A 115,830-nucleotide genomic window follows, 5' to 3' on the forward strand; every position below is an offset into this window, starting at 1 on the left:
TGTTGATAACAAACTAAATAGAAAAAAATCTTACGCTACGGACGTTTTTCCCCGGTTAAGGTACCCCTCCGCATCGTCTCATAAGGAACTTCGTTCCAAAAAATTTACGCAGATAATACGTGGCCCTTCTACTTAGAAATATAACTATGCTAACTAATATTTCTATGAGGTTCCAGCGTCTCTAAAGAGCCGTGCCTAATCAATACAATAAATAAAACACGCGATAAGCCAGAGAGCAGATTGTGACATGATGTTGACGTAAGATACATTTATAAAAATCAAAATGAAGTATGTACATCTAAAAAATATGGAAGATGTTTTTAAACATGATAACATTTGTTTGTTAACAAATTTATTGTGGAATATTTAGATAGCACATTGCACCTTCATGTGTAAGAGATATTTGGGAATCTCAGTGATGTCAGAAATTGCTTTACAACAAAATGGTCTTAAGTGGAATAAAATAGTTCGTTAATTGAAACCGTGTTTGTTAAACAATACGTTCTCATTTACATTATTGAGTATCTTGCAATAAAATTTCAGTGGCACGTACAGTGGCACACAGTAAGAAGGATTAATTTAATTTAGATAAACGTTCTTTGCGTAAGCAAGTCATTCGCGGCTGAAACTTGTGGGTCGGTTTAGTCCTAGATTTGTAATAGGTAATAATAACTATATCTTTGCTATGTTTGATGTATGAAATAATATATGAAATAGTATAAACATTATTTTATAGGTAAAACTACTAATATAATAATTAATACATAGGTATTAAGACATAGGTAAATGTAAATTTTAATAAATTTGAATTAAAATTAGTGTTAGAAAAAAACATTTTATTGTAAAAAAACGTGGGGTGCTTTTCAGGATATTACCAAAATAACCCTTCTACCCATATATGTTCATAAAATATTTATAACTGCTGATATGCACTCCACGCTTTTTTTACAATAAAATTATTTTTTCTTACACTATTTTTCATTCAAATTTATTAAAAAAAATCTAATTTTTAGTTGAATTTTCTATAAAAGCGTATTTTGTTAGTTTTTTATTTTTCAAATTTCAATTTTTTTCAATTTTTTTTTTCATTTTTTTAATATTGAATTGTTGTCGGTCCTTAATAAGTATACCAAATTTCGAGTTAATCCGACGTTTTTAAGGGGGTCAAAATCATATTCAAAGATTTCGTTACATACATACCTACGTCTGAAGCTAATAAAAGCGTATTAAAATTAACTAGTGGTCCCGCAGAAGTCGAAATTCGACTTTTATCAATTGAATTTTTATGTTTAAGCATTATTATGGTTCTATTGTCAAATACTAATGTACTTATATAATATAATCACAGATTTCGCCAAAACTACACTATATATAAATAATAAATACAAACAAACAATATTCATCTATTCTCAATTTGACCACAGACTTTAAACACTAACAAAAGTTTGACAATTGACAATAAGCAGAGTATATTTATGTATATATGTGTTGTGTCAAATACATGGTAGTGTGTGTAATGTTTTCTTTATTGATTTAATGTACCTTTTATGCATTCTTTTAAAAAAAAAATTAGCATTGTGCACTTCTTCTCTATATTCTCCATAAGTGTGAAAAATTTCATACTCCTCCGTCCGCGCAGTTTTCGTAAAAAGGGATACAAAGTTTTTGCTTCACGCATTAATATATAGATACTTGTCTAGTATCTAAAAGACAAATGGAGTAAATGCCTCACGAGAAATTAGTCAGTACACTCTTTACTCACGGACCAGCGAAGCAGCCAAGACTCGTCATTCATACCGATGTCTAGAGTATTTCGAGTTAGAGCAGACACATCGCGGAATTCTCGGTCTATTAATACATAGAGTTGTGAAGCGAACACAATGCGAGGTACGTTGACCTAACAATCAAAGATTTCGCAAAGAATCGTTTATTTTTAAGTGCCAAATCAAATCAAATCAAACTTTATTAGCTAAAACACGGCTTACAAAGCTGTTGATAGTTATTTTATAGAACAACGTGTTTCTACCAGGTCGGCGGGCAAATATTATTCAAAATTAGCTGACCCGGCAGACTTCGTAGTGCCTCAATCGATAAATAAAAGACCTAAACTTTTGTATAAAATAAACTTAAAAAAAACCAAAAGGAATGCGTCTTACGGGGGACACATCAAAGGAAAAATGAAATTGTTATTTTTATTTAATTCCGAATATTTTCATATTTATCTACATTTTGAACCTTCTCTGGAGCTCCACAAATCAAGACCAAAATTAGCTAAATCGGTCCAGCCGTTGTCGAGTTTTAGCCAGACTAACGAACGGCAATTCATTTATATAAATAGAGATTAAAAAAATCTGCACTGACTGATTAAAGTATCAAAGATCGGCGACCTTTTCTCGTTACAAGTTCGTTATTTATAGTAAGTACCTCCTAACTACTCTGATAAGGAGATAACTTTCATTAGCCGCTAATTAAGGTTATATAAACGGCATATTAAAGTATGGCGCACTCCAACATATCTCGTTTATCGTTGAGTAATTCATTGCGCCTTTTTAACCGACTTCAAAAAAAGAGAAGGTTCTCAATTCGACTGTATGTTTTTTTTATCTTTGTTACCTCATAACTTTTGACTGGCTGAATCGATTTTGACGATTCTTTTTTTATTAGAAAGCTGACGTGGTCCCATTTCAATTTAATCTTTTAATAAAGTTTTGATAATGGTATCCATGAGAAAACCATATAAGTCTTAAATTTGCATTAAGTACGTGCGCGACAAATAGATGAACAACTCAATAACTCAATATCACGTCAACCGATTTCTATGATTATTGTTTTTAGTGTACATTAATTTGTTTTGGAATATCTTTTTTTTTCTATTTGAAGTCGGGTTTTTGTTAAAGCATGTCTATTTACAATTATAATATTCTTGTTTTGATTTAGACAACAAGGAGTTTCCAGATATCAACGTGAAAATTAAATTAATGATAGTAAAACGTGTCAATGTTTCTCAATGGAAATGAAAATGATAAAAACAGCCCACCTGGTGTTAAGTGGTTACTGGAGCCCATAGCATCAACAACGTAAATGCGCCACCCACCTTGAGATATAAGTTCTAAGGTCTCAAGTATAGTTACAACGTACGTACATTTTTTTGTCGAGATGATGAACTTGGCGATTGCGATTGAGCGACTACCGTCGCCCATGGACTTCAGCAATGCCAGGGGCAGAGCCAAGCCGCTGCCTACCGTTAAGTACAAGGATAATAAAAAAATTATCAATGTTTCCATTACTTTTAAAATGCCGGTATACAAACATCATTGCTAAGCTTGAATGAATTCAGTGCGTGCATTTTCAAGCGCTAATAACGCTAGCCGGGAACAAATCTGGATATTTACGACAGCCGACCCGAAACACTAATGACTTCCCATGCGCGTTACGATCGATAATATACGATTTTCCAACGAACTATGTTTGACATAATTTAAATGTCACATTTTATGCTTCGTATTCAACGCAGAAGTAACATTTATTCGCGTATAATAAGTTTATACTAGAGGTCCCGCGGTAGTCGAAATTCGACTTAATTGGAATTGTAAGTTTGTACACTATTATGATTACATTTTATACTTCTATAATCTCAAATAATATTTGATCTATTCTCAATTTGACAACCGACGTCAAGAACAAAAGTTTGACAATAAATAGTATGCATGCGTGTGTGCGTCAAATACATTGTATGTAGTGTGTGTAATGTTTTCTTTATTGATTTAATGTATCTTTTATGCATTGTTTAAAAAATATATTAGCTTTGTGCACTTCTTCTCTATATTCTCTATAATTAAGTGTGGGAAATTTCATACTCCTTCGTCCGCGCATTTTTCGTAAAAAGGGATACAAATTTTTTGCTTCACGTATTAATATACCTAGTCAGGTCATAAATTCTGTCACATGTTTAATGTAAAATAATTGAAACAAGTTTATTCATTATGTAACCATTCATATACCAAAATGAACTTAACAAAACATAGATTCTTATGACACTAAAGTTTATTCAAAATGACCTCCGTGATTTTGAATACAGGCCTTCAATCTGCGCGGCCAGTCGTCTATCGCAGCACGAACGAGGTCCATGTCAATATCGGCGGCTGCCTTAATCAAGGATGTCTTGAGTGACTCCAAATTAGGATGAGGCTTTGAGCACGCCTTTTCCTCCAAGTGTTGCCATATCTTGTAATCTAACGGATTCAAATCTGGACTGGAGGAGGGCCAGTCTTCGTGCCGGATGAAGTCGATTTCACGCGCAGCCAGCCAGTCTTGTGTGCTCTTCGCTCTATGAGCTGGCGCCGAATCTTGTTGGAATACCCAGTGCCTGTTATTGAACATGGTATGAGAAACAGGTTCCACAAGGTTCGTCAGGACTATATTTTGATACACAACTGCATTCGTTTTTACACCTTTCTCACAAAAATTTACCTCTGTTAAGCCCCAATAAGAAACTCCCAACCATACCATGAGCGAGGATGGAAAATGACCTCGTTGGACACGCGGAATACGGTTGCTCGCTTCTTCACTACTGTGTGCGTGTACACCTTATCATTTTGTTTGTTGTAGCTCTCTTCTACGGTAAAAATTTTTTCATCCGAAAAAAGAATTTCCCGATATTTTTTTCCCGCGTACCGCTTCAACAAAGCGCGGCATCTCTTCAGTGTCAGGTCCATTAGACGAGCATTCAAACGATGTCCTGTTTTTCTTCGATATGCCCGAAGCCCTAAGTCTTCATTTAACACCCTTTTCACCGTGGTTCTGCTTAACCCCATCTGAAGGGCCAACAGTTTCTGCTTACGTTTGGGATTTCTTTGAATTCGCGCCTTCACAGCTTTTATCACTGCTGGAGTCCTAACAGACCGAGGGCGACCACTTCTTGACCTGTCATCTACACTAGAGTCTTCATTGTATCGTTTGATGGTACGATAAACGAATCTTTTGGTTATATTCAAAATTTTCAGTATGTTAAAAATTTGAATTGGCGCGTAACCGCAACGATGCAACGCAATAACTGCAACACGGTCTTCTTTAAGCGTCCACTCCATATTTAAAAATGAGTAAAATTCTAAAAGTATACATTTTTATTTTCATGAACAATTTGAAATTCGAATTCAATAAACTTTTTTGTGACCAGCATTCTAAAAGAAAAGTTTTTACTGTGTGACAATACTTATGACCTGACTAGTTATAGATTAGGCAAGGGCACCACATAATGATGATGAAGGAAATATATAACACTGGATGCCAATAAAGTGATTTTATTGGAGAAAAACGGAACCCGAAATTGATGAAACTAAAAGTCATCAATTTTTTTTCTTGCTTTGGTGGGTAGACGAGCTCACAGCCCGCCTGGGGTTAAGTGGTTACTGGAGCCCATAGACATTTACAACGTAAATGCGCCACCCACCTTGAGATATAAGTTGTAAGGTCTCAGTATAGTTACAACGGCTGCCCCACCCTTCAAACCGAAACGCATTACTGCTTCACGGCAGAAATAGGCAGGGCGGTGGTAACTACCCGCGCGGACTTACAACAGGTCCTACCACCAGTAATTACGCAAATTATAATTTTGCGAGTTTGATTTTTATTACACGATGTTATTCCTTCACCGTGGAAGTCAATCGTGAACATTTGTTGAGTACGTATTTCATTACAAAAATTGGTACCCGCCTGCGGGATTCGAACACCGGTGCATCGCTTCAACACGAATGCACCGGACGTCTTATCCGTTAGGCCACGACGAGCCCGTGAGCTCACCTACCCGTCAGGGCGTATCTGAAATAGCTTTATAGGCAACCAGCGATAGGAGAAAAAAATTACTTTCATTAACCCATGATCACGACTACAGGTTGTATATAATTTATTTTTAATTTCTATCTAAATTTCGCTTCAAAAAATTCATATTAATGTCGAAGATACAATATTTATTATATTTTAAGCCATGTAACCGCAGCTGTTGCAATTAGCGTCGAGAAAGTTGAGACCACGCTTTTAGCGCCATAAAAAATATTGTTGCGCTTTATATAACTCTGTTATGAATTATAAAGTTGTACTACTAAAGTACATACATACACGTGCAGTACCGTGAATTTTGATTCAAGAATTTGTGTCAGTGTGCACCCGGCACGAAGGACCATTTTACAAAATCAACCAATTCATAAAACAATATCGACCTTATCATTTCTCCTTAAGACTGAGGAAAACGTTAAAGATTTTGTACGATTTACGATGTAAATAATCGCACCTTTAACTAAAATTTTCAATTCCTCAATAAAAAATACAAAAACCATTATATTTCTTTCTAACAGTAATAGCAGTAGTAGGCACACGATATTGCCTTTCAAAATGTAGTTTGTTTTTAAATGTTTCTTTGCAAGAACGGATATCGTGATGTCATCCTGCCATCTCGTGTGGGGATCTTTTCCTCAATGCCTCATCATCAATTCAATTCTTCAAAACTCTAACCGAAATAGAAATTTATTACTAACGATTCCATTAATTTATCTCGCGCCAGTCAACAAGTCTGCGAAGGATGTCAAAGTTCGCATTTTATCACCGAGTGAAGGCGGCACGGGAATTTCTTGGTAGTGATATTCACCGAAGCAACGAAGTGAAAAGGCACCGACATACATAGAAAAGTTAAGAGAGTAACTACATAATAATAATAAATATAATTGCACGTAGCTGTGCACGAAAAATGTTGTATTAAAAATAGGTAACTTTAATGATAGGGATTAAAGTATGAAATTGCCGTTTTATTGTGATAGGTACTTCGTATTGACATAGGACCTTTATGGTTCGAGATTTTTGAGTGGAACTTTTTTGAACTGGTACCTATAAGGTTTTTCAATTTCAATTTTTCAGTATAAATCGGCAATTTCATTTTATTATTTACTAATTTACTAATATTATTTTATTATTACTTACATTTACTAATATTATTACTAATATTTTTATGTAACGCCTAGTTTATGCGTACAGATACATCTCAGAGTAACAGATTAAGTTTATAAAATAAAGATGTCACAACGTGATTCTTTCGTGATCTCTAATGAGATCCTACCCGATATTTTTTCGTATTTTGATTTCCTAAACACGTGGTACTATACCGGAAATCTTGTCTAACGTACCAAATACAACTGTACAAAGTTTCATCTCAATTGATTTAATAATCAATTGAGATGAAATATTTGAGATATGAGATTTGATCTCATATTGAGATTTAATAATCAATTGAGATGAAACTTTGTACAGTCAAATCAAAATACGAAAAAATATCGGGTGTATATTAAGCCCTGTCCTGTCCTGTTGAAACTGGAAAGACCTTTGGGCCACCACTAACCCTTCCTTACTAAAAGAAGTAAGCCAATACATTTAGGTGCCCCGGTAACCGTACTCGTCGAACTCGACAAAGAGGTCGACTTGCAACCTAACCCATGCATCAGCCCGCTGAGTTTCTCGCCGGATCTTCTTAGTGGGTCGCGATTCCGATCCGGTAGTAGATTCATTCGCGAAGCAATTGCTCTCGAGTTCTTAGGTCTCCTTCGTAGGCGCTCGGGCAGTTGTTAGCAAATCCTACCCCTCCTGGCTGAGCCTTTGCTCGCCCACCTGTCCTGGTGAAGCTGGAAAGGCCTCCGGGCCACCAGTAATCTTTCAATCATAAAAAAAACAAAACATTTAGGTGCAATCGCAAAGCCATCAGTAAGGTGGTGGGATAATTGTGGTGCATTTGAGAATCGGGCATCATATATACATATATGCGCTCTAACAATCAATGTACATAAGTTGCATCATCTAAAGCTATAAAAAAAAAATTATCAAGCAAACAACACAGCGATCCGTTTGATGTTTCTGCGGAGTTCAACACAGGGCCCCTACTGTTGCCACCGGAATGCCGAAACGAATATATATCGAGAGCTTTCTACAATGTAAACTTTCTGAGAACTTACGTCCTTAGTCTGAATTCATTGTGGGCACTAATTTTAGAATGTTTCGTTTCGTAATAATATTGAAATTTCAATTCTGACGATTCGCATACAATGTTTTATGTTGGACGGTAAATTTAATATTAGGCCGGGGAAAACATTTTTATCTTATATTATAAGCACAACGATTGTTGTATAAATACATATTTAAAAAGTTAACTACATATTTAAAACAGCATCCCGCCAATTGTCATCAAAGGAACACAATATATTTTGAGGTTTTATTATAGGTAATACAAACAAAACGAGAAAAAAAAACACGCCTCAAGCCGCGAAATACATTTGTGACGATTATACTCTTAACGCAGTGTCAGTAAGAATAGCACAGAATTTGTTCAAGCCTATCAAATCCCGGAATTTCTCTCTGATCGACGCGTTATTGACGAAGTCGCTGTCATTTTTGAAAAAGTAAAGCGATATCTGCATAATATATACCTTAATCACCAAATATAATAATATTTGGTATCAATAGAACCACTTCAAGAAGTATGTACGCACAATAAAGCTCGTTACTTGGTGGCTACATGAGCTCACTGAAAGAAACCTAATGAATCTGGTTCTTATTTGTGATTCTCCATTAAAAGCAATTCAATAGAACCGAAAAAGTTTGATCACAAATGATCTATAATAGGACCTTGACAAAAAGATCATGTTCATAGGACAGTCAAGCTTCACAGACTATTACGATGTCCAAATCAACTCGCAATAAGGTGATCCTGTGTGCATGTCTCGATTGGAAGGACATCGTTGATAATGAGCCTCTACCGTCAGTTTAACATCGATTCGGACACATACTGCCGATAGTTGATGATACCCAAGCAAGATATAAAGAAAAATGGCCGAAGTAGATCAAGAGAAAGGTTGTGGTTTTATGTAATGACAACGCCAGACCACAGCTCTAGCTAAAAAAATTAAGATCTTGGTTAGGTAGTGTTAACGAATTCGCAATTTATCCTTTGGAACGTTTGCCTACGTTTGCCGGTAGGGGGCGCTGTTCTAGCAACATACAAATTGAGTTAGCTTTTACGCTATCGAGAACGTTAAAAAAAACTCGCACTAAGCACTGGTGGTAGGACCTCTTGTGAGTCCGCACGGGTAGGTACCACCGCCCCGCTTATTTGTGCCGTGAAGCAGGAATGCGTTTCGGTTTGAAGGGTGGAGCAGCCGTTGTGACTATACTGAGACCTTAGAACTTATATCTCAAGGTGTGTGGCGCATTTACGCTGTAGATGTCTATGGGCTCCAGTAACCACTAAGCACCAGGTGGGCTGTGAGCTCGTCCACGCGTCTAAGCAATAAATAAAAAAAGCACAATGGTGTCTCAAGTCCATCAACTTTGCTGTGTCCTTACGAAGCCTGTCAACAGCGAAAAAAACAGTTTTCTTCGCTTTTAAACGTAATACGATCTAATTATAAGCTACAATGAAAGCTACATCTCAAAGCTGCAATGAAAAGAACAAATTAAGTATTAAGCTCACAGAGTATTCGTTACAACAACGCCAGATGTTGCAACCGGGTCCGGCTGTTGTTTTCACGGTGTTCGACTGTGATCTCGTGACGTCACAGCCCTCCTCGCGTGACCGTATGCTTTAATAAGTAACGGGCCCCATAGAGTATGCCTGAAATAGACAGTCCGTGTTAACTAAAAAAATATATTAGCAGTTGGTTAGGTGACTGTGATTTCCTAGCCCGCTGTGTTTCTCGCCGGATCTTCTGAGTGGGTCGCGTTTCCGATTCAGTGGTAGATTTTGCGAAGCACGGCTCTTGCAAGGGTTCGTGTTAGCAACAACGTCAGGTTTGACCCCCATGAGCTCACCTACTGGCCCGGTGACGCTGATATGGAAAAACACCAGACCTTATAACTAACAATAATTCAATAATTTAAAATAGCCTTAGTAAAATTTTATTACTAAAAAAATTTTTTTTTTTATAAAACTGCTAACTATTTATTGTAATTTATTTATTTATTTTAATACTTATATGGGTGGATGAGCTCACAGCCTACCTGGTGTTAAGTGGTTACTGTAGCCCATAGACATCTACAACCTAAATTACATCCATACTACCTGGAGCCACTTCGGTCATCGACAGTAAGTTTCCAGAGGTCTTTTTTGCCACGTACCATCCGGCTATGGAATGAGCTCCCCTCCACGGTGCTTCCTGAGCGCTATGACATGTCCTTCTTTAAAAGAGGCTTGTGGAGAGTATTAAGCGGTAGGCAGCGGCTTGGCTCTGCCCCTGGCATTACTGAAGTCCATGGGCGACGGTAACCACTCACCATCAGGTGGGCCGTAAGCTCGTCTGCCTACAAGGGCAATAAAAAAATAATAAAAAAAAATTCCGCCACCCACCTTGAGATATGAGTTCTAAGGTCTCAGTATAGTTACAACGGCTGCCCCACTCTTCAAACGCATTACTGCTTCATTGTAGAAATAGGCGGGGTGGTGGTACCTACCCATGCGTACTCACAAGAGGTCCTACGACTAGTGAAAACTGGTAAAAATATACGAAATAAAAGTGTGTACAAAAATCCCATTTCTTTCAGATATGCATGTGTTTCATTCCAGCAAATCCGAAGTACCTACATAGCGAAATAAGGCCTACAACTATCCAAATAACTTGATTAATTTTGTTAAAGAAGTCGCGTCTATTTGCTAAATAGCTCTTTTGCCCACAATCTCCCTAGTGACGACTAAAATATTAGTTAGTATTAGTCACACTAAGCAACTATTTAGAATGTGTTAATTATACCCATTGGAATACTCAAGGATAGCATAAATTATCTCAGATTTAGGTGTGCAGTAGCAGTTACCACCGCCGTTTATTTCTAGTACGAAACAGCTCGACTTGAAGGGTGAGACAACCCGGTATATTCGTGTGCTTTCTACAGTGATTTTTTATACATAGAAGTCGTCGTGGCCTAAAAGATAAGACGTCCGGTGCATTCGTGTTGAAGCGATGCACCGGTGTTCGAATCCCGCAGGCGGGTACCAATTTTTATGATGAAATACGTACTCAACAAATGTTCACGATTGACTTCCACGGTGAAGGAATAACATTGTGTAATAAAAGTAAAACCCGCAAAATTATAATTTGCGTAATTATTGGTGGTAGGACCTGTTGTGAGTCCGCGCGGGTAGGTACCACCGCCCTGCCTATTTCTGCCGTGAAGCAGTAATGCGTTTCGGTTTGAAGCCGTTGTACTATAAAAACTGAGACCTTAGAACCCATATCTCAAGGTGGGTGGCGCATTTACGTTGTAGATGTCTATGATCTCCAGTAACCACTTAACACCAGGTGGGCTGTGAGCTCGTCCACACATCTAAGCAATAAAAAAAATATCTATAATATTCTTTTTACATATAAAATATCATTGGCTTTCTACCAGCGTAAAAGCAAGAAATAATGTAATATTGTTTAAGGCACGTCCGTCGCTAACTCGTTAATTAGTTTAGTCCAATACATTCTGTTGAAAAAGGTATCGGAAAAAGATGATTTGCTTATGGTTCCAACTAAATTTTTTTTGTTTTTTGTTTTTCTTAGATTTGCACAACTGTTTTCTATTTGCAGGAGTTTGAGTTGCATACGTTATTTAGATTAAATATGGTGATGTTTTTATTTATGTCATAATTGCAAATTTCATAATAGAAAAAAAAAATTGTCTTCAATTTTGCATTGGCAATGGAGTTTCGTGTTTAGAGTCTGAAGGTGAAATGGTAAATAAATAAAAAATATTAAAGAATATTAAGTAAATAAGGAATATTATTTTAATGTGGCATTTAAGAGAGTCAATTCGTCGTAAAGGTCAGATTTATGGTAAGAAAATATCTGGAATTTTTCACCGTGATATGGCCGCTTCGCACAAAGCCATCATTGTGAACGAATTTCTAAGTCTCAATGTTGGTGGTGGGATATACGTTGCTGATGTCTATGGGCTCCGGTGACCACACCATCTTTGCAATTAAAAAAAAGTTGTCTTAAAGTGGGATGAAAATTTAGGCTGGACACAAATCAGGACAGGAGATAAATGTGACTTGATTTTTTTTTATTGCCCTTGTAGGCAGACGAGCACACGGCCCACCTAATGATAAGTGGTTACCGTCGCCCATGGACTTCAGCAATGCCAGGGGCAGAGCCAAGCCGCTGCCTACCTAAATGAAAGGTACCCTACCTACTAGCCGCTGCGTACCTAGATCTAGATGAAAGAATTAACCATAACTAAAACTCTGGTTACGAATAGCTTGATTTTGATTCTAATAAGACTATATCGGCAAGTTTAGTATTCGACGCCAGGAAAAAGTTAGGATTCTAAAGGATTCGGGGATTTCAATGAAAAGAGATTTTTAGTTACTTAATGTAATTGAAAAGAGTATATAAAAAAATATTTTAAGCTTAGAAGTAAAGTAGCGTACGTGTTATCAGAGTGAAATTAGCTCAGTATTATATTACAATTGTGTAAACTATACACGTGTTTAATTCTAAATTGAATTCATCATTAATCAAAACAAAAGAAATACTACGCACATGTAATCAAAGTCACTTAATGACCAAATGAACGGTACACATGTATTGAGAGTTTACAGCTCATGAATCTAAAACAAAAGCCGTCTCGTTTGGAATCACTTCGCCACGAGCACGGTGCGGTCTCAAGCCGATCACGTGGTCACCTCATGCTGTAGGTCGACACCCTCGCCACCAAGCCGCCAGAATTGGAAAAGTAATCTTTAAAATCTCGTCTATAAAGGAGAATTTCGCTTGCCGAGCAAGTTGGAATTTGCATCTGCACGGCAGACAGAACGGCAGGACTCGCAGGACCCACAATGAGAATTTTAATGACGAGCGTTTTGCCGTTTTTGCTTTAATTATTATTGGGTGAGCGCATTCCTGGTTGCGTGAATTTATTTATTTTGCACCGATCTTTGTGGTGACCGTTGGATAATGACAAAAATCCTTCTACACAATTTCTTTATTGAATATTAAAACATTTTCTTACAGTAGGTAATATTATTTTTACCAATAGCATTTTTATCCATTTATTTATTTATTTATTGTTAGCATAGAAACACAATCATAATTTGCATGTGTGCTTGAACTAGGTGATAAAACCTGTATCTCAAGCAGTGGTGCTCCTCGTGCAAAGAATACAACACAACAACTTTACTGCAGATAAACAAAAATAAAAAATTGTTGAAACTGAAATTCATAGATTGCATAAAAGTGACAATATGTAAGCTTAAAATATTACAATTAACAAAAAATATTGAAATGAGTGTATTAATGTACCCTCTGTACTTTACGGCACAAATAGGCAGGGTGGCGGTACCTATCCGCGCGGACTCACAAGAGGTCCTACCACCAGTAGGCTACCTACTACCAGGCTCTTGCTCTATTAGGTTTCATTGTATCGCTATGTTGTTGTTCATAAAGTACTTTCACTATGAAGAAGGTGGATTTTTTTTCCCTACCTAAGGTGATAGCCTTGAGAGGCTATTTCAGCGTAACCTTAACTAGTAGGTGAGCTCACGGGGCTCAAACAGGAGTGATGCTTACACTGACCCTAGCAAGAGCAGTGCTTCGCATAATCTACCACCGGATCGGAAACGCGACCCACTGAGAAGATCCGGCGAGAAACTCAGTGGGCTGTGTCTATGGGTTAATTCGCTCGTCGAGCCCTTCGTCGCAAGCGACGGATTCGACGAGGATGGTGACCGGTGCTTGTCACCATCCTTTCGACGAGGATGGTGACCTGAAAGCGCCGTTAATGGATCGGGAGGTTCCGTAATGACGTGCTTTGGGCGACGTCAACTGTTTACCATTCGGTCGACAGGATTGGGTATGTAGTTTCCAGCGGCCATGACAAGAGGATTGTCATGTCGTGCCACCTTTTGAAAGTGGAGCAATGATGCCGACTGTAGATACTTACTGACCGAGTCAAGTTCCAGGTTATCATGGAGATAAGAAGTTCGCGGGGATCCGCTGGAAGCAAGCACCGCAGGACCGATTGCTGTGACGAGGTTTGGGGGACGCCTATTTCCAGCAGTAGACGTCTGTGGGCTGATAGATAGATAGACTATGAAGAAAAATCATTCTGATGTAGATTTGGTAAATAAGATATTTGACGAAAACCCGAATCGCAATAGCTACTGGTATTTTGTTTATATCTCAAGAGAAGTTTGTTTACCGGGCATTAACATTGTTCGTTGAAAGATTTTACGGTTATAGCAATTCCCAAAGTGTAAAATTAGCCGGCCGTTTATTTGAAATTTTCCTAATTACTGACGGCAATGAATTGAGATTCGAGCCCCAAAGTGGAAACGGCAGCGACCATGGGCTACTGGTAGTGTTTCTGGCTGACCCACAACATTTAAAATAATGACGAAGCGAATTGTATCGCGTTAAATCACACAGCTCGCGGTGCCAATGTGTTTTCAGAAATTAATGTGATTTCAAGGAAGCAGTGAGTATCTAGGTCCATCTAACTTGGCCAACTGCCAACGCTATCTCTAAGCGAGGCATAATGCAATACAAATTTTTGTATTGCTTAAATGATTGAACGAGCTCACATCGTACCTGTTGCAATGCGGTTACCGGAACCCATAGACATGAGTACATGAATGTCTCCACCCAACTTGAGACATAAGGTGCAAACCTCAATCCTACAATTTAAGGGCTTGTAGGAACGATACCTACTCAGTACTCGTATTGTAAAATACAAAATCGCTTGCGCTCGGTCGCAGCGACTAGTCGAGCCACGATCTGACGGCGAACGCACGCACAATTTCAACTCGGCCACCACGTCTCAATATCACGCGATCTCATATTTAAGTTTTATTTTTGTGCACCCGAAAATTTTCATTTTTGATTTATTATAATATTTAAATAAACTATTGTGAAGTGAAAAGACTTTCATTCGAACTAGAAAGAACTTGTGAACTTCAATTGGTGACCCCGACGTGATCTGATAGAAGATGAGTCGTGAGAAGGGACAACTTCCATCGGGAAGCAGAGACACTTCTGGAGATCGTACAGAAGGAGGCATGGGTGAAACCGTAGGAATCTACAAAGTTGGAGTGAAAATACCGCCATTTTGGCCCGAGGAGCCCGGATTGTGGTTTGCCCAGGTTGAGGGTCAATTTTTAATCTCCGGCATCACATCAGATGCGACGAAATTCTACCATGTTGTCGCACAACTCGACCAGCAATATGCAGCGGAGGTAAAATATATTATTATTTCCCCACCAGCTGAAAATAAATACATAAAATTAAAAACTGAACTGACAAAAAGATTGTCGGCGTCACAAGAAAAAAAAGTCAAACAGTTATTGATGCACGAAGAATTAGGAGATCGAAAACCCTCGCAATTTCTGCGACATTTACAAACATTAGCAGGACCTAACGTACCTGATTCGATCCTACGCACGCTATGGTCGAGCCGTCTGCCACACAATATTCAAACCGTAATAGCGTCACAAACGGATGTACCACTCGAAACTGTTGCAGACCTAGCAGATCGCATTTATGAAATCGTTCCGATACCGGTTGCACCTGTGATAGCAGCAGCTGATGGCAGTAGTATTATAAACAACATGGCAAAACAAGTTGAAGCATTAACTAAAGAAGTGGCATCATTGAAGGCACGGCTGTCTCGCAGTCCAAGTTGGCATCAGCGTAATCAGCGAAGCCAGTCTCAAGAGAATCATCGTTCTCGCTCTCGCTCTCGCTCACGATCCGGAGATTGGAATATAAGCTACTGTTGGTACCACAACCGATTTGGTGGTAAAGCCACACGTTGTACAACACCTTGTAAATTCAACGCGACTTCGGGAAACGCGCCCGGCAGCCAGAGGTAGCGGCTAACGGCTGCCCATCTAAGCCAGGCCGCTTATTCATTACGGATAGAAACAGCAAGTTGTCATTTCTCGTCGATACAGGATCTGACCTTTGTGTGTATCGAAGATTTGCGCTGAGTCAACCTCGTACTAAAACCGACTACCAACTCTATGCTGCAAATGGTTCTCCGATCGCTACTTACGGTTGGATCCACTTACAACTCACCATTGGTCTACGCCGCGCCTACAGATGGCGTTTCGTGGTGGCCGATGTTTCTAAACCAATAATTGGTGCTGATTTCCTCCGTTTTTATGATTTGCTCGTAGACGTGAGGAACCACCGCCTGGTCGACGGGTTGACATCTCTCTGTGCTACAGCTACACCAGAAAAAGAGGCAAATGACATTGCATCAATTAAAGTGATATCTGGCGACTCCATATATCACCAGCTATTGCGTGAATATCCTGCAATTACACGTCCAGCTGGAACCCAACGAGAAATCAAACACGGAACAGAGCACCACATCCGCACGACACCAGGTCCTCCCGTTTCCAGTCGACCGAGAAGACTTCCACCTGACCGACTAAAGATTGCGAAGCAGGAGTTCAACGAAATGCTGGCGAACGGTACGGCGCGTAGGTCCGAGAGTTCGTGGGCATCACCGCTTCACCTCGCCCCCAAAAAAGACAACGGCTGGCGACCTTGCGGGGACTATCGGGCACTGAACGCGCGTACAATCCCGGACAAATATCCAATCCGCCACATCCAAGACTTCTCGCAGCAACTAGCAGGGACGAAAGTCTACTCAAAAATTGACTTAGTTAAAGCTTACCATCAGATACCGATTCACAAGGCCGATATCCCAAAGGCAGCAATAACTACACCGTTCGGATTATTTGAATTCCCATATATGACCTTCGGACTGCGAAACGCGGCACAGACCTTTCAAAGATTCGTAGACGAAATGCTTAAGGATCTGCCATTTTGTTACGGGTTCTTAGGTGATATTTTACTTGCTTCTCCAGATGAGACCTCCCACCTCCAACACCTTCGACAGCTGTTCCAGTGCTTAGCAGAATATGGCATGCTCATTAACACTAACAAGTGTGAATTTGGTAAGGCTTGTATCACCTTCCTGGGCCATGAGGTAAGTGCAGAAGGCATTAAGCCGCTACCAGAAAAAGTGCAGGCAATCATGAACTACCCACCACCGACAACAGTAAAAGAACTTCGCCGATTTTTAGGAATGTACAATTTTTACCGTCGATTTGTACCTAATGCGGCCAAATTTCAAAGTCCATTAAACGACATACTAGCTGGACCTAAAACGAAAGGAACACAGAGCATTACAATTACTCCTGAACAACAGGAAGCTTTCAATAGCTGCAAGAAAAGTCTTTCCGAAGCAGTGATGCTCGCACATCCAGGACCTGCTGCACAGTTGGCCATATTCACAGATGCGTCCGATACGTTCATGGGAGCCGCACTTCACCAAAAGTGTAAAGACAGTTGGAAGCCACTGGGGTTTTTTTCACGACGCCTCTCTTCTGCAGAAAAGAAGTATAGCCCATATGATCGTGAGCTGCTGGCTATATACAACGCAATACGCCATTTTCGCCATATGGTAGAAGCAAGACCATTCACAGTTTTTACGGATCATAAGCCCCTGTCACATAATCGTGAAAAATGCTCTCCAAGGCAATTTCGGTATCTGGACTATATATCCCAATTTACAACGGATATCCAGTATATCCAAGGAAACCAAAACGTTGTAGCTGACGCGTTCTCCCGCATAGAGGAAATTAGTCGCATTATAGACTACACCGCACTCGCAGCATCACAAGACTCGGATCTAGAATTACAACAGCTGCTACAGAAAGGTTCAGCACTAGATCTGAAGAAAATTAAAATACCAGACTCCGACAAGGAAATTTACTGCGATATTTCCACACCAAATCCACGACCATATATGACAGTAGCTTTCAGGAAACCTATTTTTGACGCGCTTCATAAACTGAGCCATCCAGGTGCAAAAGCCACTGCAAGAATGGTTACGAGGAGGTTTATCTGGCCTGGAGCACAGAAAGATTGCAGACAGTGGGTCAGTGAATGCACAGATTGTCAGAAAAACAAAGTCCACCGCCATACCCAATCACCCACTTCTACTTTTCCTGTTCCTTCCCAACGCTTTTCTCATGTCCATATAGACATCGTGGGACCATTACCGATTTCAGGTGGCTTTAGGTACTGCCTCACGGTCATCGACCGTTTTACTCGTTGGCCTGAGGCATACCCTCTCGAAGACATCACGGCGGAAGCATGTGTCCGCGCCTTCGTCGCTGGCTGGGTGTCCCGCTTCGGCTGCCCACATCGCGTCACGACGGACAGAGGACGTCAGTTTCAATGCGAGCTCTTCCGCAGCGTCACAAACATTCTGGGTACACAGCATCGTCCTACCACAGCCTATCACCCCGCCTGCAATGGGATGGTGGAGCGGCTCCATCGACAGTTAAAGGCGGCCATTAGATGTCACCAGAACTCCAGTTGGACGGAAGTTCTACCTCTCGTACTCCTGGGGATCCGCAGCGCATGGAAGGAAGACATCAAAGCTTCAGCAGCGGAGCTGGTTTACGGGGAACCCTTACGACTGCCAGGCGAATTCTTCGTACCATCCAACGCCATACCAGCACTCGACATAACCGACTTCGCATCGCGACTCAGACTCCAAATGGCAAAGCTGTCTCCAGAACCTGCAAGTAGACACGGTCAGAAAACATTCTACATACCAAAAGACCTGGCAACGGCAGAGTACGTGTTTCTCCGGCAAGATGCAGTCAGGCGTTCACTGGAAGCTCCATACACCGGCCCCTATAAAGTCATTGAAAGAGGAAACAAAACTTTTAAAATTCTTACAAACGAAAGAGAAACGACTGTTTCCATTGACCGCCTGAAAGCAGCACACATGGCCAAAGAGGATGCCAAAACGGGGAACACCAACATCAGCACTATTCCACCTGCAGTTGATCCAACCCCTTCAATGAAGACGAGATCAGGCCGGACCGTTCACTTTCCAGACTACTATCGACCTCAATAACCTTCGGTCTCAGCGGGGGAGTAGTGTAGGAACGATACCTACTCAGTACTCGTATTGTAAAATACAAAATCGCTTGCGCTCGGTCGCAGCGACTAGTCGAGCCACGATCTGACGGCGAACGCACGCACAATTTCAACTCGGCCACCACGTCTCAATATCACGCGATCTCATATTTAAGTTTTATTTTTGTGCACCCGAAAATTTTCATTTTTGATTTATTATAATATTTAAATAAACTATTGTGAAGTGAAAAGACTTTCATTCGAACTAGAAAGAACTTGTGAACTTCAGGCTATTCCATCCTTTAAACTGGAGAGAATTGGACTTTCTTTAAACTATTTTTCTATTCGATAAATGGGTCAACGCATGAGGTCACAGCCTACCTAGTGGTTAAGTGGTTACTGGAGCCCATAGACATCTACAACGTAAATGCCGCCACCCGCCTTGAGATATGAATTCTAAGGTCTCAGTATAGTAACAACGGCTGCCCCACCCTTCAAACCGAAACGCATTACTGCTTCACGGCAGAAATAGGAAGCGTGGTGGTTACCTACCCGTGCGGACTCACAAGAAGTCCTACCACCAGTAATTACGCAAATTATAATTTTGCAGGTTTGATTTTTATTACACGATGTTATTTCTTCACCGTGGAAGTCAATCGTGAACATTTGTTAAGTACGTATTTCATTAGAAAAATTGGTACCCGCCTGCGGGATTCGAACACCGTTGCATCGCTTGATACGGATGCACCGGACGTCTTATCCTTTACGCCACGACGACTATATTTGACCTTTGTACTAGGTAGGTTACAAGATACTACCTAAAAAAATACCTATCCTTCAAGCACGCAGTTTTTTAAAAGTCTTAGTAATCTTTAACGTTTATTTAAGGAAAATGTTCTCATCAAATCGTACAAATAGCGCCTAGTGTAGATTACATATTATTATACCTAATACATTGAATCACTAAATTTCATTATTAAGCTCGACCGCGCCTGCAAGTCTATTTGAGCTTTCGTCTTGAACTTGATTTATTATTAAATGAAGATTTCGGTAGTTGGAATTTCATACTTACTGAAATATAGTTAACGCACAAATTTGAATAATTCAAACACAATGCATACCATACGCAATTCATGCCAATAAACGAAACCCAAAGAAACGTCCAGAACTGAGCTACGTACGTAAAAGCATTTGAAATATGCACTCATATACTTTGTGTTCTCTATTGAAAATTTCGCCCACTGAGTTTCTTGCCGGATAATCTCAGTGGGTCGCGTTTCCGATACGGTGGTAGATTCTGCGAAGCACTGCTCTTGCTAGGGCCAGTGTTGGCAACACTTCGGTTTGAGCCCCGTGAGCTCACCTACACGTCAAGGAGAAGCTGAAATAGTCTCTCAAGGCTACAGAACTAGTAGGAAAAAAAAATCTCAACAGTTTTAGTATGGCAATTGAACATCCATATCCAATATTTCGTTATTAAACAATGAAAGATGATATCGTCTTTTCACAATAAAAGTGTAGTACAATTTCCAAAAATATTCGAAATTGAGTTAATATGCGGAATCATTTGGTATCATCAGTATTTTTCTCATAAATACTGTCAAAAGAGTGTAGTTTAGTTTTAGTTTTTTTATTTAGTTTACCTATATTTTGGCTATTAATAAAATTAATACATAATTTTATCTTACTTTAAAAGACAGATAATGTAACTGGTAAAAACTATAAAATTAATGTTGTAATGATGATTAATATTAAAAATATAATATATTAAACCTTTCTACAGGAAAAAAAAGGAAGACAGCCAAAACGTTGGGAAGATGGAATAAAGAGTGTAGCCGGCCCGCATTGGAGTCGAATGGCCAAAAATCGAGAATATTGGCAATCTTTAGAGGAGGCCTTCGTCGAGAGACAAGCTGTTTTTAAAACCACACCGAACGCCGAACGGAATAATTGATTATAAGTTTTTATTTTTTTATTGCCTAGATGTGTGGACGAACTCACAGCCCACCTGGTGTTAAGTGGTTACTGGAACCCATAGACATCTACAACGTAAATGCGCCACACACCTTGAGATATAAGTTCTAAGGTCTCAGTATAGTTACAACGGCTGCCTCACCCTTCAAACCGAAACGCATTACTACTTCACAGCAGAAATAGGCGGGGCGGTGGCACCTACCCGTGTGGACTCACAAGAGGTCCTACCACTTAAATTTAATTTATTATCAAGTAATGTATTAAGTTAGTAATTAGTAAGTAAAACAGCAATAAAGGCTTATTATTATTATTATTATATTAAACCTTTAAAACCAATCTCCTGTAAAATTTAGTAAGTTTTGAGAATATACCTACAGTTTTAATGCGAGAAGACGATATGTTATGTTTTGTGTGAACGAACCGCCGGGCCCGCTTACCGTACATTTAAACAAACAATGAATTAAAGTAACATTTCTTTTGATGACCAGTAATTAAAATCAGTTAAGTTGGAATGCAGTTGTGTCATGTCACTGTCGTAGTGCATACGTGACGATACTACACATGTTTAGTTTTCACATTGAAAGACGGACGACTAAGATCTGCGTCGAAATTCATGTTTTTTTTTTTTCAAACGCCCCCAAGCTAGAGCCCCAAGAACTCAGCTACTCGCTCGATTACGCTGGCATAGCCTATCCAGGCTACCAGTTCAGGTAGGAAAAAAAAGCGCCAGAAATATGCAAGATGCTACACATCCTTTTCTTACTTAAGATGCTACATTCCTATGTTTCATTGCACCTACCACTATTTACTCTGCACTACCTTTGATTGACTGGTAGAGAATGCCTTAGGCATTAAGTCCGCCAATGTAAATTTTATATGAAGTGTCACCGTCCTCGTCGAACCCGTCGCTTGCGACGAAGGGCTCGACGAGCGAACTAACACATAGGACACAGCCCACTGAGTTTCTCGCCGGATCTTCTCAGTGGGTCGCGTTTCCGATCCAGTGGTAGATTCTGTGAAGCACTGCTCTTGCTAGGGTCAATGTTACCAACTCTCCGGTTGAGCCCCGTGAGCTCACCTACAAACGTTAGGGTGAAGCTGAAATAGCCTCTCAAGGCTATCAGCATACCTAGGTAGGAACATTTCCTTAGAAAATTCGGTACCTTAAGGGTTAGAACTGGCTGGCGTTTTTGCAATGCACGAACATATTTTACACATTAATATTCTTCATTTGTATGTAGTGTATTCTTCAATATCCTGTTTTGTTTCTCTCACTTCAAGACATAAGATTGTTAACAGCCATTGATGCCACAATTAAATATCGAAAGAAAAAAACATTTTTGGTAACCTCGGCTCTTGTGCATTTCAAATTTTGACTTTCCTTTTCTTAAAACTAGAAGAATTGGATACTGCATCTTGGGATCCGATGAGCAATTTAGATTCACTTTTGTATTTTGAGAAGCGTGTTCCTCATTAACAATTGATACGCGTCTCCCCTAAAACTGTCAAGGCAATTGTTATTAATTGTCACATCTGGTTCAGTCAAGAGCCGCGTCTCGGGAAACAATATCTTTAGAATTTAGGGATGCGATAATACAAATATGCGGGCGCTATTTCATTTTATCACAATGAAATAATTTGGTTGTAATTTTTACAAATTATAAGTTACGTAAACGCGCAATTGAAGTTGAGCCATACTAAAAAGCAGATGAGGAATTAAATAGGATAGCACTACGCACTATTTAACACGTTCTTATTAGCTTAGATTGTTTGGAATCTTTGAACGTCATTTTCGGCGACTTCAAGACGTCCGATTAACTAAAAAATTCGTACACGAATCAAGGTCCGATGACAATATAACAATGTTGTATCTTCGCTCTAATACCCTGACTAGAAGTGAACAGGAAAAAATATGTTAGTACAGTTTCTATATGAGTGTCCGGGGGCCGGAGAAGGGATTACGCCCGTACATCCCAGCCCCTGTAGGTGGCGGCTTCCCCTCGGTGAAGGTCAAGGGGCGAGCTGAGGGGGTAGAGAGCGTGCGGCGCGCTACCAGCACTCTAGCGCGGTGCCAAGGAGTAATAGAGCAACCGGTTGGCGGTGTATCGCGTCCCGACCCGGCAGACTGGTTCTGGTCCAGCGGGGTATTCAACAGGTACCGGTACAAATAAAGTCTTTTTTTTATTGCTTTGATGGGTGGACGAGCTTACATCCATCTGGTATGAAGTGGTTACTGGAGCCCGTAGATATCTACAACGTAAATGCGCCACCCACCTTGAGATATGTTCTAAGATCTCAGTATAGTTACAACGGCTGCCCTACCCTTCAAACCGGAACGCAATACTGCTTCACGGCAGAAATAGGCAAGGCGGTAGTACCTACCCGTGCGGACTCACAAGAGGTCCTACCACCAGTAAAAGTCTTATAAGAAGGCAGCCCTACAATATGTACTACAATTTTTTTTATTATTTTTTTTATGATTTAAGGATTACTGGTGGCCCGGAGGCCTTTTCAGTTTCACCAAAACAGATGGGTGAGCATTTGATCAGCCAGGAGGGGTGGGATTTGCTAACAGCTGCCCGAGCGCCTCCAAAGCAGACCTAACAACTAAAGAGCAACTAAATGTACTACTATACTCATAATAAATTAATAAATCCCGATTACATATCGCTGCAATTAACGCCAAATTTATTAAATCGATACGCTGTAACTACCATACCTACCTCGACGGATACATGCCAGATATCCTTCGTAAAGTTCTAATATAGCTATTCAAAACACATAAGTTACAATTGCAAAAACGACACTTTTAAAAAAACAGATAACAAAACGCTAATACCTATATGCTTATTATTAATATTATTAGGTCGTCGTCTTTGCCTACTAAGTTTTCGTTTAGTATATAGAAAGATAAAGTCATTTAAAATTATTTTTACTGCCATCAATCAGAATATGGTAAATATAAATTTTACATGAAGTGTAATAAACAAATAAATAAATAAATATTCACCCATAGTATCGATGCGTCCCTGTCAGCGCAGTGGTAATCTTTCAATGCCCTTCTTCAAGAAGTCAGGTGTACGGCATTTTGTACTCCCTCTCGAGTATTGAGTCAGTCAATCACAACAATTACAAGATGATCTTTTGGGCTGTTAAATCGTAAGCATAACAGACTCACTGTCGCACTTATGTTTCACGCAAACATACAATTTTCCTGGTCCTATCCCCTCATCTAATCTGCACCTTGCACCTGACAACGTAATCGATTCCGAGATTTTTCATCAAAGAACATATTTTATTACAAAGAAACTATTCAATCGAATTCGTTGCCATAATCCTTTGATGCAATAAACGCTTTGATCGAAGCAATGCAATATTAATGTTTGTAGTTACGAATGGTCATATAATGACACCGTTCACGTTTTTCTTGAAAACATATACCGATGGAATTTAAGCTCCCACTTCAAAGATAATATGGAGGATTTGGTGGCTTTCTTTGTTGATGACCCGGGCCGGAACCTAAATATAATAAATAAAATAAAAAAAGATGTCGTTATTATTTTGATGGTGTCGACTTAGAGAAAAACCATCCCGTTTCCCTGTGGGTGTGGTGAATGGCGACTGGAACATGGGCAGCAGCGTTCCCTAAGTATTTTGGGGGTTAACAAACGATATACCAGTATACTGCGATCGGCAATATGCATTTACCACTGGTAGAGCATATTGTCAACCCGCACGGGTAAGCATCACCACCCGGCTTATTTCTGAAGCAAACACACAATCCAATTCTATATATATAGTATACTACCTTGTTGACAGAAAAAACGGAAATCGAAGGTAGTCTTTCGTCAATTGGTTGAGCTTTCTTGAGGTGCGCTTCATCTTGAGGATCCCTGGCCAATTCACAGACAACAAATGAGCGACTTTTACTTAGGACAAAATAATTAAATCTTTAATGCCCACATAATATAATATACTACATATAATTAAACTATGTATTAGGTAAAACCAAAAGATTCTACCAAAAAATATACCGAGATCATACCACAGAAGAAACTTTAAATGATCATTAAATAAATTGGCGTGTTTTACGGTGTAACAAGTCGACGTGTGGGCTTAGGGACATCGATCTGAAAGCAACTAAAAGCTTAACATTCCAGAAGTAATAGAGAGAAAATGCGTTTTGTATTCGCATTCCTAAAAGTTTCTAAATTCTAAAAACTATATAATATTACTTAAAGGGATTGAATTTTAAAAAAAGTTGCCTCTTGCTTTTGCGTGTAACATTTGTGTAATGCTTTTCATATAGCACATTAGATTGTAGTAGATTTAGACTAATAATGGGATACAATTTTTTTTACAGGATGGTACAATCTCTGCTGAGCCGAAGTCTCTTCAGTTTCATTAGGACAGGGAAACGAAAGTACTCTAGCTACCGTCCATTGTGGGATGATCTTTGGTTAGGCTGCATGGTGAGCTTGGGTAGCTTGGAGCCTTTTCAGACTATTCCTTTCGAGCCCATTCTTGGGAGTAACGACAAAGGGAACATTTTCCACCGGGTGGGTAAAATTGCTCGATTTCCGGACGGTGTTGCTGTAAATATCATAATCGTCAATCAGGCATCTGTCAATTCTCATAGAACCCGTCGCTTGCGACGAAGGGTTCGGCGAGTAAATTAACCCACAGACACAGCCCACTGAGTTTCTCGCCGGATCTTCTCAGTTGGTCGCGATTCCGATCCGGTGGTAGATTCTGCGAAGCACTACTCTTGCTAGGGTTAGTGTTAGCAACGACGTCAGCTTTGAGCTCCGTGAGCTCACTTACTAGTTAAGGCGACGCTGAAATGTTCTCTCAAGACCATCAGCTTAGGTAGGAAAAAAAACTGTCAAATATCTTTGATGGCTACCCGTTACGCCCTTTCTAATTAATTCATGACCGCATTCAGTCGTATCACTAAATCCAACCGATCCATGATCATGAAACGAAGCAATATACTATGAAACACGTAATTTACATGAGATGTTAATGTAACCCAGTTTCCTAGTCTGACACGGTAAAGTAAACTCGGACGGTGAGTCACGGCCTGTCATGTCCGGTCGACTTCAGTGCGCCCCACACTTGAGAAACACAGGAAACTTGCATTTTGTGGCATCTCGCTTCCCGCAAATGTGTAAGGTTCGGTTCGAGTAAAAGTTTCGCAAATATCTAAGAATCGACAGAACAGTTAATCTTGATCGCACAAAGAAAATAATATGACAAAAACATGTCGACGGGTGAATTGAAGTTCGATTAAAAACATCGAACTGTTGATGCTGATACCAAATAAAATGCAACTTTAATTACAAAGATAAATGTCGCGTAATAAGCGAAATGTCGCTTCAACCAAATAGCCTTTCACCCCTCGTAGCCCCCCACCCCGCGATGTTTTTAAAGTAACCTGTAGTACAAAGGAGACTTCAATTTACCAAAGATCTTCCTTCCACCAGAGACAAGACAGGTAATTAAAGAAATACTAAAGTATCCATCAGAAATAATAATAACTTGAGAATCACTCATGCTTATCCGACTCTAAGCTAGGATACTAATCCCACATGCAGGACAAATAATCTGTTTATCAAACAAATTTGAAATTGAACCTACGAACCTTGGCTCAGTAGTCACAGACAGTGGAAATACTATGAAAAATTATATAATTATAAATTTAAAGAATAATATCAAATGAACCTTAATAATATGTTACCAACAACTTTTGATGATAGGAAATAAATATAATATTTTTTTAAGAATTCACAGCATTTTTAAATTAAAAAGAAGTTAAATAATATCACCAATTATCATTTATTTTAACTACAAAGTTATGCCGACAGAAAATAATCGAATAAAGAAACTTTATTAATGAAAAATTTAATACATTGTTTATTTGTAATTGCTATGTTTAATGTTTGACTTTATCAGTCGAAGGTAGGTTCAGTTTGGCAGCCAGATCGTGTGGTACGTCCAAGTATGTCCTTTCGAGTCCCACGGTCAGGATGAGAGCCTTCAGACGGCCGACCTCCACGGAGTCTCCTTCGCTGGACCAGACAGTCATTGAGGAATTCAAGGACGCTGTCTCCCGAAGCAGGTCCAAAAGTACCGGTTGACTATTGCAGGCAAGACCTGCGCGCACCTTAGAAATATGAAAGTATCATTGAAAAACATAATGTACCTATTTGTTTTTCAATTATTCAACTCCACGTTTAAAATTTCAAAGATACGCCGATTACGTTTTGTGTAAATTCTTATATAAAACAGTGGGAAGGTTTGAAATTTTAAATATTATTTTTTACTTTAAACATTTGTAATTTGTAATGAAAATACAATTATAATCGAGACTTTGATTTAACGGCCGTCTGGTGTAGTGGTAAGTGACATGGTCACTACAGAAGGGGGTCGCGGGTTCGAATCCCGCCAAGGGAAGATATTTGTATGATAAATATAAAATGTCTTTTCCAGGGTTATAGATTTATATTAAATATATGTATGTGTATAATAAAAATCTTACATTTATTTCCGTTATCTGGTACCTGTAACACAAGTTCTTTACGCACTTAGCACGGGACCAGTTAACGTGGCGTGATTGTTAGTACATATTTATTAATTTAAAAAAAAAAAAATATCTCATGTTTCAAAATAGATGCCATCAATGGCGTTCATAGTATTTATGGGCGTATTAGCCAGGTGACATCAGCTCATGATGTACTCTTACAACACAATTAAAAAAAAATTAAATATTCAAACACGTCAGCATTTGGCGCCATAAATTTAAAATTTGACAGTTTTCGCAGTGTTGCTACTTTATATAGAACACTATATTTAGTAGATATTCATTAATTAGAAGTAGATTTTAAAAATTACGTTACCGAAATTTGTACTGAAACATTATTGTTTTATAGGATCACGTAATTAAACTTACTGGGAATGTGATAGTCTGATTGATTTTCTGTTCATTGACTAATCTCAGCATTGAACCAATTTGTTCAGGAGTATACTCCCCCTCGGTGATGTTACCACCGTATCTAGTGGTCCAGCCCATAGATAGCACAGCGCGAGGATGATTCGCACCTATTTCTATGAATTTGATGGGATCAACGGGGGTTGTTGTCGCTTTTACTGGACCAGGTAGAATGTCGGCATTTAACCATAATGGGAAAGTCACCTATGAAATATACAAATACATTTTAGAATAAAAGATAAATGGCTGCATAACACTAATGACTTTTTCCGAATATAATCCTAACTTTCTATAAATGGAAAGTACCATAGCAAGTTAGGACCTACTAACGTCATATATGTAATGGTATAAAAAATTGACTTTACTCGTGGCACAAGTGTGTTCCTAATTTATGATTTTGTCATTGTGCATTCACAAATGTTTATCTACAACAGTAAACGATACTCTATGCCGAAAAACAACAGCCAAACTGTTTTTTTTTGTCTCCTACACACCTGAGGTTTACTGTAAGGAGCGATCAGCTCCTGGCTCTTAGAAAACACTTCAATACTTTTAAAGTCAAGCTTAACTCCTTTCTGTTTATTATTAACGTTGTTATATTGTGCCACCGTCGACAGAAATTCAGCCAATGACAGATCTGACGTGGTTGCTGGAGGATGAGCCATTATTGGTATTGGAGGACCGTCGTGGCCTGTTAGATGTCCCAAAACAATGTCGGCTTCTAGCATTGCAACTTCACCTGGAATGTTAAGCAAAAGGCACATGTAGTTTAAGATTCACCTTATTCAACATTTTATAAGCAGGTACATATACCATTCTGGTTAATCCTGCCACCAAGCAAACAAAGAATGAGCTTATCTGTATTCCATTACAATTGACCATATCAATCAATTCGTCTCAAGCTAGTGGCGGTATTCACTTCCACTATGAGCTAAAATAAATACTTTATACTACATGGGCCACAAACTAACATGTTCATTTATTACATTAGAAATAGTTCAGACAATTATTAGTTGTCAATTTGTATTTGCACAATAGATAAAATAGAATAAAAACTTTCGAACTTGTCCATATTTTTTTTAAATCATTTTATTTATTGCCTTAATGGCTTACACAGTAAATAAGATGAAGCCTATGGAAACAAGTTATACAATCAAATGATTAAAGTATAGCATCCGCAACAATGCAGTTTGAAATTGAGCTTGATCTGATTCCATTCGTATGTCATAAACTTACTTGCTAAGGCAGCTTCCAAATATGTTTTGTTGTTGACGGCGTGCGCCCAAGTAACTGTTGTTAAGTTCTTCATAGTTTCTTCTTCACAGGTCACGAATGTAGCTAAAATTGTTAATTAATAACATCATCGCAAGCCTGAGAGAATTGCTACCATTATTAAGCATCGACATAGCATTTAAAAAGTAATAGTGAAAATTTCTTAGTACGTTTTTTTTTCAACACTGACAACATTTTCATCTGTCAATTATTCTACTGAATTTAAATAAACCATTTGTGAGTCACCGTCATGTATGCAGTGAACGATAAGAAAATAACGTTTTCATTATAAAATCGTTCTCACATTGATATTCGTCCGTTTAATTATAAACCAAGTATTTAATAAATCTGAGATGTTAGTACCTGAATCTAATGCCTTATGTTCTTCATTAATCAAAATTAAAATCTAAATAAGATAATCACGTAAAAATGAATCTTAAAAATATATAGATTACACTATAGTTTGACAGCCAATCCACATATCACAGATTAGATTTAAACGATGACATTCCAAGGTAAGAATACTTCTTAATATAATCATATTATTCAATTCAAATAAATAAATAATATCAAACACTTGTACTTATACAAATACTTTAATAAAAGATTCAGAATCGTAATAGTTTTAAAGAACAAATTGTTGAATATTTCTCTCAAGAGATGGCGTTAGTTACTGCATGATGGAACCTTTTTAGTGGAATATCACAATGAAATTCATTAATTTTGTGCTAACGCGAAACTTGAGTATATGGTATAATAACATATTAAATAACAACAGTATGTAACTCAAAATACTAAGTATAGATTTTCAAGAATTTATTACTTAGGGTACTTTAGTACACATTCTATATTTGGAATTTTAGTGATTATCCACGTCAATACGGATCCACCCGATCCATTAACGGTGCTTTTAGGCACCGCAAGCACCGGTCACCGTCCTCGTCGAACCCGTCGCTGAGAGAATTTGCTAACACTAACCCTGCCAAGAATAGTGCTTCGCAGAATCTACCACCGGATCGGAATTGCGACCATATTGTATCGACATATCGACATCGACTTTGGAGTTATCGACTTCATAACCATCAAGAGCGACGCTGCACGTAATGACCTTCACGGTTAGGTATTGCATAGATTTAGAATATTTACAGTTTTCAATTCATTAAAAATGCCAAAGGAAAGCTCTGAAGTCGTCATAGCCTAAAGGATAAGGCGTTCGGTGTATTCGGATCAAGCGATGCGACAGTGTCGGTGTTCGAATCCCGCAGGTTGGTACATATTTTTGTAATGAAATCCCTAATCCACAAATGTTCACGAATGTCTTCTAAGATGAAGGAATCACATCGTGTGATAAAAATTAAACCGGCAAAATTATAACTTGCGTAATTACTGGTTGTATGATGTATTATGAGTCCGCACGGGTAGGTACCACCGACCTGCCTAATTCTGCCGTGAAGCAGTAATGCGTTTCGGTTGGAAGGGTGGAGCAGCCGTTGTATTTAAAAAATTGAGACCTTAGAACTCAAGCCTCAAGGTGGTTGGCGGGATTTACATTGTAAATGTCTATGGACTCCAGTAAACACTTCACACCCGGAGGGCCGTGAGCTCGTCCACATATCTAGGCAAAGAAAATAAAAGATTCGTAAACGGCCCACGCCGACCTTGATTCTACAATAAACTACAGTAAAATATATTTATCTGCTATATTCATTCTTACGAAAGTTTCCAAAGTGAAATAATGTGTGTTTCAGTTTTTACTAACATCAAAAGTTGTAAAATATCAAAGTAAAATGTGTTGTAAGAGGTTAGTGAACAGGAAAGGATAATCCAAATGTATTATTAATATTCTTTAAATATTAAAGTACCTACGACACATAATATTCATGTGTCAAAAAAATGCTATAATAACAAAATTGGAAAAGAGAAATTGTTCTTCTCTTGTCCTTATCGAAATAACTTTTTTGCATATTTATCAATTGGATTATTAATTATGAGAATGACATAGATTGCTTTCATTCTGTAAAAAATTCAATATGTTTCCCCAATTTTGAGATTTACAAGTCACGGTACATCCCTAGCTGCTTATAATGTAATAATATTAGAAAAAAAGGGTATTTCATTTGGTTTTTTTGTTTCAAGAAGAAAAACCTAAGATCAAAATAAATATCTGATAGGACAACATGCGTCCGTTTAGTGTCTATATTCAATAATATTATTAAATGCAATAATAATAAGTAGCGTTCAATAAACGGTTTTAACAGAAAATGATTGCTTTATCCGGTAGCGTTGAGGCACGAGAAGAAAACCGACCATTATAGCCTAAGTAGAGAAACTTACCTGTGACAAACAGGATCATGACAAGAAACATTGTTATTTAATATATTTTTTTTGTTTTAATCAAAGAACTATGTATTCACGAAACAGCACGTCACTTATCGGCAGGATGGCGGGTCCTCTGTGTCCTCTCCGCACCCTGGCTACCTGTTAATTGGTAAATTGTCCAATCTAAGAGCCAAGGACTTTTTGCAGACGAACGTCATCGGTTCGGGCTGGACTGGCTCGCGGTTACGGATTTGTTTGTGTTTTTTCTTCGATCAATAATACTTTTTTTTTTAAATGATAATACGGATTTGTCAGCCATGTTTGCTTGGTGCCATAATCACCACGCTTGGCATGCGGGTTGGCGATCGCAGTGTTATGATATTTGTGGCGAGTCTTGAGAGAAGCCTATGGCCAAACAGTGGCCGTCCGTGGGCTGATAAAACTACGGATTTGGTATAAAGCATTGTGATGCTAATCTTATTAGCGGTGAACCATCGATGTTAATTTACGAGATTCACCCCGATACCAAAGTAACTGTAACAAATCTACTGAGTAAAAACTGTAACAAAGATACGGAGAACGATTCTCGTGGGGTATTGTAGCCAGTATTATTGCTTTCTATACAGGTGAGACGTTGTAAATTGACATCAACAACTACCTCAATTTTGTTTACCAGAAACTGTACCTCTAAAGCCATTGAAGAGACAGTTTCCTCAAGGTTTAAAGCTTTTGCTGTGGCTAATTAATTAAAAAAATGTACTGAACTTATTTCCGGAGAATCATTATTCGAATCCACTGTGAAATGATCTGAAAAACAAATTAAACTTAACTAAACTAACATAACTTTTTACTGGTGACCTCTTGTGAGCTCGCACGGGTAGGTACCACCACTCTGCCTCTTTTTGCCGTGAAGCAGTAATGCGTTTCGGTTTTAAGGGTGGGGCAGCCGTTGTAACTATACTTGAGAGAGACCTTAAAAACTCAAATCTCAAGGTGAGGGGCTGCATTTACGTTATAGATGTCTATGGGCTCCGGTAACCACTTAAAACCAGGTAGGCTGTGAGCTCCTCCACCGTCTATGCAATAAAAAATAAATAAATAAAAACTAGACTGCGTTAAGAAAAATGCTTTAGACAAATACAAACAGACGTAAGCATTAATTATATATATCATATGAACTCGGATGGATCTCTATATACCTATGTACATACCTATCTTATGTACGTTACATTCGACTTATCTGCCTTGTGTTTCTGATTATCTCGTCCTCTGTTAAGATCTATATAGTTAGTTGCTTTGGTGTCACGTTTTTTGTCGGGTAACAAAATATTTTATTTATTTATTCCGATTCATATTTGAAAATGTCTCTTGCTGTTTCACGGTGAATCCTTGCAGTTTGCGTCATTAGCAGTGAAAGGAGGTCGTAGAATTTCTGATAAATACTTATGACCTCTTTAGGTATACTTTGCAGCAGATTAAGGCAGAATTGTGTTACGAATCGGTGCGTTTTCCTAATGCATCCTAACTACCATACTACTAGTAGAGATCAAATGAAATCTGAAAGTAGTTTCATCCAGTCATGATGAAAATAGGTTTACCAGCAGTGTAAACCGGACAAGTGAAAGACCAGAAATAAGTGGATGATAAGATACGCAGGCTGATCTGAGTGATGCGTCCTAATCATCCTAGACAGTCCTAAACATCCAGCGGTCGCTTTATTTAAATTAATAGGCGATAAAACGAAAAATCTGCTTGTAAATGTCTAGCGCGTAGCAATCACACGTTCCGGTTGAGTATGGAGACTTTGACCTTCCCTCAAGGTGGCATCCGACCCAGTTTTTGATATGGGTTACGGACAACGCCCTTGATTATTTCCTATATGGCTTTGTGGAAATATAGCTATAAGTTTTAGCATTTCGAGATACTCAAACCAGAGATCCTTATTTACTTTTAGTCACTTTACTTATTTACTTTGCTCTGAGGAATTGTATGAGATGATTCCAGGATCTCGTTTTTACCATCGCACCGCCCGCCACCGGAGTAGAGTTCATCCATACTACCTGGAGCCAGTGCGTCCATCCACAGTGCGCTTCCAGAGACCTTTTTTGCCACGTACCATCCGACTTTGGAATAAAGTCCTCTCTACGGTGTTTCTCGAGCGTTATGACATGTCCTTCTTCAAATGAGGCTTGTGGAGAGTATTAAACGGTAGGCAGCGACTTTGCTCTGCCCCTGGTATTGCTGACGTCCATTAGCAACAGTAGCCACTCACCATTAGCTGGGGCGAATGCTCCTCTGTCTACAAGGGCAATAAAAATAGAAAAAAATATTCCATATGACACGATTCGTTAAACCTGTAAAATAATAAGTCTCGCGACGGGAAGCATTTCCGCAATGTCATGTTCATGGACAGTGTCACTGTCAGGTGGTCCGCTCGTACAAACGAATGTACATAAATGTGTGGAATGATTTTGCACAAAATTAACAAGTGTATGTCAAAAACGCTTTGTCGTTAACGATTTAAGGTCGTCTTTTGAAAAAAACATACGAAAACCATAGAATTTCTTCGTATTCTGGTTATCTGAAGCAGTAGGAGGAATTTAAGCTAATAAGAGAACCAATGGGAGGAATTTAAACGAGTAAGATTTCTTGGTTACGGTATTATTTTACATTTATGATGGCCAAACGAAATTAGGCAGTCACAGGGATCTACAGAGAGAAAATTACCGGTGGCTGCCGTCAATCAAAAGAGTATCCAAGGTTGAGCCCCGTGAGTTCATCTGGTCTGCGCGTAGTTGCAATAGTCTCTTAGGCTACCAGCCATTGGGTAAAGAAAAAAGGAAGAGTAGAGTGTCAATTAATTTTTTTGTTTTTTATGATTGAAGGATTACTGGTGGCCCAGAGGCCTTTCCAAATCCACCATAGAGGATAGGTGGGCGAGGAAAGGCTCAGCCAGGAGGGGCTTAGCCAGAAGGGTGTCAATAGTATTGGCACAATGGTCGTTCACAATGTTGAAGCCGATTGCCCTACAACAGCGAAAGGCAGGCTTCCAATATCCTCTGCTGCACATTTGGAAAAGCCATAGGGGATTCAGAAGAGAAAACAATTTATTGTAACGGACGTGAGGTCAGCTGCCATGCCCTGCCGCCAAGCCACGTATTAACACCCCCCCTTTCGTCACTGCCACTGGCCAAAGCCAATGAAGGAGGGATAGTATTAATAAAACAAGCCTTGCCAGCCATTTCTGCCCGCTTTCTGCTTTCTCGCACAAAAAAATACTTGTCGTTGCGTTGCTGGTTTGTTTGTCGCATTATTTACAACATGATAAACAAATAGGAGCTAGGAAGTGATGTGGTCGGAGACGGTGACTAAAAGAAGTACATGTCTAGTATCATTAAAATCCTTTAACCACCGTATATAGCTTTAATACATTCAACAGAGCACTTTGTTGTGAACAACTGGTTTGCAAATATTCGCTTAAGCTGGACTCCTACACTGTACGTACGTATACGTACGTACGTCAAGTATATTGGGTATAAAGAACTTTATACTCATTACCCATAGACACAGCCCACAGAGTTTCCCGCCTGATCTTCTTAGTGGGTCGCGTTTCCGATCCGGTGGTAGATTCTGCGAAGCACGGTTCTTGCTAGGGCGTGTTAGCAACACTTCCGGTTTGAGCCCCGTTAGCTCACATACACGTTAGGGTGAAGCTGAAATAGCCTCTCAAGGCTATCAGCATAAGTAGGAAAAAAAACTCATTAGAATTATTGTTCAATTCCAACTTAACTATGATCAAATTTAACTTTGGAGTGATAAAGATTGTTTACGTGATAGTTTTTTTTTTTATTGCTTAGATGGGTGGACGAGCTCACAGCCCACCTGGTGTTAAGTGGTTACTGGAGCCCATAGACATCCACAACGTAAATGCGCCACCCACCTTAGGATATAAGTTCTAAGGTCTCAAGTTTATTAATTCCATTCTATGTTTGCATTATCATTGTTGTACTTTCGCGTGGCGTGTAATAAAAGATATTTATTTTGTCAATAGTATCTATGTATTGTATGAAACTCATTTCAATACTAGTTTGATCACAAAAGCATGGATAGAGTATGACGTGACTATATAGGTTTGCTGTAGAGTTTTTTATGAATATTTTAGGAATAATAATTGTAGTTTTTACAAGAGACTTATTATGTAGAATGAACATTTCTAAGCTGAAACAAAAAAAAACGTTATAGAATATTAACTATTACAGAATGAAACAAGTTAAATAAGGGAATATTTAAATTTTTATTTACAACTATAATTCATAATGGCTTCTTGTGAAACATAAAATATCTTTATTAAAATAACATAAAATTAATACAATTTAGTAAAATCTACAACGTTTTTTTAGGAATATTCGTTTTGGTATTATGTTAAAATAATTATAAAACATAATTTTTACTAATTGCAACAATATTATAATTATTCTAGGGTTACTCACGTTGTAGGTATCTACTAACATAAGTGTGCTTAGTTCGAGTTTTTTTAAACGTTCTCGATAGCGTAAAAGTTAACTCAAATTTGTATGGAGTTGGAACGTTTTTCCACGTTTGCCGCTAGGGGCGCTGTTCCAACTTCATACAAATATGAGTTAACTTTTACGCTATCGAGAACGTTAAAAACTCGCACTAAGCAGACAGCTATTTGTACCGAACGTCTTACCTATTCGGCAACGGGGCGTCTAAGAATCACGACATCTTGACAAAGCACAGGAGTTCTAATTAAAAAAAAAAACTTAAGTTATGTATTACCGAAACTAATACTATTTGAACTAATGCTATTGAACAAATATAAGATATTAGGGTAAAGTTTTTTGCACACCAGACAATGTGTCATAACTTTAATCAGCTGCAGTCGGGTCAATGGCCCCTTGCGACACCTGTAATATATACCTACTAAAGTATTTATTTATTTAGTGAATTTTGGTTAAAGGACATGATCATGACATGAGAATTGAAATGGAATATGGTATTATGAGGAGCTCGTTTTTGTGTTCATTAAAAGTTTAACATCAGACTGTGTTACTGATAGTAGGCCTAAAGCTTGCTCGAGTTATTAATCAATTATATAATATGACAGACTTTTTCTTAGTAGAAGCATGCCTACTGGAACAAGGTTGCCACTAATCCGTTTTGACTGGTAAAAAAATAAATCACTAACTCTTTTATGCGTCAAGGAATCTAATTATAAAGTCTTTGTTTGTTGGTTTCATTGTAAATAAATTAGTTCTATCACTTATTAATAAGTTTTTTTTCTGTGTTTCGTTAATTAAACGCGAGAGCTACAACACACAAGTTTTACTTATGCAACTTCCAATAATTATGGAGAATATATGTATCAAAATGTAAAAAAAAAGGTTTCCTATTTACAACCCACCTGGAGGTGAGTGGTTACCGTCGCTCAGGGATGTCTGCAATGACAAGGCCACAGCCAAACCTACCTAGCCTGCCTACCGTTTAGCAGCCGCCTACCATTTGGGGTTCTTCCAAAAAGCCTTCTGAAGTCTTTAGAAATAACCACATTTTTACTGATATTTTAAATCATCCCATATCATCTTCTTCTTCTTCTAGTGCCTCTTCAATCCTGAAGGTTGGCTGTTAGCTTCCTGTATTCATTTCTGTCAGCAGCCAGCCGGAACAGCTGTTCGACGGAGGCAATACCGGTCCACTTACGGATATTCCGGAGCCATGACTTCTTTCTTCGCCCAGCACGTCTCTTTCCGTCCACTTTGCCCATCATTATGCCCATATCATCTGGTTTCATTTAATTTTTTCCCAATTAATTGCAGTCTCAAACAAATCAGCTTCACTTCATTTCATCCCTAGCGGAATATATAAAAGATTTGGCTGTATGGTAATGATATCTTCGTCTTTTTTGGTTGAAAATTTAACTACCCCTATAAAATGACACTTTGTCTTTTGACAAATGAAAATACAAATGTAACCGATCACCCTGGGACAAAGTTTCTAAAATTACTTTCTACCCTTCAAAATTAGTTTTTTTTTAATTATCGTGGAGAACGCTGCCGTCATTTGGGCAGCTGAAACGCCTCTGAATATTATACTTCCTTTATGATAAACCTTTGTTGAAGCCACCTAACCTACCGAACGAAACAACAAAACCAAATGAATTCTCCTTATCGCACGAGAGCGTTGGCTTATAAATAAATCTTTATTATTTTATATTTTAACTATGTCGTTTCTTAATTCATAGACAAGTGAATTATGTCTTTAATTAATTATGTACAATAAAGATAACACTAACTAATGTTTAAGATATATTATAAATACCAAAAAAAAGTACAAAAAAATTATCACAGCGATATGTTGCATATTTTGTCATTTAATTTTGTATATCATTAACATTGTTATACGTTGAGCATGAGAATCTCAAATTTACGGCTAATTGAATATCCGAGTTCTGTGATGAAATAATATGAATTTTGGACATTTTTTTTACATTAATATCTAAAGGGGATGGCCCATTTTAGGCCCAAAGCGGACAATAGATTATAGAAAAAATACTTAGTGCATTAATTTTGTCATAAATAAATATGCATTTACTTTCTTGCAAATAAGCGCCACTATAGTTTACAATAAGTAGTTTAAAAAAAGTAACTCTATTGAAAAAACAAGGATTTTTATTTTTGCGGGAAAAATATTGCCAGCTTCAAATCCTTTTACGTATGAAGTAAATATTTTGAGTATATAAATAAAACATATAAATAAATCATTTTAAGTATTATCATTAATCAAACGATTTTAATGGATTTTATGCACATAAAATAACATCGAAGACATACCCATTGGACTTTAACTTGTAACTATACTTGAGACCTTAGAACTTATATCTCAAGGTGGGTGGCGCATTTACGTTGTAGATGTATGTGGGTTCGAGTAACCACTTAGCAACACCAGGGTGGCTGTGAGCTCGCCCACCCATCTAAGCAATAAAAAAAACTTTACTAGTATTGTTATTTAAATATGTACAACTAAAACAAAAACATAAAAAATAATGTGTACTCGTAAAAAAAAGATTAAGATATAAATCAATTATCGGTTATTTAAAAAAATAATCGATATATGAATTTCATGTAATTATTTTTCTTTATACTGACAACACTGAATTTAATCTGACTGACTGACACTTCGCTTGCTGCTTGTGGTGTTGTGCTTGCGTACAAAATGGATGTGTTTTGATTTTTCTTCGATTTATTTTACTTTTATCAATAACGTTTCATACTACGACTAAAAAACATTGTGTGAATTGTGGTTTTACCCTGACCGAGATTTAAAACCGTGTATATGCTCTCCTTTGCTATTTTTAGATGATACTAATTGTGTATGAAGATGAAGAAAATATAGATATTTAAAGAATTAAGTGTGTTTTTATACCCTATTGGATAAAAATACATTAGGAACATCTTAAACATTAAGAAAAGAAAAGTTCTTGAAGTATCTCACAATCCGACACTTATTTATATAGAAAATTAACCTCAAAACGAGTTTTTATTTTTATTATATTTTTTATAATAGTGGCGTCAATTTCAATATATTTTTTAGATACCCAATACATTTAAGAATTTGAATCAGTACATTTTTATAGTAATATTTGATGTCCATCTTGGGCCTAGCACACTATGGAGAGTGGGCAATCCCCTTTACGTATAAAGAAAAATAAATAAATATATGATTTAATATCGCGTGTATTATTTTCATTCCCTTAATTCCGACATTTCAAATATGTTACAGTATGCGACTGCAGATAAAATCTTTATATTATTACGTGAAGCAAAAACATTGTACCCCTTTTTACAAAAATTACGCGGACGGAGGAATATGAAACTTCCCACACTTATAGAGAATATAGAGAAGGAGTGCACAGTGCTAATATTTTTTTTAAATAATGCTTAAAAAATACATTTAACCAATAAAGAAAATATTACACAACTAACATGTATTTGACACACACACACACTCATATAGACTATTAAAGACTATTGTATTTTGTTTATTGTTAGTCTGTGGTCAAGTTGAGAATATATTGATATTGATTTCTTTAATATTATTTGTTTAAAGTGTAGCCTTTGCGAAATCTGTGATTAATAAAGTCAAAGTCTTTGACAATAGAACCCTAATAATGTTCAAAAATATAATTTAAATTATAATTATAGTTGAATTTCGACTACCGGGTGATCACTAGTTTTCGTAAAATCAGCAAATTAGGTTTTTGTAAAATTTTGTTTATTTTCCATATTATGGAAGCCGTATCCAATACCTAACAATACATTTGTAAATTTACTACGTACGTACATACACAATATACTACGTAATTTTAGTTTGCGATAAATCAGGATTATCCATAGTATAAAATTAATTTTAATTTAAACAATACATGATATCATTATCGCATTATTTAAATAAAATTTCATATTAGCGTACCTACTTCAAGATAGCACGCAACTTGTTATAGAACTCGAAATATCAGTATTAAAATGTATTCTAAATGAGATATTATTCACACGAACAACTGTTTGATTAATGAATGAATTTTTGCTCAATCCCTCACGAATGTTAAGTAGGTTCGTATTTATTTCAATATTCAATAATTAATTTCTGACTAATTCGTTGCTGCGATTTAATAACTAAGGCCAATATTGAAACTATGTTATAAAAAAACTATACTTAAATACTTAAATTATAAGCACTCGAAGGTACGTCCCGAAAAATTCAGGAAATATTATGTTCATTTGCCTAAAAAATGTACGTAATTACTGGTGGTAGGACCTCTTGTGAGTCCGCACGGGTAGGTACCACCGCCACGCCTATTTCTGCCGTGAAGCAGTAATGCGTTTAGGTTTGAAGGGTGGGGCAGCTGTTGTAACTATACATGAGACCTTAGAACTTATGTCTCAAGGTGGGTGGCGCATTTACGTTGTAGATGTCTATGGGCTCCAGTAACCACTTAACACCAGGTGGGCTGTGAGCTCGTCCACCCATCTAAGCAATAAAAAAGTATTAACCTTAACCGCCCGAAGCTCGAATTTCTAATTTGCAAGTCTAAAGTTTATCCGAAGTAATTTTCATTAAAAAAAAATGGTGCGCGTGCAACTTAGTGCACGTGAAAGAAGTGAAACTTCTTTTGCGGTGTGTCGTATTGAGGTCTTCTTCATTTTTCACTCTTAAATTAAATTTCTCTTCTAATAGGGAATGCTGTCTATAAAAGAAACAACTTAGCTCGCGTTGTCCTTCCCCTCTCTCCACGGTCGAGTGCTTTCGCGAGACGCTCTATTTTCTCACTCCCTCGTCCTAAATTCTATCTTTTCTGCCTAGCCGTAACGAATCCGCCGCGAGGTAAACTTTACTCTCAAGACGCCAAAAGAAGTTTCACTTCATTAAATCAACTTCAAATACCACGGAGCCTACTAGAACTACTGTTATTGTTATTTAAAAAAAAAAACTCTAACGATAATTGTAATTATTAAAAACTCTTATTTATAACTTGATTTTTAGGGATTTTTCATAATTGGTTACTCTAAACTGAAAATTAACACGGGGTAAAATTTTCTTAATTTGATTTTTTACAGTTTTTTTTGGATTTTTTGACCTGGTATTTAATTTTTACAGAGGTTTATAATCACAGATTAATAGTTTGCCGGGGGCACTCAGAACGTCAACTGTCTATATCATTCAAAATTCAGTTTTGTTTAGCAGAACCATACAAAATGAATAGAAAAACCAAATGAAAGGTTTTATGGGGATTTTTTTAAACAAATGCAAGTTTTAACCAAATATAAATATAAAATATATTAATTTCATTCATTAAAATAATATTGAGTTTCTTGACCGAACTAAAATAAATACTGTGTTTTTTTTTTAATGTTAATCATCGCACCTATTCTAAATCGATATCATTACTGGTAATAAATTTTAAATTCACCGTAACCTAATTAATTTAAATGTCATTTATGATTAATAAAATGCATATTTACAAAAAAGTTTAACTTTAATCTATGAAACAGAATAATAATACTACATTCATACTAAAAAAATCGATTCACTAGTAATTTAATCGATTCTTCACATACGGACTCATTCCAATGGTTAATCAAAAGTAGGTAAGTTAATGTTTGAGAAATACACCTGTATTGTACCTTTGGAGACGAGGCATATATTTTTCTTTCTGGCAATACTAATAAAATGACTTGAATCACCCCTTAACTGTTTGTAACTTAAAAAAAAAGTAACCAAATACAAATCTTTGCAATATAGCAAGCACTTATATATGTAATTCGATTTTATGTTTTAGATGTTCAGACTCTAGTTAAAAATCGGCCAGGCTTCAAGTGCTTGTAAGCTTTAGATCTAAAAAAAAGCATTGACAGGCTTTATCATTCTTTTTTACCCAACTTATTCCATAAACAATGTGAAATATTGTGCACACCCGCAAATATGTTGGATTGGCAAAAAGTCATTTGCCATACGAAAAAATTAAATTAAGCATTGCTAAAGTCTGCTCCAAGCCTGAGTGCTCATGTACACTTTCCGCATTATATACCTACATCCATGAATTACATAAATAAAGTTTAAAATAATATAATCAACACTGTAATAATTTAAAGGAAAATTTAAACCATAACAATATTAAGATTATCTTAAAATTTAAAAATAGATAAAAAATTATATTAAAAATGTAATTTTAAAAGTTTGCCGCCAAAAACGTGATGACGACGTCACGACTGTGGTTAAGCTCAATTCTTTTTCTTTAAGGGATTTTATGACCTGGTAACTAAGACTTTTAGGTCAAAACCTCAACTCTCATCTCAAAGGCATCATAGATTACATCAGTATAGAAATTTTTACATAGATTAAATGTTATAGTAATAGAGCATTGCAGATCACAGTTTCGGCATCAAAGAGAGACGTGATTCTGGTTTTTTTAAAAATCATTGTAGTTTTCCAATCGAATTTGTTTGAGTATTATTTGGAATCAAAGTATTTAGCTAAAGATAAATTCAATTGTACTGCTCAGTCTCGAACCTGATATCTCTTAAATCCATGGCCAGATTTGGACCTGCGCTTATTAAACTGAATGCATCGACGTTCATTCTGTGAGCTCAAACGAATTTTACAAAATATAACTTTACAACATTAAAAAAAAGACACATATAAGTAAATTCTAAATTCCCTCATATAGGATTCAGTTTCATTTCCGCTTCGTCTTTGGGCTTCTCGTAAGGCTTTAGGAGGTCGTGGGGCCGCGTATACTCTGTTCGCTTGGTGCAGCACGTGATGGCGGTCACCAGTAATGCTATCACGACGGCGAAGCAAGCGCAGAAGGTCGGGCCCCAGTCCAGGATACCGCGTACCGTCCTCAGCTCCGAAATGATTCTTGGATCGATCTTGGCCTTCTGTTCCACCCAGAACACCGGGAACAGCATCCGTGGCATGTTCTCATACAATCTGAAATGTGAAGATTAGTCTTGTGACGGGGTAGCCATCATACAACACAAGCCTGATACCTGAATCTCGCTTACGACATTTTCAAGATAAGCTTGCATATATACAAGTTCCGAACAACAACATTCGGACCATCGGTCTACCAAGCAATTTCACCCGCTCGGTGGAAGATCTTCCCTTTGTCGTTAACCTCCTAAAGTCTCATCAATACAACACTTTTTCTTATCGTTAAAGCGGTAGTTGTTATCAGAGCCTGTGGATAATAGTTGGAGCTTCAATGATATTATGTCTCCTAGACTTCAAACTGAAACATTTGATTGCTTAATGCGAGAAATAGGCTAGATGATGGTAACAGCCGGCTTACCCTACGCTACCTTCTTATCGCCAATAAAAGCCAGTTTATGATCGGCTTACGCTGGGCTAATACTCAGAGAGTGCTACGGCCCATTCTCCAGTGAATCCTTCAGTCTGTTTCTACGACCCCCACAGGATGGGAGTAGTGTGGTTCTAAGCCGACAGCGCACAGCCGAGACATGAGATATTTCGTTGGTTTCAATGGATTCATTATTTCATTGTCAAGAAATTACTAGTCGAAGATAAAGAGAAGATGAATCAAGCTAGGTCCTGAGTGAGAGGGACACTCACTTCATAGATACGACCAAGCGGCTGCCTATGTACCGAATTAAATCTACACTTCCCTTCATGTTCACCTTAAACCCACAATTTTGGTTCGATATTTGTTATTTCCTAAGTCCATATGTATACATCTAAGTCTAAAGACATCAAGTGCTAATGAACAGCATCAGACAGTATCTTCGGCGCGGCCAAACTGTGATCGCGCACCGCCACGTGGTTACTGTCCTCGAAGGTAACTTATAAGTTAAATGGGGGTAGTATTAGGAACATATAACATACGTGATGTGGTCGCTCGGCTCCACGTAGACATTGAACTGAAACCTGCCCGCCACGTCTATGGGGACGCCCAGTTTCTGCAACAAACATTAGGTAATTTGAAATGAGAATGAACAAGGAAGAACCAGCTTGCAACCTTCACGTCCGAAGTGTGGCGTGTTGCAAGTCCCACCATTCTGATATTCAGACGCGTTTTGCTCACTGAGTTTCTCATTTCACGTATCTTTTCAGGGGGTCGCGCTTCCGATCTGCTGGTAGATTCTGCGAAGCACTGCTCTAGCTAGGGCTGGTGTTAGCATATTCTCTCAGGTTGAGCCCGTGAGCTCATTTACCTGTCCGCGTGTAACTGGAATATCCTTTTAGGCTACCAGCGAATAGGTCGAGAAAAAAAAAAACAAAATGTGTGCAATTCACACGTGGTAGAAGTGAAACCTTCCAAAATTAAAATACAATTATCCTAAACGTCTTAAGTATATGTAAATTTTTGTCATTAGTAAATAATTGTAAGGTAGCGCCCTCTGTGAATTGATATTTTAATTTCACGTATAATCCTAAATTAAAATTCACTACAAGAGCTTTCATACACACGTTAGTATTAAAAAATCTCACAGATGGCGCTGTATTAAATAGTATGTATATTTCTGTCTCATTCTTTGCTGGCTTCATCCTACACATTTTTGTATTTGTGTCTCTTACCTGTCGTTTTTTCAGTTGCATCCGGTTTGAAATCACAACGATTCTAAAGAAGTTTTCACTTCAATAATCAGATGCGCTGCAACCGTGGTTATAAAACAGCTGTAGCCCTATAGTTGCTAACTGGATAGGATAGCTTCTTCCCTATCTCATACACTTCGCTGATAGCCTAAGGAACTAAACAAGCTAAGCTATAATTTGCGTAATCACTGGTGGGTAGGACCTCTTGTGAGTTCGCACGGGTAGGTACCACCGCCCTCCCTATTTCTGCCGTAAAGCAGTAATGCGTTTCGGTTTGAAGGGTGGGGCCGCTGTTGTAACTATACTTGAGATCTTAGAACTTATATCTCAAGGTGTGTGGCGCATTTACGTTGTAGATGTCTATGAGCTCCAGTAACCACTTAAGACCAGGTGGACTGTGAGCTCGTCCATACATCTAGGCAATAAAAAATATATGCTCGAACGTGATAAATTCGCATCTTTAGTTGTAATGCTACATTCGTTCTTGTCAAGGCTGTAATAGCAGTTGTGTTGCCACTCACAGGTTCGACAGCGAAATAGAACGAGTGCTTGTCCGGATCCGGGTCCATGCCGGTGACCTGGTCCAGCAGGGCGGGGTCTCCGTGCAGGAAGTGCGGGAGGGTGATGAAGGCGGGGGAGCCGAAGCGGCACGCCGACACGTTCATGACGCCCCCCCACGCGCATTCGCCCTTACAGAAGCACGTGTTCTCCGGCGACGTCGACGCTGCCATTAATATAACGCGTTTTATTAGGCAAGAAAATGGGCTTGGTTTTGAGGCTTTTAAGACTTTTTTAGATTGAGAAAATGTGGGTGGCGCATCCTCAGTTCACGAACTGTAAAGAACACCCGTCAACGATTTAATTAACAAAGATTCCACATTTTATTTATTTATTTTTTATTGCCCTTGTAGGCAGACGAGCATATGGCCCACCTGATGGTGAGTGGTTACCGTCACCCATGGACTTCAGCAATGCCAGGGATAGAGCCAAGCCGCTGCCTACCGCATGATCACGACTGCTCAGCCAAGAGTACCCGACTATGATGATAAAGACTGAGACGGTAATAATTAAGTAAACAGGAGGAATATGGTAACATCGTTAATTAGTAGGTATTAAGATAACTTGGAAAGTCGAATTGCGAAAGAGGATTGTTTGGTTTTGGTGATGTTGAATTAGAATTGATGATGCAGCAACAAATTTACGAAGTGGTTAGTAGTTGCTGCTGCTCACTACTATATCCAGGCTTCAATGTACTGAATTATCAGGTTTCTGTAACCTGAGGTCAAGCTAATATGTCATGGGTCCTTCAAAAAACTTAATTAGAAGATAATAGGACACAAGAGAATTTAGATCTGGATTTCCTTCCTTTGAAAGTGTGAGACAATTCAGATTAGAGAGAGACCGAAAGAGAGAATATACTTTATTACACATCAAAACACGGTTAATATATTAAAAAACAGTTAACAGGCAGATATAGTTGTGCAACAGGCGGTCTTATTGCTATTATTGGTGAGGACCTTTAATTGGCTTTTTATTTCTATTATTTGTTATATTATTATACTATTTTAGTTGGTTGTTGGTTCTCCTTGTATTAAATAAATAAATAAAAAGTTATTTCTTCCAGGCAACCGATTTATTTACAGAAATTCTCAAAGGGTACAGCTTAAATGGCGCTTACCCAAAAACTGGAACGAATTGGACCAGTACGAACATTGAATGGGACGTGATGTTCGCCATTATACTGTGTCATGATTTCCTCCGGGTTGAGGTTGGGATGTTTGTTAACACAACTGCGATATCGACCTCATGTCCCAAATCTACACACTCCCGTCATGCCACGTGGTCAAAACAAATAACTTACAGTTATCAAAGCTCCTCTCGTTGACTTCATATTTGTTGTATCTGAGTCCGTTCTGAACCCCACTCTCCACGAACTCCATGTTAACGGTTCTGCAGAGATCGGGCACGTACATCGTCAGCTTCGAGTCCTCAGTCAGGTTCCTCGGGATATACTCGCCAGCGCTTCCTGATAACTGACGAGCAATATGTGAGAGACACTTAAATATTACCCTTCTTTGGCAGTCGGTTAATTAATCAGAACACGATTGCAGAAAATAGATGTGTCTGTATTGCACATAGACTTCTCAATTATGTTCCATAATCCACGGTTTTCTTGGTGTTAAATGGATAAGGACCCTTATGTGCAGACGAATCACAAAGTCAATACCACCATCACCTTGATGCATAATGTCCATCCCTTTTTTTTTCTTACCTCAGCTGAGAGCCTTGAGAGGCTATTTCAGCGTAACCTTAACTAGTAGGTGAGCTCACGGGGCTCAAACCTGACGACGTTGCTAACACGAACCCTAGCAAGAGCCGTGCTTCGCAGAATCTACCACCGGATCAGAAACGCAACCCACTGAGAAGATCCGGTGAGAAACTCAGTGGGCTGTGTCTGAGGGTTAATCCAATCCTCATATACATGGTATGGAAACGCATAGTAAAGGTGCATCTATGAGTTGTATCGATTTCCTGAATGTGAGCATCTGCCGGACGCTGCCTTACCTTGGAACATTCGCCGTCGTAAAACGGTATGTGGTCCTGATAGTTCCATCTCAAGATCTGACCGGGAAGACCGTCCCGGGTCCCCGAAGTCACTTCCATGTAGCCGTCGGTATCCGTGTTGTTCCTCTGTTGGGAAGAAACCAAAAACTCTTATGTCTTGAACTCACAATTTGCTCTAATGGGTTGATACGGATCGTCTTTGGTATAATGTTACCATGCAGGCACCGCCCTAAAACTAGAGTGGCTATTAAATTCTAAAGACAATACCTAAAGCGTGTTAACAAGCTCCTCCCACAAATAAGGAATAATTTAACATCGTAAAATTAAAAAAAATGAAATTTCTAGTGGTAAAGCCATCGGAGCAGAGCTCATCCATATTATCCAACTGAAGTCGTGGCCTAAAGGATAAGACGTCCGGTGCATTCGTATCTAGCGATGCACCGGTGTGCGAATCCCGCAGGCGGGTACCAATTTTTCTAATGAAATACGTACTTAACAAATGTTCACGATTGACTTTCATGGTGAAGGAATAAGATCGTGTAATAAAAATCAAACCCGCAAAATTATAATTTGCGTAATCACTGGTGGTAGGACCTCTTGTGAGTCCACACGGGTAGGTACCACCACCCCGCCTATTTCCGCCGTGAAGCAGTAATGCGTTTCGGTTCGAAGGGTGGGGCAGCCGTTGTAACTATACTGAGACTTTAGAACTTATATCTCGAGGTGGCGCATTTACGTTGTAGATGTCTATGGGCTCCAGTAACCACTTAACACCATGTGGGCTGTGAGCTCGTCCATCCATCTAAGCAATAAAAAATAAAATAAAAAAGCATATTGTGAACACACACGGGCAAGTACCACGATTTCGATTATCGGTCCAGCTTGACACTAAAACCTAGGAGGTTTATCTGCAGACTGTAGTCAATCGGGAAAAAAGAGAAAGATTTTTGAAAGGATGACATTAGAAAACTCACAGAGAAGAACCAGCCGAATCGATCCAGAGCTGGTGCACCTCCTCTAACACTCGCTGGCATCAGCTTGGCCAGGTTCAAGAGCGGGTCTTCGTAGCCTTCGAAGAGGAACTCGCTGGCCCTCGCCGTTACGGACACCTTCGTGTGCTGCGAGCTCGTCAAGGTCAAAGAGACGAGCTTCTGTTCGATAAATCCACTGAACCTCGCCTGGTAAATCGCTGACTGTAATACAAGACAGCATCATCATTATCCGACCGGTCCCTGTATGTCCAATATCGTATATGTTGCATACGTCGCAAAGTCTAAGAGTTACCTCAATTCATTAAAGTTACCATTAGATCAGAAGTTTTCTAGAAGATTCCATGGGAACCATGTTTCAATTAAAATCGACAAACATTTGTTTTTACTCCATATCAGCGAGGAACGGCCCAACTACTGTTAAATGGCCGTCTGGTGTAGTGGTAAGTGACATGGTCACTACACAAGGGGGTCGCGGGTTCGAATCCCGCCAAGGGAAGATATTTGTATGATAAATATAAATGTCTTTTCCAGGGTTATGGATGTATATTAAATATTTAATATATGTATGTGTATAATAAAAATCTTACATTTATTTCCTTTATCTGGTACCTGTAACACAAGTTCTTTACGAACTAAGCACGGGACAAGTTAAAGTGGCGTGATTGTTATTAAAAAAAAAAAAAATTGTTCACGGAGCTTACAGACTTTACGATGTGAATGTGACTAAGCATCTTGAAATGTGAAGTCGAATTCATTTTGAATCGTATTATATAACGACTAGCCGTACTCGCCCGCTTCGTTGGGCATTTAAAATTAACATTATTATTTATTGTCATTATTATTAGGGAGTCCAACACTCATATAAATATTAGCCTATCCATTAAGTACATGTATTTTCTACATGGATACCAAGTTTCAAGTCAATCGAATGCATGGTTGAGTAGTTATAACGAGACATCCGTAAAAAAACACTGTAGATTTATATATTAGTATAGATTTTTTTCTTCTTTTTTTATTGCTTAGATGGGTGGACGAGCTCACACCCCATCTGGTGTTAAGCGGTTACTGGGGCCCATGGACATCTACAACGTAAATGCGCCACCCACCTTGAGATATAAGTTCTAAGATCTCAGTATAGTTACAACGTCTGCCCCACCCTTCAAACCGAAACGCATTACTGCTTCACGGCAGAAATAGGCAGGGCGGTGGTACCTACTCGCGCGGACTCACAAGAGGTCCTACCACCAGTAATTACGCAAATTATAATTTTGCGGGTTTCACTTTTATTACACGATGTTATTCCTTCACCGTGGAAGACATTCGTGAACATTTGTTGAGTACGTAATTCATTAGAAAAATTGGTACCCGCCCGGGATTCGAACACAGGTGCATCGCTCAACACGTATGCACCGGACGTCTTATCCCTTAGGCCACGACGACTTCAAATTGTTTCATCCACCATGTTGGAAAGCGTTACTGCTTCCTGGGAGAAATGGACAGGACGGTGGTAGGTATCTGAGTGGACTTACAAGACGTCCTGACAGCAGGGAACTATAGTCCGGCAAATGAAAAAATGCATCGCTGGCATATATTGGTTCGATCAGTGTGCGATGATAAATTCACGTTCGCGATCAAAAAGTATTTACTTTTAATTTGCTATACTAATAAATAAATAAATAATAATTGCTCAATGAACTTGTATGTTTGTATGTACCAACATATTATATCCTGCTAACGGCTGTGCCTTACGCATCAACACATAGTTAGATCTCAGAGAGCACATTCTTTGCCCTGAAGCGATTGGTTTTGTCAAAGTAGTCGAGTTTAAGATAGATTTGGGTCTGGACAGAGATTTCTGTGGGTGACAGCAACTGGTTTATAGTCCCTCCAGCCTTAGCGAGCAATAGTAATTATGTATGTTTATCGATTGGTTGATAAATCATTTATGTTCTCATCAGATTACCAGGGCTCTGAAACTGCGATACTTTAAGACAAATATTTTTTGTGTATGGAAACTAGCGACATCTTGTAGCGGATGCTCCTAAACTTATATGTTGTTAGAGTTAAGGCTTTTAGTTTTTGTTTATGTTGTTTATATAATTTAATTTAGTTATCTAAATACAGAAAATTAAAAATTAATAAATCATACAAGTCTTTATTTGTTATAGACAAATTGATTAAATTTTATCAATTTGTGGTTTCTGAAAATTTACAAAATCCTTCATTAAATATAGGATAGGTAATATGTTACTGCCATCACAGGAGCAATGACAAACTAATCGAAGCGAAGCCATCTAGTGGTCGACGCCCGTAAATATTTTTGAGTGAGTGCTTGAGTAGCTATAACTAATTTATGTATATTATCTATAAGATTACTTCATTTAATATTGAGGCATTGAAAATACCATTTTAAGTTGTGTCCGTGTATAACATTGTATCTCTAATTTGGTATAGTCGGTATAGAGAAATGTAGGAAATGGTAGATAAGTTAGCAATTAAAAAAAAAAACACCATCAGAGCTTCTGTGATGTCCAAAAATGGATAAGCTTCTAGCCAAATTCTCAATCCGCTTTGTGACTTTTAACTTTTAATTGACAATGTAAACTTTTGATTGGGAACATTTCATAAAAAGCTCCCTGTAAAGCCAAAAACTGGGGATTGAAACATCACATTATTCTAACTTGGTTCACTGTAATATTTGTTCCATTATTATCCGTGTTAATAATGTCCAATGTACGAGTATTCTTTATTTCGAATATTGAATTATTAGAATAAACAACGGGAAACTTTTTTGGAATAATTAAAACAATTCTAAATAAATATTTTGAAGCGCCCGAGCGAGCGAAATTAGCAAGAATTTAATTAAGAAGCAGTATTAGTATTTCTAATATTTATTTAGATTATATTAAATAAACAATAGTTTAAAGAACTAACAAAATACGCTTTTATAGAAAATCCAACTAAAAAATAGAACAACAAAAAAAAGCGTGGGGTGCTTTTCAGGATATTATCAAAATAACCCTTCTACCCATATCTATTCATAAAATATTTATAACTACTGACACCATGCACCCCATGGTTTTTTAATTAAAATTTATTTTCTATTTTTTAGTTGGATTTCTATAAAAGCGTATTTTGTTAGTTTTTTAAACTATTATTTATTTTTCATTTTTTAGTTGAATTAAAAAAATTTTTTTAATTTTTTTTAAATATTGAATTGTCATCGGTCCTTAATAAGTATACCAAATTTCGAGTTAATCGGACGTTTTGAAGGGGGTCAAAATCATGTTCAAAGATTCCGTTACATACTAACATACATGCGTCTGAAGCTAATAAAACCGTATTAAATTGTAAAGGATTCTGGTGTCCCGAAGAACCACTTAAAGCCAAGCTTACACACCAGTTTATGAACAATATGCAAGCAGCACTATGAAAATATATTAAGCAATGTTCTGTAGTGATGCGAAAAACATTTAGAATATCTAAACAAAATCTTACCGTGCGTCCCTAGGTTAAAACAAACGTCATCACTAAGCAAATCTATTTTTTTCCATAATTTTAAATGATTAATGATAATTTTCTCTTTTTAATCGTTATTATTCCGAAGTCACTTGAAAACAGGAAAATTTTAAAGAAAAAATATACGAGTCGCTTAATACGGAATTTAAAGCAGTCACATCCGTTTGCGACTGTTATTTTGTTCGGCACACAATTTCAAGTTTTACACATTCCTTCTAAATTTTAATTTACGAAATATTAAATTTGGTGGAAACAACAATTTTTTTTCCGTCACATCGCCCTCGTCAAGTTGTGGTTGCTCGGTGTTATTTGTCGAGTTTTTGGTCAGATATTCGTTTACAATGATGGCCTTGTGCGAAGGCATATTATCGTAAGTCTTTTGTAAGACGCCATCTAGGCGGGCTCCGGATAGCCTGCCGACTGAGAGGGCGAGAGGGCTGGTGGTCGTGGCGCCGACGACCGCCGGTCCGCCGTCCCGTGGGGGAGGGTGATGGGAGGAATGTGCACCGCACTAAACGCTCGACTTTGACATACCCCGCCCGCCATCCTCAGTGGAGGATGGGAGTCCGGTGATGTTTTTGTTTATAATGAAATTCGCAATACACTCTAGAATGACAAATATAACTAAAATCAGCACTGTGTTTAATCTAAATAACAGACGCATCTGAAACTGCGAACCAAAATGGAAAACAGCTGTGCCCATCTAACAAAAACAAAAAAAAATGTGATAGGAACCATAAACAAATTATCCGTTCCCGAAACTTTTTTGCCTGACTCTAACTCTAACACTCATGTAATTTATAATGGCAATAGCAAACACAAATTTTAACGCTGATAACTCTGATTCTCCCGCTAAGCAATCATACTTTACCGGTGATAGAACCTCTTGTGATGAGTCCGCACGGGTAGGTACCACCACCCTGCCTATTTCTGCCGTGAAGCAGTAATGCGCTTCGGTTTGAAGGGTGGGGCAGCCGTTGTAATTATACTGAGACCTTAGAACTTATATCTCAGGGTGGGTGGCGGCATTTACGTTATAGATGTCTACGGGCTCCGGTAACCACTTAACACCAGGAGGGTCGTGAGCTCGTCCACCCATCTAAGCAATAAAAAAAATAAAAAGATCCAAAGTCTGTAGGAGACGGTAGCGGCGTTATCTTTCTAATGTCTATTCTTTTCAGTAACTACTTAAAGCCTGGTGGGCCGTGAGATATTTAGTAACTAGAGCAATAAAATTAAATGAAATTAATTACCTAGACAGAACTAACGAGTTTTTGTAAAAAAAACCGACAAATCTAGATTCTAATATTTTCGAAATTCAAATGTTTGTTTTTTTATTTTATTTTTCATAATTACTACCATTAGAAATAATTACCTACTAATGTCGCCTCGAATATAACGACAGATCGTAAACACTGACATTTGCCTTTGCGAAGTTTATTTTACTTTTTTGCATTTTGCACTAATTGGATTTTGCAACAAAGTCAGTCACTTAGTTTTAAAACAGTCTGCAAATATTAAAATCCTAACAGCTACCATTCGACTATATCTATCACTAATCATAACGTTTTGAAAGACTATTTGGTTTAGGCGACATTTTAGCAACCTTACAGGAGGGACGTCGTCGTGGCCTTAAAGATAAGACGTCCGGTGTATTCGTATCTAGCGATGCAACGGTGTTCGAATCCCGCAGGCGGTTACCAATTTACTCTAATGAAATACGTACTTAACAAATGTTCACGATTGACTTCCACGGTGAAGGAATAACATCGTGTAATCAAAATCAAACCCGCAAAATTATAATTTGCGTAATTACTGGTGGTAGGACCTCTTGTGAGTCCGCACGGGTAGATACCACCACCCCGCCTATTTGTGCCGTGAAGCAGTAATGCGTTTCGGTTTGAAGGGTGGGGAAGCCGTTGTAACTACACTGAGGCCTTAGAACTTATATCTCAAGGTGTGTGGCACATTTACGTTGTAGATGTCTATGGTTTCCAGTAACCACTTAACACCAGGTGGGCTGTGAGCTCATCCGCACGGGTATATACCACCGCCCCGCCTATTTGGGCCGTGAAGCAGTAATGCGTTTCGGTTTGAAGGGTGGGGCAGCCGTTGTAACTATACTGAGGCCTTAGAACTTATATCTCAAGGTGTGTGGCACATTTACGTTGTAGATGTCTATGGTTTCCAGTAACCACTTAACACCAGGTGGGCTGTGAGCTCATCCGCACATCTAGGCAATAAAAAAAAGAGACATTTGAAGTTTAAAATTTTGAATATCATAACTAAAAAAAACCTCTTCAGCTATTTCAATGGAATTAAGTTAATTGAAGTTCAATTAAAGACATCGAACTGTTGATGATAATGCTAAATAAAACGCACCATTAATTATAAAGATAAATGTCGCGTCTTAAGCGAAATGGCGCTTAAATCAAATAGCCTTCCTTTCATCCCTCAATACGATATGTCACTAAAAAAAATTTGCATACTTCGTTAACTTTGCCCACTGACAATTAATATTTTTTGATTTAATATTGTTTTTCTGTTTTAGTATGATAATAATATATAAAACAGGATGTTACAAAACTACCCGTAGAGCCGAAATGAGGTTAAATGGGGCCTTATAACGTGTCCATTCGCGATATTTAAGAACCGTAATAACACTGTTTAACGTACCCCAAGAAAATTCAAAAAAAAGATTATTATTTTCACTGATGTGCAAACCCTATTTCAGTAAAATTTAAGACTAAACTACGCAGAATGTACCTAAATTTCTACCTAATCCGCGGAACGACAAAAAATTTAAAATACCTAGCCTAAACGAACACTTACTTTTTCATAATCTATATATTAATACGTGAAGCAAAAACTTTGTACCCCTTTTTACGAAAATTGCACGGACGGAGGAGTATGAAATTTCCCACACTTATAGAGAATATAGAGAAGGAGTGCACAATGCTAATATTTTTTTAAAAATAATGCATAAAAGTTACATTAAATCAATAAAGAAAACATTGCACACACTACCATGTATTTGACGCACACACGCATGCATACTATTTGTTTATTGTCAAACTTTTCTTATTGCATAAAGTCTATGGTCAAATTGAGAATAGATTAAATATTGTTTGTCTTTGTTAATATTTGTCTAAAGTGTAGTCTTGGTGAAATCTCGAAGTAGAATACAATAGAATCATAATAATGTACAAACTTATGATTTCAATTATTGTAATTATAGTCGAATTTCGACTACCAAGGGACCACCAGTAAATGTCAAATTTACAAAAACAGCCCAAAGTGTCCTCCGCCTTGCTCAGCATACAACCTCGCTCTGGTCGGGATATTTTTTGAAGCCAGTACTTGAGTATAATGACATCCTCGTACTTTGAGGTAGCAAACATTTATACCTATAAAAAAATAGACAAACTATTAATGTAGACAATTATTAGGTAAAAAAGGGACGTAAGCCTTTCTGTTAAATAATCTGGTTCCCTGACAGCTTACTAGGGTTGACAACATTTTTGAATTTGATAAATAATCATATTTTTTACGGGGTATTTTGTAACACCCGTCAGTCACTCTAACTCTTTAACACTCTTTAATTAATTACACACAACATTGCTTAATTAGATTTGATTGTCTTATAATTTGCTTTACTTGAGTGGACGAGATCACGGCCCACGTGGTGCTAAGTGGATACCTGAGCCCATACACATCTACAACATAAATTCCCGCCACCCACCTCGAGACGTGAGTTCTAAGGTCTCAGTTAACGGTTACCCGTCTTTTTTTTTATTGCCCTTGTAGGCAGACGAGCATACGACCCACCTGATGGTGAGTGGTTACCGTCGCCCATGGACTTCAGCAATGCCAGGGGCAGAGCCAAGCCGCTGCCTACCGCGCAAACCGAAACGCATTACGGTTTCACGGCAGAAATAGGCAGGGTGGTGATACCTACTCGTGCGGACTCACAAGACGTCCTACCGCCAGTAATTACGCAAATTATAATTTTGGGCTTCGAGCCTTTGGTCAACTTTTAGATCGTTGAGGATGGAAGTGTTTGTATGGAAAGCCGTCCAAGGGATGCAATACATGCGCCGTCAGCACTCAAAAGCGCTATGCGTCATCTTTCAGACTATTTTAAGATTCAGGTCTTAGCGCCGTACAAAAATGTATTTAATTATAATAATTGAGTATTTATAGAACCTAACAACTAAGTAACAACGGTGTCGCAAGAACCCGATTGTTATCCCGAAAAATTATCTAATTTAACGTAACACACGTGTCTTTACAATAGGAAGTATGCTCATTCACATTGTCATTTAACATATTATTATATTTAACGGAATATATTATGTTAAATTTCATAGGTTTTTTTCATGTACGTAACGTGTGACGTTAGAATAAAATGTCCGGTAATTTTTAGGAGTAACAAAAATTCCATCACAATAATAAACCCGTTTCCTAGAATTACACGTAAACCAGTTCATTGACCTTGTGTTATGATATTTTTTGTGGGAATGAATTAATGTGACTACCCATTTTTTTATGTATATCGTATCTTTCTAATTTAATACCTTTAGTTTTCAAATTAATGAACGGTCATAAAATTCTGATCGCCATGATTCTTTTTCTTTTCGTTAATTGCTAGGGTTTTTGTTGGCTCTGTGACTTGTGTTGTTTTTTTTCCCCTATCTATTCGCTGGTAGCCTAGGGGTGCTATTTCAGCTACGTACGAACGGTAGGTGAGTTCACGGGTTCAACCTGAGAGAATTAAAACACTAGCTCTAGCAAGAGCAGTGCTTCGTAGAATATACCACGCGGTCGGAATCGCGACCCACTGAGACTCAAAAATACAACGGCTGTCTCAATCTGTTTGAAGGGTGGGGCAGCCGTTGTAACTATACTGAGACCTTAGAACTTATATCTCAAGGTGGGTGGCGCATTTACGTCGTAGATGTCTATGGGCTCCAGTAACCACTTAACACCAGGTGGGCTGTGAGCTCGTCCATCCATCTAAGCAATAAAAATAAATAAAACAAATGTTAACTTAACGTTAAAAGGGTGGTTGGTGGGCTTGCCCAAAACAAGCAGTTGAGAACCTTTACGCGCGTTTGATGTGCGACTTTTTAATAATTAATATCGTTTAAATAATGCATTTTATTAAATTTCAATGTATTTACATCATTCTGTCTTAGCAACATATTAAGTACAGAACTCTGTTATCCGTTTTCAAAGTCACTTGATAAAAAATTTTTGTTTGTACTTTCGCGTTTAATTAAAAGTAAATGTTACAGTTCAATCGCCACATTAAAATTATCCATCAACTACATTTTTTTTTTCATTGACATTTTAGGATGACGCACATACGGCCCACCTGATGGAAAGTGGTCGCTAAATGAATGCTGATGGTAAGCGGTTACCGTCGCTCATGGACGTCAGCAATAATAATTAACCGGTGGTAGGACCTAGTCCGACTGGCTGGCGACCACCCTCCAACTAGAGTCCGCCGCCAAATAGCCTAGCTGTGTTCCGGCGTGTGGGTTGGAGAGCCAGTTCTATCCCTTCCCTTTCCCCTTCCTTGTTGGGATTGAGTCTTGGTGACGCCTGGAACTTGCGGAGCAGACGTGCGTGCGAACTCACGGGGCGTGATTGTTTGACGGGGGTATAGGGAGACCCAGTGAAACGGTACCCGCTGCCGCCCGCCGGTCAGTAGGGGACCTGAACCCGGGTGTCTCTACTAAACTCCGCCCCGGGAAGCTGTCCCGCCAACCGGTGTAAAATCCTGTCGTGTGGTCGTCGTGCCGGAGTCGGAGACCGGAGTGGATCCCGGCGATCGCACGCAGAGTGGACTGGGGGCCCTTCCATGGCCTGCGTCAGTCTCTCACGCAACCCGTGGTCGAGCACGTACTATGTTCCGCGCTTCATTCAGGTGTTGCCTCGATTTCACCTCCAACATCCTACCTCTTCTAATCCTCCTCTCCAAAAATTAACAATCATGAAGACGAAAAAAAAAAAAGAAAAGGGTTTCACAGGCGGTCCCCCATTCCATATTTAATGTGGATTTCAGCAATGTCAGGGGCCTACATAGCAACCTTGACGCCGTACACCACCACCTTGAGACGGCGCAGCCTGCCCTGCTTTTTTTAACGGAGACGCAGATATCTGCTCCGGATGATACCTCATACCTTGAATACCCCGGCTACGTATTGGAGCACAACTTCCTGCGTAAAGCCGGGGTGTGCGTATTCGTCCGGGCTGATGTCTGTTGTCGCCGTCTTCGGGGCCTCGAACAACGGGACCTGTCCCTCTTGTGGCTGCGCGTAGATCACGGGGGCCGTAGCCGAATCTACGCGTGCCTGTACAGGTCCCACAGCAGTGATGCAGGTTCAGCTCTGTTTGAGCATGTGCAAGAGGGGACTAACCGCGTGCTTGAGCAGTACCCATCTGCGGAGGTGGTGGTTCTTGGAGACTTTAACGCTCACCACCAAGAGTAGTTGGGGTCCAGAACCACTGACCTCCCGGGTCGGACTGCCTACGATTTCGCCTTGGCCTACGGCTTCTCCCAGCTGGTGACACAGCCCACCCGTGTCCCAGATATCGAGGGGCACGAGCCTTCTTTGTTGGACCTTCTGCTGACCACAGATCCGGCCGGATACAGTGTGGAGGTCGACGCTCCGCTTGGATCGTCTGATCACTGCCTTATTCGTGCTGCCGTACCACTCTCTCGTCCTGATCGTCGAACGACGACCAGGTATCGAAGAGTTTGGCGGTATATGTCAGCAGATTGGGATGGATTGCGTGAATTTTACGCATCCTACCCATGGGGGCGGTTCTGCTTTTCCTCTGCTGATCCTGACGTCTGTGCGGACCGTCTTAAAGACGTGGTGCTCCAGGGGATGGAATTGTTTATTCCCTCCTCTGAAGTGCCCGTTGGGGGTCGCAGCAGACCCTGGTATAACAATGCCAGCAGGGATGCTGCACACCTCAAGCGGTCCGCATACGTGGCATGGGATAATGCCAGGAGACGTCGGGATCTTAACATCTCAGGGGAAAGGCGGAAATATAACGCCGCTTCCAGGTCCTACAAGAAGGTAATTGCCAAGGCGAAGTCGGAGCACGTCGCTAGAGTTGGCGAGCGATTGAAGAGCTATCCCTCCGGGAGCCGTGCTTTTTGGTCGCTCGCCAAAGCTGCAGAAGGAAACTTCTGCAGGTCTAGTCTCCCACCACTGCGCAAGTCCGATGACAATCTGGCCCACAGCGCGAAAGAGAAGGCTGACCTTCTGGTCAAACTCTTCGCCTCGAACTCGACTGTGGACGACGGGGGTGCCACACCACCGAACATCCCCCGGTGTGATAGCTCCCTGCCGGATATCTGCTTCACACAGTGTGCAGTCAGGCGGGAGCTCTGACTCCTGGACGTCCATAAGTCGAGTGGGCCAGACGGCATCCCCGCAGTGGTTTTGAAAACGTGCGCCCCTGAGCTGACACCTGCGCTAACGCGTTTGTATCGCCTCTCTTATTGCACTAACAGGGTTCCGTCTTCATGGAAGACCGCCCACGTCCACCCTATCCCCAAGAAGGGTGACCGGTCGGACCCATCGAGCTACAGGCCTATCGCGATAACTTCCTTGCTTTCCAAGGTGATGGAGCGAATTATAAATACGCAACTCCTGAAGTATCTTGAAGATCGCCAGCTGATCAGTGACCGACAGTACGGTTTCCGTCACGGTCGCTCAGCTGGCGATCTTCTTGTATACCTTACTCACAGGTGGGCTGAAGCCTTGGAGAGCAAGGGCGAGACTCTTGCTGTGAGCCTTGATATCGCGAAGGCCTTCGACAGGGTCTGGCATAGGGCACTTCTATCGAAGTTACCATCTTACGGAATCCCCGAGGGTCTCTGCAAGTGGATCGCTAGCTTTTTGGATGGGCGGAGCATCACGGTCGTTGTAGACGGTGACTGTTCTGATACCATGACCATTAACGCTGGCGTTCCACAAGGTTCGGTGCTCTCCCCCACGCTTTTCATCCTGTATATCAATAACATGCTGTCTATTGATGGCATGCATTGCTATGCAGATGATAGCACGGGGGATGCGCGATATATCGGCCATCAGAGTCTCTCTCGGAGCGTGTTGCAAGAGAGACGATCAAAACTTGTGTCTGAAGTGGAGAACTCTCTGGGGCGAGTCTCCGAATGGGGTGAATTGAACTTGGTTCAATTCAACCCGATAAAGACACAAGTTTGCGCGTTCACTGCGAAGAAGGACCCCTTTGTCATGGCGCCGCAATTCCAAGGAGTATCCCTGCAACCTTCCGAGAGTATCGGGATACTTGGGGTCGACATTTCGAGCGATGTCCAGTTTCGGAGTCATTTGGAAGGCAAAGCCAAGTTGGCGTCCAAAATGCTGGGAGTCATCAACAGAGCGAAGCGGTACTTCACGCCTGGACAAAGACTTTTGCCTTATAAAGCACAAGTCCGGCCTCGCGTGGAGTACTGCTCCCATCTCTGGGCCGGGGCTCCCAAATACCAGCTTCTTCCATTTGACTCCATACAGAGGAGGGCCGTTCGGATTGTCGATAATCCCATTCTCTCGGATCGTTAGGAGCCTCTGGGTCTGCGGAGGGACTTCGGTTCCCTCTGTATTTTGTACCGTATGTTTCATGGGGAGTGCTCTGAGGAATTGTTCGAGATGATACCAGCATCTCGTTTTTACCATCGCACCGCCCGCCACCGGAGTAGAGTTCATCCATACTACCTGGAGCCACTGCGGTCATCCACAGTGCGTTTCCAGAGATCTTTTTTGCCACGTACCATCCGGCTATGGAATGAGCTCCCCTCCACGGTGTTTCCCGAGCGCTATGACATGTCCTTCTTCAAACGAGGCTTATGGAGAGTATTAAGCGGTAGGCAGCGGCTTGGCTCTGCCCCTGGCATTGCTGAAGTCCATGGGCGACGGTAACCACTCACCATCAGGTGGGCCGTATGCCCGTCTGCCTACAAAGGCAATAAAAATAATAATAATAATAATAATAATGTTTTTATTGCAAGTAACCATGACTCATATAAATTGTTAATAAGACTTAGACCTATGTTAGTAATTATATTTACATCACAATGAATTACTGTCGTAACATCCCATGGGAGATGGCACCACAGCGACCCATGTATACACAGTCCAGCCTGCTTGCGATCATGCTCAGGATACTGTTGGAGCTGGCTCTCACTCTGCTTACCAGAGATGCACACCTCTTACGCATGGTAGCGTAAAAACAATCTATGTGCGCGTCTGAAAACATCCCTGATGCGCTACAAAAGCGGGGCAGCACCACCAGCACCCTAAACGCGTTATTATATTGAACACAATGCCAGGGGCAAACCCAAGTCGCTGCCTACCTTGAACCTTGAATTGTTCCGTTTAACAAAACGCCTAAAATCGACTTAAAATACAATTATATATGCTAATGTTATAGTTGTAGAACTCGCAGAACTTGTCCAAACTAGTTTCCAGTTAGTTTTAATTGCCGAATTTATTGTTTTGTGCTGTTGGTTTATCAAATAAACAAATAAATAGTAGTAAATAGTCATATTAGTCTCTACTAATATATAATATTATAAAGAGGAAAGATTTGTTTGTTTGTTTGTATTGAATAGGCTCCGAAACTACTGAACCGATTTGAAAAATTCTTTCACTGTTTGGAAGCTACACTATTCCCGAGTGACATAAGGTATAATCTTTAAAAAAAAAAAATAGGGATCCTTACTAAAACTCCAATAATGTAACCCAAGGTGTAAAGAAATTACCTAAAATATTATTTACATCGCGTACCCTGCGAAAACTATTGATGATAGAATAAAATAATGTACTACGACTTATCGTTGAAATTTTTGTTAAAGACCCGAGCGTAGCCGGAGCGGGCCGCTAGTAGTAAATAAATAGTAGTAGAACAACAAGTACTCACAGCGGTTATAACGTCAATGGTTGTGATAATGTCGTCTTGTGACCCAGCACTGGACTCGTCCCACACCCAGCTGCGAAGGGTCCTGTACCCAATCGTGCCGTTCTCTGGGTGCCACGAGATATTCACGTGACGTCTATGCTCCTGGTAACGGTAAGGACCTGAAATGTTGATATATTCAGCCCCTACTGTTTATCTTTGTGGTTACTGGAGCCCGTAGACATCTACAACGTAAATGCGCCACCCACCTTGAGATGTAAGTTCTAAGGTCTCAGTATGGTTACAACGGTTGCCCCGCCCTTCAAACCGCAACGCATTACTGCTTCACGGCAGAAATAGGCAGGGCGGTGGTACCTACCCGTGCGGACTCACAAGAGGTCCTACCACCAGTAATTACGCAAATTATAATTTTTGCGGGTTTGATTTTTATTACACGATGGAAGTCGATCCTTCACCGCGGAAGTCAATCGTGAACATTTGTCAAGTGCGTATTTCATTAGAAAAATTGGTACCCGCCTGCGGGATTCGAACACCGGTGCATCGCTATATACGAATGAACCGGACGTCTTATCCATTAGGCCATTACGATTTATTTTGTATATAACATATACTTAGTCTAGACATAAATACTGTTACAATTAAAAATAAATAAAATATTACATTTAAATTTGGAATCTGTCATTTTTATATGATTGCTCATTGAGTTTTCTCATTTTGGCGCCAATACATTGTACAATATTTTGCGATATTAAAATGGAGTGGGGTGATAAAGAGAACCAAATCGCTGTGATTGCATTACACAAAGTAGGTATGGAGTCAAATACAATTTTTAAAACTTTCCATACGCTTGGTATTAGTAAAATGTTTGTGTACCGGGTTATTAATAGGTGCAATGAGACCTCCTCTGTTTGTGACAGAAAAAGATCTGGCCGTCCACGTAGTGTTCGTACGAAAAATGTGGTCAAAGCAGTAAGGGAAAGAATTCGAAGAAATCCTGCCCGAAAGCAAAAGATTTTATCTCGGGAGATGAATATAGAAGATAGCACCTAGAACCATGTCGCGTATTGTAAAAGATGACTTAGGACTTGCAGCCTATAAGAGACGTACTGGTCAATTCTTAACTGATAATTTAAAAGAGAATAGGGTGGTAAAATCGAAACAACTACTGAAGCGGTACGCAAAGGGAGGTCATAGAAAATTTTTGTTTACGGATGAGAAAATTTTTACAATTAAGCAACATTTTAACAAACAAAATGACCGTATTTATGCACAAAGCTCTAAGGAAGCTTCCCAATTAGTCGACAGAGTGCAACGTGGGCACTATCCGACTTCAGTGATGGTTTGGTGGGGTATTAGTTATGAAGGAGTGATTGGGCCATACTTTTGTGAAAAAGTTATCAAAACATCGGCACAAGTGTATCAAGATACCATTCTTGAGAAGGTAGTGAAGCCCCTTAACAACACCATGTTCAATAATCAAGAATGGTCCTTCCAGCAAGACTCGGCGCCAGGTAATAAAGCTCGGTCTACGCAGTCTTGGTTGGAAACGAACGTTTCGGACTTCATCAGAGCTGAAGATTGGCCGTCGTCTAGCCCCGATCTTAATCCGCTGGATTATGATTTATGGTCAGTTTTAGAGAGTACGGCTTGCTCTAAGCGCCATGATAATTTGGAGTCCCTAAAACAATCCGTACGATTGGCAGTGAAAAATTTTCCCATGGAAAGAGTGCGTGCTTCTATTGATAACTGGCCTCAACGTTTAAAGGACTGTATTGCAGCCAATGGAGACCACTTCGAATAAGCTTTTTATACTTTAAATTGTTTTATATTTATGTATTAAACTAACACACTGTAAAAGTAATAAATGTTATTTGACATAGTTTTTTTTTTGTTTTCCTTTGTAACAGTATTTATGGCCAGACTAAGTACGTTTATATTTAAGCGTATAAGAGTATGTGTGTCTGTTTCTGGTAGCCATAACACAGGGAATCCTAATTTGGTACCGGATGACCGTGCGTGATTTGTTCCCAGTTATTTATCATTTTATATTATTCTTTCTTACATTTAATACAATAAACAAGTGATAGAAAATCGTACCTATTTCTTCAAAATTTGGTTTTTCCTCCGGGAATCGCTCAGGGTTGGTCCAGTTGAACATGTATATATCGAAGAATATGGGCACGTCCGGTTCTAGCCACCTCATGAACGACCTAGAGTCAGGTATCAGCGCCAGTTGCTGTAACAAATAGGAGTATCCATGTTATTGGGTGAGGGTCTTCAAAATTATTCAATCCGAGCAAAAACAAATTTTAATCGGAACACTCTATTTAATACATACATATTTATTTATTTCTTAGATGGGTCGACGATCTCACAGCTCACCTGATGTTAAGTGGTTACTGTTACTGGAGCCCATAGACATCTACAACGCAAATGCGCCACCCACCTTGAGATATAAGTTCTAAGGTCTCAGTATAGTTACAACGGCTACCCCACCCTTCAAACCGAAACGCATTACTGCTTCACGGCAGAAATAGGCCGGGTGGTTGTACCTACCCGTACGGACTCGCAAAAGGTCCTACCACCAGTAAAAATTAACCCAATTACCTTAACCTGCAAAGTTCCTGACAAAAAAAATTTTTTTTAATAATCCGATTGGCTATCCTAAAGTTCCTGTATTAAACAATTTATATTTAAGAATTCATTTTCGAAGCTCATTTAAATAGCTTTAAATAGGCTTAATCCTTAGTTAAATGTATTTACTTCAATCATTTAAGAAAAGTTACAGCGAAGCTTAAGAAAACTTCTCGGTGATCTGGGGGGTACTTGTAAAATTCCAAGGAATTATTGTATACTAGTGATCTCTCAGTAGTCGGAATTCGACTATAATTAATTGAAATTATAATTTTGAACATTATTATGGCTCTATGATCAAACACTATTAAACTTCTGTAATCACAGATTTCGCCAAGACTACATTATAGACAAATTATATTAAATATAAACAACATTAGCATATTCTCAATTTGACCACAGACTTTAAGCAATAACAAAAGTTTATATATGTGTGTGTGTCAAATACAAGGTGGTGTGTGTAATGTTTATTTATAATGATATAACGTATTACTATATACCTACGTACATTTTTTTTTTTAATATTAGCATTTTGCACTCCTTTTCTATATAATCTATACTCCTCGTATTTCCCATACTTCCGCGCAATTTTCGTAAAAAGGGGTACAAAGTTTTAGCTTCACGTATTAATTATTGGAACGAAGTTCCTTACGGCAGGCTTGGAGGAGATAGGGATTTTGCTGCGCGACCGAACTGAAAAAAATGTGATAGTAAAACCGTAAGAAAAAGTCCGTGGAATAAGGCCTTGTTTTCCGCACAGCGATATTTCACCACGCGATTTTTTTCTCGTAATTTGTTTTTTTTTTTTTTATGGAAATTCGTTCCTATCCGGTGTCCCACGACACCACACATCTTTTTTGTATATTCTCTGATTACTCATATCTATTTTTTTGTTAAATGTATGTAGCATTTTTTCATTTGTATTGATGCTATTAGAACTTCTTTGTAACATCTTGGCTGTTAATAGATGTAAAAAAAATGTCGATGATTAGTCAATCGACATAGGGTAAAATGAACGACTCTTGATGTTAGTGATCGTGTCAAAAATGAGAGAAAGACATTTTTAAATCGTTTGTTAGAACTTATAGTAAAGTTCTTAATTAAAAATTTGAATGTTCAATTAGAAAATTCCAACACAAGCCTAATGCTAATGCCTAGGAACGAGTTATTAATTGTTTGTACGGCTAACCAGTTTAGGTTCATATCTAGTATTTTACGAATATATGTCACGTTTTCTATATAAGGTAAGGTGCTTGTTTTTAAGTACACACTCTTGGTACTTGTTTCAAACTTGTTCGCTCCTAGTTCACGCTGTGTTTGTTTATCACTAAGTGTATGAAATAAAAAATCGTGGGTTTCTCAAAAACCAAATCACTTTAATAAACCTTTTCCCGCCTAATTATTCATCGTTTTTTTGTTTGTTGTCTTTCGAACCGTTATATAATGATGCTGCGTCATACATACATACACGCGACCGTAGATTTGCTATTTACATATACCTAAAGCGCTAGTGAAACAACCGTGTCATAGACATTAAAATCGATTTAAAAAAAAAACAAAAATAACGAATTAAAATAAATTATGTATGTCGTTTTTATGTTGTAAAATTATGGATGCAAACTTACAAACATATCTGTCTGAATAACAATATAAATTGTATAATACAATTGATCGTTAATTTTTTTTGTGTCATAAATAGCGTGACGATCATTTTTATATTATGTAAACTAAAGTTTTTTCAGGTTGTTTTAAATACTAAATATAGTCGAATTTTTTTTATTGTTTGTAGAGCATACTGTAAACCTGCACAAATATCTTTCTCCATATATAAAAATGAATTGCTGTTCGTTAGTCTCGCTAAAACTCGAGAACGGCTGGACCGATTTGGCTAATTTTGGTCTTGAATTATTTGTGGAAGTCCAGAGAAGGTTTAAAAGGTATATAAATATGAAAATGCTCAGAATTAAATAATCCTTTGATGTGTACATTGAGGCACTACGAAGTCTGCCGGGTCAGCTAGTATTACAATACAAATATTTTTATTTCTCCCGCGAAACAGTATAAACAGCATTCCGGTGTGAAGTTTGAGACCGCCGATCGTGACTTACACCTTGTCTCAAAGTGAGTGGGGGTATACAGGTTGCCATGTTTATGGCCTTCGGTGACCACTGAACGTCAGGCGGGTAGTGAGCTTGTTCGATAACAATTCAATAACGAAAATCTTCATAAGACCACCTTCTTGAGCATTCGGTAATTAATTATCTACTGCATTTACGTATTGCAATAATAAATATTATATAAATTAATGTTAAATACTTATAGTTTTATTGTTTTACAGACAATAGACACCAGACTAATTATATTTATTTAATGTCAAACGCTGCTATGCCAATGATAATGGCGGCTGGGGTAGGCTAGGAGATTTTTTTTTCACTCTATCATCTCTTTATTACTTTACCATCGTATGATGTAGGAATTACAGTGATTTTTTTTCCTAGCTATGCTGATAGCTTTGAGAGGCTATTTCAGCTTCGCCTTGACGTGCAGGTGTGCTCATAGGGGCTCAAACCGAGAGTCTTGCTAACACTGGCCCAATCAAGAGCAGTGCTTCGCAGAATCTACCACCGGATTCGGAAACGCGACCCACTGAGAAGATCCGGTGACAAAACTCAGTGGGCTGTGTCTGCGGGTTAACTTACTCGTCGAGCTATTCGTCGCAAGCGACGGGTTCGGCGAGGACGGTGTGACAGTGATGCATTTATAGTATCAGCATGTGTCATACTATATAGTAATTGTCCATCTAAATTCACCTTCAAACCAAAACGCATTACTGCTTCACGGCAGAAGTAGGCAAGCTGGTGGTATCTACCCGAGCGGAATCACAAGAGGTCCTACCACCAGTAATTACGAAAATTATAATTTTGCGAGTTTTTGATTTTTATTACACGATGTTATTCATTCACCGCGAAATTCAATCGTGAAAATTTGTTGAGTACGTATTTCATTAGAAAAATTGGTACCCGCCTGCGGGATTCGAGCACCGTTGCATCGCTAGATACGAATGCACCGGGCATCTTAAAGTATCCTTTAGGCCACGACGACTACAGTTCCGTATAAAATCCTTTCAGTCTGCGGACTGTCCGATAACTGGCCAAAAAATGCTACACGCGTTTGCCCCATAGTACTACGCTAGATCAGAAATGAAAATGAGCACAAATTGAGGAGCCTGGTCTTCCTTCAACCTATTGGTCTTCATCACATGATCACGCGCAGAAAGAGGAGGCAACTTCAATGACTTCTTAGGCTTTTTTGTTGTTTGAGAGACCTCATTATTGATCCCATAACATTCAATCAGTTTGTCGAATCACTGCGTAAGAAGAACTATGTATGGCCGAACCACAAAAGCACCACAAATAATTAAACGCGAAACAAATTTGTATTCATTGAATTAACAAAAATATGTTTGCGTAGTTGAAGTCGTAATATTACACAATAATATCCTAGAAGCACACATTAACAATTTTACAGCTGCAAAAATTAACATAAAAATGTTTAATTAAATTGAAATAAAAAGAATTATAATAAAAACTGTAACATACTGTAACAACTCTAACAACAAAAGGTCAATTAAGAAGCATAAATAAATAAATGTGTAGTAATGATCGCATCATTTGTTTTGATTTTGAACAACAATAATCGAATCTTTTCAAGATTTGGCCTCCTCTAGATACTACTTCATGGTGGATGCCTTACATTCGATAGTATTTTCGTGTATTGTGGGAACAATTAAAAAAAAACACGTGTGGCACTCGGGGACTGCCGCGGTAAAGCCATTGCATAGCATTTTTTATCAACTTATGCATTTATAATTAGACAATAATAATTTAATATTAAAACAATAATAAAGTAAGACCACGCTATATTTATAAGCATTAACAGGTGTTGATCCCGAGCTACATGGTAGGCGGAGTGGGGGTGTTATTTTCGTTACGGAATTTCTGGATTCGGTCGCCGCATTCAAAGCCCGCAATAAAAGCTATGCAATAGCTTAAAAGCATTCACAGCTTAATATAGCTTTTGTAATTATTATAGGTAATAAATACGTTATAATTTAGTTGGTTGACGTGTTGCAGAGCTGAAACTGAAACACTTCCTTGAAAAGTCATTTTGAAGACGGCCAACATAAATCATCTGAAATCATCATAAATATTACACTGAAATCGATGATCCTTAACTCCATTTTCGGTACCGACGAGTTAGTTGACGTACGATAAAAATAATTGACACGCTATTTCCCGCCAAAAAATTTATCGGAGTTTCGAAATTTACTGTGAGTGGCCCGTGGCGCGCAATTTTTTTTTCTACCTATTCCTTGGTAGCCTAAGAGTATATTCCAGTTACGCCCGGACGGGTAGGTGAACTCACGGGCTCAACCTGAGAGAATTTGCTAACACTAGCCCTAGCAAGGTTAGTGCTGCGCAGAATCTATCATCATAACGGAATGCGACCTACTGAGAAGATCGCACGCGACATGGATATTCGTTCCAACAACGCAAGTTATTTTACCTTTTTTGGTTAGGAGGAAATCGCCGGACTTCCGCCCTCCACTGGGGATGGAGGGCGGGGCATGTCAGAGTCGAACTGACTAAAACCTCCTGTCGCTCAACAACCAACGTCCAAACCTCGCATGAGACAGAACTCATGAAAAGGCAAAGGGGGGAAAGTGAAGCGTTTAGCGCGGAGCACATCTCTCCCTTCGCCCTCCCCCAAGTTATTTTACCTAGAATTACTGTAATTATTATTAGGCAAAACATATGTTAGTTGATATACGAATAATTATGTACATTTCAACTATTATATTTTTTGCATGGTTTCTTCCTATATAAATATCTATTAAGTATGAGTTTTCATTGGATAACAAAAAAAATATTTGTGCTAAAATTATTGCGGATCAATTTGCAGAATTTTCGGCAGTATAAAGTTTTTGTTGGTCATAAAAAAAACAACACTTCCTCGTATAATAATAATTAATTCTAATTGTTTTTAATTATCATAACATGTTTTAATAAAGATAACAAAACAACAATAGTATGACGAAATAGAAAAACCAAAAAAATTAAAACATTGACACGTTGCAAATTTACTATGAAATACATATAAAAAAATTCTTTAGTCGACAGTACTTGCTAAGGCAAGTTTAATAAGCCCAAATTTTAAGGTTTTGTTACAGCAATACAAGATTCTCGATACTCACCCTCTGAAGTCCAGAGATCAGTTTCATGATACCGCGTAATCAGTAAATTAGTTCTAGCTAAAAACTGAATTTCTTATTTATTTAAAAATAGAAAAAAAAAAACATACAACGGCTTATGTAATTAATTCGATTCGGCAATTAATTCAAAATCATGTATTTCAATTTGTCACTGGACTTGATTGTTTAAAGGTCAAAGTAAAATGTACTACCGGTTTCAAGAACAGCCAGTTCGGAGATGAACCGGCCAAATGGATCCAGCGGACATCTCTTATAAATATCCCCTAAACACCCCACAATTTATAAAAGCCAGTTAATACGTTACGTTATTAGATAAGGCCAGTCTTAGTCGAGGTCTGGAACTAGTCGGAAAAATACGAAGGAACGAAAACAATCTAAATAAAAACCTATCTATGTAATAATACGTGAAGCAAAACTTTTGTACCCCTTTTTACGAAAATTGCGCGGACGGAGGAGTATGAAATTTCCCACACTTATAAAGAATATAGAGAAAATAGGTACATTAAATCAATAAAAGGAACATGACACACACTACTACACATGTATTTGACACACACACACACGCTATACTCTTCGTTATAGAGTACTCTTTTAAAGTCTGTGTCAAATCGAGAAATTAATATTGTTTGTTTTTAATTTTATTTGTCTATAGTGTAGTGTCTTGGCGAAATCTGTGATTATAGAAGTATATATAATATTCTTTGAGAAAAGAACCATAATAATGTTCAAATTTAAAATTTCAATTAATTATACTCGATTTTCGACTACCGGGGGACCACAAGTAATTATAATTTGCACCGTAATAACGTATTGTTATCTGTAATTGGAACGAAGTTCCTTACGGCAGGCTTGGAGGGGATAGGGATTTTGCTGCGCTACCGAACTGAAAAAAATGTGATAGTAAAACCGTAAGAAAAAATCCGTGGAAAAAAGTGCGTGGAATAAAACCGTTAAATGAGACGTGCGCAGGCGCGACAGTCGTATACACAGCGAGTAGTGTATAATACCTTTCTCTTTCTCCCTCTTTCTTTTCGTTCTCTCATCCCTTCTTTTTCTATTTTGTAATTATTTATATTTCTATGTAATTTTATGTTGTTAAACAAAAATAAAGAGACATATTTTGTTATTTTAATTGATAATTTGACTTACGATTTTATTTTTATTTTACGTAATTTATTATTTCCTAAAATACTGAATTTCCTAAATACTTTCCTGTACTTAAATAATAACTAATCAGCAAAATTTAAGAGAAAAATCAAGAAAACCAACATAAAATTGAGCACGATTTTTTTTTTGCAAATTGTGTCGATTCTACATTAGCCGAAGGAACTTCGTTCCTACCTGGTGTCCCACGACACCACATTTATATTTTTTATTGATTAGTAAATGATATATCTGGGGACAATCAGATAGAAATTCTGTATTTTATAAAGATTGTGTTCCACCTTTCAAAGCGTTAAGTGGTTACCGGAGCCCATAGACAACTACAACGTAAATGCCGCCACCCACCTTTAGATATGTGTTCTAAGGTTTCACTTTTAATGTACAACGGCTGCCCTGCCCTTCAAACCGAAACGCGTTACTGCTTCACGGCATAAATAGGCAGGGTGGTGGTACCTACCCGTGCGGACTTACACGACGTCCTACCACCATTCGACTTGGCCGACATAACAAGTTCAAATACTGTCGTTAATGCTCTGCAGGTATTAAGCTATTGCATAGCTTTTATCGCGGGCTTTAAGTGCGGCGACCAAATCAAGAAATTCTGTAACGAAAATAAAACCTTGTTTGCATTATGAAAAGTCATCTCTCTCTCGCGCGCTCTAGCTTATGAGTGTGAAGGGGACAGTTGATTAAAAATACTATGCAATAGCTTTGCCGCGGCAGTCCCCGAAGCGCCACACGTGTTTTTTTTATATTCCTGTACTTAGGTATGTACCTACGGCATACCGGAATCAAGAGTTGCAACAAATTTAGCGCCGGTGAAGAAAAATACTGCTCCATCTACCTCGACCGATACCTCAAACATTTGTTTATATTCATTACATTGATTGCTATTTAAAATAGGCTACATTAACTACCCAGAAGAAGCCGCAGTTGCTAACGTATCATGTTTCAGTGTATTCATTCAACTACGGCTCAAGGAACACGCATATTAATTATTGATTCGTACTTTTGACCGAAATTGATTGGGTAAATTTGTTAATCATAGATTAATAAATATGTACTTACAATTGATTGGTTCAATGGTTATTGGAAGTTTATTGAACCTATTGATTTTCTTTATGGACCTAATAATATATGCGTCATTTATTCGACGCCATTGATTAGTTTGATTTCCGGTCATCGTTCTAACAGTAAATTAACCCTCAGACAGCCCGCTGAGTTTCTCGCCGGATCTCCTCAGTGGGTCGCGTTTCCGATCCGGTGGTAGATTCTGCGAAACACGGCTCTTGCTAGGGTTCGTCAACGTCGTCAGGTTTGAGCCCCGTGAGTTCACCTACCAGTTAAGGTTACGCTGAAATAGCCTCTCAAGGCTATCAGCTTAGGTATGAAAAAAAAAAGTTTGATTTGTAGATCTATTTATGTAACGAAATCTTTTAACGCAATTTATATCAACTTAAAAGCGTTTGATTAATAATAAAAAATAGCACAGACAGACAACAATAAGGGTCACACGTGATCAATTCCATTCAATCGATTTTTTTTTTTGAACTAGCCCGGCAATTGGTAATTCGATAAGCTATTATCTGTTGAGTAATTATTACATTGTTCATATGTTATTATTACATTGTTGATTCCGAGATCCGTTCACGAAAACACAAGGGTTAAAGTTTAAACAAACACAGCATTACAATTAATTCTGTTTTGATTGTACGAACAGTATTTTGATAAAATTTAATGCAAATGACTTTAGATATTGTATTAAACTGAGAAGAAATTTACTTAGAGGTATTGCATTGACATTTTTAATGTATTAGATGGGACATTGGATGGAATGTTGGTTGCTAGAGCAGGATATGTTAAGTGCTAATTGTGCTAAGTGCCCATTAGGGAGATATCACAGCGCTATTTCTACCACCGGCCTCTACACATTGGGTGGAAGCCTCAATAATAAAGAGACGCATGGCTAAAGTATTGTATTAGCAGTAGTATAGTCCGTAGCTTGTGGGAATGAGTCCTGTACAAACTATGATTAGCATAGAATACCTTGGCAGCGAAGTATATTTCGTTAAAACTATTGATTATTGGTCTTTAGGTCATAAATGATGGTAGCATTATAAGCCATGTGTTTCTAGTTTATGTGTTTCTATTTAAAGAATACGATTGCATTCTATCTTTTAGCTCACATACGTCTACTGTCATGCCGTCGAAGTTTTGAAGTCGTCGTGGCCTAAAGGATAAGACGTCCGGTGCATTTGTATCCAGCGATGCAACGGTGTACGAAACCCGCAAGCGGGTACCACTTTTTCTAATGAAATACGTACTTGACGAATGTTCATGTTCATGTTCACGGTGAAGGAATAACATCGCGTAATAAAAATCAAACCCGCAAAAATTATAATTTGCGTAATTACTGGTTACTCTTGTGAGTCTCTTGTGGTAGGTACCACCACCCCGTCTATTTCTGCCGTGAAACAGTAATGCGTTTCGGTTTGAAGGGTGGGGCAGCCGTTGTAACTATACTGAGACCTTAGAACTTGTATCTCAAGATGAGTGGCGCATTTACAATGTAGATGTCTATGGGCTTGATTAATCACTTAACACCAGGTGGGCTATGAACTCACTCACCCATCTAAAAAAAAAAAAAACGGCCACCGCTACGCCTCCCCCAAACCTTGCCACAACGATCAGTCCTGCGCTGAATGCATCCAAGATGATTGCATTATTCTGGATCAACACAGTAAATTTTTTGAAAAAAAATTCATGTACTGTATTTAAAAACTGGTGGCAGGATCTCTTGTGAGCCCGCACGGGTAGGTACAACCACCCTACCTATTTCTGCCGTGAAGCAGTACTGCGTTTCGGTTTGAAAGGGTGGGGCAACCCTTGTAACTATACTGAGACCTCAGAACTTATATCTCAAGGTAAGTGGCGGCATTTACGTTGTAGTTGTCCATGGGCTCCAATAACCACCCACTTATGAAATAAACAAAAAAATAATATATATATATATATATATAAACGCAACGTGTTTACTACGTGCACGTAAATTAGAAAAATAATTAAATGACCATTGTATGACCAATGTTTTACTTTGTCACAGAAACGCAACACTACGTAAAAAACTTCTAGCGCTGCCCTCAATAACGCAAGTGTATAAATTAGTCTGAAATACCTAAGCTGCCCAAGTAATTAGTATATCCTGTAGCAAGTAGAGGATTAAAATGATATGGCTTCGTTCGTCCGTCGTGAGGCGGTCGCAGTACTAATTGTATAAGCTAGATTTTGGTTTTTTACTGCAGCAATCGGGTAATGACAGATACTCTACCATTGTCAAGGGTTTATCCATACTAGAGGTCCCGCAGTAGTCGAAATTCGACTATAATTAATTGGAATTTTAAGTTTGTACACTACTATGATTGTATTTTTAACGCCAAGACTACACTATAGAAAAATATTAATAAAGATAAAACAATATTTAATCTATTCTCAATTTGACCACAGACGTCAAGAACATAAGCTTGACAATAAATAAATAGTATGCATGCGTGTGTGTGTCAAATACATGGTAATGTGTGTAATGTTTACTTTATTGATTTAACGTATCTTTTATGCATTATTTAAAAAAAATATTAGCATTGTGCACTTCTTCTCTATATTCTCTATAAGTGTAGAAACTTTCATACTCCTCCGTCCGCGCAATTTTCGTAAAAAGGGATACAAAGTTTTTGCTTCACGTATTAATATATAGATAAGCATCTCAATATGAATGCTCCCTTCATCTTATGACATCAGGCATAAATTTCACGAGCGCTTCGCGAAAAATTTGGCAACTATGTTGTCAGGTCTTACTTGCGTATTTATTTAGAACGAATCAAACAACGTTTCAAATATATATATATTTTTTTATTGCCTAGATGTGTGGACGAGCTCACAGCCCACCTGATGTTAAGTGGTTACTGGAACCCATATACATCTGCAACGTAAATGCGCCACACACCTTGAGATATAAGTTCTAAGGACTCAGTGTTTTTTATTTTTTTATTGCTTAGATGGATGGACGAGCTCACAGCCCACCTGGTGTTAAGTGGTTACTGGAACCCATAGACACGTACAACGTAAATGCGCCACCCACCTCGAGATACAAGTTCTAAGGTCTCAAGTATAGTTACATCGGCTACCCCACCCTTCGAACCGAAACGCATTGCTGCTTCATGGCGGAAATAGGCGGGGTGGTGGTACCTACCCGTGCGGACTCCCAAGAGGTCCTACCACCAGTTACAACATATATATATAGTTACAACGTAAGTAAATATATAATAAGTAAGTATAATAAGTACATATGTCATTATGTCTATCTATCCTATTATTGATCGGTATTTGGCGCCAAAATTGTCGACTGTAAATTTTCCTATGCATAGTTTAGATTTTTTACACAATAGGCTTACTTTAATCGTCCGCCATTACAATAAAAAAAAAACAGGAAATCTAAATTGTTATTGATTACGTTTGATGAGCCGACGCGCTCGCGAGTCATCTGGCATTAAATGGTTACCAAAGGTGGCGTACATAGCAGAGTGATGAATGCTGCCTTCACTCAAGATTATTCAAGGGATATATATATTCGACGCCTTAATAAGTTTATTTATTTGTTTGGGAAACAAACAGTACAATACAAACTTAAAACATTTAAAAAAATACCTAAAACAATAACCAAACTTGTTTCCACAACCAAAATCACATATAAGTAGAAAGTGAACAGAGAAGAGAAATTCCGTTTAGAACGCACGGAAATTCGGACTACACTTAAATGAAATTTGGCAAAGAAGATAACTAGAATCAATCTTGATCCCTCAGTAGCCTACGATCGACTAGAGAGACAAATTCTGTGGGTTCTGGTGAGTTATAGCGACGACAATGGCATAAAAGATACTTAAAAACTTTTTTTGGACTCTTTCTAGTCGCTCAATGTAAATATTATTATATATTTTTTATTGCCTTTGTAGGCAGATGAGCATACGGCCCACCTGATGGTAAGTGGTCACCGTCGCTCATGGACGTCAGCAATGCCAGGGGCAGAACCAAGCCGCTACCTACCGAATATTGGGGAAGTTATGATTAAACAATGATACTCACAGAACCGAAGGCTGAATCGAAGATCGCGCCCCACGTCAGGGCCGCGACGAACGCGGAAAGCGCTAAGAGCGCTCCTCCGCAGATCCACAACGAGCGCCATCTCAACAAACCACCACGCATCGTAGGTAGAACTGTAATTAAATAACATTAATTATAGCGCGGCTTTGGAGGAAGCCTTTACCAACTGGTAAACGGACTTACAGTATACTTAGAGCGAGTTTTTTTACGTTCTCGATAGCGTAAAAGTTAACTCAAATTTGTATAGAGTTGGAACGTTTACACACGTTTGCCGCTAGGGGCGCTGTTCCAACTCCATACAAGTTTGAGTTAAATTTTTCCCTATCGAAAACGTTAAAAAACTCGCACTAAGCACACAAGATGTAAAGAAAAACAAAATAAGCAAATTATTTTAATATTACAGTGACTAGCATTGCTGAAGTCCATGGGCGACGGTAATCACTTACCATCAGGTGGGCCGTACGCTCGTCTACCCACAAAGCAAATAAAAAAAATCCTTATTGGTTACCATAGCGGTTGTTCCACGCTTCAGATTGGAACAAGTGTCACAAAAAAATGAGAGTTGGTGATTGCAGTACTTTTTATTATTTATTGTTTAGATGGGTGGACGAGCTCACAGCACACCTGTTGTTAAGTGGTTACTGGAGCCCATAGACATCTACAGCGTAAATGCGCCACACACCTTGAGATATTAGTTCTAAGGTCTCAAGTATTAGTCACAACGGCTGCCCTACCCTTCAAACCGAAACGCATTACTGCTTCACGGCAGAATTAGGCAGGGTGGTGGTACCTACCCGCGCGGACTCACAAGAGGTCCTACCACCACAACGCTGGAAAAATACTCAGCAAACACCGCTGTCGGTTCTTTGGTGAATCCCTCAGGCGCTTTTTACGACCAAAACGCAACCATTTAGAATCACTATCGGGTACCACGAATCGAATATAGTAGATTAATAAAATTAAAATATGATCATATCGTTACTTTTTCACGATAACAAAATATTGTTTTCTTTTATTTTAATTTTATTGAAACACAATAAACATCTATCGGACACTGTCCTAATTTGGTAATACCTTTTATTATCTATACATCTATACATATAAATCAAATTGGAGTGTCTGTTTGTAATATTGAAATAACCGCTTTTTACTACATGCATATGAATATATATACGGTACATACACCAAAATAACATTTGTTACAATTTTTGTCTGTCCGTCTAATCTAATGTTCCGGCTAATCTCTGGAACGGCTGGACCGATTTTGATGAGACTTTCACTAATAGGTAGCTGATGACATAAGAAGTAACTTAGGCTTACTTTTTTTAGACTAGCTTTGCCCTGCGGTGTCACCCGCAGTTATTGTCGTACCGCGCGCAACATGACGGGCTTCGCCTATCAATAATAAAATTTAATGTTTCCGAAGCGAAGCGAGGGCGGGACGCTAGTATTTAATAAAGTGCGTTGATATGTACATACTTCTGCAGGTCGCAGTCCGAGAATATTTTACGAGTAGCCTTAACAAAAACCGCAGTAATGTGAGATAGATAGGATTATTAGCTAGCCGACTACAAAATGAATAGAAGCACACGTATTGTGTTTTCATCGACATTGCGAGACGTTTAATATTCAACAACATCGAGCTAAAGTTTTTTTTATAATTTGGGGGATAATTTTGTTTTTCTCTACTACGAAAACCAACAGTAAATACGCAATACTCCATTATAAATGCAATGACAGGTTTACATTGGTTGCCCGAATCTATAATGAATAATGAACTGGTGGTAGGACCTCTTGTGAGTCCGCGCGGGTGGGTACCACCACCCTGCCTATTTCTGCTGTGAAGCAGTAATGCGTTTCGGTTTGAAGGGTGGGGCAGCCGTTGTAACTATACTTGAGACCTTAGAACTTACATCTCAAAGGTGGGTGGCGCATTTACGTTGTGGATGTCTATGGGCTCCAGTAACCACTTAACACCAGGTGGGCAGTGAGCTCGTCCACCCATCTAAAAAAAAAATTTAATCTTAAAAACAAATACTCGATTATTAAGACATTTTGAAAGCCAATCAAAAAACTTGAATGTAGTTAAATATTAACGACGAATTAGCACAGGTCTAGCTAGTGAATACAATTAAGATTTTCAAAGGTCCGGCTGTCGCGTTGTTGTGACATAATTATGTTGGAATTAGATGGATTTTATGACCTTCAGATGAGTTGTTGTTACCTATTAATGTTGGCAATATGTTGTAATAATGTGATCTAGATTACAATCAGTATTTGTCTAAGGTTGGGTGGTCGTTTACGTTAAGTACTATAGAAAAATTGTTTGATAGCAAAAAATTAAACGCTCTGATTATAACCAGACTGGGATACTAATTCAATCATCATCATATAATCATTAAGTTACTTTTTCGCTTCATGGGACACGGATTCTGCCTATAAAATCAAAATGACAATCTTCTTAAAATTTTTTTAACACTAAAATCTCTTTTTTTATTCACTTACTTTGAACGTTAGTAATAGGATTCGCCCGGGAATTTATATGCGGAAAAATACTTAGCTAATAAACCTAGTGCATATCGTCGTACGCGTACCAAGCCTTCAGTAAATTGTATTAAATACTTCCCGGGGGACCGATGTTCCGAACAGGAAACTTCTAACAAAATCTTTAATCATTTTTATTGGTACTTATTTACATATACAAATATATTATATATACATATAAGACTTTTTCTATTTAATTTACTAGGAACTGTAAGTTGTAATTAAACATGGAGTTGCTCTAAAAACAAAGATTTTATTAATTTTAATAACTTAAAAAGTACACAAGACTAACAATCAGTACAACCACATTGCAAATTGATATCTCACCTGAAAACAAAGAAACGACATTCAAATTCCACCACTCTCAATTCCTTATAATAATTATCCAGTTTAGTAACAATATGCCCGAACATGGCAGATGTCATCTCCTTCAATATCAATACATGTCACTATTATCGACAGCGCTATCTATATGATTACATAGGAGCTATAGAGCGCTTTACAAATGTACTATAAAGAAATATAGTTTCTTTACATATATATAGATCGGAATTGATCACCGTCACACATCAGCAACGTGGTACGATAGCTCCTACGTCAAGCTAAAAACTCTTCAAACTAGACGACGTTGAGAAAGGTACTCACGAAACAGTAAGCCAAATGTGAGCCTCATATTGTATTTTTATTACGTAAATAAAATATTTATGTTTGAAACAGAGCATTCGGAGGATGTCGCGGGATTAGCACTTTAAAGGCGAATTCATACGCTAATGAAGCTATAATTTAAGCTCGAAAAAATCTCTGTTGTTGCTGATAAGATAGGGGCGAATTTTGTCTGCGGTTTTTGTACTAGCGATAACAGACGTGGGGTATATAGATACTATAATAGTAGTACCTACATTCAGATTTAGGTATCGTGTATATGAGCCCTGGGTTCTCGTCGAATACGGTCAATTCGCATTATAGTTTAGCCCATAAACCATAGCCCATAGCCCATAACCCACTGATTTTCTCGCTGGGTCGTCTCAGTGAGTCGCGACTCCGATCCGGTGGTAGATTCAGTGGAGAGCTGCTCTTGCTAAAGCTAATGTTGCAGATTGAGCAGAGTGGGCTCTTCCACTAGACATGTTGAATTCAGAAAGTTCCCTCGAGATCACTGGTACATAGGTAAGCAAAAGGTCAGAAATATCCGACGTGTCGTGAATCCGTCTATCAAGTTAATATTACCCAAGCTTGAACAAAATTAAATCAAATTCATTAACTTCAAAGTAAGTACTACATACAATATTACATAATGTTTATTCCTTTTTACGTTTGACAAATATTCAAGAAGGTCCCAAATCTCGGAATCCTTAAGATTTCTTCTTGTACTGTATCATAATGCACTTGATCTAAAAGCTTTCCACGGAAAAAGCGTTTCGGGAGAGCTTTCTTCAAACTTACAATTTAAGTCACGTCGCGAAAGCTCGCGTTTTTGAGGGCGATCCTATTTCGCTCCATTACCGTCCTCAACTTCATTAGCATGAGTTCAAAACTGATCTAGTAACGCACTCTTGAAACTAAAAGATTTCTTTTACTTGTCTAGCTCCACTGTATTATTAATCTCTAATACGATTACTCTAGTTTTGTAGCTAGCTCACCTAATGACCGTTGAATCCCACAGTAATCACAGCGGGCCATCGCCCACTTTAAAACATTTTTTTTATAGCATAGATGGGTGGACGAGCTCACAGCCCAACTGGTGTTAAGTAATGTTAAGTAAGCACTACTTCTTCACGGCAGAAATAGGCAGGGTGGTGGTACCTACCCGTGCGGACTCAAAAGAGGTCCTACCACCAGAAATTACGCAAATTATAATTTTACGGGTTTGATTTTTACTACACGATGTTATTCCTTCACCGTGGAAGTCAATCGTGAACATTTGTCAAGTACGTATTTCATTACAAAAATTGGTACCCCCCTGCGGGATTCGAACACCGTTGCATCGCTACATACGAATGCACCGGACGTCTTATCCTTTAGGCCACGACGACTCAAACATTATGATGGGGTGGTGATGCAATTGATTGCACGTCAAAAAAATTAACGATTACATTGTATTGAAGTATTGAAGCGATCACGGCACTAAATATCCGCCTAAGACCCTGTATCTTCATTTATAAAGTACAATGTTATTATGTATTTGTTGTACATTAATGTTGTCGATTTCATTTTTATAAAATATAATAAATGTTGATGCTTATAAATGATATAGGAGAGAAATGACAGTAAAAAAACGCATGCATTACCAATAAAAAATGACGCACCCGTGTGAAAACCGTTAAATAATGTAACTAAGTGTAATTTAATCAAGGTCGTACGCTACACTAGACATACACTCACAAAAAAAACCACAGATATGTGTATAAAAAAAGAAAAAAATATGAAAACGTCTCCTTTAAGTAATGTTAAAATGGGGTGATTCGGGACAAATTCCAACTTGATAAACAATTTTAAGGTAGTTGTTGATGTTTAAAATGCTATATCAGGATCAAAATTATTGAGTCTTGGGGCTATCTTTGTTATCCAATTTAAAGCTATGCAATTAGCATTCCAGTTTAAGCAAAAAAAGCAAAAATAGGTGCTATCCCTATTTACCCAGAAATTGCGGTTATTGGGGACGTAATTATAGACGTAATAAAATAACACTGCATTGATAATTTTGAATAAAAGTTCTAGACAAAAACATCATGAATAAACCAGATTCTTACCAACAAATTTAAAAAATATTTTTATAACTTCATAGACAACCCTACAAACCTGTACTTAGTTCGTTTCCATTTTATAAAAAATTAATAAATAAATAAATATTGAGCGTCGAAAGATTTTTCTGGCTTTTTCCCCATTCGCCTCTCAATCCCTAATCGCCCCATTTTACGGTACATTCAGTTCTAGACGTATCATCCGAAACTGTGAGATAACGCAGACAACACTATCACATAGTATTTCGTAATTTGTTATGTTTCAAAGATCTGTTTGTTACTAGAAGAAACTGTTAATATATTACCTTAATATTAATTCGAGTAATTATTGCAATAATTGAATTGTTTTTGTTTAGAATTTTGATCTTATGAAATTGCTATTAATAAGAATCGAATTGAGGAAATATTAAAGATGTGCCAATGTTTTTTAATTCATCCGGCTAGTTAGGGCACAGGAAATTGAAGATAATGCCCAAAGAATATGAATAGTGCACGATTGGGCAGTTCAGTGAATAATACAAGAAGCACATTTCGACTGAAGGTAATCTGAACTTTATATCTGGTGGTAGGATGTCTTGTGAGTCCAGACTGCCACCACCACCACCCTGGCTATTTCTGGCGTGAAGCAGTAATGCGTTTCGGTTTCAAGAGTGGGGCAGCCGTCGTACTGTACTGAAACCTTAGAACTCACATTTCGAGGTGGTTGGTGGCATTTACGTTGTAGATGTCTATGGGCTCCAGTAACCACTTAACACAAGGTGGGCCGTGAGCTCCTCCAACCATCTAAGCAATAAAAAAATAACACGTATTGATTCAGGAATGCTGTAACCCAAGTATTTTCAAACAAATTCTGCTAAAAGCAACTCCCACTTACGGAGATTTTCGTAGCATATATTTTGCTGGAGAATCAAAAAAGCAAACGATGACGTGTTAAATATTTTGTATTTATTAAAAACAAACATTAAATAAGGTACATTACAAATCGATTTTTCAAACACAAAGCATTATTTCATACTAATAAGTATCATCTAACTAGTATAACAATGAAGGTTTGTATTCGTAAACTATGCGTCTTTTATTAGATCGAGTCGAAGCTTCGTATAGTTGTTGTTTGAACTTCAAAGAAGACTTTAGACATGGTACTATAAAGTGTGATACGCCCGTAGTTTAAAAAAAAACCATTGTATCTCATATAGCAATTTTTATTTTAAAAAAAAACTGCCTTCCTATTGCTAACAGCCTCGATTGGTTAGGTTAGCTTCACCGGACGTTAATTTCAAGGAAGCGTTGCCGCTGTTTCTTATTAGTTCTGGCACGCATCCTCTAAGCCGTAGTTTAGTTTTAAAAGGACAGAAGCGAGAAACATAAATAAGGAAGATTGTGAGATGATGGTAGCGTTTTTATTTTGTTCCTACCTAAGCTGGTAGCCTTGAGAGGCTATTCCAGCGTAACCTTAACTAGTAGGTGAACTCACGGGACTCAAACCTGGCGACGTTGCTAACACGAACCTTAGAAAGAGCCGTGCTTCGCAGAATTTACCACCGGATCGGAAACGTGACCCACTGAGAAGATCCGCAGAGAAACTCAGTGGGTTGATGGTAGCGTAAGTATTAGACTGTACATAAACTTTTTCACGAGTTACCTTCGTAGAGCGTGGGTTTCAGTTCTGTAGGCTACCGCCCGTCAACGTGGCTCGTAATTCTTTGAAGATAGAGGTGATCGCAAATCAAAATTCCGTTCGTCTTTTTGTAACTCTATTTCAAACATGCCAGACCGCCGCGAAGTCATTAATTTTGTTTTATGCAGCAACATTTTACATTAGGTAAATTTACGCGGTAAAATTTTATGTCCACAGATTATATTTCTACCGGTTTTAAGATTTTTATGTATGCAACCTATTGGCAAAAGATGTTCAAATATGGCGTTAACAAGTATCTAATGAAAGGCTCGACGGAATCAGATTGTTTGAAAAAATCATTTTCGGATATTAATTTCAATATCAATTTCAATTTGTAGGCAGCGGCTTGGCTCTGCCCCTGGCATTGCTGACGTTCATGAGCGACGGCAACCACTCACCATCAGGTGGGCCGTGTGCTCGTCTGCCTATACGGCAATAAAAAATAATAATAATAATTCAATTAATTTCAATAATTCGAACTATTAAAAAATTAAAAACAATAATCAAAACGGTAAAACGGTTTCATTTTGATCAAATTAATTCAATCGTTATTTTAAAATTTGCTAAAGTAATATACTAAATGAAATACCAAGCCAGCCATAGACGCAGCCCACTGAGTTTCTCGTTACACGGATCTACTTAATAGCTCGCGATTCAGATCCGGTGGTAGATTCAGCGAAGCACTGCTAAGGCTAGGGCTAGTGTTAGTAAATTCTCTCAGGTTGAGCCCATGAATTGACCTACCCGTCTGGGCGTAGTCGGAATAGCCTCATAGGCTTCCAGCGAACAGGTAAAGAAAAAAAAAGAAATACAGATACACACAGATATACACAATATAAAACATGCAAGTAAAACATAAATTTATTGTTATATGAAACGGAAAACCCGACAGTATTAAAATGAATGACTAAAAAGCGAAAAACAAGCAGTAATAATAAATGCATTGCGCGCTGGGAACTAGCTGATCGATAATTTAATTACATGAGATGTGTGTAATTAATGATAACGTTAAAATTACTCATGAATAAGGTTTTACATTCCCCCTTGTTTAATGTCTCATCTAGAAGTGTCATCGCTTTTTCTACAAATTTATGTTTCATCTATATATTAATACGTGAAGCAAAAACTTTGTATCCCTTTTTACGAAAATTGCGCGGACGGAGGAGTATGAAATTTTCCACACTTATAGAGAATATAGAGAAGAAGTGCACAATGCTAATATTTTTTTAAAATAATACATAAAAGTTACATTAAATCAATAAAGAAAACATTACACACACTACATACCATGTATTTGACGCACACACGCATGCATACTACTTATTGTCAAACTTTTGTTCTTGACGTCTGTGGTCAAATTGAGAATAGATTAAATATTGTTTGTCTTTGTTAATATTTTTTATAGTGGTGAAATTTGTGATTATAGAAGTATAAAATACAATCATAATAGTGTACAAACTTACAATTCCAATTAATTATAGTCGAATTTCGACTACTGTGGGCGGGACCTCTAGTTTTTATAATGTTACAATGTTCTTATCATTTGAACCTTGACTATTGATAGCAGTGCATTATCTGTTGACTTACGTAACCATGGTTACGAACATTCACCCCGTAGCTCCATCCGCATCTGATTATGCAATTACATTTTTTATTATTTTGGAACGTCTATGATTGAACTGTTTTTATTTTCTATTTGTTGGACGAAGGAATTGCTGGTTGCGCAGAGGCCGTTTCAGATTAATTAGGCTACCTAGATTGATCAGCTAGGAGGGCAGACTGTGGGTAGTTGGAATAGCCCCTTAGGCTATTAACAATTAGAAGGAAAATAATTTAGGATGAAACTCCAATGGGGTGATTTCGCTGAATAAACCGAAGAACAAAAAAATGTGAATTGATCCCGCACGACCTGATACCACAATACCGCCATTTTCTACTGTCAAGCAATTCTCCGCTCCGATAGGTCTCAATCACACATAGTAACAACACAGTTAAACACAATGTTTTTGTCGTGCCTACTACACGTCTATAGACCTTTATAAATGCTACGGAGGCGGAAAAACAAATCGCGAAATGTACGCTAAAAAAAAATTTGTATCAAACTTCATAAACACGTTTTGCTGTGTAATAAAAGTCAAATTTTATTTAATGGGGTCCGCCTGTACTTATCTAGATAACGTGCTGGCGATCTCGCGACCACACCTAACGTAATCTAGTCACGGGAGCCCATAGACATCAACTTGGATAGCGCTACCCACCTCCAGACACAGAACTTAAACATGGAACGGTTCGTTCCATGCCAATAGATTACCAGACGGTTTTTATTCTACCTAAGCTGATGGTCTTGGGAGACCATTTCAGTGTAACCATAATTAGTAGGTGGCTCAAACCTGACGACGTTGCTAACACTAATCCATGCAAGAGCAGTGCTTCGCAGAATCTATCTACTACTGGATCGGGAAAAGCAAGCCCACTGAGAAGATCTGGCGAGAAACTCAGTGGGCTGTGTCTGTGGGTTAATTTAGGGCGCTCATGGTGCTTGGGGTACATAAAGCACCGTTAGTGGATCGGGGGATCCAAAATGACGCGGAGACGGATAACAAAACAATTATACGTTGAAACTCTTGAACACACGTGTCCAATAAAGACCCGGCCTTGGATTGAACTACATCAATGAGACAAATAGTAGTCGTAGTGTGTATTTGAGATTCAAATTATGTGACATTTAATGCCGAGACAGCTTGATAAATATACGGCCGGTTTATTTGTATGAAGTACTAACATGTTTTTATACAAACTCCGACGGTAAGGGAACAACATCGTGTTATCAATTCGCTAATATAAAACTCGTCTTAAAAACCGGCTAAAGTTAATTCATTTGCCTAATGGTTTTAGAGTGTTGTGCCTCATGAGAAATCACTACTTCTCTCGGTTTGTAATGAACCTGGTAACTTGTCTGGATGGTCGTGGACTGGTAGTGGTGGTGGACTTGAATTGGTCAGTCCATCGCATGGGCGACCTTCCATGTACTGTGATGCCTTCTACTTGGCCCTTTTTTTTTTTTTTAACGCTGGGGAATCCATTTACGGATACCCGGTCGAGGGGGGTAATAGACCGGGTTATGTCGGACTCCGGCGCCTCCAGAGAAGAAGAGGGAGAAGAGGAAGACCAAAGTCCTCCTCTTCTTCCAATTCCTACCGGGAGACTACGCCTGAGAAAGGCGCGCGAGGCGCTACGCGGCGTCTACCACGCAGGACCCGCCCCGCAAAACCAACTACCGACTAAACCCCATCGAGCTCCAGCACTCCGACTCCACGAAACCTACGGTACCGTACAATGCGCGCCGCAGGCTCGCCGTCGCCGGTACCCATCCTGACAATAGGACGGGATCCAATCCCCGGGAAGATCCCGCAGGACGTCGTCTCGGGAGACACCGTGAGTCCCTGAACGACAATGATAATGATAACAACGTATTGAAACTGACTGACAACCAGGACCAAAGTGATACGACAAAGAGAAAAATGCTGCAGACATACCTAAGACCAAATTTATGCTGCAAGGATTTTTTTATATTGCTTAGTTGCTTGGACGAGCTCACGGCCCACCTAGTGTTAAGTTACCAGAGCCTATAAACATCAACAATATAAAGGCCACCACCCACCTTGGGAGATGAGTTCCGAGTCTCAGTATAGTTACAACGGCTGTCCCATCCTTCAAACCGAAACGCATTACTGATTCACGGCCGAAATAGGCAGGGTGGTGGTATATAGGCTCCGAGCACACAACACAGCCTAGCACCAGTGGATAAGTTTGTTCGTATCCCCCTAAATAAACACCTTATAACAATACCATTAAAACTTTTTATCGTTTTTTAGTTAGGCGGTTATTTATGAGGTGTTAATGTGTCTGCCGGCTCATTTATAATAAGAAAATCACCTAGATCTTCTTGAAACCCAACGCTGATTCTTGGCACAACGATCGCAGCAATGTAACGCAATGCGCTTTGATGATATTGATATTTAAGACCCCAAATAAATGTGAACGACCTTTGACTTCGAACGACGGATGTGTCAATTCCGTCGACGTTCTTACTATACAATAAATTAGATTAGCCATGATTGTCACAAACGTTAGGCAGAATAGAATATTTCTCCGTGTTTTCAGACAGACGCGCTAACAGCTCAACCAGTTTTAAATAGTTACTGAAGCTCACAGGCATATTGAGTTATGAACTTGACATATAATTTGCGTTGTTTTGGATTTTATTGCTTAGATGGGGGGACGAGCTCACAGCCCACCTGATGTTAAGTGGTTACTGAAGCCCATAGACATCTACAACGTAAATGCGCCACCCACCTTGAGATATAAGTTGTAAGGTCTCAGTATAGTTACAACGGCTGCCCCACCCTTCAAACCGAAACGCATTACTGCTTCACGGCAGAAATAGGCAGGGCGGTGGTACCTACCCGCGCGGACTCACAACAGGTCCTACCACCAGTTGCGTTGTGAGTACGCAATTAATTATGCTATTAATTAATTAACTATCCATAATATTAACAACGAGGCGAGCTGTTTATTAAAATGTGCGGATATCGAATTAGTAATTCATGATAAATTAATAAACTGACAGGAAGTTTTTAAATTTTTCCGGGTTTTATTTTGATTTAAAATATACATACCCATACTAATGTTTACCGTAATGCTTTGACTGTCAAGGTTTTAGCTTCCCTAAGCTTTTAATAAGATAATAAACAAAAATACGCGACTGCTTTAAAGGACAGTTTCACCCGTAAGGATTTTTTATTTTTTTATTGCTTAGATGGGTGGACGTGAGCTCACAGCCCACCTGGTGTTAAGTGGTTACTGGAGCCTACTGGAGTCTATGGGCAATAACAAGTTACAACGGCTGCCCCACCCTTCCAACCGAAACGCATTACTGCTTCACGGCAGAAATATGCAGGGTGGTGGTACCTACCCGTACGGACTCACAAGACGTCCTACCACCAGTAATTACGCAAATTATAATTTTGCGAGTTTGATTTTTATTACTCGATGTTATTCCTTCATCGTGGAAGTCAATCGTGAACATTTTGTTGAGTACGTATTTCATTAGAAAAACTAGTACCCGCCTGATATTCGAACACCGGGTGCATCGCTCAACACGAATGCACCGGACGTCTTATCCTTTAGGCCACAACGACTTCAAATGATACTTCATTAAGATTTTCGCGTTATGAAGAAGCCCACGTAGCCACGTTTAACGGTAGGCAGCGGCTTGGCTCTGCACCTGGCATTTCTGAAGTCCATAGGCGACGGTTACCACTCAGCATCAGATGGACCGTATGCTCGTCTGCCTACACTGGGCAAAAAAAAGGCCCAAATGTATACATGAAACTTGGTTACGAGGCTTGGATATAACAGAACGTATCAACTTTAATCTATCCAATATACATAATATATTCTTGTATCTACATCCGTCACAACATTTATCTTATGCATGTTTTTATTTTTATAATATCATTGAGGGCAAGATAAACTAAATATTTGTGATAAAAGATAAATAGTATTTTAGTGAAACACATGAGTTTACAAATGAGCAAGAAAATTTGAAATAACATTTAATATTAATATTTTCGGCCTGGGTCTTTTCTAAGTAACCCTACCTAAAGCCCTGTACAGAAAGGAACTTATTTATCATCATGAACCTATTACAGTCCACTGCTGGGAATAGGCCTGTCCAGTTGCACTAAACATATTCATAAGAATGTAATAATAATTCATAATAATTATTTATTTTTTATTTTATTGCTTAGATGGGTGGACGTGAGCTCACAGCCCACCTGGTGTTAAGTGGTTACTGGAGCCTACTGGAGTCTATGGGCAATAACAAGTTACAACGGCTGCCCCACCCTTCCAACCGAAACGCATTACTGCTTCACGGCAGAAATATGCAGAGTGGTGGTACCTACCCGTACGGACTCACAAGACGTCCTACCACCAGTAATTACGCAAATTATAATTTTGCGAGTTTGATTTTTATTACTCGATGTTATTCCTTCATCGTGGAAGTCAATCGTGAACATTTTGTTGAGTACGTATTTCATTAGAAAAACTAGTACCCGCCTGATATTCGAACACCGGGTGCATCGCTCAACACGAATGCACCGGACGTCTTATCCTTTAGGCCACAACGACTTCAAATGATACTTCATTAAGATTTTCGCGTTATGAAGAAGCCCACGTAGCCACGTTTAACGGTAGGCAGCGGCTTGGCTCTGCACCTGGCATTTCTGAAGTCCATAGGCGACGGTTACCACTCAGCATCAGATGGACCGTATGCTCGTCTGCCTACACTGGGCAAAAAAAAGGCCCAAATGTATACATGCAACTTGGTTACGAGGCTTGGATATAACAGAACGTATTAACTTTAATCTATCCAATATACATAATATATTCTTGTATCTACATCCGTCACAACATTTATCTTATGCATGTTTTTATTTTTATAATATCATTGAGGGCAAGATAAACTAAATATTTGTGATAAAAGATAAATAGTATTTTAGTGAAACACATGAGTTTACAAATGAGCAAGAAAATTTGAAATAACATTTAATATTAATATTTTCGGCCTGGGTCTTTTCTAAGTAACCCTACCTAAAGCCCTGTACAGAAAGGAACTTATTTATCATCATGAACCTATTACAGTCCACTGCTGGGAATAGGCCTGTCCAGTTGCACTAAACATATTCATAAGAATGTAATAATAATTCATAATAATTATTTATTTTTTATTTTATTGCTTAGATGGGTGGACGAGCTCACAACCCATCTGGTGTTAAGTGGTTACTGGAGCCCTTAGACATCTACAACGTAAATGCGCCACCCTACTTGAGGTTTATGTTCTAAGGTCTCAAGTATAGTTACAACGGCTGCCCCACCCTTCAAGCCGAATCGCATTACTGCTTCACGGCAGAAATAGGCGGGTTGGTGGTACCTACCCGTGCGGACTCACATGAGGTCCTACCACCAGTAATTACGCAAATTATAATTTTGCGTGTTTGATTTTTATTACACGATGTTATTCGTTCACCGTGTCAAACATTTGTTAAGTACGTATTTCATTAGAAAAATTGGTACCCGCCTGCGGGATTCGAACACCGATGCATCGCTCGATACGAATGCACCGGACGTCTTATCCTTTAGGCCACGACGACTTCAAAATCATCTTCATTTTCTCAGTGGGTCGCGTTTCCGATCCGGTGGTAGATTCTACGAAGCATTGGTCTTGCTAGGACTAGTGCTAGCAACGCCACCAGGTTAGAGCCCCGTGAGCTCACCTAATCGTTCTGTGTTTCTAATATAAACCCCCGAGATTACTAGAACAGGTAGGAGAAAAAAATTTAATGACCAGAAAACCGTTATACCATAAAATTGGAGGTTCGACTTCATATCTCAAGATTGGTGGCAGTCACTTTGCGACTGAACCCGCCGACACAACAGCACCGTAACTAAGCACTCATCTAAGGCAACAAACAAAAATAAATGATAGTTTAAAAAAAACTAAAAAAATACGCTTTTATAGAAAACCCAACTAAAAAATAGAAATTAATTTTAATAAATTTGAATTAAAAATAGTGTAAGAAAATATGTTTTTATTGTAAAAAAGCGTGGGGTGCTTTTCAGGATATTGTCAAAATAACCCTTCTACTCATATCTGTTCATAAAATATTTATAACTATTGATACCATGCACCCCACGCAAATTTATTTTCTATTTTTCAGTTGGATTTTCTATAAAAGCGTATTTTTTTAGATTATTTTAAACTATTATTTATTTTATTTTTTAGTCGATTTTAAATATTTTCTAATTTTTAAAATATTAAATTGTAATTGGTCTTTAATAAGTATGCCAAATTTTGAGTTAATCCGACGTTTTGAAATGATCAAAATCATGTTCAAAGATTCCGTTACACACTAACATACATACGTCTGAAGCTAATAAAAGCGTATTAAAAAACGTTAAATCTGAATAATATGTAATAATTTTAGTAATAAATAAAGGATTTATATCATATTTACATAAAAGCTTAAAGTATTTTAATGCTTCTGTACGAATACAATACCTCTGTGTGCGACCCGCGTCAAGTACATATTTCGGTGTATGAGTGAAGAAGACCTGTTCGTACGATATCTTTATTGATAAAATTCCAATGTGATTTGAGATTCATTAATTCATTCTTAAAGATCATCCTTGTACTCGTGTTTCTTTCGTAATTTTATCGTTGTTTAAAAGGAAAATATTTATTTATTCAAATTCAATATCTAATACTAATTGATAATTTTGCGCTGAATGTAGTCTCATTCAATCTATTTCATATTTATTATGGCTTGAACTTTTGAGGTTTTCTTCTTCTTCTTCTTCTTCTTTGTCGTTTCCTCATTACTGAGGGTCGTGACCACCTTGGTCCAGTTTTTGCACCAGCTTCCTCCAATGTTGCCTACATTGGGCCTGCTTAATGGCGCCCGGGACGCTGGTGTTTGTGGCCTCCTTGATAATGTCCGTCCACCTGGTTGGCAATCTTCCTCGACTTCTCTTTCCTTCCACGTGACCTACAACTATTAATTTTTCCAAGTTCTGGAGTTTTCTACAGAATCGAAATTATTACTTATCGGGTTCGTACCGCCCCTGGACTGGTACGTGGTAAATAATGGTGATCTTAAGGCAGCTAGGCGAAAACAATAGCTTTATAAAGATTTCGAAGATTGTCTCCGTCAACGATATGTAACGTAGGATATTAGCTATGAAAGTATTTTTTTAACTGATAGAATTGTAAAATAAATAAATATAAATTATAGGTAATAAGTTATAACATGCTTGTGTAAGCATGAGCGTTACGAAGTCTATCGCTCCAGTAACCACTTAACGCCGGATAAGCCGTAACCTAGTTTACCTGTCTGTGCAAAAAAAAGATTAAAAAAATTTCATTAAAAATCCACTTTACTCATTCCAGTTTTAGTTCTAATTAACTTTTCAATTAGTTTCCTGAAGCTTATATAATAGAAAGGCCAATTTGAAGTAATCACTTCAGGGAATAAATTCTTCGTAGAAAACACGAACCCAATGTTTTTGTAAAATATTCTTTATCTCGTACATTATGCCGATAATAATATTTGACTGTTTTTAGCTCATTAATCGTCTGGGAATGAATGGGTCAGAATACCGCGTTATCCGATTATACATATTAGTTATCGAATAGTTAACGAACAAACACAAGCTTGTTGTGCCGAGGAGTAGGTTACATAAGGTACGAAATTCATTCGGGTGTTTGTCTGTGCGCCTGTACAACAAAATCCCATAAGATGTTCAGAACCTACAGATACATAGGTTAAAGAACATCTGTGCAATAAAGCTTACTATAAATCTTCTAGATAATCATTGATCTACAAGATTGCACAAAATCGGAATGAGTTTCTCGCTCCGGGCAGTTCAATATTGTAATAATTGTTATGTACTCATGTAAAAATGAATATTTAAAAAAAAATCTAATATTAAAAAAAAAATCTAATATAAAAAAAAACAAAAAAAAACATGCCCGCTGAGTTTCTTGCCAATCCTTCTCAGGTCGGAGGCCAGTTCTTGTGAATTGGCGGTAGTTCTTTTGACATTCAACAAGTATGTGCTTTCATTTATGTTGAATAACTTTTTTTGATTTGATAAAAAAAAAATTTTTGATTTTGATTTGATTTGATTTGAAATAATTATTCAACTACGCCCTGTAGCGTTAATTTTGACCACGCAATTTGACAAAAAAATTTGAAATTTGAAAACTATACGAATGAATAACTTATCGAACAAAAATAACAGTTAAGCAACCATGGGTTTTCCCTAAAGCAATTATATGAATATTTCGGAACAATGAGGCTTCTTGTAAACGTGATCCAAACTTTGCTACCATAAACAAAGCTTCTTTAAAGTGGGGCGTTTGGGGAAGGCCTTGGAATGCAAAGTTATACAAAAGAAAAAAATATGGACAAACTCTCTTTAAGGCAAGTCGTAAGAATGTTTATAATGCAATACATTACGAAATACTTTATTACACTTCAAGGTACACCAAAATAACGGAAATCCATAAAAAAAGTAACCAAATGAGTTAAATTCAATTATACAATGGACGGAATCATCTCTCCATTTCAACGTTAGGACAGAGATGATTTTGGAAATTAATTTTATTATTGTTTTAATTGGAAATTACTTATATTAAAATTACTAACGATCTACTACTATCTTAATTACTAACTAATCTTGCGGTTGCCTTTTGATATTATAAGAAAAGTCGTCTCGCGAACATTTTACAGTTTTGACGCTTACGTGCTCAGATTTAATGATAAAATTAGTTTTAATTTTCAATACGAGAAAAATAATTTATTTAAAGAAACTACAAAGAAACTAGCATCGTGTGTAACACGATTTTATCATCATGACCTGTATCTATTTATTTACGTAAGGCAATCTTTCAACGTGATTTTCACAAAGACGACCGATTATTAACTTAAAAACTTGCGCACGTATCGAGATTCGATAAAAATATAATTATTCTACTATTTCCGCTTAATATCTTTGGGTAATTAGGATTTAATATTTGATTAATAATATTATTCATTAGCTTGCTTTTTGTTATTCTATACTAAAGTAATTGTAATTGAAACAATTCATTTATTTCGTATTTCAATGAATTAGGTCAGGGTTTCCCATTTTGTCGTTTTTAATTTAAAATTGATAACGCCTTTTTTATTATTGTAGACAATGCTAAGAGTCCACTGGAGTTTGTAAAGACCACAACACGGGTGACGTCACCCGCTACGAGAATGAACATCCAAGTCTGTATGAAAATTTTGTTATAGCGACCACCGCTATATAGTTATAGCCATGGTCGACTTGATATTAATTATACGCCTTCAGCTCCAACACTAGGAATAAGGACCCCGGTAACCGAAGTTGTCGAACTCAGCAAAGAGCTCGACGTACAACCTAACCTAAACATCAGCACGCTAAGTTTCTAGCCGGATCTTCTCAGCGGATCTTTTTATCCAACATCTTGATATCTGTCTTATTATTGTGTTTAGTTATTATTTTAGCACAATAGTTTAGTATTTATAGGTGTAATGAGAGGTCCTATGTTTGCGACAAAAAAAAGTCTAGCCAGCGACATAATATTCGTACTAAAAAGGCCAAGAAGCAATACGAAAGAATACTAGGAAATCTCGTCCGGTAGTGTGTGTCTAGAGAAATGAACATAGCATCCTTAGAGCATTAGATGCCCTTAGCTCTAACACTAGGAGTAGAGACCCGAGTACCCGTACTCGTCGAACTCCACTAACCTAAACAGCAGCCCACTGAGTTTCTCGCCGGATTTTCTCAGCGGATCGCGATTCCGATCCGGTAGTAGATTCATTCGCGAAGCAGCTGCTCTTAAGTTGTTAGATTTCTTTTGGAGGCGCTAGGGTAGCTGTTACCAAATCTCACCCTCCTGGCTGAGCTCTTGCTCGCCTACCTGACCTGGTGAAACTGGAAAGGCCTCCGGGCGACCAGTAATCCTTCAATCCTAAAAAACTTCGGCTACGATTCTTCCGCGAAATGTTTCCGTTAAATAATTGTTATCGAATTATTTTCTGTAATCATTTTTCTAGACTATTAATTATCTTCACCTTCGCGAATAAGAAATGTATTCACTATTTTCTGCTCACGTGGGATGTTTATAAGGAATGGTCACTCCATACCGCAGTACATTGAGTTAATAAGGAAGTCGGTAAAAAGGATGGATCATGATCTGTTAAGAGTCAGTACTGCACAACGCACACTGTGAGACGTCTTGCTTCTTTATAGTAATCTGTGGCTTTATTAAAATTTACTAATAATGTTTTTTTTTGTTTATTTGAACATTTTTGCGGTCACAGCTCCTACTACAATCTGACAGAGGTGGATTTTCCTTTGGTCTAATGTGTACGAGTAGTAGTATTATGGGGCGCCGGAATCTGAACTTTCAATGAACCTGTTGCATTTGTACCTACTAGTGATCCTTCGGTATTTTTTTATTTATTTTTATTGCTTGGATTGGTGGACGAGCTCACAGCTCACCTGGTGTTAAGTGGTTACTGGAGCCCATAGACATCCACAACGTAAACGCGCCACCCGTCTTGAGATATAAGTTCTAAAGTCTCAAGTATAGTTACAGCGGCGACCCCACCCTTCAAACCGAAATGCATTACTGCTTTACAGTAGAAATAGGCGGGGTGGTGGTACCTATCCGTGTGGACTCACAAGAGGTCCTACCACCAGTAAAAAGGTAGTCGGTAGTCGAAATTCGACTATAATTAATTGAAGTTATACTTATACTTATTATTATAAGTTTGTGTTGTATTATGATTGTATTGTCAAAGATTATTATACTTCTATAATCACAGATTTCGCTAAACTATACACTTTAGACAAATATTTAATCTATCTTCAATTTGACCACAGACTATAAGCAATAAGAAAAGTTTGACAATTGTCAAACTTTTTGACAATTGTCAAACTTTTTGCTAATTAGCAAATGTTATGCATGCATGTGTGTGCCAAATACATAGTAATGTGTTTAATGTTTTTTTATTGATTTAATGTATTTTTTATGCATAATTAAAAAAAATATTAACATTCTGCACTCCTCTAAATTCTCTATAATTGAGGAAAATTTCATACTCCTCCGTCCGCGCAATTTTCCTAAAAAGAGGTCCAAAGTTTTTGCTTCATGTATTAATATATAGATTCCGTTTTGACAGCGCGCTTACTAAATGGCGTCAAGCTCAAATATATTAAGTGTATAATCTATGGCGTCAAGGTTATTATTGCACACGGGCGCCACATTGTATTAAAGACGAATTTGCAAATCTTTAAGTGATGATAACGATTAATTAAATTAGTATTGATAACCAATTCCAGGATTATGAAAGAGTTGAAATGTTGAATTCGATAAGTTGTTATAGATCCTTCACTTCGAGAAGGCGGCACGACATGAGAACCCTCTTGTCGTGGCCGCTGGAAACTACATACCCGATCCTGTAAACCGAATGGTAAGCCGTCGACGTCGCCCAAAGCACGTCAATTAACGGTGCTTTTAGGCAGCACAAGCACCGGTCGCCGTCCTCGTCGAACCCGTCGCTTGCGACGAAGGGCTCGACGAGCGAATTAACCCATAGACACAGCCCATTGAGTTTCTCGCCGGATCTTCTCAGTGGGTCGCGTTTCCGATCCGGTGGTAGATTCTACGAAGCACTGCACTTGCTAGGGTCAGTGTTAGCAACTCTCCGGTTTGAGCCCCGTGAGCTCACCTACACACGTTAGGGTGAAGCTGAAATAGCCTCTCAAGGCTATCAGGACAGGTAGGAAAAAAAAATTGATCCTTTGGTTCTTCGCAAGATATGGATTTCTCCCGCTACCATTATTGAATTAATAAAGAAAATTTGAATCGAGTGAATTAATATAGCATAACCATCAGAATGGAGCATGGTCGAAATCCACTAACATGCAATGGTAATATGTAAATGGCGTTTTAAAAAAAACGTACTTTTATGTCGTGAAATAAAATTGAAAACGATCACTGATTATCTTGGTTATTATGGTAACCTAATCAAACTACAAGCGTTTTAAATGTATATGTACATACATAACGACAAATTATAGATGTTAATGTCATCTATACTAATATGTACTTAGTCTGGCCATAAATACTGTTACAAAGGAAAACAAAAAAAAATCTATGGCAAATAACATTTATTACTTTTACAGTGTGTTAGTTTAATACATAAATATAAAATAATTTAAAGTATAAAAAGCTTATTCGAAGTGGTATCCATTGGCTGCAATACAGTCCTTTAAACGTTGAGGCCAGTTATCAATAGAAGCACGCACTCTTTCCATGGGAAATTTTTTCACTGCCAATCGTACGGATTGTTTTAGGGACTCCAAATTATCATGGCGCTTAGAGCAAGCCGTACTCTCTAAAACTGACCATAAATCATAATCCAGCGGATTAAGATCGTGACTAGACGACGGCCAGTCTTCAGCTCTGATGATGTCCGAAACGTTCGTTTCCAACCAAGACTGCGTAGACCGAGCTTTATGACCTGACGCCGAGTCTTGCTGGAAGGACCATTCTTGATTATTGAACATGGTGTTGTTAAGGGGCTTCACTACCTTCTTAAGAATGGTATCTTGATACACTTGTGCCGATGTTTTGATATCTTTTTCACAAAAGTATGGCTCAGTCACTCCTTCATAGCTAATACCCTACGAAACCATCACTGAAGTCGGATAGTGCCCACGTTGCACTCTGTCGACTAATTAGGAAGCTTCCTTAGAGCTTTGAGCATAAATACGGTCATTTTGTTTGTTAAAAGGTTGCTTAATTGTAAAAAAATTCTCATCCGTAAACAAATTTTTTCTATGACTTCCCTTTGCGTACCGCTTCAGTAGTTGTTTCGATTTTACCACCCTATTCTCTTTTAAATTATCAGTTAAGAAATGACCAGTACGTCTCTTATAGGCTGCGAGTCCTAAGTCATCTTTTAAAATACGCGACATGGTTCTAGGTGCTATCTTCATCTCCCGAGATATTTTTTTTGCTTTCGGACTTTGCTCTTTTCGGAGGGATTTCTTTCCCTTACTGCTTTGACCACCTTTTTCGTACGAACACTACGTGGACGGCCAGATCTTTTTCTGTCACAAACAGAGAAGGTCTCATTGCACCTATTAATAGCCCGGTACACAAACATTTTACTAATACCAAACATATGGAGAGTTTTAAAAATTGCATTTGACTCCATACCTACTTTGTGTAATGCAATCACAGCGATTCGGTTCTCTTTATCACCCCACTCCATTTTAATATCGCAAAATATTGTACATTGTATTGGCGCCAAAATGAGAAAACTCAAGGAGCAATCATATAAAAATGACAGATTCCAAATTCAAATGTAATATTTTGTTTATTTTTAATTGTAACAGTATTTATGGCCAGACTAAGTACATATCTACAGTGGTTTTTACGGATGTTCCGTTATAACTACTGAACCATGCATCCGATTGACTTGAAACTTGGTATCCATGTAGAAAATACATGTACTTAATGGATAGGCTAATATTTACATGAGTGTTGGACTCCCTACACCAGTTGCGGGGGCGTTAGTGGTGAGAATCTTTGTGGGTATGAGAAATAATAATGTTAATTTTAAATGCCCAGCGAAGCGGACGGGTACAGCTAGTTCTTTATAATATTAAGAACATGAATTTGTAATTAAGATTCGTATTTCAAAGTATCGTTGTTGTGCGACAAATGATTATGGTTATAGTTATAGTTAATCGACAGCTGTGCTTATACAATGATAAGATAAGATATCAGGAACATAATAATATCGGTATTTCGTGGCAACGCATGCTTGTTTTTAAGCTCGAACAAATGTTTACGTGAATACTAGAGTGTATAAATCTTTCACTCGTCCAATATATGAAAATGGGAAATTATTTTGGATGCTACGTTATTTTTTTATGTTTGAAATATCTTTGAACTGGTGGTCCGGAGTTCACGTCACAGCCGGAGTCCCGCAAGGCTCCGCCCTCTCCCCGTTATTAATCAGTTTGTATATCAATGATATACCCCGGTCTCCGGAGACCCATCTGGCGCTCTTCGCCGATGACACCGCCATCTACTACTCGTGTAGGAAGAAGGCGTTGTTTCATCGACGAGTTCAGACCGCAGCTACCACCATGGGACAGTGGTTCCGGAAGTGGCGCATCGACATCAACCCCACGAAAAGCACAGCGGTGCTCTTCAAAAGGGGTCGCCCTCCGAACACCACGTTGAGCATCCCTCTCCCGTCTAGGCGCGTCGCCACCTCCGCCTCCGCCATTCGCCCAATCACGATGTTCGACCAGCCCATACCGTGGGCCCCGAAGGTCAAATATTTAGGCGTCACCCTCGACAGAAGGATGACATTCCGCCCCCATATTAAGACGGTACGCGATCGTGCCGCCTTCATTCTAGGACGTCTCTACCCGATGATATGCAGGCGAAGTAAAATGTCCCTTAGAAATAAGGTGACACTCTACAAAACTTGCATACGCCCCGTCATGACCTATGCAAGTGTAGTGTTCGCTCACGCGGCCCGCACTCACTTAAAATCCTTCCAAATTATTCAATCCCGTTTTGCAGGATAGCCGTCGGAGCCCCGTGGTTTGTCAGGAACGTCAACCTCCATGACGACCAGGACTTAGAGTCCATCAGTAAGTATCTACAGTCGGCGTCGATACGCCACTTCGATAAAGCGGCACGACACGGGAACCCTCTCATCGTGGCCGCCAGTAACTACATTCCCGATCCTGCGGACAGAATGGAAAGCAGTCGAAGTCGCCCAAAACACGTCATCTCGGATCCTCCCGATCCACTAACGGTGCTTCTAGGTACTTCAAGCACCGGTCACCGTTCTCGTCGAACCCGTCGCTTGCGACGAAGGGCTCGATGAGTAAATTAACTCTCAGACACAGCCCAGTGAGTTTCTCGCCGGATCTTCTCAGTGGGTCGCGTTTCCGATCCGGTGGTAGATTCTGCGAAGCACGACTCTTGCTAGGGTTCGTGTTAGCATCGTCGTCAGGTTTGAGCCCCGTGAGCTCACCTACTAGTTACGGTTACGCTGGAATAGCCGCTCCAGGCTACCAGCTTAGGTAGGAAAAAAAAAATTTCCGGAGGTCTTTCCAGTTTTACCACGACAGGTGGGCGAGCAAGGGCTCAGCCAGGAGGGGTGGGGTTTGCTAAGAGCCACCCGAATGCCTCCAAAGGAGACCTAGCATATCAAGGGCAGCTGCTGTGCGAATGAATCTACTACCGGATCGAAATCGCGACCCGCTGAGAAGATCCGGCGAGAAACTCAGCGGGCTGATGTGCACCTTAGGCTGCAAACTCTTTGCCGAGTTCGACGAGTATGGGTACCGGAGTCCCGGAGCCTGCTCCTAGTATTAGCTAGCTTAGCCTAGTTCTCCTTCTTTCTATATTTTGTGTTCGTCTCAAATAAAAACTTTCTTTGTGTCCGAAAAGACATTATAATACCAACCTAAGACGACTAAACTGGTGACCCTGACGTGATCGGAACACACAACCTTCTGATCTGGAGGAGATTTGGTTTGAAGGGTGGGGCAGCCGTTGTAACTATACTGAGACCTTAGAACTTATATCTCAAGGTGGGTGGCGCATTTACGCTGTAGATGTCTATAGGCTGTGAGCCCATCCACCCATCTAAGCAATAAAAAATAAAATAAAAAGAACATACACTACCGGACGAGATTTTGTAGGATTCTTTCGTCTACTGCTTTTTGGCCTTTTTAGTACAAATATTATGTCGCCGGCTAGACTTTTTTTTGTCGCAAACATAGGAAGTCTCATTACACCTATAACTACTTAGCTATTTACTGGTGGTAGGACCTCTTGTGAGTCCGCGCGGGTGGGTACCACCACCCTGCCTATTTCTGCCGTGAAGCAGTAATGCGTTTCGGTTTGAAGGGTTGGGCAGCCGTCGTTACTATACTTGAGACCTTAGAACTTGTATCTCAAGGTGGATGGCGCATTTACGTTGTGGATGTCTATGGGCTCCAGTAACCACTTAACATCAGGTGGGCTGTGAGAAAAAAAAAAAAAAAAAAACTTAGCTATTATGCTAAAATAATAACTAAACAAAATAATTCGACTGATATCAACGTGTTGGATAAAAAAAAATACAATTTCCTCAAAAACCTATTTTTCGTGGTGACACTCGATTTTATTATCATCGTTTATTCGACAAGAATCGACGCGAAAATGAAAAAAAGACACAATAAATATTTAAATTAAAGCAACTAGTTCCATTCAATTTTAATAAAAGATTATTATCGTGTTTTTTTTGTTTTTTAAATTATAATTTTACTCTGCTATTTAGGATCGAAGACTAATATTTTTATTTGATATTAACTTATTCTATATCACTGTTAGATTCGTTTTATGAATATTTAATGTATTTAAAAATTCCGCCTCATAATAAATATCTCTAACCTATAAAATCTCAAGCCTTGACTCACAAATTATATTTTTCGTTTAAATAATTTAAATAATTGTTAAAGAATTATTAAAATAATTATTAGGGTAGTTTGAAATCGAATAATAAGATATTTTCTAATATTAAGGGTACTATTCTATCGCTTACAAAGCATGCATACGGGTTTAAAAAGACAACGTTTTTTTAAAGATTATTCATTTCTTCTTCAATTTATTAATTTCTTAAGCTCACGGCTCATCTGACCTTAAGTTACCCGAGCTTATAAGCATCAAACGGGAATGGCGCCAATTGTGAAATGGGTTCAAAGTCTCAATCCTGTAAAGGTAGTACAAAGACTGCTCCATCCTTGAAACGGGAGGACTCACCGCTTCGTGGCATAAATAGATAGCATGGTGGTATTCAGCCGTGTCATAGCGCCCCACCACCAATAAACGTCAGTTGGCGACCATAATATGCTGGTATAATACTCAGAGAATCCATCTACACTTCAATAAAGCCCCCAGTTGTCTTTTGAAACACCAGAAATGGATTGTATCTGTTCTAGGCCAATAGTGGTAGGACGTGTAGTAAGTCCGTACGGGTACGTACCACCACCCTGCCTATTTCTGCCGTGAAGCAGTAATGCGTTTCGGTTTGAAGCCGTTTTAACTATACTGAGACCTTAGAACTCATATCTCAAGGTGGGTGGCGCATTTACGTTGTGGATGTCTATGGGCCCCGGTAGCCACTTAACATCAGGTGGGCTGTGAGCTTGTCCACCCATATAAGCAATAAAAAAAATAGTAAGAGGTTTTTGCCTCTGTAGGCAGGCAACAAAACGGTCCACCTGATGATAACTAGTCATCGTTGCTCAAGGACGTAACCAACGCCAGGGGCAAATCGAAGCCGCTCCTGAGGAGTCCTGATGAAGAAGAAGATGCCATAGCGCTCGGACACACAGTGGAGGGGACTTGCAGAGCAGGATGGCACTTAAGAAAAAACCCGGAAGCGGTAAGCAACAAGCTACGAGCCGTAGCTCAAGTAAGTTGTACCAACTACGCTCATTTTTATGATAATTTATGTTATATGATCACGTGTCGTGCAAGCAGAATAAAAAAGGCAATTCCAAAAACGTGACTTGAAACCGCCGTCGTGTTAAGATCAAAACACAAAAAGCTTGATATCATGTTGAGTAATATTAACAGATTATTCATAACCAATCCTATTTGAATATAATATTAATTTAATTTTTTATCTATTCATTTAGTACGAAAACAAAATATAGTTTCGTTTAATAATACAAAAATTAAATCACTAGACGTACACACATGTTTGTTTTAGTTGACTTTAATCAATACAGAAGTTTGAAAACACACAGAATTATGAATTTAAAAGGTACTAGTTGTCTCACGGTAGTCGAAATTCGACTATAATTAATTGAAATAAGCTTGTACACTATTATGATTCTATTATCAAAGACCATTACTTCTATAATCACAGATTTCGCTAAGACTACACTTTAGACAAATATTAATAAAGACAAACAAAATTTAATCTATTCTCAATTTGATCATAGACTATATGCAATTGACTATTTTGACAATAAACAAATAGTACGCGTGCGTGTGTGTGTTAAATACATGGTAGTAGTGTGTGTAATGTATTTTTTTATTGATTCATGTATTTTTATGCATAATTAAAAAAAATATTAACATTCTGCACTTCTTCTCTATATTCTCTAAGCATGTGGAAAATTTCATACTCCTCCGTCTGTGCAATTTTCATAAAAAGGGGTACAAAGTTTTTGCTTCACGTATTAATATATAGATACTCATAATAACTGATAAAATCAACGGGTTGGATTAAATTTAAAAGGTGTAACAATGATGTCTTTTCCCGCTCTCAAAAAGACACACGCATATAAGGAACGAAAGGTTGTGTCAATTTCCTTTATAACTTTGTCTAATGGCATGTTTTGTTTCGTCTGATGCTTAAATTTTGGGGTAGTATTATTGTTTCCTATATAATATACATAGTGTTTACATTTAGAGCAGTAAAAACTATTTTATTGTTCTTGCCTTTATTCCACAACTAGCGGCCCGCTCCGGCTCCGCTCGGGTCTTTAACAAAAATTTCAACGATATCTGACGTTGTTTTATTTTTTTAAATAAAAGAACACTTATTGCGGCATAACTATAACAGTTGGACATATGCTGTCGCAACACTTTTTGTAAATAATAATGTGTTCTACAAAGTCGTAGTACATTATTTTATTTCATCATCAATAGTTTTTGCAGGGCACACGATGTAAAGAATATTTTAGATAATTTTTTTACACCTTAGGATAACATTATTGAAATTTTAGTAAGGATCCCAAATTTTTTTCAAAAAATATTATAACCTATGTCACTCGGGTATAGTGTAGCTTCCAAACAGTGACAGATTTTTTAAAATCCGTTCAGTAGTTTCGGAGCCTATTCAATACAAACAAACAAACAAATCTTTCCTCTTTATAATATTAGCATAGATATGCTCAACACGGCGTATGTTCATATCATACTGCTTAAGGATTTGGCGTGACAGTTTTGCTACCGTCCAACTGTCTGAAACTTCCTTCGGTTATATCTCTCGTACTATTGCCATTGCAACGTGCTATAGGAAAATTTCCATTTTATTTTTAGAAATATCTTTTACATTAATCACTTTGATTCCACGACTTGAATTCTTTTATTAAAAACATTAACGATGAAATCTAGATTTTCAAATACCAAAAATTTTAAAATAACACATTTAATTTATTTTTTTGCATATCAATTACCAATAAATAGCTTACAAGGTGAATTAATGATGTCAAACCAGCAAAATTAAGATAAAAGTTTTATTTTTCATTGGAATTTCTACATATTTTTTTTTTTTCAAGGAAGGAGATCTGTTAGCACAATATTGTTGTGACTTCGATCCAGAGTTATAGTGTGGAGAATGGTAGCTAATAATTCTTCTTGTTACTTCACGCAAGATTAGGCGGTCAAATATAATATGATAAAAGAGCTGTTAGGTTTTCTGCCGTGAAGCAGTAATGCGTTTCGGTTTGAAGGGTGGGGTAGCCGTTGTAACTATACTGAGACTTTAGAACTTGTATCTCAAGGTGGGTGGCGCGTCTACGTTGTAGATGTCTATGGGCTCTAGTAACCACTTAACATCAGGTGGGCTCGTCCAACCATCTACGCAATAAAAAAAAAAAGACAAGTCAAGTTAATTATCAACCATTTTCGTCCAGTTTAAGTAACTGTACTTAAAACTCGGGTCGATGGCCCTATTATAGGTTATTTGAGTGCATTCGAATTCAATTCGTAATGAATTATTATATCGAACAAAAACATAATATAGTGACTTTTAGGAACATGTCACAAAAAAAAATCGATTACCAATTTTAAAATTTTACGATTAAAAATCGAATAAAATCATCGAGTTGGTCACGTCACACACTCGGTTTGATAGTTCACTATTCGGTGACGTCATAGTTTAGTGAGCAGTCTGTGGTTGATCGGATTATTGTAAAGTTCTTGAAATCTCGATTAATATAACTGACGTAATTACTTGTATGTAATGTAGATCTTTTTACAAAACACTTGTGGAAACTTAACCTCAAACGCGTAAGGTCATTCTAGCAATTGGCAACATTGCAAACGTATGTATAAAAATTCAATTCAAATATTTATTTGATAAAAAGCAAACAGTCGTAATTAATTTTTAATGGATACTTTAATATTGACAAGAAACGTATTGTTTCTTCATATTTCTTGTATTTTTTCTTCATAAAACGGATTAAATTTTTCACTTGAGCGTTTATAAAATCGTTTTTATGAAGTTTTGCTTATGGAATGTAAGTAATATAATGAAATCTTGTCGTGTTTGTTATTCTTCCGAGTGCACTTAAAGCTCTGTAGTCATTCCTGTAAAAAAGAGGCTCTGGAATCGATACCTGATTTGAGTGATTATCCCTATCGTGTCAGGGCGATTGTGAAATATGCAGATATACTCCACTAACTTGCATATTTCTGTAGGGAGTCAATCACGCTTTTTGATTGTCGGACAGACGTTTTGGGCTTTCACGATTTTTCACTTTTTTTTATGGTGGTGTTTATTGGTTACCGGGGCCCCTAGACATCTAAAACCTAAATGCCGCCACCCACCTTAAGAATGAGTTCTAAGGTCTCAGTATAGTTACAACGGCTGCTCCATCCTTCAAACCGAAACGCATTACTACTTCACGGCAGAAATAGGTAGGGTGATGAACTCACAAGAGGTCCTACCACCAGTGAAATTTATTAATATAAAAATTTAAGTATAGTAAATAAGGTAGTTAGACCGTATATAGACCGTTACACCGACTATCTCATATTATGGTAAGGCTCATAGTGTCGCCTTACATATGACCGTAGTATAATAAGTATTTTAGGTATATTCATTCGCGAAGCAGTTGCTCTTGAGTTGTTAGGTCTCTTTCGGAGGCGCTCGGGCAGCTATTAGCAAATCCCACTCCTCCTGACTGAGCCTTTGCTCGCCCACCTGTCCTGGTGAAACTGGAAAGGCCTCCGGGTCACCAGTAATCCTTAAATTATAAAAAAGTCTAGTAGTAATTTAAGGCCTATAGCTGTAAGTATGTGCTTGTTCAAACTATGAAAACATTAAAACCCGTACCACCCGGATGAGAATTGCGTAAAAGAAAAAAAGCGAGAAAAAAGGAATGAAAAAAATGCAAAATATGAAATCGTCGAGAGCAAAATATAAAATTATAAAAATAAATTATAATATTATATTACCTAGTCAGGTCATAAATTCTGTCACATGCTTAATGTAAAATAATTGAAACAAGTTTATTCAAAATGACCTCCGTGATTTTGAATACAGGCCTTCAATCTGCGCGGCCAGTCGTCTATCGCAGCACGAACGAGGTCCATGTCAATATCGGCGGCTGCCTTAATCAAGGATGTATTGAGTGACTCCAAATTGGGATGAGGCTTTGAGCACGCCTTTTCCTCCAAGTGTTGCCATATCTTGTAATCTAACGGATTCAAATCTGGACTGGAGGAGGGCCAGTCTTCATGCCGGATGCTAATTTATACTTGACCTAGTCAATGTCAGTGTTGTTTTTTTAAAACATTTTATTCTCCTTTGAAATACAAAACAAAGTTCCGCTGCGTGGTATACAATATATTCTTTTTCTGCATTAATACAATTAAAAATAAACAGAGCTAAAACAATGCTTTCATATTTATTCTTTTTTATTGAACGTGATGGTTTATTTACGCTTTAAGATAATAAATAACGAGGTACAATAAATTACGAATAACTAATATGAATTTTATTTGTTCAACAAGTTGAATAAACATGTAAGGGAGCTCTTTTTATATTGGTTAACGACTTCAAACAGTATCAGAATGCGCAAACAAAAATTAATAACATAAAATGTAGTTGAGTACTAAGTCATAATCTTTTCCTACCGAATACACCTACACAGGACGAACACATTGAATTTAGAATAGTGTACATATAATAAATAGATTTCATTCTATTGAAGTATTCGAAATGGTATCAGACTAATAGATAAGATAACGTAAACAAATATCTACACTGATCTCAGGACGCAACATACCTACCAAAATTACTAAGTACCTCTATGATGTTAACGACGGAAGAATCCACTGCGGACGCATCATTCATCGTGGTGAAATGAAAAACCGATTTTGAACAGCACAATGAGGTCTGAGCCCGTGCTCGCGGACCTGCCCTGGTGAAACTGGAAGAACCTCAAAGCCAGTAACGCTACCTTTCTATAAATAAATTAAAACGATTAGGTGTCTGCCCGAAGTTAGTCCACTAACTTAAAAATAACGTTTTTTTTTTCTCTTCTCTTCTACCTATCTTAAGGAGTTATTCTGGCTGTTCTGTGGCTGGTGGTAAGACCTTGTGAGTCCGCACGGATAGGTACCACCACCCTGTCTATTTCTGCCGTGAAGCAGTAATGCGTTTCGGTTTGAAGGGTGGGGCCGCCGTCGTAACTATACTAAGACCTTAGAACTTATATCTCAAGGTGGGTGGCGCATTTACGTTGTAGATGTCTATAGGCTCCAGTAACCACTTAACACCAGGTGGCCTGTGAGCTCGTCCACCGACCTAAGCAATAAAAAAAAAGACTGATGGGTAAGGAATGTGCTAACATTGGTCCTAGTAAGTAAGAGCAGTGCTTCGCAGTCTACCACCGGTTCGGAATCGCTAAAAAGCAGTCGCCCCTTCAATGTTTCAATTTGAGATGTTGAAAACCTACATATACATAGGCTTAATAAAACTATTAAAGAACATCTGTGCAATAAAGCTTACTATAAAGTCAATGATTATCTAAAAGATTGCACAAAGTGGGAATGAGTTCCTCGCTCCGGGTATTTCAATATTGCAATAATTGTTACGTTATAATACATCTTGTAAAAATGAATATTAAAAAAAATCTAATATTTAAAAAAAAAAGACATGCCCGCTGAGTTTCTTGCCAGTTCTTCTCAGGACGGAGGCTAGTTTTTGTGAATTGGCGGTAGTTCTTTTTGACGTTCAACAAGTGTGTACTTTCATTTATGTTGAATAAAAATTTTTTGAGTTGATTTCATTTGATAAAGGCAATGCCTGTATTAAGGTGAAAAAACTTAAAGCAGAGTCGAATGAGGAGATTAATTTCTTCGTCTCCAGAATAGGAAAAGGAAAAGGAACAACAACCTTACCGATTTACTCTTTTGTTTCTTTTGAGTTGAGAAAGTTGATTGAGAGATCGCATACACAATTAAATGTGACAATTTGATATTAAACATTTGCTCGGGCGGATAGGTATCATCGTCCTGCTGATTTCGACGGGATAGGCGGGACAGACTTTACGCAATAAGAGACTTTGGCCTCTTATTTCAAGGCGAGGGGCAGTTTTCACGTTGTGATGTCCAGTGTAAAAGTAACGCTAGTGCTAACCTTTTTTACGCGTGAGGTAAGCTTTTTTTTATTTCTTACTTGGTTGGACGAGCTCACAGCCCACCTGGTGTTAAGTGGTTAATGGAGCCCATAGACATCTACAACGTAAAGACGTCACCCACCTTGAGATATAAGTTCTAAGGTCTCAGTATAGTTACAACGGCTACCCCACCCTTCAAACCGAAACGCTTTACTGCTTCACGACAGAAATAAGCAGGGTGGTGGTACCTACCAGTGTGGAATCACAAGAGGTCTTACCACCAGTAGTAGTAATTCGCTCAATGAACATTAAATTGCAAATAAATTCTTTTTAGATGTCGTGATACAGCCTGTTCTAAGGAACGTATTCACAACCAGCACGAAGCCATTGCAATATAATCGTTACTCGACTCACGAGTGCAACAGTCGACCTGATATCAGGTCATCTGTTCCTTTACGCCATTTAAAAGTGTTTTTATTTAATAACCACGCCATAAAATATTGAACTTCTCAATGATAAAGAGTAATTTGTTTCTGATCTTAATGTAAAAATAATTTATCACGAGAATTTTCCTCGTTTTATTTTGAGTTTAATCACCTATTTTTGTATCGCTCGTGATTTGGTCACGACTATTAAGCTGGCCTATTGTTTTATACCTACCTATTTTAATTATATTACGGTGGTAGGGGACAGCTATTTTTTTTTCATTCATTCACGGCAGAAATAGACAGGGTGGTGGTACAAGTTTGATTTTTTATTACACGATGTTATTCCTTCACTGTGGAAGTTAATCGTGAACAATTGTTGAGTACGTATTTCATTGGAATAATTGGTACTCGCCTGGGATTCGAACACCTTATCCTTTAGGCCACGACGACTTCATTATATACCTACTGCAGATAATTCTAATTTAAAATCGTCGAGAGGATTTCGTTCCGCGACCAATTACCATCAGACAGGACCTGGGCGTCTGCGTGCTTGTTGCTGTTGACCATTGCTTAAACATCGGCAATGCCGGGGTATAACCTAGCCACCGCTTATCAAGATGCCCTAGATATCCTAACACAGAAACCCGCACTACTGCCAATCAATTATATCACTATCAATTAGATATCATATTATATGCATTGTATTTTATGTAGCTGTTGCGAGTTTTGATAATTATAAATTCTTTGCCTTTTTTATTACTTAGATGGACGAGCTCACAGCCCACCTGGTGTTAAGTGGTTACGAAGCCCATAGACGTCTACAACGTAAATGCGCTACCCACCTTGAGAAATAAGTTCTAAGTTTCAGTATAGATACAACGGCTGCCGCACCCTTCAAGCCGAAACGCATTACTGTTTCACGGCAGAAATAGGCAGGGTGGTGCTATCCACCCGTGCAGACTCACAAGAGGTCCTACCACCACTAAACAGCAGGATTGCGACGATTTATATAAAATTACTATAATCTATTTTCAGTAGTAGTATTCACCCGAGCGAAGCCGGAGCGGGTAGTTGGTAACAATAAAAAATTTAAGAATTCACTCACGCCTCAAAGAGGCGACATTAATGTTGCCATATCTACAAGCACCTGTAAGCACGTAAAATGCTTAAAGCCCTGTCATCAATTTGAAATCTGAGATAAACTAATTATTCCACTATTCTTATTCCAGACATGAAATTTGTACTAAAAAATATACCACTATAGACATTAGCTAGTAGATACAACACGTTACGTTCTGCCAATAACCTTTAAAAAAACTAAATTATCAATCTCATTATTCCTATCGTTTACTTTTATTTCCTTTAATTCACTAGCTGACCCGGCAGACTTCGTAGTGCCTCAATCGATAAATAAAAGACCTAAGCTTTTGTATAAAATAAACTCAAAACAAACAAAAGAAATCCATCCGACGGGGGACACATCAAAGGAAAAACAATATTATTTGTTTTCATTTAATTCCGAGCATTTTCATATTTATTCACCTTTTAAACCTTCTCTGGACCTCCACGAATAATTCAAGACCTAAATTAGCCCGATCGGTCCAGCCGTTCTCGAGATTTAGCGAGACTAACGAACAGCAATACATTTTTATGTATAGAAAAGAAGAAGATTAAAAATTTTCGATTGTTTTACGTATTATCCTGGTAGTGCATGATATTTTTACTAACAAAAGTCAATGAATACTTTAAAACTCGTAATGAAGAATAATTCCGAATGTGCTTTCCTGCACTGGGAATGCGGTCGAAATATCTTCAGCTTTCTTAAAATCAGGATTCAACTCTCTCTGTCTCTCTCTCTCTCTCTCTTTTTTCATAATGGATTCTGACCTTAACTATTGTCTGTAGGATGAATTAATGTTTGAAACTGTCAGTGATTTCAAAATAAAACCTTTTTTACAAACAAGCGATTTTTTTTTAATTCGGGATTCGGGAATAATGACAAACTATTTGACTGGGGTTTTATTCAAGTTTCTACACAATACGAGTATACATTTAAGGTACCTGCGTGAGGTTAAAAAAAATACAATGATAGGCCGACAAGAATTGTAAACAAATCGCGTAAGCCTCGCAAAAATAATTGCAATAAAAAATTCACTTTAAACAAGCAGAATTCTAACGACTTTACCGCGAACCTAGTCGTAGCCAATCAAATATTTTGTCGCATATAAATAATTATTAATTTAGGTTAATTAGCAGTCAAACAGTGCAAAAAATGAATTAACAGCAAAACGATTATTTGATAATACGTTTAAAGTAAAATATTAACTGATAAGGAAGATATTTAACAAGATAATTACAACAACAACAAAAAAAAAGACGCCCGACCCTTAAAAACAATTTGATAAACTTACCGAACGTCGCCGCGATTATCACAAGGAATCATTCAGTTTTCAAACACAAATATAAACACAGAAATTATTATTTTGTTTACACAAATTCGCAATGAAACCGGCCGAAACTTAATCAAACTATTTTTTTCCTTCGCGCTGACAATATTTAATGGATTTATTATCAAGAGGAAGACGTGTAAGCGTCGCGCCTCTATACACAGAACTGAATAACTGAAGACAGTGTTGATAAATTAACATAGATATTGTCCACCGATATTCGCAATTCAAATCGATTGTGGTTATTTGTTGATAACGCCTAAAATTAAAGACACGCCATTGTAAGAATATTTTCACGGTTTTAATTGTACTTAATTAGTAATACCTACTATAAGAAATTACGTTTGGTGGCGCCTCTAAGTGCACAGATTATTTACACCCTGTGTCCCTAGAGGGTGTTGCGGTCGTCAGTTATAACATTTCAATACTTAATTTTTTCCAAATACCATCGCGTAAGAATGAATTTGTTGTTTATTTCCCGACAATTATGACGTTCTTCTTGGAAATTGATTTTTTTTCCTACCTGTGCTGATAGCCTTGAGAGGCTATTTCAGCGTAACCTTAACTAGTAGGTGAGCTCACGGGGCTCAAACCTAATGACGTTGCTAACACGAACCCTAGCAAGAGCCGGATCGGAAACGCGACCCACTGAAAAGATCCGGCGAGAAACTCAGTGGGCTGTGTCTGAGAGTTAATTTACTCGTCGAGCCCTTCGTCGCAAGCGACCGGTTCGACGAGAACGGTGACCGGTGCTTGAGGTGTTTTTTAGAAGCAGGCAGCAGATATAAAAATGATATCTGTCAGCGTTGGTTGTAACCGTGTCTCGTAGACTTTAAAATTAGTTTAAACTTTAAAATAGTTTTAGTACGAATCAAATGTATAAGTATCTGCGATTCTTAGAAATAATTAAAACCTTTTAGAGTTAAAATCTTGTTTATGGATCAATTTCATCTGTATTCTTTTTCCTGTGTAGTGTAAAACAAAGTCGCTCTCAGTCTGTGTCTGATGCTTTGCTTGCTTTTTCTTAACCACGCAATTTGATAAGATTTTCACTAACCGATAGGATTTCTTTGGGCGATTTTTGGACAAAAACACTGAATTTGGGGTCAAGTGATATTTATACTTCTATACCAATATTATACAGAGGAAAGATTTGTTTGTTTGTATTGAATAGGCTCTGAACCTACTGAACTGATTTGAGAAATTCTTTCACTGTTTGGAAGCTACACTATTCCCGAGTGACATAGGCTATAATCTTTTTTTAAAAAAAATTGGGATCCTTACTAAAAATCCAATAATGTAACCCGAGGTGTAAAAATACCTACAATATTCTTTACATCGCGTCCACTGCAAAAACTATTGATGATCGAATAAAATAAAATACTACGGCTTTGTAGAACACATTATTATTTACAAAAAATATCGTTGAAATTTTAGTTAAAGACCCGAGCGGAGCCGGAGCGAGCCGCCAGTAGAAATAAAACTGTTATCGTACGCCTACATAGACCAGTGTCGATAATTTTTAAAACCAAAAAAAATAATAGTAGGATAAAACCCATTACAAAAGGAGGGGAATATTATAAAAATGAAAGGAAAAATAATTTACGGGCGATCTGAGGTCGGGAAGGGGTTGGGGGGGGTAGGTTTAGGGTAAAAAACGGTTTTTCTCGATTTCCGGCAAAACTAAAAGTCCTATGGAAAAAAGTCAAACGGCAAAGTTGTAGGTAACAAAAAGATTTAACACTTTTGTATTTACACTTTTTTCACATAACCTCAAAATTTAAGTGAGAAATTTAAAAAACCAAGTTTTTGTTTTTTATTTTTATCTTTTTCAAAAAAAAATCTTTTTTCACGAAATTTGCTGAAAACTTACCTTTTTATGTCCCAAATACGCTGTAATTTATTTGATTAGAAATATTTATTTTTTCACCTTATTTTGAATTAATATCGAAAAAGGACCCTAATTTTCAATCGAAAATTCACCCGTCAAAATATCAGCTTTTTTCAAAAAATTGGAATGTTTTCTGTTCGTTGAAATCTCTTTTTTCCGATGGTGAAAAAAAATATATATGTTACTATAGTAAATCTTCTCAGAAAATGCAAAAAATCGAAAAAAAACTCGAATTCGAATATATTTTTTTAATTATTATATACAATTTTTTATTTTAAAATTTACACTTTAATGACTCGAAAAACATAAGATTACATGTTACATTGATAGAAAAAAATTGCAAATCAAAATATACTACTATAATTAACAAACAAATAAGTTAATAAAATTCATATTTAATAAGACATCTACAATATTTGGAGAAAGTTGTCGAATCTTCTTTAAATTATATGCGTAGATGCCTATTTATAACTATTTTTAGATAACTTATATACCTGAGTGACCTACGAAAAATTTTAGCACATCAAAAGTAGTAAGTAAGTAGTAAGTATTTGAAATATATGAAATATACATGAAAGTCAGCCAAAAGTTAGTTATTAAAAAATAATAATCTCCTTAATTTTGCACAAACAAATTTAGTTACTCCCAGGAAAAAAAATATTTGTAAATAGATAAACAATATATTAAAAATCTATAAAAAATATATAAAATATAAATCGTAAATATATTTTTAATAACTAGCTTTTGACTGATTTTTATGTACATTTCATATATTTCAAATACCTTTTAATGTGCTAAAATTTTTCGTAGGCCACTCAGGTATATAAGTTATCTAAAAATAGTTATAAATAGGCATCTACGCATATAATTTAAAGAAGATTCGACAACTTTCTCCAAATATTGTAGATGTCTTATTAAATATGAATTTTATTAACTTATTTGTTTGTCAATTATAGTAGTATATTTTGATTTGCAATTTTTTTTATCAATGTAACTTGTAATCTTATGTTTTTCGAGTAATTAAACGGTAAATTTTAAAATAAAAAATTGTGTATAATAATAAAAAAAAAAAATTGAATTCGAGTTTTTTTCGATTTTTTGCATTTTCTGAGAAGATTTACTATAGTAACATATTTTTTTTTTTCACCATCGGAAAGTAGAGATTTCAACGAGCAGAAAACATACCAACTTTTTGAAAAAAGCTGATATTTTGACGGGTGAATTTTCGATTGAAAATTAGGGCCCTTTTTCGATATTAATTCAAAATAAGGTGAAAAAATTAATATTTCTATCCAATAAATTACAGCGTATTTGGGACATAAAAAGGTAAGTTTTCAGCAAATTTCGTGAAAAAAGAATTTTTTTTGAAAAAGATAAAAATAAAAAACCAAAAACTTGGTTTTTTAAATTTTTTACATAAATTTTGAGGTTATGTGAAAAAAGTGTAAATATAAAAGTTTTAGATCTTTTTATTACCTACAACTTTGCCATTTGACTTTTTTCCATAGGACTTTTAGTTTTGCCGGAAATCGAGAAAAACCGTTTTTTACCCTTAACCCTCCCCCCCCCATCCCCTTCCCGACCTCAGATCGCCCGTAAATTATTTTTCCTTCCATTTTTATAATATTGTCCTCCTTTTCTAATGGGTTTCATCCTACTATTATTTTCTTTCACTTTTCATTATTTTTAAAGGCTTCTACCCTGGTCTAACAAGGCTGACCCTAGTTATTATATGTATGTATATTTCGGTAGGCAGCGGCTTGGCTCTGCCCCTGGCCCATTGCTGCTGTCCATGGGCGACGGTAACCACTCACCATCAGGTGGGCCGTATGCCCGTGTGTATAAAAGGGCAATAAAAAAAAAAACTTAAGAGAAGTTTAGTCTATGCGGGTGAAGTCGCGAGCCGATTGCTAGTTAGTATTAAAACAAAATCCGTTGTGATCTAAATGTTTCGAATTGAATGAATTTAATTAAATTAACTTTAAAAAAATATTTTCATACCTTTATGGACTTGATAGCTACCCTGCTACCTCAGGCCGTAGCTTAATGAGTAAGACGTCCGGTGCGTTCGTATCGAACGACGATTTAAGCTACAAAATTTTCATCATATTATTTCGTTTCTTGTAATGTACCTATTGAGAATTGATGCGAATTCGTATCGGTAATATCAATTTGTCTTTTTTTTTAAACTTTGGGACAGTCTACAATGAGACATCGACCTCATGGGATCTCGGAACTGGAGTGGTCGGCTCCGATCATTATTTCACACATTTTCAACAGTAAAAATTACAGTAAAAAGGCTCTGACAATTCCTCGAGCATTATCATTCCCGATCCTGCGGACCGAATGGTAAATAGTCGACGTCGCCCTAAGCGTCATTTCGGATCCTCCCGTTAGTGTAACCTAACGGTGCTTTTAGGCACCTCAAACACCGGTCATCGTTCACGTCGGACCCGTCGCTTGCGACGAAGGGCTCGGCGAGTAAATTAACCCTCAAACACAGCCCACTGAGTTTCTCGCCGGATCTTCTCAGAGGGTCGCGTTCCGATCCGGTGGTAGATGATGATGAGAGATGATAGACTGCTCTTGCTAGGGCCAGTGTTAGCAACGTAGTCAGGTTTGAGCCTCGTGAGCTCACCTACTTGTTAGGTTACGCTAACATAGCCTCTCAAGGCTATCGGCTTAGGTAGGAATAAAAAGAGGCCGCAACCACACTTCCGTCTTATACCTATATATAATATGTCCTTCCTGGTGGAAGGAAGTGAGCGTATTTCACCGACAAAGCAAACACATGTTGAGTTACAACGGATATCGAATAAGAAGCTAAGATTGTTTTGTAAAAAATATAGGTATAATGGTCGAACCTACCCGATGATACATTGCCCAGTTAATACGGAATTTTCACAAATAATTCAGGTTTAATTTTTATTACACAACTAGCACGGGTCAGCACCCGGCAGACTTCGTAGTGTATCAATCGATAAATAAAAGACCTAAACTTTTGTATAAAAATTAAATAAACTTAAAACAAACAATTCCGGGATAATTCCGAGCATTTTCATATTTATCTACCTTTTAAACCTCTGGACTTCCACAAATAATTCAAGAC

The 115,830-nt window shown here is 38.1% G+C and overlaps 2 protein-coding genes across 3 annotated transcripts; both read right to left on the reverse strand.

Annotated features, from left to right (window-relative positions):
• Positions 1–26,746: 26,746 nt before the first annotated feature.
• LOC114243541 (protein FAM151A) lies at positions 26,747–31,685 on the reverse strand. 2 transcript variants are annotated; one of them, XM_028175061.2, is made up of 5 exons: positions 31,525–31,685; positions 29,155–29,256; positions 28,413–28,657; positions 27,880–28,122; positions 26,747–27,093 (listed from the first exon to the last, which is right to left on the reverse strand). In XM_028175061.2, exons 1-5 carry the CDS (start codon positions 31,553–31,555, stop codon positions 26,863–26,865), a joined length of 852 nt encoding a protein of 283 aa, XP_028030862.2. In that variant the 5' UTR covers positions 31,556–31,685; the 3' UTR covers positions 26,747–26,862. The 2 variants fall into 2 exon arrangements, with proteins under 2 accessions (XP_028030862.2, XP_028030864.2); XM_028175063.2 differs by lacking the exon at positions 31,525–31,685 and adding an exon at positions 29,554–29,674.
• Positions 31,686–41,544: 9,859 nt separating this feature from the next.
• On the reverse strand, positions 41,545–111,004 carry SCRB4 (scavenger receptor class B member 4). Its single transcript, XM_028174980.2, has 10 exons — positions 110,795–111,004; positions 75,886–76,016; positions 63,777–63,915; positions 61,683–61,840; positions 48,183–48,401; positions 47,209–47,334; positions 46,505–46,676; positions 45,165–45,367; positions 43,933–44,006; positions 41,545–43,020 (listed from the first exon to the last, which is right to left on the reverse strand). Exons 2-10 carry the CDS (start codon positions 76,003–76,005, stop codon positions 42,747–42,749), a joined length of 1,485 nt encoding a protein of 494 aa, XP_028030781.2. The 5' UTR covers positions 76,006–76,016; positions 110,795–111,004; the 3' UTR covers positions 41,545–42,746.
• Between the last annotated feature and the right edge of the window lie 4,826 nt (positions 111,005–115,830).

This window comes from Bombyx mandarina, chromosome 12, assembly GCF_030267445.1.
Source record: "Bombyx mandarina strain Sakado chromosome 12, ASM3026744v2".
NCBI lineage: Eukaryota > Metazoa > Arthropoda > Insecta > Lepidoptera > Bombycidae > Bombyx > Bombyx mandarina.

Bases quoted from the DNA above. Each gene is read 5' to 3' on its own strand.
- SCRB4 (XM_028174980.2), bottom strand. From the start codon at position 76,005: ATGCGTGGTGGTTTGTTGAGATGGCGCTCGTTGTGGATCTGCGGAGGA. The intron at 45,368-46,504 runs GTAAGTTATTTG...TATTAATGGCAG, and splicing joins CGAGAGGAGCTTTGATAACT to CGTCGACGTCGCCGGAGAAC. The intron at 44,007-45,164 runs GTGAGTGGCAAC...TGTTTGTTGCAG, and splicing joins TCTATTTCGCTGTCGAACCT to AAACTGGGCGTCCCCATAGA.
- LOC114243541 (XM_028175061.2), bottom strand. From the start codon at position 31,555: ATGTTTCTTGTCATGATCCTGTTTGTCACAG. The intron at 29,257-31,524 runs GTAAGTTTCTCT...TAACAATTTTAG, and splicing joins CATGATCCTGTTTGTCACAG to CTACATTCGTGACCTGTGAA. The intron at 28,123-28,412 runs GTGTGTAGGAGA...TATATTTCATAG, and splicing joins CTCCTTACAGTAAACCTCAG to GTGACTTTCCCATTATGGTT.